The sequence below is a fragment of the Mesoplodon bidens genome, assembly GCF_964165515.1.
Source record: "Mesoplodon bidens genome assembly, chromosome: X".
Taxonomy (NCBI): domain Eukaryota; kingdom Metazoa; phylum Chordata; class Mammalia; order Artiodactyla; family Ziphiidae; genus Mesoplodon; species Mesoplodon bidens.
Window position 1 is genome coordinate 48,037,447 of NC_138163.1, and position 121,896 is coordinate 48,159,342.

Consider the following 121,896-nt stretch of genomic DNA (forward strand, 5'->3'; position numbering starts at 1 on the left):
GACAATAAGTGCTACAGGTTATGGGAGGCCTAATGTTTCTCTCTAGCTGATCTTTGATTTGGATAATTAGAAAGGCTATCAAGGAGAAAGGGAATATGGGTGACAAATATTTGAATATTATCACAAGGAGGCTCCCTAGATTTCAATTTTAAAATACTGAAAATTACAGAATGTAATCAGAAGAAGTTTATAGAGACCAGATCGTGGGAATGAGAACTCAAAGGAAAAAAAATTCTGAGGAATCTTCTGCTCATTTTCCAAAGAGCAGTGGTAGTTTATTTCAAGGGAAGAAAGAGGAGCCATCCTCTTTCAAAGGACAGACAGAACATACCTCAAGGAAATACAGTCATACCTCGTTACCTTGTTTTATTGCACTTTGCAGATGTTGCGATTTTTTTTTTCTTGCAAATTGAAGGTTTGTGGCAACCCTGTGTGGAGCAAGTCTATCAGTGTCATTTTTCCAACAGCATTTGCTCACATCATGTCTCTGTGTCACATTGTGGTAGTTCTCATGACATTTCAAACTTTTTCACTATTATTGTATTTGTTACGGTGATGCGTGATCAACAATCTTTGCTGTTCCTCACTGAAGGCTAAGATGATGGTTAGCATTTCTTATTAATAAAGTATTTTTAATTAAGTATTTTAATTAAGGTATGTACATCGTTTTGTTAGACATAATGCTATTGCACACTTATTAGACTACAGTATAGTGGAAACATAAGTTTATACGCCCTGGGAAACCAAAAAATTCCTGTGACTCTCTTTATTGAGATATTTACTTTATTGCGGTGATCTGGAATTGAACCTGAAATATCTATGAGGTATACCTGTAAGTCCCCCGCACAAGTTAGCAAATCAGTACAAGTACAGTCAACCCACCAAATCTGTGAGTTCTGCATCCACAAATTCAACCAACCATAGATTAAAAATAGATTTTTTTAAAAATCCAGAAATTTCCAACAAGCAAAACTTCAATTCGCCTCATTCAGGCAACTGTTTACATAGCATTTACATTGTATTTACAACTATTTACATAGCATTTACATTGAATTAGGTATTATAAACTGGAGATGATTTAAAGTATACGGGAGAATGTGTATAGATTTTATGCAAATTGAACACCATTTTATCTAAGGGACTTGAGCATCCTTGGATCTTGGTGTCCGATGGGGATCCTGGAACCCATCCACCACAGATACAAAGGGACAACTGTATGTACATGCTTGTTGGATGAACACATGGGCACCTACCAGAGACTTTGAGGCCCCAGGGGACAGGAAGATTTGCTTGCCCAAGTCCAGTGACTGCAAATAATCTGGGGTAACAATTTAGAGAGAGGGGCTTAATTGGCAGGCTCTCAGTTCCCAAGAGTAATCTCCAGATATAACATGTCTCAGAGTTCTGTACTATGCATTAAAACCTCTTTCTGTAGTACTGTGTTAGGAGTAAAGTACTGGGGTATGCTCAGGAAAGCTAGGGGTGAGCTCAAGCTAAGTCAAGTGTAATTTCCCCAAAAGAATAACTTGTGCTTGGTGACAAGGACATCCCTAACTCACAAACTATCTTAGGCAGAGAGGATATTCAGGAACCATACTTTCTGATTCCAAAGTCAGGGCACATGGTTGGTTAATAAACTACACAACTGGAAAGAATTGACTTAGATACTCTTGGGTATGTTAAAGCTTTAGTCATTAAGTGAAACATAAAGAGCATTCATTTTCTAATGGAAAAAAAAATCTGCAAGAGAAATGTGTTCTGTTACTTGCTTCTGTACCTAAACCCAAAGTTTTGATGTGAATCTCCAGAAATCCCCAACCCACTTTTAGATAGTAGTTCAAATGTTTGGGTGTCACATTCCATACATTAGCCCATTGAGTCCTCAGGGATAGGCAAGATGACTTTAGGCAGAGGCTCAGGAAAGTGTTCACAAAGGACTGATCTTCCAGATGGGCTATGGAAACCTGTAAGGATTGGAAAGGTGGAGGTGTGTGGGGAGGGTTTTCCAGGTGTAGGGAATAGTATAAGCAGAGTCACAAGACTGGGTGTGGGGTGAATAAGGGAACGCCCAAGAAGGTTTGAGAAATAGTGAATTATTCAATTTGGAGCAGAAGGAACAGAATGGACCAAGGGCTTGGAATGCCAGCAAGAGCGGGGGCTGCTCTAAATCTGTTTAACAATGGAGCCTTCGTAGGATATGAATTAGGAAAGTGGCTAATGAAATCTCCCGACTTGTTGAGTTTGGGAAATTAAGCCTAGTTTGCAGTTCCCCTGGACTAAGCTTTTCTCTAGCAGTGGGACGTGATGGGTTATGATTCTGTTCCACCTCAGATTTTTACAAATCTGGATGAAGGTCAAAGAGCCATCACCACCTCTTTCCTCTCCAACTTCTCAAGTCTGTTTTGCCCCTGGCTTTTGTTAATGGAATCTGATGAGTAGAAGCCTATTCAAAATCTTCAAGGTATTCATTCAGACTTTGGGGAAGAATCTTAAGAAGTTTTGTCCTGGGAAGGAATATCCCCTTGCTAATGCAGATTCTGATCTGTGGTAGAAAATATACTTTGTCTGCCTCCTTTCCCCAAAGACACACACATTTTAGTGTGACTTTGGCACGACTTTTTAGGTCACCTATGCTTAGAATACACTTAACCATTTGTTGAGGACCTACTATATGCCATGACCACACTGAGATGCAGGTATAATCCCCATTTTACAGATGAGGAAACTAAAGCGTAAAGAACTGAAGTGATTCTCCGAAGACTACACAGCTAGAGAGTGTGGCTAACGAGCCTCCAGGCTCTTTTCCCACTATACCATACTATCTTGAAAACGATCAGTCTCCTCTTCTACCTCTTGATAAGAAAATGCTACAGCCAGCCCACACTAATAGGAATTTCCAAGAAAGAAAGTTCCACAATCCCACACAATGTTTAACTGCCCTCATGATCAGGAAATCGTTCACTCTGTAACGAATATCCCTCTAAACAACGTGGAAATTCATTTCCTCTTGACTGGGTTTTTCACTCAGGGCTGTCGCTTGGCAGCTTTCCTGATATCAAAACAGCCACCGAGATCCTATTCTTACACTCCAGGAGGTCTTGGACTTGTTGGCCTCTGCCTTTGAGTGTTCTCACTGGCTCCTTTGCACCACCCCCTCCAGACAGTGCTGAGTTGGGCAAATCTCTTTGGGAGTGAGAAAGTGACACTTGAGAACATATTGGTTTATTATTACACATGGAAGGGTAAAATTAACCACACGAGGTGCCTCTGGAATTGCCAGGGGGAAGATGGCACCACCTTTCTCATCTTGTCTGCCTTTCTCTTGAGTCCTACCTCATCTCCATTCTTAAAGCTGTTGAACCATTTAGTTGAAGGGTGTGTGTGTTACTCAGAGAAGTCCCCTGGTCCCCCAAATTCCAGTGTCCGTAGTCTCTGAGTTATTGTTCTTTTTTTTTTTTTTTTAACTCATTAGACTCATCTTCTCATTCTGGCTCCTTCAAGGGCTAAACTGAGAAACTAGTGCAAATTCTGGCGTTAATGGTCAATCTGTGGCTGAATGTATGTTTCTTCCCAGAAAATATACTTGCTTTTTAATCAGGGCGTTCAGTGCCTTTAAAACCAAGGGAGCAGGGTATTCACAATGTCATCAGATATCCTTTGTGCGGCTGCTGGTCCGTCTTCTTGCATCCAGTTGGGTAATTCCAGAAACAAATTCAAGTCAAGAGCATCTTCTCTTTGTACTTTTGGTGTGACTGGCCTTTCTCCTGAGCAACGCAAACAGAACTTTGTCCAATATCACAGACTCTGAAAGTGCTATTGGAGAAAAGGGATTAACCACTGAAACGCTGGGTTGCCTGCCACGCTACTCACACTCACTTGGCATCTAGTTTCACATCCCGTTACACTCCCTAATATGTGTTTGAAAGCACGTGAGTTTTCTCAGTGTTTTCTCCACAAGGCTATGTCTGCGAAGAGAAACTTCTTCAAAGCCCTCCTGGGAAGTGACTTGTGAAGCGGTGAAAGGGTGCTGTTCTGGAGGAATGGGACTTCCAGGATGACACAGAACAGCAGCACCTGATGATTTGCCCTTGTATGGTGACTTCCTGCTTCGTCAAACCCTAAGAGACTCCTGCTTCTCTTGTGGAGAAGTGAGGCCTAGAGCAGGGAACTGTAGGCAAGTTTTAACTAGGAAACCCTGAGCTACAATTCTCAGGAAGGTGGTGGGTTGTATGAGGTGGAGGGGTAGTCAGATGACAGCTTCTGTAGTGCTGTGCCTGATAACAGCCTGTTAATATTTTATCAGTGATCACATCACAGCATGTGGGGAGCCACCACTTAGGACCAAAGAGAGAGATAACCTGCTGGACTTCCTGTTTGAGGTCTCCCCTGCTCCTTCCCGTTGAGATAACAGAACTTCTCATCAAAGCTGGGAGCCGCTCGCCCGGGCAGCGAGACCAGGCTAGGCGAAGGCCAGGCTTCAGCCAGTTGAGGAGGAGCCCATGGGCTTCCCAGCCCGGGGCCTCCATGTCCCAGAGTGGGCAGCTGCAGGCACGAAAGAATACCCCGTCCGTGAGCCTAGGGCTGAGTGGGAGAGAACAGTTGACCCTGCGAGGCCTCAGTTGGCTTCCTTTAGCCCTGGGCCCCTCCTCTCTCCTCTCTCCCTTCTCCCACGTCTGTGTTTGTCCTCTGTTCCAGAGCCAAAAGGCCTCAGGTTACCTGGATGGGTTCTGCCTCTGCTGCCCCCAGCAGTTTCCGGGAGCCCTGCCCAGGAGAAGGAGATGAGGGGGGAGGGGCTGAGCCCCAGTGTCACTCTTGCCATTAGAGCCACTTAGGGTGTCCCAGGAGCTCCTAGGTTCGCTGTGCAGTGTAGCCCTGCTTCCTCCTTAGCACTGCCCTCTCCCCTATTTCTCTATTTCCCATGGTCCTTCAGCTGGAGGAAGCAGTTTCTTTTGATCACCCTTCCCCCAGAAGCTCAAGTAGTGCCAGACCCTCATTTTCTATGGGCTGGAATTTGAGGGGATTCGCAAACCGTTTTTAACTAGCCCCTGACGCACCCCATCTTACGGCACTTTTTCCTTATATCTCACAGGACAGACCATATCGCGCCTGGTACCACAGGTAGGTGTGCATGTCTTATGTCTCCCTTAGATCAACTGCCACCTCCTACGAGGCACACATTTTACCTTGTTCACCCTTGTCACCCTCAAAGCCTTCAGCACATTGCCTGCCACCAGGTGAGAGCGCAGTTAGTGTGGGCCGGCTGGTAGCTCGCCGGCTAGAGTGCTAGCTGAATGGCTGTTTGACTGGCTGAATGCAGGTCTCTCAGAAAGCTGGAGTTTATCTTTCCACCAAGAAGCCAGTTTCGGCCTCCTCCTCCCCTATTAATGATCACATAGCAGTGGGTCACTAGGGCCCCCAGGGGGAGAAAATATGAGTCACGCCATTATCAGAGGAATGAGGGAGGGCAGAAACATCTCTCCTTGTGCAAGGGTCAGAACCATGAGGCCAGGGAATAAACACAATGGCCTTCACTATCCCCTGGATCTGTGGCTAATCTAAATTACTTTATGATGGAAGGTAATGGGGTGAGCCGAAAGCTGTTCAACTTGGACCCAGACTCTGGGAAACCATCCAGAGCAAGGCTTTTTTTGCTCAACCAGCCAAAGAGAACAGTTGATCTTATCAAGTCTGCCTTAGTTTTTCTACTTGAGGATGAACTTCTAACTCCTTCCCTAGAATCCTCCCAGATTAAAAGGAAGGAGGACCTCTCAGCCAGCCTCAACCTAAGAGGAAGGGAAGCTCTGTGCCCTATTTTCCTCAAAAGCCCCTGCACTGCAGTGACAGACGGGGGCAGGGGGGCAGCAGCAATCTGAAGGGCAAGGGGCCCTCTTACACCTTCTGAGACAAAATCCCAGACCCGTGTTGCTGTGCGAAGAGTTTCCAAGCTTATGTTCAGACTCTGACACTCTGTGGCTTCAGGGAATTTACTCACCTCTCCGGGCCTCCGTTTTGTCTCCTGTAAAAGACCTGCTTCACTGGGGGTATTTGGAGGATGCAGTGAAATCGTGGATCTGAACGCGCTTTGGCTGCCAGGTGGTGGGTCATCAGAGCCCGTATCAGACTGCTGCCCACTCAGCACAGCAGAGTCAGGAAGGCAAATCCATTTTCCAGCCTCCGCGGCCCCCAGTCAAGGACTCCGGGTTTCCTGGTACCAGAGCAGAGGCATGACCTCTTATTAAACTTCTGTCCAAAGAGCCCTTTCTCTCCACCCTCACTCCTACCTGCCACTATTCCCTCTAAATGGGCTTGGATGCTGCGGTCCTAGCGTCTGCAACAAAAAAAAGGCCCACCTCAGGAATGCAAGTGTAGTGCCTCTTATAACAGGTTCCTGTGCGTTGAGGCCCGCTAGGTCTGGGGACTGAGGAAGCTGAGACTTGTAGGGCTCCAATCTTGTCAGTGTAGCCACAGTTAACATGTTTAAGAATCAAGCTTGGTTAATTCCCAGTGAGGTTAGAACAGGGCCAAATCACTGGCCTCCCAAACTCCTACACCTCCAGAGGTAGAGGAATTGGAGCTAAGGTGTCATGTCTTATTCAAATGTAAGCCTGGCATCCCTGGGATGGGACAGCTAGCTGGGCCCAGGCTGGCCCAGTGGCCAGCACAGCAGGAGGGGCAGTTCCAAGTGGTTCACTCGGTGAATTGGGTCTGTTCTCCCAGATTCCCCTCACGGGAGACCCGGAGAGTGCATGTGTCCCCAATGTTACCTTGCTGGCCACACACGTTGTTTTCCTCAGACAGCTTGGGACCTCTGGCAGACTCTTCGTTTTGGCTGTGAATATTGTTGGATCGACAATGTCCTGTTTTGGGAGTCAGGAGACTGGGGCACTAACACCAGCAGTGTGGCCCTGGGAAAATCTCTTTACTGATGTGGGCCTTAGTTTCCCCATCCGCCAAATGGAGATTTTTCTGATCTATTTCACCTTCCTCATAATGGTGGCTCAGAGGTGAACAGAATAAACACATAGCCGTTTAACAAATAAATGAAACAACTGTTGTGAGACGGGAGGGTCCCTGGACGTTATGAAAAGGTTAATGTTTCCCTGGGGAGAGGGAGGGTGTCCTGCTTTCTTTCTTTTTATTTTTTTTAATTTTAATTTTAATTTTTTTTTATTTACTTATGTTTGGCTTCACTGGGTCTTTGTTGCTGCACGTGGGCTTTCTCTAGTTGTGGCGAGCTGGGGCTACTCTTCGTTGTGGTGCGCAGGCTTCTCATTGCGGTGGCTTCTCCTGTTGTGGAGCATGGGATCTAGGTGCGCGGGCTCAGTAATTGTGGTTCGCGGGCTCTAGAGCTCAGGCTCAGTAGTTGTGGCTCCCGGGCTTAGTCGCTCCGCAGCATGTGGGATCTTCCCGGACCAGGGATTGAACCCGTGTCCCCTGCGTTGGCAGGTGGATTCTTATCCACTGCACCACCTGGGAAGCCCCGTGTCCTGCTTTCTTAACGTCTCCAGTAAAGTCTAGAATTTTCTATCCACCCAGTGGGGAGAAAGGCCAATTTCCATTCTACCCTCCCCTTTGCCCAACTCCCTCAGTCACACCTGCCCTGTCTGAATTAATTTGTATTAAGAAAACAGTTACTCAATCAACAAGTGTTTATTGATCACCTACTGTGTACCCAGCACTCTTACAGATAGTCTGGGAAATATAGACAAGTCTAAGATATGGCCCCTACCCTCCAAGAGTTTACAATGTACTTGTGAAATCAGTTACATGCACATGGAAAGATAAGTATCCATCAAAAATTGTGAATGATAAGCATCAAAGAGTGAGTTTTACACTGAGGATTGGAGGACGGAGGGGTAGGACAGGGACGGAGTGGTCAGTGGAGGCTCAGTGAAGGAGGGGTGCCGAGCAACTTCTCCAACGTGAGGAAGACTTGGCTAGGGGGAGAGGGCCTTCCCGCTTAGGGGAGGAGCTTAAATATAGGCAAGAAGGTAGAACTGTGAAAGGCATGTCCCAGACAGTCACTGGGCCCCTCCTGCTGGCACTGAGGTTTGGGGAGGTGTACTGGAGTTTGTCAGAATCTGGTCATGGTCAAGCTTTCGGTTTGTTCGTGACTCCCACCCCGACCCGCACCCCAGGGGAAATGGGGCATTTTTAGACCTTGGAGCTGGAACTGGCTGCCTGGGAATCATTCTCGACTCTTCCATCTCAACTGAAATCCCAGGCAGCAGCTCAGCTATCACTCAGATGAGGGCCACGGCACCTTGGGCCTGATTATCCCATGCTGGAGCCCTTGGATGCCTTCTAGCAGCTCTACCATATCTGGTAAAGGATGGTGGAGAGAATATGAAGGTGGCTGACAGGGGGCCTATCTGGGGCTGTGGTCTTTCAGAGGCTCTGCAGTGCTCTGTGGGCAGACCCCGGGGGCCTGATCTCAGCCTTTGGGCTGATTCTCCGTTAGGCCTGAAGACTCTCTGGGGGCTGCCTCTCTGGCCCAATAGAAATACCCACTGAGGTTCCCACACATTTCCACCCAGCTTCTTCGATACCCAAGTTCTTATTCTCTCTTGGGCAGCATCAAAGAGTGGTGCCTTCCTGAGTCCCCAGCTGCTCCCATGCTGTCATCCCCCAGCCAAGGGCCATCTCTACAAAAACCAGTTTCTTGTTCCTAAAGAAACCATTGTGTAGGCCCTTTAACCTCGTTGTTAGCCAGGTCAAAGGGAGGCAGGGGCTTCAGTGAACGTTGGAGCTGGAGCTTCTGAGGGAGTTCCTCAGTAGAGTCAGAGTCTGCTGCCGCCTTGAGCATTCCACCACAGTTTCTTTCCTTGTGCTTTCCTCTAGCTGGGGGCTAGAGCCCTGGGCCATGATTCTGCTGGTTTTTTTTTTTTTTTTTTTTTTTTTGGTCCTCGGCTTCTTCTCTGAGGCTGCCCTCCCCCTCTCATTCTACACCCAGTTGCTACACCCTCCCCCTCTCATTCTACACCCAGTTGCTACACTTCTCCCCCTCTCATTCTACACCCAGCTGCTCTCTGTCCCCTCCATACTGTGGGATGGCTTTATTTCAGTTCATACACAAACCAGTCTAGACACTGTGGAGTCATAACAAGAGTGGGATGGACGAGGCTCCAGGGCCCATTACTGGCCAATCGGTTTCTTTGCAGGGAGGCTTGAGAAGGAGGTTAGCGCCATGCCCATGGAAGCCGCCACTTCTTCCCACCCACCCCCATCCCCCAGCAATGAGCTAAGAGCCAACCTCAGCAAGAGGTAGGGTCTTTGATCACAGAGAGGGTCAGTCAGTGGCATGTGATTAGTGGGTTTGGGGACGGATTTCCAGGTAAAGCAGAAGGTAAAGGGGAGACTCTGGGGCCTGGCCTCGGTGGGGAGGGGAGTGGAGTTGAGGGTTGGGGGCTCAGGGTGGGAGATGGGGAGCCAGGATGAAGGAAACAGAAAGTCTGGCTTGACAAGCATCTTGACAGTTCAGCCTGCACGCTGTCACACCAGCTCCCGTTCCTGCCTTTGCTCGATCCAGTGGCCAAAGTCAGTCTATCCTCAGCAGCACCTTCTGACATGATGCAGTGGCAACGCCCCTCACCTGTGGCCCTGAGGGAGGCTGTCTACTGGTTTTCACAGACCCAGCCACCCCCGAGCTCTGGCCCCTGGTCCTTCACACATACCCTGTCAGGCTGTAGGAGTTAAACTCACTCTTGCCTTTGGGTGGTTGACCAGGCCTTGGAGAGCTCCTAGTGGCCAGGGGCTGGGCCTGGTAGGCATCGTAGTAGTTGGACCGATTTCCCTGGGGCGAGCAGGAAAAGCAGAGGATGATTCCAGCTACCAGGGAGAACAGGGAGGAAATAATGCCCAAGTAAAGAGCCTCTCCGATCTCATATTTCATGCTGTCAGGCACCAGTGGGGAGTAGAAGTCCCGCAAGATCCCGTGAAGATTCCAGGCAACAGGGATGAAGCCCAGGAGGCCTCCAAGGATGAAGAAGACTCCGCCCACCACCGCCACTCTGTCTTTGGCTCGGGACTCTTGGCAGAAGACTGTGCATCTCATGCCCACCACAGAGACAATGCAGGCCAAGGAGGAGATTGCACTGGATGTCACCATCATGGCCTGGGCAGCCTGGATGTCAGCAGGCAGGCCCAGCATGGTGCTGTAGATGTCACACTGGGTGATGCCTGTGCTGTGTGTGGCACACTCCATCCAGAGGCCCTTGGAGAAGCCGACTGCGGTCACGATGCTGGCACCAACGTAAGAGCTTGTTCGCCAGCTGGGGAGTAGCATGGCAACCAGGGTGCCCAACAGCCCCAGCAGGCCCAGGATGTAGCCCACAAGTTGGAGGCCAAGAGAGGCCATGGCAGACCTCTCAGTAGATGCGTCTTCAGGGCCTGCTCCCTCGTCTTCTGGCTGTAGCTCTTCCTCCTTAGATCCCGGCCTCTAATCCCTCATTTCAGAGTGTCTGTGCCAGGCCGACTTCTCTCCTCCTTACAAGTGTCTGTGGGTGGCCACGAGCAGGCTCAAGAAGGCATCTAGAAGACCTAAAAAAATCCATAAACCAGATTAAATATTGACCAGAAGCTTATGAGAAACCAGAAAATGCTGGATGCCTTTTGACCTTTGTTATCTTTAGAAATAACACATGAGAAAGGAAAAAAAAAAAAAAAACTTTGAAAGTGGAGCCAAAATGTCATCGGCTCCTGCGTAGGTACATGCTTTAGATTGGCAGCCAGACAAAGCCAGGGGCCAGACAGGTGGCTGCTTTCCGAGAAGGTGGTGATGCCATTGTCGGTTGTGGTGACCGTGTTAACTCCAGGTCAGGCTGTAGGCTGGCTCTGTCTCCAAGGCCTGCTGTTTAACGCATTACCTGGCAACAGTGCCACAGGGCCCCTCAATTGCACACCGGTGCCAAACTCCAGGAGACTGGAATAGGAAAAACAGGCCCTAAGGTATAGCCTTGGACTCTAGGTTCTTAGAGGCCTCTTGAATCTCCAGCAGCCTAGAGAGCAATGGTCTAGCCCTGGGTCATCCTGCCCATGGTGAAAGTTGACTCCAGGGCAGGTTGAGGCAGGCAACAAAGCATCTGTCTACACTCTCAGAATTCAAGTCCTCCCAGCCCTGCCCAAATCCCCCTCCACAGGCTAGCCTGGGGCCTCCCATGTGTATAACACACCCAGACATTTCCTGTCTGCTCTCCTAATAGTTGCGCCACCATCCCTAGGCCTCTCGGGTGATGTGGGAGGATTCAGGATTCAGGCAAGGTTGTTCCAGGGCCCGGAGGGAGCCCTGACATTCCCTAGGCTATTTGTTAGGGGCACTGAGACAAAGGAAAAGGTAGCTGCTCTAGAATAAGGGGACATGGTAAGAGGCAGGCATGTGAGTCAATCCTTTAGAATGTCAGAGCTGTTCAGGATTTTGCAATGAGCACCCCCCTCTCACCGCCCCCGACTCTTATCAAGGTGCAAGACACTAAGAGTCAAGGGCACATCCTTCTCTCCATCCACTACAAGACCCTCCAACCCACTAGTTTTTCAACCCACCACAAGCTGGCTATTCCATTTTAGCCTTCTTCAAGATTTCTCTTTTTGTAATCATCTCTTAAATGTGAGTATTCCTCAGAAATCCATCCTTTGCTCAGTGTACACTCTGTCACTGAGCAAACTATCCACCCCCTTGACATAGCCTCCTACCCACCCACTGGCACTCCCAAATCTGCATAGACCTTCCTCCTGAGCTTCGAGACTTCCAGAGCAGTCACCTATTTAAAATGTCCACCTGGGGGCTTCCCTGGCGGCGCAGTGGTTGAGAATCCACCTGCCGATGCAAGAGACACGGGTTCGAACCCTGGTCCGGGAAGATCCCACATGCCGCGGAGCAACTAAGCCCGTGCACCACGACTACTGAGCCTGTGCTCTAGAGCCCGCAAGCCACAGCTACTGAGCCCGCATGCTGCAACTACTGAAGCCCACACGCCTAGAGCCCGTGATCCGCAACAAGAGAAGCCACGGCAATGAGAAGCCCGTGCACCACAACGAAGAGCAGACCCACTCGCCACAACTAGAGAAAGCCCACGCACAGCAACAAAGACCCAACACAGCCACAAATTAAATAAATAAATAAAATGCATTTAAAAAAATAACATAAAATGTGCACCTGGAAATTTCACAGACATCTCAAATTGGACATGTTCAAAAGAAGACTCATCACCTCTCCCATTGTACCCCTCCCCAAACAGTTCTTCCATGGGTTCCCTGTGGTCACTGAGTGATACCTCTATTTATCTCCTTGCACCAGACCCAAATCCTGGAAGTGATTCTTGACACCTCTCTCACACTTACCGCTCACCTTCTACTGTCACAGTCTCTCCAATTCTTGAAGATACCTCAAATCGATGGCATCCTTCTCTCCATCCCCACTGCTACTTCCACAGTCCAGGGCTTCATCATCCTCTCTCCTCTGGACTATAGCAACAGTTTCTTAACTGGTCTTATTTCCAGTCTTGCCCCCTCCAATTTGTGCTCCATGCTGTTGTTAAGGTGATCTTTCAGCACTAATCTAATCAACTCTCTGCTCTACATACAACATTCCAGTTGGCTCCCCATCGGCTAAAGGATAAAGTCCAAACGTGTCTGGACTCTATGACCTGTCAAACTTCATCTCTAGCCATTGCCCTCCGCATGTTCTATGCTCTTGCTGAACTAAGTTACTTTGAGTTCCTCAATCATGTCCTGTTGCCTTTTGCTTCCAAACCTGACCACGGGTTGCTCCTACTATGCAGAATGCCTGGCATTCTTTTCTCTCTGTTTAGCACCTTCTCGTCCTTTAGGGCTCAAATGTCTTTTACTCTAGCCTGGGTCAAGTTCCCATCCTCTGTGTTCTTATGGTATCTTGTCTTTACTTACCTCCATCACAGTAATGCTACTACTACTAATACTACTAATAGCATAGCAACACTAACATACTGTATCCTATGTGACCATTATAAGCACTTTATACATGTTAATTCAATCATCACAACAACGTCTTGTGGTAGGTAGTAATCCCTATTGTATAAATAAGGAAACTGAGATACAGATAGTACTTATTTCACTATGTTGCACTCTCCTCTTTATATCCTTATTCTTCCCCACTAGTCTGTGAGCTGCTTGAGGGCAAGGACTGTATCTTATTCACCTCTGTATCTCCAGTGCCTTGCACAGTGCATTACCCACCCATTACACACCCAAAGCCAGTGTTCAAAAATGTCCTATTAATGAGTAAATAAAAGTGATAAAGAGGTTTCAGGGACTATAAAATATAGACTTTCTGAATGAGTCAATGACACTTCAGTGTAAGGGACCAGGGCTGTGCAGTATTGGGAAAGAAGATTGAGAGAGAGGATCAGAGGAAAAGAAGGGAAATGAAGAGGGAGTGGGGAACACAGGAGAGAAAGAGAGACTGGGAAAGAGAGAGAGAGAGGGAGAGAGAGAGACAAGAGTTTCGTCATTTTATAGGTTTGTGCATATGTTGACTATCTTGTCTCTTCAACCAAATTCTAAACAATCTGAGGGAAGAAGTCATATATGAAACCTCTGTTGCGCCTCCACAGCATTAGGCACATGGTTGATAGTCAATACTACTCATCAGTGATGGATATGACAGTGCCAATGTGGATGCCAAGCGGTGCAGAGCAGGGGCAAGAAAACATTTGACGGGAGGTATGGAGGGAAATCTACTTGAATCTCATCTCTGTCACTCATCAGTGGGGACACTGCAAGTCTTTTCCAGCCATTGGTTTTCTTACTGCTAAAACGGGCACAATTCTACCTGATCATGATTGTGCATCTCTGTGGGGCCTTCAGAGCTCCTTGGAAGTCCTTCTACTTGTCCCTGGTGAGCATCTGCTGGTGACCACTTCAAATGCCTACCACTCTCTTTGAGCTTCCTACTCTACCTATGCGGCTATCACCCTCTCCTCATCATTCTCTTTGCAGCCAAGGTTCTTAAACAAGCCATTTAATACTGATGTCTCTACTTCTTCCCCCTCCCATCACTGCTCAACCCTCTGAAGGCAGGCTGCTGCCGTTAGCCCTCCACTGAAAATGTTCTCACTAAGGTTACCAACAATTTCCTTGCCCCAAATCCAGTGGTCCTATGTCTGTCATCTCACCTTGTCCCTCTCCTTCATAAAACTGTCTTCTCGTTTTCTGTAACATCCCTCCCAGTTTTCCCTGCTCCTGAAAATGATCCCTCTAGGGTCTCCTCTATAACTTCCTCCTTTTCTACCCACTCTATAAATCTGACTATTCCCCCACCCCAGGGTTTCAGCTAGAGTTCTCTTCTTATTCTTTACATCCTCCATGGGTGACCTCATCCACTCCATCTCTATGCCAATGACTCCTGAATCTATATAACTGGAACAGATCTCTCTTCTGAACTCAAGATGTGTGTATGCAACTGCCTTTGGAATGAGCCCATCTGAATGGTTTAATGGCACCTCAGACTCAACAGTTTGCAAAGTTGAAATCATATTCGCTCTTCTCTCTCCACTCCCAAACTATTTCTCACACAGTGTTCCCTATCTCAATGGGAATATCACTCATCCAGCAACCCAAGCCAGCCATCCTTGTTTCCTAACCTCTACTTGACCTATAACCAGTTAAGAAGTCCTATCAGATCTACCTTCAAAATACATCCTGAATGCATCCACTTCTTTCCATCTGCACTGCCTTAGACTTTGGTTCAAACCCTGTATTATCTCTGTCCAGTTGGAAATCTCATAGGCACCTCAAATTGGTCTCTCTAATTCTACTTCTGCCCCGCCCCTGCAATCAATTATCCATCCAGCAGACAAGGATCTTTCTAAAATGGAAATCAAATCATTAGTATCACCCCATCTCTTTGCCATGCTTAAAAAATTTCAGGACCTCTTCACTGCTTTCATGTTGAAGTTCAAACTCTCTAGCCCTGGAAACCAGGAAAGCCCTCCAATGTCTGACTCCTGCTTTTTGTTCCAGGCTCATCTCGCACCAATAACCTCCACCCTCATGTTTTATGCTCCAATGTGCATGCACGCGTGTGCGTGTGCACGCACACACACACACACACAATCTAACCATACCTGAACATGTGTCCTTATCTGAAGTTGCCATTCTCTGTGTCTCCAAACCCTTAAGCTCTTCAACCATCCAACATTTGCGTGGTTAATTGCTAGTCATCCTTCAGGACTCGTCCTCTCCTTGAAACCTTCCTTTAACCACTCTTCCCACCCAAGCTGGCTTAAATACTTTCCCTTTGTACTCCCTATCCATATCTGAGCTTTCAGTGAGGGTTGGTGAGCTGCCTTGAGGACTTGGGATGGTGACGGAAGAGCCCAGCTTAGGTTTCCCATGGGAGTCGACAGTGGCCCAAGAGGAGAGCCTCTCCCCAGAGCCAGTCCTGACACGGTAGGAGGAAGTAGGAAAGTGGTTTGGGGCAGGGGGAAGGCAGAATTTTTTAAATGCCATCACTGAGCCTTGGAATCTCTAAAGAGTCTGACGTAGCAGAGCTGAGCAGGAGGAAGAACAAGTCTTTGGAGATTATTCAACTGGGAGAAATGGCCCAATGGGGTCAGCTTTCAGCCAGGGTCAGGAAGGCAGGGGTGGACGAAATAGCTAGTGGTTGAGTGATGAGCCAGTCTAGATTCTGCTTTGATTTGTGTGATGAGCAGTAGAGGGTTTAGAGAACCAGTCCTGGCCTGAGAACCAGGACTAACTTCTCATTTCCGTTCTGCTGGGAACCTGTTGTGGAAGTCCCCTCACTTCTCCAGGCCCTAGTTTTGATGAGAAAAGTGTCTCCAAAGTTTTGAGTCTCAACTAAGGTAATGGGGACAAGAAGCCACTTTGATAAATATAGAAGACTGAACAGTTGTTATTAGAAGCAGGCAGCTTTGAAAGAAACTCCTCTCTCTGAGGGGTCCTCCTAGAAGTCAAGCCCTGGTGTCTCTGGAGGGACAGAGAACTCTAGGCCTGGCCAGCTGAACTTGTCGTCTGGGCATGAGGCCAACACACTCCATGGCCCAGGGTTTGGGCAAGAAGGCTTCATTTAGGATTCTTACTTAATCTTCCTTAGGGGAGGGATTGGAACTGCAGGAGAGGATTAGGAGGGTCAAGACTGACAGCAGCTCCTGAATTAACCCTTCCTTGCCCTGCCATTCCCCACTTCTTGCTCCAAGAGTCTTGTGCATGGTACACTTTCTTTGAGGGTACTTTTCATATGACTCTGTGGGATCAGATAAGTGGGGTTCTCAGGCGCAAGGAAGGATCTGATGTGCTGCTCTGTGGGTGACAGAGGCCTCCACAGCCCTCTTCTGTCAGCCAGTCTCATTGCTCCATCCCTTGGTCTCACAGACATCTGAGACACTTGCTTTCCTCTCCACACCTCACCCCCAGCTCCCAAGGGCTCTAGTAGGTGGCAAAGCCATTCCTTTGAAGCCCTACTTTCTGGAAAGCTTGTCCTTGGAGAAGTTCACCTCTCCTTCTGCATCAGTTGGTTGATGACAGCTCAGGGAACTACAACTGGGTTGAGAGATATTCTAATTGCTTTAAAAAGAAGTTTCTTTTTGTCCTGATCATCAAAGTAAAGCACTCTCACATTAGAATGCTGGAAAACACAGAAAGGCAGAACTTAGAAAGCAGACATCACCTACAACCTCTCCAGCTATTAGTGCTGGTAATGTTTATGGTTCCAACTCCATTTTCAAAAAGGCCACTTGAAGAGAATAATGTCTCAGTCCAAAAAAAGCAATTTCTTTTTTCTTTATTGAGATGCAATGGACATATAAAATTGTATTCATTTTAGGTGTACAACATAATGATTTGATATATGTATATACTGCAAACTGATCACCACAATAAGTTTAGTTAACATCCATCACCACACAGAGCTACAAATTTTTTTTTTTCTTTTTTCTTCTGATGAGAACTTCCATCATCTACTCTCTTAGCAACTTTCAAATATACAGTACAGCACTGTTAACTATAGTCACCATGCTGGACCCTGTATCCCCGAGATTTATTTATCTTATAACTGCAAGTTTGCACCTTTTGACCCCCTTCACCCATCTTACCCACCAATCCCCATCCCCACTTCTGATAACCATCAATCTGTTCTCTGTATATATGAGCTCATTTTTTTTTTTAGATTCCACATATAAGTGAGATCCTACAGCATTTGTCTTTCTCTGTCAAGACTTATTTCACTTAGCATAATGCCCTCAAGGTCCATCCACGTTGTCACAAATAGCAGGATTTTCTTCAAAGAAGGAATTTCTACTGACAGACTTGGAGACCAGTGGGAGAGAGTTATTTAAGGGCTTAAGGGGGAGACTTTATGACTTCACTCAGAAATCCATCTTCTGCTGATTCCCTGAGACTTCATGCCAAGGAAGGAACTGGAACTGGCTGTGAGGGAGCACCCTTCCTGTTCTCCTCAGCTCTCCCACCACCACAGTTAAGCAGAGGGGTAAACTGTAGCTCCTTTCCTCCCATCCCTTTGCCTCAGTCCTTTTGCCCTCAGGAGCTCCATCCAGAAATTATCATCTGAGTTGGAGAGTACTTTCTCTGGCCCTGCAGTTTCAAAGACTGGAAACTTCATGGTAGCCTTGAGGAAACAAATACTACCAACCCAAGTGCCTCCAGAATTTTCCCTCCAGTACCCTCCCCTCAGAAACCCAAGGTGGCCCAGCCTGGCTTCACCATGGGCCAAATCGATAACAACTAGGAAGCAAGAGCCCACCTAGGTGGATTTAAAAACAAATCAGAATTGAGACACTTACGAAGCAGTTCTTTTGTAGAGCCTTGGAGGAGATGTATGGCCCTGGAGAGGAAGGAATGAATCCTGAGGGAGGGAAGTAAGGTGCAAGGGGCCCCAGGCTGAGGTGATAAAGGATTTCTAATTGTTAGCTGCAGCTTTGCAAAATCCATGTGCAAATCTCAGCCTTGGGTCAGAGACTTATTACAGGTCAGAATTAAACCCCTGGAGGCTGTGGAAGATTGAGGTACTTTAAAAAAAAAAAAAAAAAAAAACTTTGGTGAGTTTTGTGTTTTTCCTGTCAAAAACTCCAGCTGAGCTTTTGTGAAGTGACCTCTGTGAGCTCAGGAGAGATCTTGGGGGGAGAGGGGTTTGGCCCAAGGAGGAATTCGGAACATTCCAGCTTTGGGGTGGGGAGAGGAGGGGGCTCTGTTAACCCCCATTAAGTGTTCCTGGCTAGCGGCCCTGAGGCCCAGCAGGAAGTAAGCCTCACAAACACGGCCCTGGTGAGCCAGTACCTCAGCAGCCTTGCACTGCCTACAGCCCTGCAGACTCGTCCAGCCAGCTTCTTCTCCAGCGAACCCCCAGCCCTACCCCACCCCTAAGATTGAGTCCAAGGGCAGACATGTGTACTGCAGGGTCAGACTCTGGTGGCTTCAAAGCGCAGGACCTGGTCCCTACAAGGGGGGACTGAGGCAGCCATGATAATGGTGGGCCTTCCCTTTGTACCACACACAGCAGTACCACATAGACCACAGTCTATGTCATTTGAGTCTCTCCAAAGTTCTGTGGAGTGGATTGCGGCAACTGGGTTTCCTCTCCAAATGGAAAAAAAAGAAAAAAAAAAAAAGCTTTCCTGGGTTTTTTTTTTTCTGATTAGAAACATACTAGATGCGATTGCAAAGAATTCAGAAAATTATAAAGTATAAAGAGGAAAATGGAGGTCCCCGTAATACCACAAGCAAGAAGTATAGTTTTAATCACTGTTAACATTTTGATGTACTGTAGAAGACATGAATAGAACTTTTTTTTATAAAATGGAATCACATTATTCCCTACCATTTTATAACCTTCTATCATTTCTAAATAATATAATGATAGGACATTGACAGGGTCCTGTTTTCATGTCAATAAAAAAAAACAGATCTGCATCATTCTCTTATGGATGTGCTGGATTCTATCATAGGGAAATATAATTTAACCATTAACTATTAGACATTTTTGTGATTTCCATTGTTTTCACTATTATAACCTAGCATCTTTGCACATAACACTGACAAATTCCTAGGATTAGAATTGCTACGTCAAAGATTGTGAATGCTTTAAAGGCTAATACAACATATTACAGAAGTAGGGCAGCCATTACTATTTCCAGATGAGAAAGCCTGGGCCCCCTGAGATGAAATGAATGACTCACCCAGCGTTTCAAGTTGAGCAGGAATAGTTAGACCTGGAATCTAGGCCTCTAGATGTCTGGTTCAGTAAGCTCGCCAGTGTACCACACTGACTCCCTCCCAAGAATTCCTCATTACAAATGATAAGGCCAGCGGCCACTATTCATTGAACACTTTCTAGGTGTCAGGCACTGTGCTTGAGTGTTTCATGTACATCGTGTGACTGAGCTACTGCAGAGCAGAATCAATGAAGCAAATCAGAAATCATCCTCCTTCCCAAGGTGGCCTATAACAGTCTTGCAGGTGTGAGTGGGGTACTGATCCCCGGGCAGTGCTCCTGAGCCAGGGTCTCTCCAGGGGGCTACCCCGTGGCTGGCTGGGACAAGCTAAAAGGGCAGCCGTGCCTGAGCTCGGGCCTGGGGAGTCTGTGGGCATGAAAGCAAGCAACACCGAAGGGGTGGAAAGAACAGCGGGCTAATCCTCTACCCTGCTGTGTGACCTGGGGCAAGTCTTCCTATCTTCTTTCTCCAGGCTTCACCCAGCTGACTTCCCAAGCCTGGGCTAACGTAGAGGAACATATTTTGATAAGTAGAAAATGCTGGTTGAAGCGAGATAGAATTTGTAGTGGAGGGGGCGCCTTATCAGCTCACAGTGATTCTGTGTAATTGAGGAGAGGAAAAGGCAGAATCTTAGGGGAAGGTGCCAGGGCGGATGAGGGCAGGATGTGGTTACCAGATTGGCAATCACTGAAGGACTAGGTTCTAACGCCACGTTGCCCCAGGTCAGCACTGTCCGTTCCTGGTGGAATCATGCCAAAGACTGTGACTCCTCAGCGTTAAGCCTAGGAGGCTATTTAGTAATCTGCTAGGACTCCTGCTGAGATCCAGAGAGCCTCGATAGGTGGGGGAATGGAGAAGAGTGTGAAAGAAGATAAGAAAGAAGAGAGTCTGAGAAAAGCAGTATGTGGTGAAGGAGAAGAGTCAGTGGTGAGAGAATGAAGGGAGGAAAATGAGATCTGGGAAGAGATGGCTCTGGGAAGATAGCAGAACAGGTAGGAGTGGGGTCTTCGAGGAGGAAAGTCTAAGAGAGATCTGTATAAAGCAAGGTCTTGAGGGAGAGGGAGGCGATGGTGCTATGAAAAGAGGAGTCTAGAAGGAGGAATAAGAAAGATTCTAGGGGTAAAGGGGCAGCGATGAGAGGAGTGTGGGAGGAGTCAGGGCTCAGGGCAGAGAGGATTAGACCCAGTCCAACCCCACTATTCCACCAAACCAAGAAGTTCTCATCAAGGTCACGAATGACCCTGACTCATCAGATCCAATGGCCACATCTCAGTGTTTAACTTCCTCGACTTCTATGCAGAATTCAACATCCGCAATGAATTTGCCCTTCTTGAAATGTTTTCTTATCTTGGCCTCTGTGATACAGCTCTCCCCTGATATTCCTCCTGTCTCTCTGACTACTACTTCATTGACTTCTACTCTTCTGCTAGATCTTTAAATATGAGTGTTTCTCAGGAGCCTGACCTAGGACTCCTTCCCTATGCAAGACTCACTCTGCATTTCCATTCTTGGAAGTCTCATTTATCTCTTATGGTTGCAATTACCCTCTATAGTCTGATGAGTTCCAAATCATCACTTTCAGCCAAGACTTCTCTGAAATCCAGACCCCTACAAACTGACATCTCCATTTGAATATCTCAAAAGCATCTCAAACTCAACATGTCCAAAATTGTATCCTTGATTCCCTTTGAACTGAAACCAATCCTCTAACCAACAAGGACCTACTGTATGGCACAGGGAGCTCTGCTCAATGTTATGTGGCAGCCTGGCTGGGAGGGGAGTCTGGGGCAGAATGGATACATATATATGTATGACTGAGTTGCTTTGCTGTGCACCTGAAACTATCACAACATTGTTAATCAGCTACACTCCAATATAAAATAAAAAGATTAAAAAATAAAAAAAAAGAAAACCAATCCTCCCTCCATCTTCTCCATTTGAGAAAGCCAGCTGTTTAAGCCAGAAACCCCAGAGTTAGACTTAATTTCACTCTTTTCTCTTTCTCTGACCCTCTACACCCCATCACATCTGATCTGTAAATCCTTCCAATCCTATCTCCAATGTATGGCTCTTTCATCCATCTTCTGGTTTCCCGTATAAAAATGATATGTCCATTACCATCCATTACCATCACCTCTCTCTCAAAATTTGTGGTCTCGGGACCACTTTATACTTTTAAAAACTATTTAGGAAACAACCCAATGTCCTTCAGCTACTGAATGGATAAATAAACTATGGCACATCTGTACAACGGAATACTATTCAGCAATAAAAAAGAATGTACTATTGATACAGGAAACCACATGGATGAGGCTCAAATGTATTATGCTGAGTGAAAGAAACCAGAGTCAAAAGACTTCTTACTGTGTGATTCCACTTATATGACATTCTTGAAATCACAAAGCTATAGGGATGGAGAATAGATTAGAGGTTGCCTGAGACTGGGGATGGGGGGAAGGGGTTGACTAAAATGATGTGGCATAGGGAATTATTTTGGGTGTTGGAACTGTAAACATTGTTGTATAAACTCTGCACTCATATACCCAAAAGAGTGAATTTTATGTATCTTTTCACATTTTGTCACACAGAATATAAAACGACATGTATGTCAATTTAAAAATAAAAAAAATAAAAAGTACTAGTTAAAAAATTATTAAAGACTCCAAAAAGACTCCTTTTTATGGGTTCTCTCTATCATTATTTAACATATTAGAAATTAAAATGGATAAAGTCTTTAAACTATTTTTTAATTTAAAATCACAATGATAAACCCATTGCATGTTAAAATAACATATATGGGCATCCCTGGTGGCTCAGCAGTTAAGAATTCGCCTGCCAATGCAGGGGACACGGGTTGGAGCCCTGGTCCAGGAAGATCCCACATGCCACGGAGCAACTAAGCACAACTACTGAGCCCATGTACCACAACTACTGAAGCCCACGCGCCTAGAGCCTGTGCTCTGCAACAAAAGCCACCGCAATGAGCAGGCTGCTCACTGCAATGAAGAGTAGCCCCCGCTCACCGCAACTAGAGAAAGCCTGCACGCAGCAATGAAGACCCAACACAGCCAAAAATAAATGAATATTTTTTTAAATAACATATATTTATGAAAAATTACTATTTTCCGGAACAAAAAAATTAGCAAGAAAACCGGCATTGTATTACATTTTTGCAAATCTCTTTAATATCTGGCGGAATAAAAAGCAACTGGATTCTCATACCTGCTCTTGCATTCAGTCTGCTGCAATATGTTGTTTTGGTTAAAAGCATTGATATATGAAGAAAATCTAGCTTAACAAAGATATGTAGTTAGAAAAGGGGGTTATTTAATAGCTTTTTAGGCAGAATTCTAAGGATGATCCCCCAAATGACCCTCACCTGTGTATAAATTTCCTCTCCTTTGAGAGTGGGTTGTTTACGATGTTTATCATTCCCATGATTATGTTAGTTATTTGGCAAGGGGAGATTCTCCAGGTGGGCTAATCTAATCATATGAGCCATTTCAAAGCAGATTGCTTTCTCTGGCTAGTGACAGAAAAGGAGGTCAGAGAGACTGGAAGCATGAGAAGTACTTGACATGCCATTGATGGTTTGAACATGGAAGGGACCACATGAGAAAAAAGATGGGCAGCCTCTAGGAGCAGAGACTGGCCTTTGGATGACAGCCAGCAAGGCAACAGGGACCTCAGACCTACAACCTGAAGGAACTAAATTTTTCTAACATTCTGAATGGGCTTGGAAGCAGATCATTTCCCCCCCAGGGCCTCCAGATAACAGCCCAGCCCAGCCAACAACTTGACTAAGCAGAGAACTCAGGTGAAACCCCCTGGACTGTGAAATAATAAATAGGTGTCATATTAAGTTGTTAAGTTTGTGGTAATTTGTTATGGCAGCAATAGAAAACTAATACACTGTGGATATTCTTCTTTGATACTACACCTAAACTTCACAAGTGGTAATTTCTTAATGTTTATTGGCAATGTTGAATCTCAAACCACATCAGTGAACCTTTTGTACTCGGTTACATTAAAATCCATTGGCTTAACTTGCACTTTGAATGGATCTATTATCCATGCTTTTGTAACATCATGCATTAGTCATTTGGAAAATATTGGTCCACCCAGTTATGCAGATCTTCCAATTGTTGACTCATTTCATGATTATACAATATAAAACCCACATTCATTAATATCACTACTAATCTTATCAGAAATGTCCTTAGGGTATTGAGAAATTCTCAAGCTTACAGTAATAGATACAGGTTTTCCAAAATTCTACTTCTTACTTGAAAGCTTAGAGTTTATCACTGACTACAGATACTATCAATTGTTTGCCTTGCAATGACAGGCTCACTTGATTCATTTTCAACAAAATGCTGGCCAATACCCAAGTCTGAATAACCATAGTTTTTCTGTCAGTTGTTCTTTCAAGTTAAAAAAAAAAAAAGTTCCATGAAAAACTGGCTAGTTTAGCTTGCAATTCAATCAAACAAGTGCTTTTCCTCATGCCAACATCATACTTCAGTATGCAGTAGAAGTGCTTTATATATCCTTCCTATTTGTCACACAGACCATTAAAAACAGCATGTACTCAGAGGGTTGAGATTTATTAAAAATGAATCATCTTTACTGTTCAATCAAGACATTCTGAAGTGAAACTGATATTTCTTCTACCATGAATACATCGATGATGAAGAATAACGTGAATATAGTTTGGTGCCACCACTTGATCCATGCTTAGGTGCTTTGACTCACTGTTGCTTTTGCTCCATCAGTGCAGATGTCAACACAGTGAAAACTGCAAATAATGTCTCAGTATTATGTCTCAGTATTATCAAGTAGCTTTGACTGAACACCCTGATGGAATCTGAGGGACCCCGATGGGTCTTTGGATCATACTTTTAGGGCTGCTGGTCTAGGCCAAGGCTGGAAGGAGAGGGAAAGGAGGGTGGAGATGAAACTTTAAACATGCTTAGAAACGTTCTGTCAAATAGAGCAGACAGCTGGGAATAATGAGGAGAGAATTTCTGGATTCAAGATAATTTCTAGCTTCCCCCTGTCCGAGGACCTCTGCTATGCTGCTCCTTACTAATAACCTGCCTTGCTCCTGAGCTGTCCCAGCCAAGTCAACAGTTACCCTCTAAAACTCCCCCATCCTGTGATCTTGGATACTCTGTCTTACAATACTGACAGAGAAACCCATCCTGGCCCATGCACCTGTCACGGCTATTTGTCACCCTACCCTAGAGCCCCAAGGCTCTGCTAGACTGAATCTATTAGTCTTCTCAGACCAATTATCCTGTGTCAAATGGCATTCCATTCGCATGGAATGAGTGCCTGCTGTGTACCCAGTCCTGTGCCGGGTGCTGATGGGAGGGAGGAGAGATGACAAAGCCACGGCCCCTCCCCTGATCACCTCAATAGGATGCCTTGCTTCACATCTGAGAAGGGAACTCAGATGATAAGGCCACGGAAGTAGGCAGATATTAAGATTTCTTGGAGGCTTCCTGGAGTCAGTGTGGGTTCAAGGAGGACCTGGAAGGGAGAGGTAGAATTTGAGACATGGGGGAGACAGAAGGCATTCCAGACCTAGGCAGGGGTAGAGATGATCATGTGCATGGCCAATGTAGTAACAAGCCTGCTGGAAGTGAGAGGGGAAGCTGGGTGGAGTCAGAAGTGAGGCTGAAGTTATAGGAAACACTGTGAATGCCTGGCTTATTCTGTCAGTCATGGGTTGCCAATGCAGATGTGTGAGCGGGATGGAAGCTGTGCTTTAGGAAGCTGAATCTGGCCAAGTATGCAGAAAACACCTGAAAGTGTGTGGGACAAAAAGAATTAATACCAATTTACCTACAGTATTTCATTCCATCCTCACTCAGGCCCTGTGAGATGGGTACTATTGTTTTCATCTCCAGGAAATTGAGGCTCAGAGAGGTTGGTTAACTTACCCAATGCCACCTGGATGGTAAACTATACAGGAGGGATTCCAACCCAGGCCTGCTTCCAAAGTCTATGCTCTGAATAACCACAGTGGTAGAGGGGAAAAACAGAATAATTACAATAATGATAACAGCCAACATATATTAAGTCCTAAATATGTGTCAGGCTGAACAACCTATATACTCTTTCCTTCAATCTTCACTACAGCCCTGTGAGGTAGGCGCCATTACTATCTCATTTCACAGATGGGGAAATTGAGAAATGAGAGGCTAAGTTATTTGCCCCAGGTCACACAGCTAAGTGCTAGAGCTGGAACACACTCCCAAGTCCATCTAACTCTAAAGCCCATCTTTTCCACTTTAAGGTCTACTGCAAAAATATAGACGTTAGGGCTTCCCTGGCGGCGCAGTGGTTGAGAGTCCGCCTGCCGATGCAGGGGACGCGGGTTCGTGCCCCGGTCCGGGAAGATCCCACATGCCGCGGAGCAGCTGGGCCCGTGAGCCATGGCCGCTGAGTCTGCATGTCCAGAGCCTGTGCTCCGTAACGGGAGAGGCCACAGCGGTGAGAGGCCCACGTACCACAAAAAAAAAAAAAAATATATATATATATATATAGATAGATAGATAGATAGATAGATAGATAGATGTTAGATGACAAGATGACAAGCACCTGAGCTAGAGTGGTAGCCAAACCATTCTGTAGCAATGACTAGTGCAGGCTGAGTCCAGAGCTGTTTGTCCCTATTTTGTAGTCGAGAGGTGGTGCCATGGACAGATCAGGCCCAGTCCCAGGGCACTTGTGATGGCTATGGTGGAGATGTGCTCAGCTTGTGGCACCAGTCACCCACTTTCATTGGCCCCCTCTGCCACCTGCCTAACTCTATAGGAGCACACGGGCCTTGAAGTGGGGCACCCAGGGCAATTGCTAAATGGACTACACTCTCCACACAGCTGGATTCTAAAATCTCAGAGAGCGCTGAAACAAAACAGACTTGAAGCCCAGTCTCAGATCTGTTCCTCACCAGCTATTTGGTAAGTCACTTAATCTCCCAGTGCTTCAGTTTCCTGCATGCCTTTATATGGGAGGAGTCATAGTACCTACCTCATAGGGTTTCCACAAGGAGTAAATGGAATAATAAAGCAATAAAGCGCTTAGCACAGCGCCTGGCACATCGTAAGGGCTCAATACATGTTAACTATTTTTGTTGCGGTGCTGGTTATTCTTAGTAGTTTGTCAGGATCCACCTCCCAAGAAGACATCTGGCGCTAGTTACCGGTATCTGTTGTTTATTTAGGCAGGACCTGCAGGATGCCAAGACTAAAAAGAAAAGAGAAGAGAATGCACTACTGAGAACTCAGCATCGCTGCATCTTCCCCACGCCTCAGGCCAGGCTGGGAAAGGAAGCTGGCTCAGAGAAGAGGCTGGAGAGTCTGGCCAGAGGAGCCAGGGATGGGGCTGGATGGCCCTGATGGAGGAGGGAGTGACCTTCCCAGGTGCCCTCCCTCCCTCCCACGCCTCCTGCCTCCTCAGCGCTCTGTTTTTCTAGGCCCCTGCCGTCCAAATGAGGAGCAAATGGGGAGCTGCGAGGGGCTCTGTCCAGAGAGCCCAGCACCACATGGGCCACAGCCCCGGCTCAAATGGCGGCCAAGAGGCAAAAAGCGCAGGGGGAGAGCTGACCCGGCAACAAACTGTTCTCCAGAGGGGACCCCCTGTCCCAGGCACCCAAGGGGCTGGGCCCAAGACTTGGCACATTTGGGACATTTGGACTTGAGGGCAGAAGGCCCAGGCACCATTTGCTAGTTTTGCTTTGGGGACAGGCTTTGGTAGGAAGAGAATTGTCCCCTTTCCTCCTCTCTTAGAGCAGGCCTTGCCTAGCTTCTTGTGTCCACTTGGCCCCCATTCTGGTTTCTAGGCCTCCTGCCCTTAACCCCAGGGACCCTGGCTCAAGAAGCAGATGCTGGAGAGAACGAGTAAGATCTCCTTTCCTGAGGTGAGAGCAGAACCTGTTCTGGGCCTTTCAACCTGGCATTTTAGGTCCTCCTCCGGTTTCCTGCTGGCCTAGGCTCTCTCTCTCTCCTCTGCTCGGCCCCCAGTGGCAGGGGGTACAGCTCAGTGCTTAAGAGCACAGAGACTACCCGAGTTCAAATCCCAGCTTTGTCACTTGTAGTTCTGTGACCTTGGGCAAGTACCTTAATCTCACCTATAAATGAGGCTAGAAATAGTATCTTCTTCACAGGGTTGTTTGTGAGACTTGAATGAATCCATGCAAAATGCTTAGAACAGTGCCTCGTACATAAATGTTTAACAAATGTTCTGTCCTCTTACTATCCACTCCTGTGCCAGGATTACATTTCCCCTTCTCTCTGCCCACATAAGCCCAGCCCCACTCGATCGCCCCTCTTCCATGAGTTCTCCCTGGCATCACCTGTTCTCCTGACCTCTGTTACACTCCCCAGTGAGACTAGACCCATTTTGAGAGCAAGGACTCTGACATGAGCAGCACTAGTTAAATGAGTCCCAGAATAACATGTAGTCCCTTGAGTGCAGTCAAATTTTATGACTGGGACCCACAGTAAGAAACGTATTTTACAGCGTAATCCAGGACATGCATTTGTGTACCTTTCAATCTAGATCTAGATATTTGGCTAAAGCAAAAGCTTCACAGAACAACATGTACCCTCGCCCCATGTGATTCACTCTTCTATCTGCTATTCATTCATTTTGTCAAATGCTGTCTGCAACCCACTAAATCGATTTTAAGCTCTGCCCCTGGTTGTGACCCACAGTGTGCCTCATGACAAGTCGCATACAGGGTGGGATTGAGACCTTCAGCGTCTCTAAACCGTGAAAAGATTACAGGTGCAAGGCATGGCCTGTTTATAGAGTGGAGGTCTCTAAAGGGGAGCTGCAGTGGAGGATGGGCACTGGATGTATAAGGCTGGAGAGGCAGGCTGCGCTTAGGCAGCAAAGGGCTTCGACTGCCACACAAAAGAGATTGGACATTTCCCATAGGCAATTGGGAATCACTGGAAGTGTTTGAGCCCAGGAAGAGCATACTCAGTCCTGTGTTATAGAAAGATCACTGGAGCGAGGAGGATGGATCAGAAAGGCCAAGTCAAGGATGGGGGAGCCTATCTGGAAGCTGCTTCGAGCATCCAGGTGAGAGAGGATGGATGAGGCCATAACTGAAGAAACAACCAGGAGAGTGGGGAGCACAGAGAGGACAAGCGTGAGAAATGGTGAAGACTACAACCAATGGGGCTTGGAAGCTGAGGCTTTTAGCTTGGGTGACTGGGCCAATATGATGCTGTTTATCGAGGCAGGTACAGAGGAAGTTTGTGGGAAACAAAACCAGTTGGTTTTGGAATGAGTTTGAGACACCTATCAGGAAAACTTCAGGCTGGAAATATGAGTCAATTTTTCATTTGTTGAATAAACATTAATGGGACTGACATAGAGAAACTAACACTTTTATTTTGCCAAGTAGGGACATTAAAGAAATAAATTAATATCCATCGTTGCCATCATTTCAAGAAAGAGAGAATATTTTGCCACCAAAAAATTAGGAAAGGCATAATGTCAGAATAAAGGATAATCTTTTATAATTGAATACATTGAGATTTTTGAAAAGCTCTACTTTTGATGTTTTTCCCATTTTGCTGTGACCTACTGAAAACATTACTGTGTATCAGCCTCATTTGTGGACTCTAATTGAGAACCACAGATGTGAGGACTGAGCAGAGGAAGAGAGGTCAGCAAAAGATACCCAGGGTGATGGTTCCAGAAGTAGTAGGGAAACCAGGAGAGAGTGACCAAAAGAGAAAGGAGAGCCTCAGGAATGAGGATTTGGCCAACAGGGCCTTTGGTCACCCAGAGTTCAAAGAGATCATTGAACTTGGCAATTAGGAGGTCAGTGAGGACCTTTGGTAGTGCACTTTCCCTAGGAGGATGGGGTTGAGGCCAAACTGGAGTAGGTTGAGATATAAATGGGAAGTTGGGAAAAGTATAGACTCTACTTTCAACAAATCTGAGGGTGAACGAAAGAAAAGAGAGAGGGAAGGAGGGAGGGGAAGAGAGAGAAAGAGATGGAGAGAGAGAGAGAGAGAGAGAGAGAGAGAGAGAGCAAGTTAAGGGAGCAAGAGAACACATCTAGGGAAGGAGGGACCTTGTTCTGGGGGATGACAGAGACAGGCACTTTATAATCAGGAGGGAAAGAGCTGGAATAAAGAAGCTGAAGTTTCCTGAAGAGAAGGGCCTGGAGGAAGGCCCCAGAGAAGGAGGGTGGATAAGGCCACGGCCCCGGGTGAACAGATTAGCCTTTAACGAGAGGGGCACATCGTCCCCTGAGAAGGGCGGGCTGGAGGGGAAGGAAGTTGGGGAGGCAGGCCAGGTTTGGGTGGGGGGCAGGGCATTGAGGTAATTCACGCTTGAAAGCCTCTGTTTTCTCAGGGAAGTGGGAGCAGAGGTTGTTCTGTGGGGAGAGGGTGGGGCGGGAATGTGGTAGGAGCTGAAGGAAGTTTGGAACATGGCCCAGGGAACGTGGAGACTGGAGCTGGGGAGTCGACAAGGGAACATGCTTCAGAGTGGTGGAGGGGTACCAGGCCCGGCTGAGGTTGACCAAGTCTTCCCGCATGCAGGTCTTGTCTCCCTCCCTAGGCTGTCAGAACCTTGAGGCAGTGTCTGCTCCTCTTTCTAGTCCATTCTCTTGCTTGGCAATGCCCAGCAGCATCTGGCCCAGAGGAGGTACCCAGCCCTCTCGATGCTCTGGCAAAGCCATCACCGACAAAACCCAGAGGCACTGTAGGGCTGTTAGGGGAAACAGAGGTAGGATCGTAATTGCCCTAACAGGAAGTGCTTCGTTTTGGTGGTCCCAGACCTTTCCTGCCCCCTTGCTGCCCACCTCACTCCTGTTGCGTGCTGAGGGCAATGGAGAACAGCCAGGCTCCCATTTTTGCCCAGCAACCCTTGTAGGCCTTAAATCCTTCAGGCTGGGGAGAGGCCCCCAAGAGGGGCCAGTGGTTTCACCTCCCACAAGCTAAATGAGACTGAGGTAATTCTTAGGAGGTAATTAAGACAGAGCAGCTGTGTAGGGAGAAGAAAGATCCATGAACACAGGCCTGAAGGCTACCTGGGCTCCGGGAAAGGATGTGAGAGCTGGCGTGAGGGGGGACCTCTGAGGATTGCTGCTCAGGGGAATGAAGGGGCTGGACAGCCTCGATCATGAAAGATTGTGGCTGAATAAACACAAGTTCACGGTTGGCTGGGAATGAGCCCTGAGCTCTGGAGGAATAGCTACCTCTTCTCCCATTCTCTCCCCGCTCCTGCCCGTTTTCAGAGTCCATGGCCACCTAGAGATAAAAAAGATCCCCGGGTGTGACAATAGGTCTGCATCTTTCTCCTTCACATACCATCTTCTTCCAGCCCAGTCTCTTCCACCTGGCTCCCTCTCAGGCGCTCATCTGAGCCATTGTATTGACACAATACAAGCACATTTTCATCTTCTGGAGGTAAATTTAGCAAGAACCCTCAGAGACTAACAGAAACTCGGGCTCCCCAGCAGCCCTGCTCACCATCTCCTGCCCCACCCTCTAGATTTTCCACTCCAGGATCCAGGATCCACGATCCAGCCTGCACTTACACAATTCAGGGACAGAGAGCTTAGCCCAGCCCAAGGCTCCACTCATTTCGCCACATATAATAAAGCTCTGTTTATTGAGGGCCGGTACAGTGCCAGGTCTCTGGTTTAGGTGTTGGCTGGACCGTTGCAAAGTTTTCCTTTGATTGAGCCAAAATGTGTCTCCCTGTAGCTTCTACTCATGGGCCTCAGCCCTACCTTTGAAGTCACAAAGAACAAGTGTAATCTCATTGCAGTCTAATCCTCAGATATTTGAAAATGGCTGTCATTTTCCCAGGAGTTTTCTCTCTTCTGTGGATAAGCATCTCTTTCTTTCTTTCTTTTTATTTTTATGTGTCTTTACTTTTTATTACCCAAGGAGTATCAGGGCTTGCAGAACTTTTAGAAACACTCAGAAAAGCCTAAAGAAGGAAGTAAAAATCTACCATAATCTCACTCCCCGGAATGACCACTGTAACTTTCTCCTTTCTTCTAACCAGTCTCTCTCTTTTTTTTTTTCCTGTATATGCTACACCTTTTTTTTTTTTCTTACCAAAACAGGATCATCCTCTAAGTTATATTGTACAGGTTTCTTTTTTTCACTCTTCAGTTTATTAACTTTTTCTCAATCCTCTATCAAGCCAATTTTAATATAAAATTGTATAACCATTCAATGATTTATTTAACCAGCTTTCTAAAGTGAGACATTTGGCTTGTTTCCGATTTTCCTTTGCTGCAAAGAACACAGTGGGGCTGGAATTGGAAGTGGGATGAAGGTAAGGGGTAGGTGAACAGAGAAAAGAAGAGCCCTTGAATCAAATTATTCATACTATTCTAGCATCTGATTTTTTTTTTTTTTTTTACATTCTGTGTCGATAATTATACCTCCCAGAACATGATTGTGAGTGCCTGCTTAGTACTCGGTTACAAGGACTTCCTCTAATTAACGTAACTGGTTTCCTATTATTGGACATTGAGGCGGTCTCTAATTTTTGACGATTACACACCCGGCTGTGACGAATATCCAAGAAGCTAAATAAATCTGCGCCGGTGCTTGACACTGAGGTCAGGAGGCATTATTTTCGGACCTCTAAAGCATAAGGAACCTGCCAGTAGTTGTAACTGCAAACTTTTTGGCAAAGACCCAGAAGACTGGCTGAGGCCAAGACCATGGCTCAGCAGCTGGGCTTGCCCAGGGTCAGTACCTATTTATCCAGCCCCTGTCGCAGAGTGTTCAGGCTGACGGTGCCCTTTGGGACCACTGGGCTCGCATCCTTCTCTCACACGTGAGGGAGCCAAGGCCCCGGGGCCAGGGATGGTCAGCAGCTTTGCACCCTGGCGCCCCGACTGGAAGCTGAGCTCTGAGATCCGGATTCTGATCTGGAAACCCTGGAAATGCCGCCCACGCTCCTTTCCTGGACCACTGACTGCTGAGGCTGGAGAGGGGATTCAGGCACTTTTGCAAATGAACTGACCAGTAAACGGGAGGGCGTGGAAAGAAGACTTGACATTCACCCCCCGCAGGCATCTGGACCCGTCCTACCCACAACCTCCTTTTTTTCCTTAACCCCGGTGATATGCTTAATGGCAGTCACCCCGTATCAGGTCCACCTGGCAACTCCATTTGGGGTCTGAGCTGAAATAACATGAGTCCCTCGCTCACCTTAGCCGGATCAGCTGTGCCTTCTCACTGGGAACCAGCTTTGCTAAAGGCCTGTCTACCCTGCCCTCTGCGCCTGAGAACTTTCTGTGGTTTCTAACGAGCTTTCCTCCCCGCCCCTCAGGCCTTGCTACTGCCTGGGGAATTTGCACAAACGGTGTGCGATTTGCCCCTTTTGTGTTTTCCTTTCTGACTTGGAGGTAAAGAGAACCCCTCGCCCCCCACTGACTCTCTGTTTATTCAACTGGGAGAAATTTCACACCCAGCGACACAGTTCTCCCTCCCTGAGCCCCTTTTCCTAAATCTTCATTCCCCTCCCCTCCGGTACCCGTCAGGGAGCCCATCCTTGCACGGCCCTGAATAATTTATGAGTCCAGGCAGGCCTTATAAAAGGGTCTCCCAGGAAAAGCCAAAAGAGTGCGGGAGATTCTGAGAAATAGGAGGACCCCACAGCCTGCCTGGCCGTGACACCCTAAGGATGGACCCTGCTGCTCGCGCCCCAGCCCCAGCCCTGGTCCCAGCCTCAGCTCCAGCCCCGGCCTCAGCACAAGGCCCCCTGGCGCTCCCTGGCCTGGGAAACTCATTGCCCCTTCTCTCCTCTGGACAAGTAGACAGAAGTGAACGGTAAGTGGAACTTGGCCCTTGGCAATTTGAACTCAGTCTTAGTGGGGTTCCTGGGAGAGGAAAGGAAATGAGATGTCCAGGGCACCCCTGTTCTCTGTGCCCCCTCCCCATCTCAGGTGCCAACATCTCAACTGGCTCTTCACGTCACTAATCCTTCCGGCTGGCAGGAGGGGACTTGGGGACAGTGAGCATTGCCAAAGCTGAAAGCCAAGCAGCCAGGCCCTCATGGGCCAAGTTGCCCAGTCCACCGAGGGGCAAAGGGGGAGATTGCCATGAAACGTGGGTTGAACATGACTTAGGCTGCAGAGAGGGGAAAGAGGTCCAAAGTCCCCAGAGGCCTGTGACTGAAGAACCGTCTCTTTCCTGACCACCCCATAAGATTTCCATTTGCTCTTTTCCTACCTTTGGCAGGAAAAGGTAGTGGGGAAGCAGTGGACCCAGAAGTATTTTTGGCCCCTTTCCCCAGTCCAGGAGCAGGGGCAAGATAGTTTTCACCCACCCCTCATTCGTTCCTCCAAACATTTACCGTTCACCAAACATTTACGGAAACACCTACCGTGTACCAGGCATTACGCTAGGTGTTGGGGATTCAGATATGATTGAACATAAATCTGCCCTTAAGAAGCTCTAAGGTGAGTAAACAGATAATCACTGAACAGTGTGATAACATTGTGGAAGCAGAGAGGAGGGGCATCTGTCCTGACCTGGACTCAGGGTCCTTAAGAAATGCTTCCTGAAGGAGATGGAGTCCGAGCCACGTTTCTGGCGGGCCTCCTTTATTATCTCAGGGAGCCTCGTCTCTTCTCCCTCCACCAGCTGATCTCTCCCCTTTGTCCTAGAGGAGCTTGTCTTTGGAGACCCTGGCTGTCCTCTACAAATGACCTCCAAAGGCAGGTGAGGAAACCTGTGGATTTGGTGAGTTTGAGCCCCTGTCCCACGTGTTCGCGCACACACACATGACCACGTGCAGGCACGCTGACCCGGTCCCTTCCCAGAGAGCCCCCGACCTCTGTCCAGGGCTGCAGACCCCGGAAAGCACCTTCCCAGCCTTGCCCACTTTTGATTCCCACAACAGCTCTGGGAGGAAGGCGGAGCTGAGGTTTCTGGGGTAATTTAGAAGATGAAGAGCCTGAAGTCCAGAGTGCTGGAGGGATGAAGGCAGGCTCCACAGCACGTCCGCGGTGCAGCTGACACTAGCGTCCCGGTCTCCTGGCACCCAAGCCCGGTGCTCTCGCCCACCTCCACTCTGCCCCTGTGTCTTGGCTGCTCCAGTAGAACTCTGTCCCTTGGACGGTCTCCAAACGGGTGTTAGAACAGGGGCAGGAAAGCAAACAACCCCCCGGACTCTGTCTACTTGTTCAACTAGAACCAGGACAGACCCCCTTACTGGGGGGGTGGGGACTGGACCCCAGAGATGTCTGAGGTCTCTTCTAGACCATCTTACCTACAGGTTGCTGATCCCTGATATGGAAGAGGCAGTTATCTGGCCATGCACTTTGAGCCACATGCTAGCTTTTGCTTTGGACAGGCTGCCGGTGGGGCAACAGGTGCCGAGGTCACCAAGATTGACTCTGAGTTCCATCACCCTGTCAGGTAAGCTTCTGGCACCAGGCTTGGAACTTGACATAGATCCATTCACCCTTTAAATCCTCACAACAGCCCTTTGAGGCAGGAGGAGGGAGGCACTGCTACGATCACTATTTCATAGACCAGGAAACTGAAGCCCAGAGAGGTTAAGGGACTTGGCCAAGGTTGCCTTCCCTGGGGTCATTGTCAATGACCCCTAAGCCCCTAGGGAGGGGTCAGTGAAGAAAGCCTTAGTAGGAGATGGAGGACACAGGGCTAGAGAATGCTTGGCTGGAGGCCTTCGGAGGTGGGCGGTGGGATCAGTGTCAGGACTGATACATGCCGGGGCTGGGGCTCCCCACAGCTATGAGCTATGGACCTTCCTGTCTGGAGCCATTTTGTAACAATCCAGAAGGTTCTGTTACAAAGCACCCTTTCTTCTTCTCCCTCTCATCCCATTACTGCAGGTAGAAGGGGTTTACGGGCTGGCTTCCTTCTTGGCCCTACTGACCCCTCTGCACATATGTGTCCTAAGTGGGGGCCGTGTTTCTTCTCTGTCCACAGGCTCTTCTGGCCTAAATCCCGTTCCTTTGACTACCTGTACAGTGTTGGGGAGATTTTACTGCAGAACTTCCCTGTCCAGGCAACCATCAACCTCTATGAGGACTCAGCCAGCGAGGAGGAGGAGGACAAGGAAGAGGAGGAGGAAGCAGAGGAAAAAGGGCCAGAAGGGTGTGTGAAGGCGCCAGGGCCAGTGCCGCACAGGGCCTCAGCTTCCTCTCCCTCCCTGCTCCTGACCTGTCCCATCTGAGCCAGTCAGAGTCTAATTGGGGTCCGGTATGCCTGGCAAGGCTTCAGGGCATCGATTAGCCAGGAATCTCCAGGCACAGCTCTCTGGATTGAAAGTTGGGTCCTCAAGTCACCGGCTCACCCTGGCTATACCCAACAAGCCTGCGAGCCCAGGCCTCTGGCATCTCACTGGGCTGCTGTTGTGTTGCCAGTGAGAGGGTCCTAGGAAGTCTAGGGGAAGGAAGACTTGCTTTCTGAAGCCCCCAGGGAGCAGATGAGGACCGAGCATGGCCACGCAGAGGGGAACTGTCACTCTTCAGGGCTTTTTGACTCCCTAGCCTTCTACGTGGCCACATACTCCTGTCTCCCCATGGAAAGCCTGACTTCTGGCTTCACCTCCACCGATACGATACCAACACCAGATGCAAGCACAGCTGGGGTGCCGTTCTGATGGAACTTTCAGGAAAGGAAGGGGACATCTAAAAACTCAACTTGTTTTGGGGACCTCCCTGCTTTTGGCCCTTATCTACTGGGGTCTATGTGTTGGCATGAGATGAATCAGGAGAAAAATAAACTAGATCATGTTTACCTTTTTTCCTGGAACTGGACTGATTTCTTAACTGAACTCTGCCCGCGTTGTGAACCCATGGGGAGAGGGTCAGACACCAGCTCAAGGCCACTTCATTGCTCTACCTGAGGTCAGTTGACAGATCCTTCTTCATGGGAATGTACAGCGGGAGGCCCAACATGGGGCCAGGCCCTCTTCGTCAACTTGTGCAATCAGGCTTGATTAAACCTCAAAGACAGCTTGGAAAGGGAACAAAAAGGCCCCCAGAGGGCAGCTTAAAAGTCGGAAGCAGGGCTGGGGCTGGGAGAAGAGGTGAGAGGTGCAGCCTTGGTTATGAGCCTGTGCATGTGGGGAGGGGTCTTGGGAGGCTACTAAGTCCTATCAATTTTACCTTCTCAAGTCCCTTTGTATCTGCCACAGCTCAGGACCTCAGGCCCACCCCTGCCCCAATCAGTCTTCATTTTCCCTCTGCAATTCATCCTCTACACTGGCCACCAGATCAGACCATGTTGTGCCCCCTGCTTAAAGCCCTATCATGGCTTTTCATTGCCTCACCAACAGTTGGGCTTTTTTTTTTTTAAAATCACAGGTCCTCTTGAGAATCCATAGCTTCTCTACTCAGACATTCACAAATCAAGTCCTCAACTTGATATTCTAGGCCGTTCAATTGCCTGGTTCTTGCCTATCTCTTCAGACTCGTATCTCAACACTCGAAGCTCATGCTGCCTGTCTTTGAATGTGTCATGCTTTCTAATCCCTCTGTGGCTTTAATCCTCTGTCTAGAATGCTTTTCCACTTTTGTATCTGATAAGCTCCCATGCATCCAACAGGACTAGCTCAGACACGTCTCCTGTGAGAAGCCTCCCCAGACCCCCAAGCCCAGGCTGGGTGCCCCCATCATTCAGTACCTCACCTACCATAGCATCTACCTCTCTTTCTGTGCAGTCAGATGGGGCTGTGTTTGATATCCCCACATGACTTCTTTGCACAGCACACTGCCTGGCACAAGGGAGGTGCCCAGGAAATGTTGAAGAAAAAAGATTCTCAGGTCTTCCTAAAGCAGTTCTTGGTAGAACGAGCTCTGTCCCCCCACTTGCTGAGCTACGGACAGAACAGGGTAGCATTATCTGATTCAGGAGCGAAACGCTGGCCATCTCTCTTTCTCTCCTCTCTCAGCTTAAGACAGGCTGCTTGGGTTCTGAGCCCTCACTGGGACCTCCCTGAATTGGACACAGCCTTAAACAGGCCACCAAACTCACACACTGGTGCCACCTATTGGTCAGAATTTAACCTTGTTCCTTAAGTAAGGCTGCCAGGCAGTTGACCTTTGATCACTTTAATTCCTTTAGGCCGTTCTGTTTCTGCTTGTAGGTAAAGTGGAATTTACCATGTGCTAGCTGTATGACCTTGGGCAAGTTACTTATCCACTCTGAACCTGTCTCCTCATCTGTAAAATGGGGAAAGTCATGATACTTCCTCTCAGGGTTGTTGTAAGGATTCAGTGAGATAATATATGCAAAGTAATTAGCACAACTCCTGGCACATAGTAAAAGCAAATAATAAGTGGTAGTATTCATAGTAATCATAGTTGTAGTGGTGGTTATCATTAATTTTATAACAGAAATGAATTAGTAGGCTAGAGTCAGCTAATGACTGTTTTGTTCAACTAACGACTGATTTATCGGTCATCTCCACCTGAGCTCCTTGGCACCATTTGAAGGTTTACCAGTCACAGCATCTTTGTAGTGTTTGTCCCCCATTAAACAAACAAAAAAAGAAACAGAGGCCAAATGTGGCTTCAACTTATTTTTTGTGCTTCAGCAGGAACACCCTTCTTTTGAATTGAATGCAGAAAGCCAACGTACCAACCAAATAAAGATGGAGCTGCCCTGGCCGAGCCACAGTGGGAGACACAGAATTCCTACCTTGGGTGGTGGGATGAATTGGGAGATTGGGATTGACATATATGCACTAATATGTATAAAATAGATACCTAATAAGAACCTGCTGTATAAAAAATAAATTTAAAAAATAAAACAGAATTCCTACCTTGGTGTCCTCTCTCTGTAAACGAACTCTCTCCACCCCCTTTCTGTGAGGCACCTTCAGAGATCCCTAGATTGTGAGGAAGACTATTTGGAAACCACTATCCTAAGGGTTAAACCAAGATTGATTTGAAGTCAAAGGGGGATTAGTATTTTAACGTGTCCACATGTCCAGTGTTCCATTTAAAATCCTTGTTTTGGGTCCTAAGCTCCCAGCATTTCATTTCATTTGAGCATTTCATATCTCAGAAATTGCTCGAGCCCTTGTACCATAGGTAGTAGAGGTTTAAAATCCTTGGAATCCCAATATCCTTGGTTTTAGGGTATTATATAGCATAGAATTACAAATCCCTAAATCCCCAGTGGCTTAAACACCCTAAAACCCTTGGAGCAGTAATTCTTAACTCAGAATGAGCTCCTCTGAGTTCCCCCCTCCTCCCCTGTACTGGGCATGTGCCTTTGGTCAGTGGCAGCCATTTTGTCTCACTTTCCTCCCAGTCCCCTGCCCTGAAATGGCTTCCAGTCCTCTTCCCCAGATATGGTTGCTAAGTGATTGGACTTCACCGTTCTGACTAATCAGAGCCCAGTGTGAGTTACCTTGTTATGGGTGTATCCAGTCCTTGTAGCAACTTCAGATCCAGTGCACAAACTCAGGGGGAAAAAAAACCTTTGCAAAACTGAGTCCTTCCTCTGGCTCCACCCTAGCTGGCCCATCCTAGTGCCCCATACTTCCTCATCCCAGCACTGCTGCCTCCCGTTTCCCCTACCCCATAGCAATGGAAAGAGGGCAAATCGGTTGAGTGTGAGTCTTCATTTGAGCTGGGCCTTGAAGGATGGGCCCAGGCAGAGATGGAGAGAGAAAGCTTTCCAGAAAGAGGCAGCAGTATAAATTCCTTCATTAAACAAATATTTATTGAGCACCTACTGTGTGCCAGGCATTAATATTGTAATGATTAATAGCATGGGCTTTGGAGGCAGATGTACCTGGGTTCAAATACCATATCTGCCACTGTTGGTTCTCTCCATAGGCCCACTCCCCTCAGGTGTCAAGGTCAGCTCTGTGCTCTCAACGCGCTCACCTCCATCTCTGTTGTCCCTGATTATAAAACACACACACACACACACACACATGCTACACATGCTCATTAAAAGAGTTGCCTATTTTCTCCTTTTTCTCTGGGCAAGGAAAGCCCCCTCCCCGACCCCAGTGGTTGTTACCAACCCCCTCCTCTCTCCCCTCCCCGCGGACTGTACCTGTGTGGTTATCTAGTGGGCAGTTTGTCTCCTCTCCGCCCCAGGCCCCTGCTGTAAAATGTGGTGAATCCTCCCGAACAAAGTTGTTAGGTGGCCTGAGTTCACTGATTGGACCTATCGGGGGCCTGGTGTTGGTTACTATGTTTTGGGTTTACTCCCCAGCTGACAAGTCCTGTAGCAACCTCCAGGCAAGCACACAAACCCAGGTAGAAAACCTGGCAAAGAGCGAGTCCTCAGGAAGTGGTAGCCACACCCTCCGCCAGGCACTTGCTGCTCACATTACCCCCATGATCTCCTACAGTACTATAATCGCAACAATTCTCGGAGAGCCACACCGTTATTATGCCCCTTTATGAATGAGAAAACTAAGAGTTAGGTTTTTGCCCCTGGGTTTGTGTGTTTGCGTGGAGGTTGCTAGGAGCATGGCCCCTTCTAAGTGCCAGGCACTTTACATTATTACCTCATTTAATCCTTACAACAACCCTGAGACATAAGTACTATTATTATCCCCATTTTATAGATGAGCAAACTGAGGTCCGAAGAGGTAAAAGAATCTGCTCGAGGTTGCACCATGAATCAGTGGCTGAGCCAAGATTTGAGAGATTACAGCATTTGCCCAGGTTACACCAGTGATAAGCAGCAGGACCAGTATTCAGGTCTGTCTCACTCCAGAGCCCCAGTGCTTTCAGGATTTGGAATCTACAGGGCTTGGTGAAGGATTAAATTTGTGGGAAGGCAGGAGAGAAAAGGTTTCAATTCCAGCTGGAGGGAAGTGACTCAGACATTAGGAACAATTCTGGGCCACAAAGAGCTGAGGGCCACTGAAAGGTGTCACCAAGGGAGGGATATTTGGGGGCCTCCTGCTGGGCAGTGGCAGCCTCTCACGCAGCCTGGGCTCTTTGGGGCACAGGGCTACCAGAGGCCAGGGGTGGATGAGGGACTTCTGTTCCCACCCCTCAGCGTGGTGCAGCCTCTGTGTGGACCGGGCCCTGGCTGGGTGAGCTTCCTTCTGGCTGAAGGGTCTGGGCCCAGAAGGAGAAACTACCAGCGGCCCAGCTCTCCAGAGATGCGCCAGGAACTGAGTCGGCACTGCACATGCTTTATCCCGAGCAAGGCTCATCAAATCCCAGCAGGGTGGGTGTGCTATCCTCATGCCTACAGATAGGAAATGGGGGCTCAGAGAGGTCAGGAAGTGGGGCAGCTGGGGGAGACCCGGGACTGTGTAGCTACAGGGTGCTGGCTCTTAACCACTTGGCTCCTGCTACCTTTCTACTCATCCCCCTTGAGAATCTCATAAGGGCAGGCAGCTCGCCTGGTCTCCTGTGGCCTACATGGAAGAGAAGCACATGAACTGTCATGCAAAGGCATTTCTAGCCCCATCACTGGGGACATCTGGAGCTTGGGGCCAAGTGTGAATTAAAAGGGGTTGAGGGAGAACCCATGAACAACCTGGAGTCGGGCTCTGGGTTCTTCCAGAAGACTTCCATCCCTGGGAGAGAACGGCCTGCTCACACAAGTCCCTAAGAAATTCAACCGCTGTCCATTAACAGCAGGGGAGGCAGCGCCCCCTAGTGGTTGAGCTCTAAACTGAGCCTGGACCGACGGCAAGGGATCAGGAGGCCCACGCACCTTCTATGGCTGGCAATTTAGTGCCCGGTGGTTATAGGAACAGGCTCTGGAGTCACATTACACCTGGGCTTCAAATACTGGTTCTTTGCTAGCTAAATGATGATGGCCAAAATAGCAAATTCGTCTGTAAGCCTCAGTTCCTTCATCTATAAGATAGGGATGATGATAATACTAATTTAACAGGGTAATTGTAAGGACTAAATGAGACAATACATGTAAAAGACTTAGCAGAGTACTTGGCACATTACAGATATGAGATAATACATCTGTGTGTGGTGTGTGTGTGTGTGTGTATATATATCTAATGTGTGCATATATATAATCATTTTCCTTTTTTGACACATGCTGTCATTTCAGTAATTACATCTTTGACTCCTCTTGACTTCCCTATCTAGCCCTATTAGGTCCCTGGTGCCTCCAAGCCTGCTGTCTTGCCCCGAGGGAGGCGCTGTCAACACTTACCTAAGGCTTGTGGGCAAGACATGGGCTAAGACACTTGCTTTTCTCCAGGGATACTTTCAAGTACCTTGGACTGTACATCTTTGTCCTTCACTATCCTGTGAATGTTAGTAAGCTTGTTTTACACACATGCTGGGCTCTTTCTGCACTTCAGAGCAGCTTGGCTTCCATGATCTCATTTGAGTCTCTTACTACTCCCCATGAGATATTCCCATTTTTCAACGAGGAAATTGAATATGATGGGAAGAGAAGTGATTGGCTCAGGGTTGCATGGCAAGTCAGTACAGGAGCCAAGACTGGACCCCCGAATCTTATGCTGAGTCCAGGGTTTTTCCACCAACCCTTGCAATTGTCCAGGGCCCTGAGCTCCGGCTAAACGGGACATGTCTATAAGCCAGCGTACAGCTTTATTGTTTGGTAGCCACATCACTGCACTCTGACAACAGGTTTCCTGCTTCTACTGAGGCCAGGGCTGTATCTCCAATAAACTGTCAAACTATGTTATTTTCCTAAAAGAAATGACAGCAAGTTACTAGGACTGGTGACCCAAGACAGCCGCATCTCCAACACATACCAATAATATACCAATTAAATGTCAGATGACAGGTTTGAGGAGAGATGAACATTATCTCCCCAGCCAAGCTGCGGGCACTGCTGAGAAATTAACTGCTGTCTTGTACTCACAGCCAACTTGATTTAGCCACTCATCTCATGTTGGACAGAACCATCAGGGGCTCAGAAGGGCAACTCTGCCCTGAGTCAGTACAAAGATTGGGAGGTGTTGATGTGTGTCATCAGCGTGGGTCCCGATGGCAGCACCTGTGTGCAGGCACTAAGGGAAGCAGTATGATAATAGCTCTCGGTGTCATTTGACATGACTCTGGGGGGTAGAGAATGCATGCCCGAGTGTCAGTACCAGAGGCAGGGCTCCTCTCATTCTGAGACACTGGCAGCAGCACAAGCCCTACTGGGATAACAAATCATTGAGCCCAAAGACCTTCTCCTTGGGCCCTATGTTACTTGGAAACCCTGGCAAGCTTGTTTCTGCTATGAGGGGAATCTTGTTACTTCCCCCTGGAGCATTGGATCTCTGAGTGGCACTGAATTTCTGTTTCTGCTGTCACTTGCTCCTCACTCTGTCATTACCATGGCAACCTGAGAGGGAGGCAGCATCAAAATCAACTCCTCCCCGACAGACATGTGTGGACCAGCAAGTGTACTCTCTCAGATTAGGGAAAGGGAACTTTTTTTTTTTTTTTTTTGCGGTACACGGGCCTCTCACCGTTGTGGCCTCTCCCCCATTGCGGAGCACAGGCTCCAGACGCGCAGGCTCAGCGGCCATGGCTCACGGGCCCAGCCACTCCGCGGCATGTGGGATCCTCCCGGACCGGGGCACGAACCCGTGTCCCCTGCATCGGCAGGCGGACTCTCAACCACTGCGCCACCAGGGAAGCCCAGGAAAGGGAACATTTTTAACCCTCTCTCCACACTTCAGTCTTGGTCCATGGCAGAGAGCAAAGTTTTTCACCTACAATCGCGGTGTTTGACATATCTCTTTCTTAGATCTTCCTGCATAAGAGCTGCTAATGTGATTGAGATCAATCATTAGGGTACCAGGGAGCATGGTCATCACAGTGAAAAGTGACATACATCTGTGACTATATTGTTGGGTCCACCTGCTCTGGATGATTGGCACACGCCACATTTGTTCTAAAGACCTTAGCTTCTCAGATTCAGAGAAGGAGTACCTTAAGTTGTGTTTTCCAATCCATTTGTTAAACCAGAGAAACCTACAACAGAAAGAGAGAAAGAGGGGAAGAGGGGTTACCAAGTGTATGCTGAATTCTCGAATCAAGCTTTTATTAATAAATGACACTTTGCTTGCTGTTTTAATTGTTCTGTGTGTATATAGCTTTCTCAGTGGAAAGCCTTGAAGAGAAGAAGGGTGAGTGGTGGGATTCAGCCATGAAATCTCCTTCAACCCACAACACCTAGGAAGGTTTGCCCAGGGCCAGAGTCTTGCTCCAGCCCATGTCTACGCTGGACAGAGAGGGTGTACTTGTTCCATTCCCTCACCTTCCCCTGAGGTCCTCTGAGGACCTGGGGAGCAACTTCAATTTAAATTCAAATTTCATATTGAGCTTCTAGTTGTGTGTAGTTCTTTCATGGACACCCAGGAGTGACGGGACTACTTCATGAAATTATGAGCCTGGGAGTAGGGGCTTTGCCTTGGGCTAACAGTGAGAATGTCCCCTGCTTAAACTGATCCATGGAAACCTGTTTAATTATCAAGTACTTTTGGCAAACTGATGACAATTTCCATAGGTGAGAAAAGTTTACAATAAAACTCCCTTGTTTGCAAACTTATCAGATCTTATTAATGGCTAGTAGTTTCTGAGGTAGGGGTGGTGTTATGGGAAGGAAACAGCAGCAGAATCAGGAGACTTGACTCAGGTACTTGTTCAGGTTCTGTAATATGTTGGACTATTGACTAAGTGTCCTCATCTCTAAAATGGGGACAGTCCTTAGCCTATCAACCTCTTTAGGTTTGCTGGAAATGATGTTTGAGTGAATAGTTAGATGATGAAGTCACTCTGAAAATTGTAAAATGTTATATAGAGTTGCATTTTAATAAGCACTGTGAAAGAAACTTCAGTGTAATAATCTGCCTTTCAAAATGAAGGCATAGGGGCTTACCTGGTGGTGCAGCGGTTGAGAGTCCGCCTGCCGATGCAGGGGACGCAGGTTCGTGCCCCGGTCCGGGAAGATCCCACATGTCGCGGAGCGGCTGGGCCCGTGAGCCATGGCCGCTGAGCCTGCGCGTCCGGAGCCTGTGCTCCTCAACGGGAGAGGGCACAATGGTGAGAGGCCCGCGTACCGCAAAAAAAAAAAAAAAAATGCAGGCATAAGCCCCAGACATTTCTGAGAGAAACCTTTGGAGATCTGGCATAAAAGCAGTTCAGGTAAATTACTGGAGGAACTGAAGCTCGTGGCTTCACTCCTAGAGGTAGCTGAAATATTTCCATTTTTCTGTCTGCCCAACTTTCCTGGATACTCCATTTCCTAATCAACTTGGGGAAGCTGTCCAATAGGCTCTGTGTACAAAACTGTGCATATTGGAGCAGTAACTTTGCTTGAATTTCTGGGGGTGGTGACGTTTGGTAGCTGCCATTGGCAATGGCTTACAAAATCCTCAATTCATGCTATTTCTCCAAAGCTAGGCTGCCCTCACATATGAGTATAATGAACATATTATGCCATTCCAAACGTACTCAGCATGTTAGCAAAATGAATTCTTTTTCTAGAAACTACCTTAAGGACTCACGCTATTCATAGTCCAAAAAGATACTGGAAATTTTAAAATATTCTCTAAAATAGTGGAAAAACTTACAAATAATCTATAAAAGAATTACCGCAGGCACAAGAACAACAGTAAAAATGTTGGAAGACATCCCAACTGACCAAAACATTTGCTGAATGAAACATAAAAAGTAAGATTAAAGGAGAGTAATGGGAATAAAAATAAAATTATTAAAAGTACCACAGGGAGAGTCATATACAAAGAGTGTGGACTCACGGAAGGACAGGAACTTGAGGGATCAGCTTCAAGAGTAAGTGAGGAAAACGACAGGAGCAGTGAGATGGCAGATGGCCACGTGCTCCTTGATATGGACTTTCTCTCCTATAACCTCACAAATCTTGAGGGAAAATACAAAAATCGTCATGTACTACTTATTGTATTTTGATTTCTTTTAGAAGATGGTGAGAAGGGTGGAGTTTTTGGCTAGGTTCTGATTAGAGGCACCAGAAAGCCTGTGTGCATTTAGAAGCAGAGAATGATTCAGAGAAACACAAGAAAATAGAGACAAAATCACAGAAAGAACTCTGGATTTCCTGTGATCCTGGAATGGGGGTTCAAGGCAAATATACCAAATCTTTGATGAGGTAGATATGGTAGCTTGGTATTCAACCCCATTCTACCCTCATCCTAGTGTGTCATGCAGTTGATAGAAAGTATATAAAGACACATACACTCACACACACACACTTTCCAGATTTCCTTGCAGCTGAGCTTCTGAATATGATTTAGGTGCAGCTAATCAGATGCATAGGCATGAGATTTGAAAGGTGTAACACGGCTTTTGCTTCATTTCTGCTGCCAAGCATAGCGGTTGAGATGTTTAGTTATTCTGCGGGAGGGTTAGCAGAAGTCCCAGGGTCCAGTCATTAACTACATGGGAGTCAAGAGGCAGTGCATGTGGCACCCATTTTGCTGGTGCAGGTTGTACTATATGTGGCATGTTTCTGGAGCTGGTGGCAGTAGTCATGGCTTCCAGATTGTGGCAATAGTGACATGGCTCTGGAGCCAGAAATTTCTTGACTGTGTGGGGAGATAGCAGCACTCTTTGATGGCTTGGTTTTGTGATGTGGCCTTGAGAATGATTTTTTTAATTAATTAATTTATTTATTTATTTTTGGCTGCCTTGGGTCTTTGTTGCTGCGCTCGGGCTTTCTCTAGTTGCGGCGAGCGGGGGCTACTCTTCGTTGTGGTGCACAGGCTTCTCACTGCCATGGCTTCTCTTGTTGTGGAGCACGGGCTCCAGGCGCATGGGCTTCAGTAGCTGTGGCACACAGACTCAGTAGTTCTGGCACACGGGCTCAGTAGTTGTGGTGCACGGGCCTAGTTGCTCCGCGGCATGTGGGATCTTCCCGGACCAGGGCTCGAACCCGTGTTCCCTGCATTGGCAGGCAGATTCTTAACCCCTGTGCCACCAGGGAAGTCCCAAGAATCATTCTTGGAGGCTGAACATAGCATCTGTTTCTTCAGCCCTCCTAAATATAATTCTATAGCCATTGATACCCTGTAATAAATCGCTTCCTCTTTAAACTAGCTAGAGTGGCTTCTGCTCTCTGAAACTGAACCCTGACCAATGAAGGATGTAGTACCAGGAGTGCTCAGAGACGATAGTGTTTCAAGAAAATGGGGGACTTCCCTGGTGGCGCAGTGGTTAAGAATTTGCCTGCCACTGCAGGGGACAAGGGTTCGAGCCCTGGTCCCAGAAGATCCCACATGCCACGGAGCAACTAGGCCCGTGTGCCACAACTACTGAGCCTGCGCTCTAGAGCCCACGAGCCACAACTACTGAAGCCTGCGCACCTAGAGCCCGCGCTCGGCAACAAGAGAAGCCACCGCAATGAGAAGCCCGCGCACCGTAATGAAGAGTAGCCCCCGCTCGCCGCAACTAGAGGAAGCCTGTGTGCAGAAACAAAGACCCAACACAGCCAAAAAATAAATAAAAATGTATTATAAAAAGAAGAAAAGAAAATGCAGAACTGGAATTGATTAGATAGCTTGATTGGATTTGAAAGCAGTGATAATTCTGTTAGTATTAGAAGATGAGATGCTGGTAGTTCATGACACATAATGGCAAACCAATCTAATCATCACTGGTGGGCATCTACAATGAAGTGCCTATGGAACGCAAGGCTTGATGGTCCATGTAGCTGCTACTACAGATTATTTGGGCACTAATGATGAACTCAAGAACTGTGGAGTGGGATAACTTCTAACTGTGCTGTAGAGGTTTAAGAAAAGAAAATGGCAATCTTAGGATTTAAATTCTCAGCTCAAGAACCAGAGGACAGTAAGTTTGTATTCTCTTATCTCTTGTTGACAAAAACCCCAGACCGGTTGGAACCAGAAGGTTCATGATGCCCACTCCCACTTACCTGACCACCAACTAATCAGAGGAATGTCCACGAGCTGCTCATGCCATCTTTGAACCAGTACTATAAAACTTCTCATTACCCCTCCAGGTCAGGACAGACAGTTTTGAGGGCATTAGCCCCTTGTGGCCCCCTTTGCCTGGCAAAGCAATAAAGCTATTCTTTTCTGCTTTACCCAAAACTCTGTCTCCAAGAACTAATTCAGTGTCAGGGTACAGAGGCCAGATTCGGCTTCACATAGCTGAAAATTAGAGTCTTATCCTATGGGTTTTTGAATTGCAATATACATTGAACTCACAGCCTTTCCAGGTGACACTTTTGGGAAAGTAAGGGCATTTGTTTGGCTAGATGAGACCTCCTAGAATAGAAATGAGGATGTTTGGGTGAATTCAGATGACTCTAAGTACTTCACCAATGAGCCTTCTTTGCCCTAGAAGCATCCCTAGTTTGATGAGGCTAGTCCTGCCTTGCCTGAACACCCTCAGGTTACTTGCAAGGGAATGCCAGTTTTCCTCACGTACCATGCCTACCACCTCTCATGGCTTCCATACCTATAACTAGAGTTAGAACACAGTATGCTCCAAGGATACAAATATAAGTCTGAACTGGAAGGAGGAAATTGCAAAATTTTGCTAACTTATAATGGCAGAAATTTGGAGAATATGTGTGGGAATGTATTTTAAGGATACTATACTTCGGAGGAAGGAATGTAATTTTAGATTGGGCCAAATATATCAACACCTGAGTACTTACCAGAGGTTCTGAATTCAATTACTAGCTTGCCCAATTGGCAGTGGTTCTATTTGCTTGGTTGATTGAAGACAAGGCTGAAAATTAGCCCATAGTAAATGAAGTTGATATGCCAGATATCCTTGGTATAATGTAGAGGAAGTTCTCCAAAGGCTTAAGGAAATAGAAACATTGGAATACATTTATGATATATGATCCACTCACCTACATCCTAACCATGTCCCCCAACGGGACCTAGGGGATGTTCTCTTCCCCAAGACATTGAAAAATACACTGATGAAAGGAGCCTTATCACTCTTGGAACATGCTACAGTGGTAGTCTTGAGTAGGCCAGACATAGAGATGAGAGATGCTGCCACTGAAAGTAATTTGCTAATTTCAATGAGAATAATGGGATCTTAGAATAGCAAAGAACAAGCGGCAGCACTTAATGACCAGAGACGGGGCGACCATGGTAAACATGACAGAAGCATGGTCAGAGAAGTAAGCTGAATGTTTTTGACCTGCAGAGAAATTTGGTAATGGCTAATTGTTCTTCAGATCCTTTAGATGGAAATAGATGAGCAACCTACTAATTCCTACTTGATCTGAATAGCCGAAACAGTTCTCTCTGGTGAATAAAGATCTAATCTGAGTTATTATGATGGAGATTCATGGCCTCTTGAAGCCGAATCCTGCCTCTGTACCCTGACACTGAATTAAATCTCGGACAGAGTTTGGTGAAGCAGAAAAGAATAGCTTTATTGCTTTGCCAGGCAAAGAGGGCCACAGTGGCTAATGCCCTCAAACTGTGTGTCCCCAACCGGGAGGGGGTACTGAGAAGTTTTATAGTAATGGTTCAAAGAGGGCGTGATCAGCTCGTGGACATGTTTCTGATTGGTTGGTGGTGAAGTAAGTGGTCGTCAGCATCATCAACCTTCTGGTTCCAGCTGGTCTGGGGTCTACGTGCATGTGGGCAGCATACAGTTAACTTCTCCCAGCTAGTGGCAGTTTCAGTAACTGCCAAACAGGTCAAAGATATTGTAATATATGTCCCTCAAGGGGGAACCAGGACCCTGCCCCAAGGCTGCACTATTGTTTCTCTTGACTGTTCCTTCCTTGTCTCGCATCCCCTTCCTTCCCTGATTAGCAACTGTTTGAACCTGCTCCCTGGAACCCAGGGAAGGTCATGGAGGCTGAATGAAGCCTATTTCCTGTAATCAAGAAATGGGGGACACAGGGAGGCTTTTGTGTGCCCAGGAGCTCTGCAGGGTCCTGCTCGATATGAGTCTCACCTATTTGCAGCTCTGAGTCAGTTCACACACCCAGAGGCCCTGGAAGGGAAAGCCAGGGACCCTTGAGGAAGGACTCAGCAATACCATAAGCATGTGTTGTAGATTTTCTTCCTAGCTTTCCTTTTTCTTTCTAGCCAGAGGGGCCTGTGGTCATTTACCAGGGTAGCCATGCACTGGGCAACTGGAAACACTCACTTCTCAGTCTTTTGGACACTGACTATGAGCTCACATTCATCCGGGACCAGTGTTGGGGGCAGCGGGAGAGTTTAGAACACAACGGTCATCCATTGGTCGGAGTCAGGGCTCATGGAGTTAAGAAATATAATTTTATACTAAATCCATCTACAGTGGGTCCGGTGGATCTGCAAGTACATCATATGGTTCTTAGTTTATGAATGAATATTTGAAATAGCAATACTCAGCCACTGGCAGACCTACCACTTTTGCTCCCTGACCAGTGTAATCAGGGCTATTTATGGTAGAAAGGGCCAGGTAGAATTCACTGTATCTGTCAATACTGTATCCCTGGGGAAATCACACAGATGAGTGCCCACCAAAGATCTGAAGGATGTGTGTGTGTGTATGTGAGATGGGAGGTGATTTCTAGTACATCCTCATTTAACTTACTTGTTTAGCCTGTGCAAAAGGTATGCAGGTCTTGGAGAATGATAGTTGATAATCAAAATTTAATAATTAATGGCAAACATGACTTTTTTAAAAGCTAGATAAATCATAAGAAACTGCAGGACATTAGCAACACCAAGATCTTAAAAGCAGCCATAAAGAAAAGACATTACCCTCAAAGGAAGACAAACAGAATTAGAGGCTAGGAAATCTACTGTTTGGTGCTTTCGGGATGGCGGAAAATGTATAGTTCTGATGACAGAAATGGAAGCTGCAGCATAATGTGAGATTAATGATAAAATGCCCTTCTGCTGGTGACTGAAAGCCCAGGAGTGTAGCTACCAGGATAACTTGCTTACCTGACCTCGAGTGATTCAGTGCTACAGGGCTCCTGGTGTCACCTGTATCAATCTTACTTTAGATAGCCAATGAAATAGATTCTGGCTGGCAAAAGCAGAAAAAGACTTTATTGAACTGCTGGGGCTCACAGATGCACTAAGAAGCTCCCCCCCCCTAAAAAAAGGGGGATAAAGTCTGGGCATCCACAAGCACTTTAAGTCCTACTTCAGAACCAGTGTTGATGTGGAGATGCCACCACTGCCACCAGAATGTATTCTCCACGTTCCCTCCTGCTTTGCTATAGATTGAGAAATTCAGGCAGAAGCATCTGATTAACCAGTCCTTGGTCACATGGCTACAAGGGGCAGGGATTCTGGGAAAGCAAACAGCCGGTCTTTTATATGTTGGGCAGAAAACTGATGAGTGGTTGTTAGGGGTGGGGAGAGAGTGGTGACTGTGAAGAGATGGACCATATGAGGGAGTTTTATGGGGTGAGGGAATTCTAATTGTGCTCTGTATTCTAATTGTGGTGATGGTCACAGGAATACATACCTGCCTTAAAAATTCATAGAATTGTTCACCAAAAAGTAGTTAATTTATTGTATCATTTAAATACATAAATAAACAAAACACAACTATGGTCTGATGACCAGTTGCAGAAATGAGGAATGCAGTAGCTACCCATAGTTTCTGCCTTTCTCTTTTAGGTACATAATTATATAGAGTAAGCAACTTATTTCCCTACTTCTCCTCTACTATTTTATGTACGGTGAGTTGATTATAGTCAACTTTTTCTAGTCCACATGTTACAGGATATCAAGATGGGACTGAGACTGAATTAGGAGGAGTGGACATTACCCATCGATGGATCCAAGTGACCAACAGAAACTTGGATTTTCCCTTGGAGAGAAGATTAGTGCATTTTTGTTGGTGTGAGGGAGATTTATGTTATGACAGGCAGCAGCATACCACTGATGCTATTAGCTCTTCTGTAGAAGTATGGGAAGAAGGGTGTGCTGTGTGGGAAAAGAGGTGAATAACGTAGATGCTGGTGGTGGACAAACTCTACAATGCACCCCCTGTAACCCCTGCCTCCTGATGCTCATGCCCTGTGTAATCCTCCCCCCTTGAAAGTGCACAGGACCTGTGACTTGCCTTTAACCAACAGAATATGGCAAAGGGGATATGTCACTACTGTGAGACTATATTATTATTCTTTAAACATCTTTATTGGAGTATAATTGCTTTACAATGGTGTGTTAGTTTCTGCTGTATAACAAAGTGAATCAGCTATACGTATACATATGTCCCCATATCTCTTCCCTCTTGCATCTCCCTCCCTCCCACCCTCCCTATCCCACCCCCTGTTGGTGGACACAAAGCACCGAGCTGATCTCCCTGTGCTATGCGGCTGCTTCCCACTAGCTATCTATTTTACGTTTGGTAGTGTATATGTGTCCATGCCACTCTCTCACTTCGTCCCAGCTTACCCTTCCCCCTCCCCGTGTCCTCAAGTCCATTCTCTACATCGGCGTCATTATTCCTGTCCTGCCCCTAGGTTCTTATTATATAAGACACTACCTTTCTAGCAGACTTGCTTTAGAAACTCTCCTTGCTAGACTGATGACGTAAGTGGCCATTTGAGGGAAGCCCACATAGCAAGGTTGGGCAGCCTGAAGAAGTTGAGGGCAGTTGCTGGGAGCTGAGTAAAGCCTCTAGGAGCTGAGGGTGGCCTCCAGGAGACCACCTACAAGAAGCTGGGGCCTCTAGACCTATAACCATATGGAAATGATTTCTGTCAATAGCCTGAGTGAGCCCGGAAGTGGATTCTTCCCCAGGTAAGCTTTTACATGAGAACCAGCTTGGCTGACACCTTGATTTTGCAGCCTTATGAGATCCTAAGCAGAGGACCCAGCTAAGCTGAGCCCAGAGGCCTGACGCATTGAAATGATGAGATAATGTGTGTTGTGATAATTTGTTACACAGCAAGAGAAAGCAAATATAGTGCTCAATGTCCATTCCAGCCTCTTAGTGTGCCTTCCTGTACTGCAGGGGCTAAAAAGCTAAGAGTACATTTCCCAGATTCCCTTGCAACTAAAATTCTGGAGCGATTACAGGCCAATGAGATGCACATTCGTGAGACTTAAATGGCAGAAGGAAGGTGGAGGCTAAGTTTCTGCCATTTCTGCTGGTAAACATGGTTGTTCAGATGTTTGGTTGTTCTATTGCAATTTAGCCACTAGCTTGTGGGTGCTGAGAGGCAGGATGCTTGGCATCCATTTTGCTGGTATAAATCATAGCAGGTGGAGCATGGTTCTGGAAGTAGCAGCTGTAGTGCTGGCTTTTCATCATGGAGTAGGAAGTAGCAGTTTCCTAACAGCAGAAGAATTAGCAACTCCCTTGGTGGCCTGGTTCTGTGGTATAGCTTTGGAAATTGTTCTTGAAAGCTCAATTTAGAGTCAGTCCTCTTGATAATTCTGTAAGTCACTTAATATCTGGTAATAAATCTTCTCCTGCCTAAACTAATGAGAATGAATTCTTTTCTCTGCAACTGAACCTTAACTAATATAGGAGGGAAGTCCTCAAGTGATAACTGAGTTAAGTATCCATAAAAGTACATCATAATAAATAATAGTAAGTATCCATAAAAGTACATCATAATAAATAATAAATAATAGATCTTTAAGTAAGCCATTCTTCATATTTATTTAACAGATTTATAACATGTATTTTTATAAAGACCAGTAAAGCCACCTTATAACAATTTAATGCATAAGGTATAATGCACTGGTTCAGTGTGACACAACTACATAAGATTTTAAACATTAAGAACAACCCGTTTGCTTAACAAGGTAGCAACTACAAAACTATGTGTTCAGCTTATGTCTCCTGCAGGCTCAGAAAATAAATGTTTGTCTTTTTAACTTGCATTTATAATCTTTCTGCAATTCAGAAACCTTTAGGTATTCAATTTTAATTAATCTAGGCTAAAATACAATACTAAGTAATCTTCAATATTCTGATTTAAAAATCACCAAATATTAATAACGTATGTTCTTAAGAAAGTATCTTTTTTGTAAATACAATTGACAAAATGTTCAACAAAGTATGTGCAATAGCGTCTTTGTATATAAGCATAGAGCCTTGTGTCTTTATAGAGCTATTGTAGTGTAATTTAACAATCATTGCTTAATAGCAGATGTGTGATAGTTCACATATAAACCATTAACTAAACTCTAAAATTTGGACATGTTTCAGGCAAATAATTTCTGAGAAAAGGCACAGATGTTTATTTACCAACTATCTCTTTAAGTGGTAATTTCCTTGAGAAGACAAAGTTGACAAAATAATTTTCAAGACACTACTAGTAAGTGTTTGGCCAAGCCCAATTTACAAAATTTTTAAAGGGTCAACTTGAAAATTCTTGAATATCTCTGAAAATAACATATCCTGTGGTGATGAAGCCCTCTGTGTTAGGCTTTGTTCACAGTGGATTCTTGCCAAAGGCTGACTATACCAATTCTTTTCCAGAAAGGGAGACTTCTTGGGTCACCCTAAAGGATATCTACCCTTTCATTGTTTCAACTCTGAAAAGTCAAAAGGCTTAAAACCAAAGTCTTCTGTGAAGAAAGAAGCTCCAGTGGATGACTTCTCTCCACAATTTCCTAAATCAACTGATTAATAAATTGTTCTTATCAGAAACAGCACAGAAGACTGGATAGGTGTGTTTTTTTTTCTTTAAAGTGCTAACAAAGCCCATTATCTCTAAATGAACTTTCATTGTAATGACTGAAATATAAGCAGCATAAAGTATATAGAAATTACACATCTAAATGAAATAGATTACAACTTTTTAGATAGATGCCAAAATTCTATACATTATCTTAACAATCATCACGCACAAGTACAGGCATACCTTGGATGTTGCAGGTTTGGTTCCAGATCACTGCGATGAAAGCAAATATTGCAATAAAGTGAGTCACACGAATTTTTTGTTTTCCCATGGCGTACAAAACTTACGTTTACACTATAGTGTAGTCTATTAAGTGTGCAATAGCATTATGTCTAAAATAACGATGTACATACTTTAAACATTTTATTGCTAAAAAATGCTAACCATCACCTAGGCCTTCAGTGAGTCATATTAGAAACATCAAAGATCACTGATCATTTAAGTTTTTTGTCATTTACAGACAGTAAATGGGTGCACTCTGATGCTTTTGCAAAAATGTTCCTATAAAAGGGTTTCATCTTCAAGGAATTCATGGAAAAGACTCTGACAAGTACAGGTTTCTGGTAACTGACTATACTGCTGAACTGAATAAATAAGCATTTTCAGAACTCTAATGGAAAACTGATGAATTCATAAAAGTGCTAACAAAAGATCAAGATGAAAAAAAAATTAATTACATGGGACTGAGTGAACTGATGAGGATGATAATAATTTTTGTGACTTTCTGTTTGAATAAAAAAAAATCCCACAAGGAAAAAAACAGATCACAGATCACCATGACAAACATAATAATAATGAAAAAGTTCCAAATATTGCAAGAATTACCAAAATGTGACACAGAGATGCAAAGTGAGCAAATGTTGTTGGAAAAACCGCACTGATAGACTTGCTCAACGCAGGGTTGCCACAAGCCTTCATTTTCAGTAAAACAGTAGTATCTGTGGGAATTCCCCGGCAGCCCAGTGGTTAGGACTCCGCACTTTCACTGCCGAGGGCCTGGGTTCAATCCCTGCAGGCAACTAAAATCTTGCAAGCTGCAGCAGCCAAAAAACCCAAAAACCAAAAAACAAAAAAATGTAGTATCTATGAAGCGCAGTAAAGTGAAGCACAGTAAAATGAGTTATGCCTATATACTTTATGAACTTGCCAGACTAATACAATAATTCAGTCTATCTAATGTAACTTAAAATACGACTGGTGAAAATCCAAAATCTAAAACTAGAACCAAAGCAGTCTCAAGCTACTCTGAGACAAATGCCACAAAGAGCAGTGCTTGGAATTTCAAGTAATTTCTCAGTCTAATGAGAGACCTGTACACAGTTAATTGTACTGTTTATTAACCCTTCTGAATTGGCTGGCTTTAACCACCTCAAATCCAAATCCAAAATCATTTTTCCTTGTATCAGCCCAGAGTTTTGAGTTCTTTATTTTTATCAGTAACAGAGCTACAAGTGTGTCAGCAGCTTCTGAACTGCTCAGGTAGGAAGAAGATAGAATTCATTAAAAAGTCATTTATTATTAGAAGACTGAAGGAGATTAACTTTAAAAAGTTAATATTATTTCAGTTAGATAACGTGAAAATGAGGTTCCCATATGGTAATCTTCTAGATAATTAAGGCTACAGATCTAAGAGCCTGCTTTTCTAAAGCATTCTAATAGGACTGAGGCAATTTGGAAAGTAGGATTTATCAATATGATGTGTCAGCATCAGTAACACTCAAACATAACACCACATTTTCAAAAATCATCAGTAATTCATGTGTAAATAGCAGCACAAACTAGTAATTTCCTTGCTAAAAGTGATATGGTGGTGCCCTCTGGTGGTAACATTTAGCATTTAGCATACTCCCCCTGATACTGCATACCTTGTGAAATATAAAAAGTATATTTGTATTAGAGAATATCAAAATTAGATAACACCACAAAGGAATGAATCATTGTGCTTCCAAATATCTTCTTTTTAACCTTCAAATACATTGGTAACAAGATAAATCCCTGATCCCTACCCCTAGGAATCAAGCTGACGCCTATGAGAATCTTGGTAAATGTCTATAATAAGCAATTCCTGTTAAAATATTTACTTCCTGGTTCTAGAACTTAACTGAGTGGTTTTTGCATTTTCTAGTTTGGCTTTTAGATCTATGGGTTTCTCAAAAAACTTCACCAATGCTGGTTCATTCAACAAAGAGGCGAGAATCTGTTCAAATGCAAATGACCACTGAGGTTCTTCCCTGAGAGAGGAGGGACCTTTCTCTAAGTGGCTCTCTGTTTGCCCCTCACTGGGTCCTCCAGAAGCACAGACTGCACCAGACAATCCTTTGGTTGATGACGCAGGGTTATGGAGTTTCCTTCCAACTTCTTCCATCCTGAGCAAAAGGCTGGTTACAACAGCAATGGCTTGATATAATGACTCTTCTTCAGGGTCCCCGTGAAATAAGTTATATAGTGTCTTTGAAAACTGAATAAATTGTAACTAGAAGACACAAGTTAGAAATATCACATTTGATATTAGACTTAGCAAATATCAGGAGAACTTAGAAGTGAATAGTCTTCTATTTAGAATTTGTACCATATAACCTTCACCACAAAAGTTATAAGAACTGATGATTAATCCACAAATAAATCTTGATTCTAGAAAGATGGGTATGAACCATGAAAGAAAATTCCACTTAAGTCTTCTCAACTGTTGCCTAATAACAGTAAATTATACACATATATTATATATACAATAATTCTTGGACAGTATCTGCCAGCATTCCGTCAGTGTTAGGTGGTACTTTTAATTAGGCAAAGTCACATATTTCCTTACATGTAAATCATTCATTCATTAACCAATCTTAATGAACAGATTAAGAATGAGTTCCCCTTGATCTCCCCAAAGGGCTAGAGTGGGCAGCTCAACTAGAATGACTTAAATATAAGGAAGAATGTTTTGGGACCTATCTAGTAGTACAAGGTAGCTCTAAGGAGCCCGTTTGGACATGTTTCTCTTTAAAGGCTAAGGTGGGGCCCAAGTAAAGAAATAAACTGGATTGCCTGCTAATTGCCTCTAGATAATCCATAGACATTCGTAGAAGATGTTTGTCAATTAAAAAAGAAACTATTCCAACACAAAAGTCCTATAAGTCAATCATGCTACCAGAAAAGTTTATATGTAAATAAAAAGCAAATAGATAAACTTCATAAAAATATATTGTACCATACTTTAAGTTTTATTTCTCTTTCTTAGTCTGTAATACTGTTTATTAAAAATTTAGAATAAATATATCATGATTAATTTTAAAAAGTACTTATTTAACTATCAAATTACCTAGTCCACTGAGAAAAACTACGCTATTTCATATTTCGCATTTTGGTAATGTTCTGGGAATCCTCAGTATCTATACCAAAAGATTAAAAAATTTTTTTAAATTTATTTTTTGGCCACGCCGTGTGGCATGCGGGATCTTAGTTCCCTGATCAGGGATCGAACCCGTGCCCCCTGCACTGGGAACGCAGAGTCTTAACCACTGGACTGCCAGGGAAGTCCCTATACCAACAGATTTTAATTAAAAAAATAAAAGAACATATAATGACTGAATAGTGTGTAAGAAAGAGATGGATTTAGAATTGTGTCAATAGGGCTTCCCTGGTGGCGCAGTGGTTGAGAGTCCACCTGCCGATGCAGGGGACACGGGTTCGTGCCCCGGTCCGGGAAGATCCCACATGCCGCGGAGCGGCTGGGCCCGTGAGCCATGGCCGCTGAGCCTGCGCGTCCGGAGCCTGCACTCCGCAATGGGAGAGGCCACAACAGTGAGAGGCCCGCGTACTGGAAAAAAAAAAAAAAAAAGAATTGTGTCAATAGTAGTCATTAATACTGTCTGAGCAGGTTCAAGATGATTAGGAACTAGGGTGTGAACTATTTTAATTATTATTCCCACTACCTAGCATTGGGCATGTCATCTAGTAGGCACTAAGAAATGTTTACTGAATAAGTGAACACTTCTAATAAAGTGGGAAATGAAAAACACTGAAATATATGGTACACACACATCTTTTCTATAGGTACAAAGTCACAGCAGAGGACTGTAATGAAACTCTAGATGCATTTAAATGTTTACAGTAGAAAATCATTTAAAAATTTACTCCCACTCTTCTATACTCATTTGAAACTTACAGAGATGATGCATAGATTATTTATTTTTGTAACAGCGTGTTAGCTATTTTAGATTTGGATACACCCACGTTCATTTATACAAAAACACACAAGTAAACCAGAATTTTTCTTTGAAAATACTATACCTGATTCATTCTTGGTAAATCCTTAATGTTTTCTTCTTTTTTCAAAAGTTCATCTTGCCATTGACTTAGATATGCTTGAATATCAACTTTTTCTTTTCCTCAATGAGGGGAATAAAACCATTTCATAATGAACAGCCCAATATATTTTCCCAAATCCCCAAAAGAACAATTATGATCGAAAGATATTTCATTGAGATATAAGATTCCACATTTTTTACTCCAGAAATTGATCTGACTATACTTTTTATTTCACTCACTGGCTCTCAAAATACATCCTCCACTTCCGTTAAACTAAAACTTTTACTTTGGAAAGGTTGGGGACTAGAGGAAGAAGGATGCCTTTTAGATTAAACAGTACATGATGTAAATTTCATGTAGATGTTCTCATGCATACCACTAAGTTTAAAATAGCTTCTATATGATGTTCTTAGTATGCAGTTACCATAGCATACTATGGTGACTCTTTTTCAAAAATTCAAAACCGTACTTATTCATTCATTCCTTTGAAGAGTTTAATCACAATGATATTAATGGGACTTTATTAATAATTATTTAGATCTCTTAGAAAACTAGGATATACTGAACAACCTGGCAAAGTTATCAGATTTAAGCAGATCTTCAGCAATTATTTTTTAACTAAATGTTACTCAAAAACATAAAAAGAATGATGCACCTTTGGAGAACAATTTGACAACCTCTATCAAAATATTAAATGTGCATATTTTTTGTTATCCAGCATTCTCATACCTCTATGAACTTATCCTATCCTAAAGAAATATGTGCAAAAGTATTATAAAATGTAAGTATAAAAATGTTTGTTGAAGAATAGTTTGCAATATAATTAATTGGAAACAACCTAAATGTTCATCAATATTGAGCTAGTTCTGAAATAAATGATGGTACAACCAAACAGTGGAATACTCTGCACCCATTAAAAGGAATAAGGTAGATCCAAATGTACTGACATGAAAAGATGTCCATGATATACTACAAAATCAAAAAAGCAAATTGTAGAACAATATTTATGAAATGTTTCTTTTTTAAAAGAAGAGAGATGTCTATACTTGTTTATACATCGAAACAGGTCTGGAAAGAATACAGACCAAAATGTTTTCACATTTACTTCAGGGTGGGGTTGGGAGAGGGTATGAGGATTTCTGTACCATTTAAATTCCTTTTATAAGGATTATCTATTACTTATGTAATTAAAATTAATATTTTCAAATAATAAAATTAAATAAATATGGGTCATCTACAATTGTATTTTCTATAACTTCTGAGACTTAAGTATCAAGAGAAGAAGAAGAAATTGTTAAACTAAAACAAAGGAACTGAAAAAGCTCTCAGGACAAATCAATCAATAGACTTTAAAAGGAATCCACGTTTCCCCTTTGCGTAGTTAACCCTATTTACAAAAACAATAATTAAAACTAAATGATACCCCTAGATCATATACCTTTTTCAGGGCTGTTTTTTGCTGACTCTGCTTCCTTCTCCTTTGCAGGCTTGGAAACTAGAGGAAAAGAGAACAATTGCATTTTGTAAAATATTTAACGAATACCTTTTGAAAGTAAAATAACATTTTATATAAAGACTTATAAGCACACTTTATGTTCTTCAATTCATCAAACCAATTATAGCTAACCTGACCTCCTATCATTAGACGGCAAAGTATTCAAGAACTTTAAAAAGAACACTGGGGAAAAATCCATATAAAAAATCTCAGGGCTTCCCTGGTGGCGCAGTGGTTGGGAGTCCACCTGCCGATGCAGAGGACACGGGTTCGTGCCCCGGTCCGGGAAGATCCCACATGCCGCGGAGCAGCTGGGCCCGTAAGCCATGGCCGCTGGGCCTGCGCGTCCGGGGCCTGTGCTCCGCAACAGGAGAGGCCACAACAGTGAGAGGCCCGCGTACCACAAAAAACAAACAAACAAAATATCTTAGAAGGAAATATACCAAATATTAAGTATTTATTTCTGGGTGGTATGTGGTATTTTCTTCCTTGTGATTTTCTTTGAATTAAATTGTATTACTTCTTTTATTAGGGAAAAAACACACACACACACACCGGAAGTCAAAAGACTGAGCTACTAGTCCTGATTGTGGTAAAACCTCATTGAAAACTCTTACACAAGTCACTTCTCCTTTCTGGGCCTCAGTGCCTTCTATATAATTAAGGGACTTGACTAGATGATTTGTAAGGTCACTTCAAACACTAACATACAGTAACATAAACATACATTAATAAGAACTTATCCCTCTTTAAGACATTTATATTTATGAAAAAGAAGCAAAAGACACAAAAATTAGCTCGTAACACTTCCAAATTATGTCTTGGAGACAGACTCATCCCGGTCTCCTACACCTACAGTGATTTATGATAAGCATTCACTGTTTGAATAACAGCTATGACCTTCAATCATCAAAGATTCTATTGTCTTCATCGCATTTTAACAAGGCATAAAAAATGGTCAGATACATTTTAGGAATTTCTGCTACAGAAGTAGAAACAAAATGCATTTTCTTTCTAATTCTCCAGTAAACAAGAAATTCCATAAATCAAAACCCAAAATGTAGTTTAGTTAATCAGTCAAATATTTATAGAGTACTTACCACGCATTTAGGACTGTGCTAAGTGTTATGGTAGCACAAAAGAAGTATAAGGTATAATTAACCCAAATTTTACTAGTGGTAGCTGGGTAAAGAATGTTTAAGCCAGAAAGACCTCTGAGTGACTAATCATCAAAAGATATAAATTTATTTATTTATTTAGGCTGCACCGGCTCTTAGTTGCAGCATGTGGGCTCTTAGTTGTGGCATGCAGACTTCTTAGTTGCAGCATGCGGACCTCCTAGTTGTGGCATGCAGACTCTTAGTTGCAGCATGCACGCGGGATCTAGTTCCCTGAGCAGGGATTGAACCTGGGTCCCCTGCATTGGAAGCAGGGAGTCTCACCCACTGGACCACCAGGGAAGTCCCAAAACAGATAAATTTAAAACAGATATTTACCATGGAGCTGACTGAAATAAAGTAGTTCTTCCTTGGAAAGTTCATCTCCCTTTGAAGGGTCCTTATACTTCACTTCAGTATAAGCTGAAAACAGATAACCCAAATCACATTTATAACAATGAGGGACAGAAACGAGTCCTATAATAGATCAATTAAATCTGGGGGCAGAGAATCAAACAAAGGGTCCCTGTCAAAGAAAGACATATGTGAAGAAATGTGGAAGTAGTATTACTCTACCGTATAGCAAATAACAAGAACTACTTGATCACTCTGAGTTCTATTATTTCTCCAAATTTCTTGCTTTTTAATAGTTTTCCAAGAGCCACTACAAGTTGAAATTTAAAAATATGCATTAATCGGATATACTCCAATATAAAATTAAAAGTTTTAAAAATTTTTTAAAAAATCTGGCACTTGGGAATCTCTGAAAACGTGACCTCAGTCATTTAAAAATGTCTTTAATAAGAAGGAAAACACGAAGTTGAGTGCTCTAACAGATACACAGTGTTTTTTTCTATTTTTGATCCTTCTATTGAAAGCATATTCATTCCATGGCAATATTAGACATTCTAATTTGACTTGACAATGTAAAGTCCTTCATAGTTATTATTTGGTTTGTCTTTTGTTTTAAATGCTGTGATTGTGATTTGAGTTTGTGAAGGGTTAAAGATGGCTTTTAGATTTCTGGTCTGGTAAAGAATGGTTCCCAGTTATCCCGGGAAGGCTCTAAAAGATCTTAGGTGTAGTTTTAGACAAATTATGAGGTACTTTTTGTGTATGTGTGAATCACCCTATCTAAGCTAAAAGGTACTTTTGCAATGTTCCTTTAAAGTCTAAGACTGGTTTCCCAATTATGGATCAGGCCTGGAAAAGGCTGCCTCTTAAGGTCAGAGGGAAATACTTAAGTAAAGTGGAATGATGTGGTAACATTAAGGCAGTATGGTAGAATAGAAAGAAACCTGTGCTTTGGAGTCAGACCTCAGTTTGAATCTCAGCTAACCAATTTATTAGCTATGTGATCTTCAGCAAATTTAACCTTTCCCTTAGTTTCCGTATCATCAAAATTGGAAGGATAATACCACCTTTCAAGGATATCATGAGAACTAAATAAAAGAAAGCACGTAAAGCAAACACCTCGACAGAGCAAGTGCTCAATAAATGGTAGCTTTTATTTTGCTTCCTTTTTTAAAAAAAATTATTTATTTTATTTATTTATTGTTAGCTGCATTGGGTCTTCATTGCCGTGCACGGGCTTTCTCTAGTTGTGGTGAGCAGGGGCTACTCTTCGTTGCGGTGTGTGGTCTTCTCATTGTGGTGGCTTCTCTTATTGCGGAGCACGGGCTCTAGAGCACAGGGTCAGCAGCTGTGGCACGCGGGCTCAGTAGTTGTGGCTCATGGGCTCCAGAATGCAGGCTCAGTAGTTGTGGCACATGGGCTTAGTTGCTCTGTGGCAGGCGGGATCTTCCAGGACCAGGGCTCAAACCCGTGTCCCCTGCATTGGCAGGAGGATTCTTAACCACTGTGCCACCAGGGAAGCCCTATTTTGCTTCCTTTTCCAAATGTTTAATATCCCTGTTGCCTGGTCTCATTTTTCTGAATAATTTGTAGTATTTCACAAGTTTGGCAGTTTGTCTAAAGTTAAATTCAAGTCTCTAATAACAACAACAATAAAAATTCAACATTATGACAATATTCAAATGATAGTTCCTACACACAAACTACTTATCATTAAATTGATTGAACACTAACAGGAAGGAAACTTGTGAACCCATCTGTTGCACAGAAACTCTTCCACAGATGTCAGTGTAACTATATATCAGCAAAAATATTGCTAATATGATCCATGGGCCACAATGAAGTAATGACCTTATATCATATGGAAAATTACGTTGTTAAAATGGAATGATATCTGTAATTATACTTGTTAAAATGGTGTCAACTCTTATACATTACTAACAACTGTTAAATTCTTACCTGGAGGAATATGCAGCTTAAAAAGCACCTTAAGCTTCTCAGTAAAACTTCCATTGTACATTATGTCTGTTCAATAAAATTAAATTGCAAATAATCACAGCCAAAGAACATTCAATCAATTCCAGCAACACAGATTAATTAAGACACAGATACTAGCCAGGAATTAGGATTCAGAAACCTTCTGTTACTTAAACTAACTGTTAAACAACTACCCAGTAGGCCAGATTCACTCCTTGAAGTATATAAGCAAAATACCCTTTATCAGAGGGATAAATAAAATGCTCTTCTGCTGAACTCTTTCCCCCAATCCCAATCTAAAATTTTCTTTTTCTTTTGAATGAGGCCTTATGCTTCATCTGAGGAGAGAACTCCTCTTCAAGGGGAAATCCCTGATAAGAAAGCATGCTAGGTTGTCTGGAAAAGCAAAGGAATGATATAACCAGTGGACTATCTACAGGCACAAAATATTCATTGAATATTTTTCTACCGCTTTTCTAGGCTATGTGGTTGGATTTTTACTGAGGGAGAACGTCCTCCTGAAGAATCCATGTGCCTGAAGGTGGGAAAATCAGGACATTCTCTTCCTTCATGTTAACTATTAAAACATCCACATCTAACAGCTTGCTTTTCTGAGAGGGTTGGGGCAAAATGAGATGAATATATTTAGACTTAGCAACAAACAAAGAAAATGGTCCAGTTATTGCTAAAGTTGGAGACAATGTAAATCTGATAAAAAATCTGATATCAGGCTGATAAAATCTGACTAAATTGGCAATGATAGGCAGTACTAAGTATTTCTAGGGCTACCTTTATTTTTTTTTTGCTTTAAAAAAGATTATTGGACATCATCCTACCAATTGCAGAGGAGAATTCTTTGAAGTTTATAAGGCAGTCGGAGTTTTCATCCAACAATCTGAATGTCCATAAAGCTAGTGAGTCTCTGTTTGCAGAATGAGCCCAGGGACTCAACAAGTGATACAACACTCTGAACTGCTGGCAGTCAATCTGATACTGTTCCAAATATGACAGACTGGGATCATGGTGCTTCAATACTGGAGAACTCAAACACCAATAGTAAGAAAAAAACAACTCTCTCTATTTAAGAAATGGAAAAAAAAAACAAAGTCATTATATCAGAAAAAGTAACTTTATAAGATTTTTTTCTTTTAAACATGTCTACTAAAGTAATTAAAGATAAAATAGTTGAACGGTTGTGGTAAAATTCTGCTAAGAATATTATTTTTCATTTAAAGAAGGAAAACAGTACCTTAAAGATGACATAAAGTTCATCCAATTCATGAAGGCTCAATTTCACATCTTGTGATACAACACGCAACTTTAAAAGGATTAAAAGCAATTTAGAATTTAACACTTCAGCACAGAAATTCTCTTTGAATCTATTTAGAAATCTCCCTCTGCCAGAATAAAATATATATTTTTTAACTTTATAAAGGAATAACAAAGGTAAATGTACCTATTTTGCCCTTTTAAAAAGTTGTACATAGACTATAGCTCAATTCTACTCTGATATGTAATTTGACCTTCATCTCTTCATATCCAGAGATAACTGCCAAAGGACAGCCACTGAATGTCTATAAATATAAGCAACAATATTCTATAGTTTTTTCCATATATTCCTGTCTTGCTATATAAGCAATCTGTCAAGTCACCACATGGGGTTGTCATTAAACACTTCAAAGGCACTGGGAGATGTACATTCCCTCTCTGTGCCAAAAAACATAATCTATCCCAGAGCATAGAAAAATATGATTTGTTCCAAAATCCATTCTATGACGTGAGCACAATTCTAATATGAAAACTAAAGTTAGCACATACACACTGTAAGCCAATGTCACTTTAACACAGATATAAAGAACCAAGCTAAACTATTTAAGAAAATTATCAAAGCAGAATATTAAAAGAATAATACAACATGAACAAATAGGACTCATTCATTTCAAGAATCCAAGGGAAGTCTAATATTAGGAATTCTTTAATGTACTTTACTACGTTAATAAATATAACCTCAAGATATGGAAAGGTTATTTGATCAAAGTTAACATTCAATATAGATTTTTTAAAAATGTCCCAAATCCCTTAACCTAGAAACTGAATGAAACTCCTTAATTTGCTAAAAGGCATCCTTCAAAAATCAACAGCAAGTATCATACTTAACAATAAAATACTAGAGGCACTTCTATTAAATTCCAGAATGAGACAAGGAAGGCTGCTTCCACTGCTATCATTTAACACTTCTCTGAAGGTCCTACCCACTACAGTAACACAAAAAAACTGAAAAGAGGTATATATATTAGGAAGGGTCAAAACTCTAAGACTAGAAATGATATGCTTGTCTATTCAGAAATTCAACTGAAAAAAATTAGAATTAATGAGAGTCAGTAACACAGCTACTTAAAAAAAGCAACATGTGCAAATCAATGGCTTTTACATATACTATAATAAACAAATTATAAAATGTAAAGAAAAAAGATCTCATTCATATTAGTAACAAAACCATAAAATATATAGGAGTAGACAAACCCAACAAGAAATGTGTAAGATCTATATAATGAAAACAATAAATGCTTACTAAAGGACATTTAAAAAGACATCATTAAAATGGATATTAAAAAGGAATATTAAAAGCCTTACCAGATTTCAAAATGGACTATAAAGCCACAATAATTAAAACATTGCGGGGCTTCCCTGGTGGCAGTGGTTAAGAATCCGCCTGCTAAGGCAGGGGACACAGGTTTGAGCCCTGGTCTGGGAAGATCCCACACGCCACGGAGCAACTAAGCCCGTGCACCACAACTACTGAGCCTGTGTGACACAACTACTGAAGCCCACGTGCCTAGAGCCTGTGCTCCACAACAAGAGAAGCCACCACAATGAGAAGCCCGCCCACCACAAGGAAGAGTAGCCCCCGCTCACCACAACTAGAGAAAGCCCACGTGCAACAACAAAGAGCCAATGCAGCCAAAAATAAATAAATAAATAAAAAAAGAAAAAGAAACAGTGTGGTGTTACAGAAAAAAAAAAGAAAATACAGAAATAAACCCATATTATCATATGAAAAAGGCAGAGTAGGGCTTCCCTGGTGGCGCAGTGGTTGAGAGTCTGCCTGCCGATGCAGGGGACACGGGTTCGTGCCCCAGTCCGCGAAGATCCCACATGCCGCGGAGCGGCTGGGCCCGTGAGCCATGGCCGCTGAGCCTGCGCGTCCGGAGCCTGTGCTCTGCAACGGGAGTGGCCACAACAGTGGGAGGCCCGCATACCGCAAAAAAAAAAAAAAAAAAGGCAGAGTAGAGTACAGTAACGATGGAGTATTCAATAAATGGTATTCAAATAATGGGCTATTTCAGTTGGAAAAAAAATACCATTAGAGTCCTATATCACACTATAAACAAAATATATACTTTACGTGTATTCAAGATCTAAATGTTAAAAAAAAACAGGGCTTCCCTGGTGGCACAGTGGTTAGGAATCTGCCTGCATGCGGGGGACACAGGTTCAAGCCCCGGTCTGGGAAGCTCCCACATGCCGCAGAGCAACTAAGCCCGTGCGCCACAACCACTGAGCCTGCGCCCTAAAGCCTGCAAGCCACAACTACTGAAGCCCGTGCGCCTAGAGCCAGTGCTCCACAACAAGCCACCGCAGTGAGAAGCCCACGTACTGCAATGAAGAGTAGCCCCTGCTCGAAGCAACTAGAGAAAGCCCGCACGCAGCAACAAACATCCAACACAGCCAAAAATAAGCAAATAAATTAATTTAAAAAACAAAAACAAAAACCAAAGCAATACCAGTAGTATAAGCCAATATGAGAAAGTATGTTTATAAATTATATAATTTTATATGGGGAAGGCCTTGCTAAGTTTGACATGAAACCCGCACAATATGTAAGAAAAAAAAGAGATTTGACTACATAAAATTTTGAAAGTTATATACTCTGAAATACATCATAAAAATTAAAGAAACAACAAGATTGGGGGAAATGGTAGCCACAAATATAATTGACAAAGAATTAATACCACTAATATTTTTAAAATGTGACGCTAGTGGGAGTGTGGGGAAAAAGGCATTCTTACACACTGTTGGTGGGATTATAATTTGATACAAATGTTTTAGAGGATAATTTAGCAGGACCTGTCAATTTTTAAATGGGCACACCCCTTGACCCAGTTGCCACTTCCAGGAATCCACCTTATAGAAATACTCTTACAAATGTGTAAGATTAGATGATATACAGTTGACCCTTGAACAACGCGGGGGTTAAGGGTGCTGACCTTCCACACAGTCAAAAATCTGCATATACTTTACAGTTGGCCCTTCAGATCCATGGTTCCACATCTGCAGATTCAACCAACCACGGATCTTGTAGTACTGTAGTACATGTTTATTGAAAACAATCTACATGTAGGTGAACCTGTGCAGTTCAAACCCATGTTGTTTAGATAAGGTATTATTTGTAAAAGCGAAAAAACATTAAAATGAAAGAGAGAGAGAGAGGGAGACCTACTAAATGCATATCAACAAGGAATAGTTATGTAAAGTATAGCATACCCATACTGTGGTATACTATTCAGTGCATTAAGAAAAGTGAGGTATGCAATGATATGCAATGACCATGATATAGCTCTGAGTGAAAAAAGTTGCAGAACAAAGTAACTGGTATGATCTCATTTGAAAAGCTATATTGTCCCCCTCCCCCCCACCACATACACATTTATGTCTATAGATATTTAGAAAAAAGATCTGGAAGGATACATGCCAAATCATTTTAATGTTGGTTACTCCTGGGGTAGGAAACTTCTACTTTTTTACATTTCTATAATGTTTGAATTATTCACAATGAGCACGTATTCAGAAATGTTAATTTTCCCAGATTTGTACCTCTGAGGACTTAACCTTTAAGCAAGTAGGTTTACAGAAACAATACATGCTCATGATAAAAGCTCAAACAGCACAGAAGGATTCATACAGCAAAGTAAAACACTCTCTCTTCCAACCAGAAATCTATTAATCCCACTCACCAGAAGCAACCAATATTAACAGCTTCTAATGTAGTCATCCAGATACTAAAAAGGAGTACTTAAAACACACTGTTTATTCCTTTTTCACTTTATCTTGGGTATCCAAGGATAATAATACATATTAGTAGCCTAGACTACTATGTAGGTCAGCTGTTCTTATTGATGAAGCACATCACAAATATGTTATGCTTAAATGCCTACATCATAGCATTCAATATTAAAGGTCACATAACACAAAACATGTTGGAGAAACCAATATGTTTCAACCAGAAGAAAATCACTTATTTCCTCTCAAAAATTTTACAGTAAGCTAAGCTGTGGCAAGAATCTAGCTCAAATGTATAGTTATTTTATTTTCTTCACATGAAATGATAATTTTTTAAATGAAGTTCAGGAAAAAAATGTTGCTCCAATTGGTTTTCTCCCATTGGGTGGATACTCACCACATTCTGCTTTGTTGTTTCCTCTAGGGTCTGTATCACATACAACCTATTTCGACAGCGCATGCTGTATATATCTTCATAGCGAATATTCCCATATTTCTGCAAGAAATATGATTTCAGTGGATACTCATTCATAATAAATATCCACTTCTCTTACAATTGAATTTCATCAGATTCAATTCTCAGAGGCCTTGGTTCTATTTCTAGCTATTTTCCCAACTTGTTCAGTGATTATGCAAATTTTCACCTCCCACGTTTCAGTTTTTCTGTATATTCACAGGAGAGGATTCCATCTACTATATGGGTCTAGACTAAGTACAAGAACGCTGGTAAAATTCTTAGTCTCTAAGAAGAGAATATTTTTCACCTTTTTATGCAGTGACAGATATTTAAAAGTGGTCATTATTTGTAAAACTATGTGAATAGTTTCATTTAATGAAAAGCAAACTGAAGCAGAGGAGGCTATATAACGTAGGAACAGTTCATAGAACTCATTTTTAAAGTGAAGTCAGATTTTACATTACTACATCTTTACTTGTATTATTATCTTACTCTTAATATACCACTAGAGATATAACTATAGTATCTATCATTTTAAATATGCTATGTAATTATATTTATGGTATAAGAAAAACTTACCTCATTTGACTCTCTAATCAAATCTGTAATATCCACTCTAATATGACTGCTTTTTTCATCACTTACATTTGAACCCTGCTGCACACTTGAAGGCAACGGGCTATCCTTATTAGTGACATTGTCAAAGAACCTATCCAAAAGTGACAGTAATACAAGAATCAGTAGAAGTAAAATACAGAGAAAATGACAGCTAATTTCTCCCTAGTTCGAGATTAATTTCTACCGAGAGGACAAGAGACAGTCTTATGAGGCAGTAGAATTTGAAGATGGTTGGGAATTAGGAGGACATAGGAGTAGGAAATGGGGTGGTGATGAAATGACTTCAGAGGTGGGGAGGAGAGCATGGGGAAGCAGATAGGCTCAGAGAGTTCTCAGAAAATACTACATGGCCCAGTAAGGGTGGAATATAGGGTATGTAGAGGCACGTGAGGAGAAATAATTTAAGAGAGATACATTGAGGCCTTAACATTGAGAGTTCTAAATACCAGAGTGAGATGTTTATACTTTGCTCTGTATATAAATGGGATTTGATGCACCATTATAAGTTACCCAAATAATAATATATTCATTCATTTAACATATACAGTGTACACACACACACACACACACACACACACACACACACCCCACACGTGTTTCAATACAAAATAGAATTCACAGAAAAGGCACCAGGAAAATAAAGCTCAGCTTACCTGATTGAAACCACTTGAAAACCAGAACAATTTCCCCCCACTGGACATTTAATATTATCAACCACCTTCCCACCCCTCAAATTACTCTTACACACTTTATAGTTTGAACTGGGACTATGAAAGTCCCAGCATACTGAATCAACCATATTAGATGTTAATGTAAATGTATATATAACCTAGTGGTTTACTTCAAAGTGACTGACTTACTTTTGTTATATTCTATTTAGAAACAGAGGAGTGGACTTCAGGCCTAGCGTTTTCATTCAGCCAGCTTTTGTGACTTTGGGCAAATTATTTAAAGTTTCTAGGGCTCAGTTTCCTCATCTATAAAATAAGGGGTTTGAACAACATAAGCTCTAAGGGGATCTCCAGATTTAAATGTTATGATTCTCACAGTACCTGTTTAAAGCTGTCACGGCTTCAGCATCATCTTTACATGCCAGAAGTTTGTCTAAATTATAGTCAAGTATTGCCAATCCCAGTTGCAAAATGGCCTTTATTCCATCATAGAAGAAACAGTCCACCACATTCACTGCACTTTCAATAGGTAGCACACTAATAAAAAGTGTGAGGAACCATGAGAGAGAAACTGAGGAAAAGAATGTCATATCAGTCATATGTTCAGTCAGCTGGGGAAGGTGATCTCTGATAAGTTCTTCAAAGACTGCCTGATCCACCAAGGCACCTGGAGAACATAAAAAGAAATTTTAAAATGAACACCTTTCTAAAGGAGTTGTTTCCAATACCTTCCCACTTCTATTAGTAGGCTGATATATCTCATTTCTCTTCCTTAAATTATGAACTTCTTCAGTGCCTTTTCTATATTTCACACATCTCTTTATCTGCTAGCAGTATCATGCATCAAGAAGCACTTGAGAAACTCAATTCATATTCATTTGAACAGTTATTTATGGAATCTTTATTATGTGCAGAAACCTGTAATAGGTACTATAAGAGATACACCAATTAATTAAATGGTCTCATCTTCAAAGTGTTTAATCTCTAATGGAACTTGCGATAAATAGACAAATAACTATAACACAAGACAATACAATCAACGACCTTGCCATGACACCAAAGGCTTATGAGGGTACAAAGGAGACCACCTATGGTTTTAAGGTAGGGGGTCATGGATCTACAAATATTTGATGACTGAAGAAAATATTATATAAGTAACAAACTAAGAACTTGATCCTCCTTTCAAAGCTTGCATATATCTATACAATTCATAAAAGTGTGGAGATTTTAAGCTGATTAAAATCTCTCTCTCATCAAGAGACTATTAAAATTTTTCCAGTAGCTCCAGATGCTTCAGATTACCACTGTTTCAGCAATACAGAGATAGTAAACTTAAAACTTCTATTTTATAAGGAAACAGACCAGGCACTTTATTTTTTTTTTATTTTTTTTATTTTTTGCAGTATGTGGGCCTCTCACTGTTGTGGCCTCTCCCGTTGCGGAGCACAGGCTCCGGACGCTCAGGCTCAGCGGCCGTGGCTCACGGGCCCAGCCGCTCCGCGGCACGTGGGATCCTCCCGGACCGGGGCACGAACCCGTGTCCCCTGCATCGGCAGGTGGACTCTCAACCACTGCGCCACCAGGGAAGCCCCAGGCACTTTATTTTTAAAAAGGAATGTATTAAATAATACGTTTTTCCATTCATATGTTCAGTGCAAAAAGCTCTTCTCTTGAGCATGTCAGTGAATGTGACATTTTGATATTGCTTGCATTTTGTATATTTTGCAACTTAATTGATCAGTTCTTCCATTTGATAGGTAACTGGATAGACAAGAGGCCTATAAATTGTTTAGAAAAGAAATATGTGTTTGTATATGTGTTTTGTTTTTTACCAATGATTCGACGATTAAAATAATCAGGTAACATTCGTTCACATACAGCAACCAGAAGCCAAAAAGCTTCTTCCTCTTTTGCATACAGAAGCAACACTGAAGTCAAAATGTTCATTGCCTAAAATTCATAGAAAAATAAATAAATAAATATTGTTGGGGTAATAATTACATTTCTTATTCAAACATAGTAATTTTCAGCAATAACAACAACTATGAGAGTAATCATAATGGAAACATGAGAACTCTGAGCCAGTCCAAAGCAAAACAAGGTGAAGTCAGACTAACATTTGCTAATCAGTTATTTTACATGGTATGTTCAAGGAAAATGAAGCAGTAATATCATGAACATAGCACACAATAAGTAAAACCTCTCTAAATTTAGACTAATTTCAATGAGTAAAAAATATTAATTATCACCAAGTCTTAAAAGAAACACTACATACTTTCAAGGACATACTAATATTGGAGAAACAAACTTCATCTGTATTTTCAACTACCTACAGGAGAACATCCCTTAGATGTCAATCATCCTCAATTGTGCCTAAAACTAAATCTTTCCTCTATTAAATAGGATTCTCTTCTTTGCTACCTTAATTTTGATCACGCTAGAAACCCTTTATCTGCCACATCCAATTTGTCTTCACATCCTAGAGTTTCTTCTTATAAAATGTTTTTTGTTTTTATTTTTATTTATTTATTTATTTGGCTGCACCACGCAGCATGCAGGATCTTAGTTCCCAGACCAGGGATTGAACCTGTGCCCCCTGCAGTGGGAGCGCAGAGCCCTAACCACTGGACTACCAGGGAATTCCTAAAATGTCTTTTAGATTTTCTTTATCCTCTCCGTTCCCACTACCACCCTAACTTTCTCCTTCTTCTAATCTATCTTCCATACAAATGTCAGATCACAACTTTTATATAACATTTGGCCATAGCCCTTATTATAAAGGCAATAAACCCTAAATGTATAGAATCTGGGAAGAATGGAAAGGTGTGAAGAAAATTAAATCTCCTGTATCCTACCTACCCAGAGATCACCACCATTAACAAGTTGATGTACTTTTTTGGTGTTTGTATTTCCTTTTTCCCCTTCTAAAATTTAGACCAAACTGTATATTAAAGTTTGATTTTTCACTTAACATTATATTATACATTTTCAATGCCATTAAATAAGTCTTCTAAAACAGTATTTTTAATGACCGTAAAAAATCTATTAAGTTGAATATACTACAAATTATTTAGCTATTCTATTATTATTGAACATTTAGGTTGATTTCAACTCTTCATTATTATATATAACACTGCAATGAATATCTCTGTATATAAATCTTCATCCAAGTGGTTTACTATTTTCTCAGTAAAGATACATAGAAATTAAATTATTTGGTCAATGAATATTATTATTTTTGTGGTGTGTGTGTAAGAAGTACTTAATATTCTTTATTTGATGCTATACATAAACCACACTAAAATGCCTTTCATTAAGTAAAAGGCAATATTTTAGATAGACAGAGAATTTTAATTAAATTGGCATAGTTAAGACCAAAAAGAGAAAGTGGACATTGCCAGTGTATCTTCAGCCCTTGCCTTAACAGGCGAATGAACACAACTTGAAACACAGGTGAATCTTGCTGTTCTATGAGACAGTGAAGAGATCGTCTCAATATTTAAATATATTAATATAACCAGTTAGAGAAATCTAAATATAAAACCAATCTCCTATAGGGTTTGAGAAGGCATTCACCATATGCCTGAAAAGTTTAACATTTCTTATTCAAGTTTAATCATCTCTTTAGAAGGGGAAAAGAGTGATAGTACTTGCTGAACTGGAATTACTATCAAAATTCAAAAAGCTGACCATATTCTTTTTTTTTAAAGAATCAACATGCCATTAAGGTGCATATATATATATATATATATATATATTTTTTTTTTTTTTTAAACAGCTATTTATTTTATTTTTTAAAAATTTTATTTATTTATTTATTTTTGGCTGTGTTCCGTCTTCATTGCTGTGTGCAGGCTTCCTCTGGTTGCAGCGAGTGGGGGCTACTCTTCATTATGGTGCACAGGTTTCTCACTGCAGTGGCTTCTCTTGCTGTGGAGCACAGGCTCTAGGCGCACGGGCTCAGTAGTTGTGGCTTGCGGGCTCTAGAGCGCGCAGGCTTAGTAGTTGTGGCGCATGGGCTTAGCTGCTCCGTGGCATGTGGGATCTTCCCGGATCAGGGCTCGAACCCGTGTCCCCTGTCTGGGCAGGTGGATTCTTAACCACTGTGCCTCCAGGGAAGTCCAAGCTGATCATATTCTTTTAGCCACAAGCCAATCTTATTTAAATCAGGACAGAAATATTACCTCAGCCATTCATGATCTGAATTGCAGTGTATAAGATCAATTTAAATATGGTACACAAAAAAAATCATGAGACATTTGTTTCGTAATCAATATGGCAGTGGCCAACTATTACTCATTAGTAGCTTTTCTGAGATAAGCTATCAAGTCTGCCCTTTCTCCCTTCTTCTTAAACCTAGTGAAGATCATTTTTATTCCAGGGATGTACTTCTTGGGATTCCCCAAATACTCCATCAGCATCTCCTCTCCCCAGGTGATGCCTTTGTTCTTGTTGGCATCCGTGTAAGAGAATCTGAAAGTCTGACCTGTATTTCACCCAAAGAGACCATGGAGATTTGGCCCAGTCTTGTGCTTGCCTCCCTTTTCCACAGTATGGCACTGGGCACACTTCTGAGCAAAAATCTTCTTGCCCTTCTCAACATCACCCATTTTTAAATCGTTCTTTCTCTGTGCACAACTAAAAGGTTCCCCTGAATATTATTTTTAAATGACTTGATATTACCGCCAAATTGTATTCCAGAAAGACTGTACCAATTTGTATTTCTGACCTATAGCATTTGAATTTTACTTCACTGCTCCTTTGCCAATACTAAGAATTGTAATAATTAAAATTGTCTTTGCTGATTTGATAGTGAAAATGGTATCTCATGGTTTGAATTTGAGTTTCTTTGATAATGAACTTCCTTTTCTACACTTTATTATCAATCTGTATTTTTTTCTGTGATTCATCTTTTCATGTCCATTGCTCATTTTTATAATTCAACACTTTTCTTATAGGTTTGTATATTAAGTATGTCAATCCTTTGTCAGATCTGGTACAATATTTGACTTCAAGTTCAGTTTTTACGCCATCATTTTCCTGTTCAAGAAGCCATAATGGGAGGAGCATCAGTGAAAATGGCAGAGTAAGGCTCTCTGAAAATGTTTTCCTCTATAAAAGCAACAAGAACACTAGCAAAAATCATCAAAATCAATTTTTCAGAACTCTGAAAATGCACCGAAAGCTTACAGCAATTCAGGAAGCCTTTACTTAATGAAATGGTTGAATCTCAGTCAAAACAGTGAGCTCTGTGGCATTTTAAATCGTCCAAGTCCCATTCCTCCTCAGCTTTACAGAAGCCTGAAAAACCAACACTCAGCAATCATGGTGAAAAGCAGCACCTAGCAGCCATGGGAGGGAACAGAATGGGGCTGGAGCGCCTTCAAAGTCTCATTCCCAGAGAACTGTCATTGTTTGACCCTTCTGGTCATTCCCTGGAAAACCGCACTCATAAGGCTGTCTTTATTTGACCTGACACAGAGCTCACCCAAGGTAAACAGCCTTTCCTTGAAAAAATGTTCCTTGAAAAACTCAGAAGCAGTTCTTGAACATGCAGCTGCCTGAGGCAGTGGATAACAACTGGGCCAAACAATAGGCTAATAAAGGGTTAAAATAAAAAGCTGGGGAATAGGATATCTAAAAGGAGCTTTGGAATGCTCTAACTTATTCCTCGGAATCTAGAAGGCAAAGTGCATGATATGGCTTCATGCCTGCCCAGAGCTGTATGCATGCTCATGATAGAACAGAAAAAGCCCTAAGCTCTTACCTCTGGCTAATCTTGAGGCTCTGCACAAACAGGAAGTGATAGAGAATAGAAAAAAAATAAGGAAAACTCAACAAAATCAAAAGTTGGTTCTTTGAAAAGATTAAAAAACCTGAAACACCTGTAGGTAGTCTAACCAAAAAGACAAAAAACAGAAAGATACAGAGAGACAGAGAGAGAGAGAAAGAGAGAGAGACTCAAATTAAAATCAGGAAATAGAGAACATTACTACCAACCTTAACAAAAATAAAAAGGATTATAAGGGAATACAATGAACAACTGTATGCTAACAAATTAGACAACCTAGATAAAATGGACAATTTCCTAGAAAAACCACCAAGACCAACTCAAGAAGAAACAGAAAAATCTGAACATACTTATTATAAGTAAAGAGACTGAATTAATAATGAAAAAACTTTCTTCAAAGAAAACTCTAGAAACAGATGGCTTCACTGGCCAATTCTACCACAATTAAAAGAAGAATTAACACCAATCCTTCATTAACTCTTCAAAAAATAGGTGTGGAAGAAATACTACCTAGCTCATTCTTTGACACCCTGACACTAAAACCAGACAAAGGCATCAAAAGAAAACTATTATCAATACATTTTATGAATATAAATGCAAAAATCCCGAACAAAGTACTAGAAAACTGAACCCAATAACATACAAAAAGGATTACACATCATGACCCTGTAAGATTTATCCCAGGGATACAAGAGTGGTAAAACATGAAAGTCAACAAGGAGAGGACCTTCAAGATGGTGGAGGAGTAAGACGTGGAGATCACCTTCCTCCCTACAAATACATCAAAAATACATCTACATGTGGAACAACTCCTACAGAACATCTACTGAACGCTGGCAGAAGACCTCAGACCTCCCAAAAGGCAAGAAACTCCCCACGAACCTGGGTAGGGCAAAAGAAAAAACAGAGACAAAAGAATAGGGATGGGGCTTCCCTGGTGGTGCAGTGGTTGAGAGTCCACCTGCCGATGCAGGGGACACGGGTTCGTGCCCCAGTCCGGGAAGATCCCACATGCCGTGAAGCAGATAGGCCCGTGAGCCATGGCCGCTAGGCCTGCGGGTCCGGAGCCTGTGCTCCGCAACGGGAGAGGCCACATCAGTGAGAGGCCCACGTACCGCAAAAAAAAAAAAAAAAAAAAAGAATAGGGATGGAACCTGCACCTCTGGGAGGGAGCTGTGAAGGAGGAAAAGTTCCACACACTAGGAGGCCCCTTCACTGGTGGAAACGGGGTTGGGGTGGGGGAAGCTTCAGAGCCACAGAGGAGAGTGCAGCAACAGGGGAGCAGAGGGCAAAGTGGAGAGATTCCTGCACAGAGGACCAGTGCCGACCAGCACTCACCAGTCTGAGAGGCTTGTCTGCTCACCCGCTGCGGCAGGTGGGGGTTGGGAGCTGAGGCTCGGGGGCTTCGGAGGTCAGATCCCAGGGAGAGGACTGGCGTTGGCTGCATGAACACAGCCTGAAGGGAGCTAGTGCACCACGGCTAGCCGGGAGGGAGTCCGGGAAAAAGTCCGGAGCTGCCGAACAGGCAAGAGACCATTGTTTCAGGGTGCACAAGGAGAGGAGATTCAGAGCACCACCTAAATGAGCTTCAGAGATGGGCACGAGCCACAGCTATCAGCGCAGACACCAGAGACGGGCATGAAATGCTAAGGCTGCTGCTGCAGCCACCAAAAATCCTGTGTGCAAGCACAGGCCACTCTCCACACCTGCCCTCCCGAGAACCTGTGCAGCCCGCCACTGCCAGGGTCCCGTGATCCAGGGACAACTTCCCCGGGAGAATACACACTGGCCCCTGCCACCGCAGGCTCGCCCCGCATTCCGTACCCCTCCCTCCCTCCCCCTGGCCTGTGTGAGCCAGAGCCCCTGCATCAGCTGCTCCTTTAACCCCGTCCTGCCTGGGCGAAGAACAGATGCCCTCAGGTGACCTACATGCAGAGGCGGGGCCAAATCCAAAGCTGAACCCCAGGAGCTGTGCGAACAAAGAAGAGAAAGGGAAATCTCTCCCAGCAGCCTCAGGAGCAGCAGATTAAATCTCCACAATCAACTAGATGTACCCTGCATCTGTGGAATACCTAAATAGACAAGGAATCATCACAAAATTGAGGCAGTGGACTTTGGGAGCAACTGTAGACTTGAGGTTTGCTGTATGTGACTGACTAGTTTGATTTTTATGTTTATCTTAGTATAGATTTTAGTGCTTGTTATCATTGATGGATTTGTTTATTGGTTTGGTTGCTCTCTTCTCTTTTTTTATTACTTTAAAATTTTTTAATTTTAATAATATTTTTAAAGATTTTTTATTTTAATAACTTTATTTTATTTTATTCCTCTTTCTTTTTTTCCTCCCTTCTCTTCAGAGCCATGTGGCTGACAGGGTCTTGGTGCTCTGGCCGGCTGACAGGCCTGAGCCCCTGAGGTGGGAGAGCCGAGTTCAGGACATCAGACTACCAGAGACCTCCTGGACACACCTAACATCAATTGGCAAGAGCTCTCCCAGAGATCGCTGTCTCAGTGCTTAGACCCAGCTCCACCCAACGGGCAGCAACCTCTAGTGCTGGACGCCCCATGCCAAACAACCAGCAAGACAGGAACACAACCCCACCCATTAGGAGGGAGGCTCCCTAAATCATACTAAGTGCACAGACAAGCAAAAGCTAAGAGAATTCAGCACCACCAAACCAGCTTTACAACAAATGCAAAAGGAACTTCTCTAGGCAGGAAACACAAGAGAAGGAAAAGACCTACAATAACAAACCCAAAACAATTAAGAAAATGGTAACAAGAACATACATATCGATAATTACCTTAAATGTAAATGGATTAAATGCTCCAACCAAAAAACATAGACTGGCTGAATGGATACAAAAACAAGACCCGTACATATGCTGTCTACAAGAGACCCACTTCAGACCTAGGGACACATACAGACTGAAAGTGAGGGGATGGAAAAAGATATTCCATGCAAATAGAAATCAAAAGAAAGCTGGAGTAGCAATTCTCATATCTGACAAAATAGACTTTAAAATAAAGACTATTATAAGAGACAAAGAAGGACACTACATAATGATCAAGGGATCAATCCAAGAAGATAGAACAATTGTAAATATTTATGCACCCAACATAGGAGCACCTCAATACATAAGGCAAATGCTAACACCCATAAAAGGGGAAATTGACAGTAACACAGTAATAGCAGGGGACAACAACGCCCCACTTTCACCAATAGACAGATCATCCAAAATGAAAATAAATAAACACAAGCTTTAAATGATATATTAAAGAACATGGACTTAATTGATATTTATAGGACATTCCATCCAAAAACAACAGAATACACTTTCTTCTCAAGTGCTCATGGAACATTCTCCAAGATAGGTCATATCTTGGGTCACAAATCAAGCCTTGGTAAATTTAAGAAAATTGAAATCGTATCAAGTATATTTTCTGACCACAACGCTATGAGACTAGATAGCAATTACATGGAAAAAACTTTAAAAAATACAAACACATGGAAGCTAAACAATACACTACTAAATAACCAAGAGATCACTGAAAAACTCAAAGAGGAAATCAAAAAATACCTAAAAACAAATGACGATGAAAACACGATGACTGAAAACCTATGGGATGCAACAAAAGCAGTTGTAACACGGAAGTTTATAGCAATACAGACCTACCTCAAGAAACAAGAAAAATCTCAATTAGAGTAAGAAGAACAAAAAAACCCCAAAGTTAGCAGAAGGAAAGAAATAATCAAAATCAGATCAGAAATAAATGAAAAAGAAATGAAGGACACAATAGCAAAGATCAATAAAACTTAAAGCTGGTTCTTTGAGAAGATAAACAAAATTGATAAACCATTAGCCAGACTCATCAAGAAAAAAGGGAAAACACTCAAATCAACAGAAATAGAAATGAAAAAGGAGAAGTAACAACTGACCCTGCAGAAATACAAAGGATCATGAGAGATTACTACAAGCAACTCTATGCCAATAAAATGGACAACCTGGAAGAAATGGACAAATTCTTAGAAAAGCACAACCTTCCGAGACTGAACCAGGAAGAAGTAGAAAATATAAACAGACCAATCACAAGCACTGGAATTGAAACTGTGATTAAAAATCTTCCAACAAACAAAAGCCCAGGACAAGATGGCTTCACAGGCGAATTCTATCAAACATTTAGAGAAGAGCTAACACCTATCCTTCTCAAACTCTTCCAAAATATAGCAGAGGGAGGAACACTCCCAAACTCATTCTATGAGGCCACCATCACCCTGATACCAAAACCAGACAAAGATGTCACAAAAAAGGAAAACTACAGGCCAATATCACTGATGAATATAGATGCAAAAATCCTCAACAAAATACTAGTAAACAGAATCCAACAGAACATTAAAAGGATCATACACCATGATCAAGTGGGGTTTATCCCAGGAACACAAGGATTCTTCAATATATGCAAACCAATCACTGTGATACATCATATTAACAAATTGAAGGACAAAAACCATATGATCATCTCAATAGATGCAGAAAAAGCTTTTGACAAAATTCAACACCGATTTATGATAAAAACCCTCCAGAAAGTAGGCATAGAGGGAACTTACCTCAACATAATAAAGGCCATATATGACAAACCCACAGCCAACATCATGCTCAATGGTGAAAAAGTGAAACCATTTCCACTAAGATCAGGAAAAAGACAAGGCTGCCCACTCTCACCACTATTATTCAACATAGTTTTGGAAGTTTTAGCCACGGCAATCAGAGAAGAAAAATAAATAAAAGGAATCCAAATTGGAAAAGAAGTAAAACTGTCACTGTTTGCAGATGACGTGATACTATACATAGAGAATCCTAAAGATGCCACCAGAAAACTACTAGAGCTAATCAATGAATTTGATAAAGTTGCGGGACACAAAATTAATGCACAGAAATCTCTTGCATTCCTATATACTAACAATGAAAGGCCAGAAAGAGAAATTAAGGAAACACTCCCATTCACCATTGCAACAAAAAGAATAAAATACCTAGGAATAAACCTACCTAAGGAGACAGAATTCCTATATGCAGAAAACTATAAGACACTGATGAAAGAAATTAAAGATGACACAAACAGATGGAGAGATATACCATGTTCTTGGATAGGAATAATCAATATGGTGAAAATGACTATACCACCCAAAGCAATCTACAGATTCAATGCAATCTCTATCCACCCACCAATGGCACTTTTCACAGAAGTAGAAAAACCATTTCATAATTTGTATGGAAACACAAAGACCCCAAATAGCCAAAGCAATCTTGAGAACGAAAAACGGAGCTGGAGGAATCGGGCTTCTTGACTTCAGACTATACTACAGAGCTACAGTAATCAAGAAAGTACGGTACTGGCACAAAAACAGAAATATATATCAATGGAACAGGATAGAAAGCGCAGAGATAAACCCCCACACATATGGTCACCTTATCTTTGATAAAGGAGACAAGAATGTACAATGGAGGAAATACAGTCTCTTCAATAAGTGGTGCTGGGAAAACTGGACAGCTACATGTAAAAGAATGAAATTAGAACACTCCCTAACACCATACACACACAAAAAAATAAACTCAAAATAGATTAAAGACCTAAATGTAAGGCCAGACACTATAAAACTTAGAGGAAAACATAGGCAGAACATTCTATGACATAAATCACAGCAAGATCTTTTTTGACGCACCACCTAGAGAAATAAAAAAAAAAAATGGGACCTAATGAAACTTTTCACCTAAATGGTATTGCTTATAGTGTTACCTAACTCTGAATAACTTTCCTCTGGCCCTCTATGTTTCTAATTTTGCTTTCATTTTTTAGAAGTCAAAAATCAAGTATTGCCTACTTTGAAGCTGCCTTTAAACTACCACATATAGATAACATTACAGGCTGAGTGTAAGCTCTTTGAGAAAAGAAGCATTATGCTTCTTTATTACCTTTCAGAGATCCTAAAACATGCTAAATACTTGTCATTCAGATGACCCACTCACTTAAATTGCTTTTCAAAAATACCTCTCTATTGATGTTTCAATGGATAGGTAGGACTGATATGTAATCATTATGGGTACTGAACCCCATCATAAATGAATGTGTGGCTGAGAGTGCTAGCTATCCACCATAACCTAATTTCCCCTTCTTCCATAGTATCTGGATGTACATGTGCTCAACCACGCTACATTTTGCAGACTTCTTTATGAATAGGTGTGGCCATGAGACCAAGATCCTCCAATAAAATGTGGGTGAGGTGATGTATGCAACTTCCAGGCCTGGCCAATAAAATTTCCCATAATTGTTTCTCCATGCTCTCTCCCCTCTTCCTGTGAGTAGTAATGGCAATGAAAGAGCACCTTGGAAGCCATGTTTTGAAGATGACAGAGCCTGTTGTCAGCCTAAATCCCTGAATAATCACATGGAGGAGAGCTACCTACTGACTTGAATATTTGCTCTCCTCTGTTTATTCCTTTAAGTAAACTTCTATTGTTTGAGATTACTTGTGTTAGCAGTCTGGCATACCCTTTAGTGTCCTCCTAAAGGATTTTTTTCAGTGATTCCCCCACTGCCTACAAAGTAACATTCAAACTCCTGACCTATCCCAATCTACCTTATTGATTTTTTTCCTCAATTACTTAACTTCATTCACTCTACAATTCTACTAAACAGAACATGGTCCTACATATATTCCACATTTACCTCTGTGTTTGGTTACACTGATCCCTTCACCTACAATGGTATTTCATTCCATCTCCATACATCTAAAATTCACCAATTTCAAGACCTAAAAATGCCACTTTTTCCATGCAGCCTTCTCTGTTCCTCCAACTTATCCCTACTGTAAATCCTGGTGAGACTTAATATTTCTCTAATAAATTGTCTCATTTGTTTTTCTTTTGCCAATGAATATGCTTTTTTGTTTGTTTGTTTTTGTTTTTATTTTTTTATTTATTTTTGGCTGCGTTGGGTCTTTGTTGCTGCACACAGGCTTTCTCTAGTTGCAGCAAGCAGGGGCTACTCTTCGTTGAGGTGCGTGGGCTTCTCATTGCAGTGGCTTTTCTTGTTGTGGAGTACAGGCTCTAGGTGCATGGGCTTCAGTAGTTGTGGTGTGTGGGCTCAGCAGTTGTGGCGTGTGGGCTCTAGGGTGCACAGGCTCCAGTAGTTGTGGCTCGCAGCCTCAGTAGTTGTGGCTTGTGCGCTCTAGAGTGCAGGCTCAGTAGTTGTGGCACACAGGCTTAGTTGCTCCATGGCATGTGGGATCTTCCCAGACCAGGGATTGAACCAGTGTCCCCTGCACTAGCAGGTGGATTCCCAACTACTGCACCACCAGGGAAGTCCTTGAATATGTTTTAATACCTACCAGTCCATATACTTTTAAGGGCAGGATTCTTATCTGATTCAGCTTTATATAGTCTTGAGCACCTAGCACAGTATCTTTTACAGAGCAGGAATTCAGTAAATATTTGTTAAATATAAAAGAAAAATGAATTAATGGAATATCAATTCTAAGTATTCCCACTATCATTCTTACATTAATAATATCCACTATCAATCTCAGCCCAATCTCTGTCCTTATAAGTAGAGTTGGATTTGATGTGATTTTATCATTTGGAACACGATAACAGTTGAGCTCATAATGAAATCATACCTGGCAGTATCCAATTTTGGGATTCCTGAATGCATAAGCAGTGAGTACCCGCCTCAGAGCAGATATGCCAGTGTCACTCTGAAAGGCTGGATGCTCAGGCAGGGAGCGACGTAAATCACGTTCAATTTCTTCAGTAGCCAAGTTGCAGGTCCCTAAAGACTGCTCAACCACTTCAGCATAATAGCCAGGATTAGCAGCCATGTCATTAACAGCACCTGTACAGATGATCACATTAACATACAAAAGAAGAGGAACATAACAAAGCTACTACTTGCCTATATACATGAAGAACTGGATTACTTTTAAATTAATCTTTATGCTCAAGTGTTATCTGAGTACAAACAAATAAAAGGAAAAGCTTCACACTAGAATCTATAACATCAGGACAGGAATCTTATCCAAAAGAATAACATTTTCATGAACTGTCTTTTCCCCTTAACTTCCTTCTGACACTAGAGATTCCCACCCCGTCTCCTGCAGTTAGCTATTGCCTAATAAACTAATCTGCTCAGACAATGGATGTATGGATATATAGGTAAGTACACATAACTACCGTACTCTCTGTGACTAGTCTGAACTCATGATAAGACTTAGTCCTAGCCACCTTTGTAATTATTTTTATTTAGCTTAGTACATAACTCCTAGAAGGGGCATAGTTAATGTCCGTTAAATGAATAAAGTGAATAAATATAATACCTGAAAAAAGCATCCAGAGCTCTCCTCTTAAGGTCTCTGGAATCCCTCTTACAACCAGATCTTGAGTCTTTTTGGTCCGAAACATGCTAACACCACGCCCACATTCTGTAAACAGGATGTTCCAGGACTGTTCCTTCATCTTTTCTTTCAACTATAACAAAAAAATCAAAGCAACTAAACACGGTGAGAAATTAACTTAATTTGAAATTGTTTCAAATAAGTTGATAACTCTCTTCACCATGAAACAACAGCTATGGAAAACAAGAACATAGAAAGTCAAAATCAGTATTCACAGATGGGCTAAACACTGGACCACTGTCATCACAAAAATCTTTAAAATCCATGTGAGCGTAACAGGTTTAATTTACTATTTTAGTTCTTCTCATATTAAAATGGGAAAACCATGACACCTAGGAGGTAAAGCTTTGAACCATCATTCTCATCAATCACCCCAATTAGGATTGACTGTTAGAAATCTATGCAAATAAAGCCCAAGGTTCAACTTTCACCTTAATTCTTGATAACAGTCCTATTTTGTAATGGAATCAAACATGTCACACAGTAGTACCTGCTAGAAAACCTTTTCAAGCCCCAAAAGAAGAGTTTTCAGTCTGATCTAAGATTTTTATTTTTGATCAACTGTTTCAATCTATAGATTTAAATATTTTGTTTTCCTACCGTTTTGGAATTAAGAGTCTCCAAATTCTGAGGGTGAAATACTGTCATTAAGGCTTCAGTGTTCACAGTTTTGCTGCATTCTCTCTGACATATCAAAGATTGTACCTCAATATCATCAGATGGGTCTACAGACTCAGAACTAATAGGAACCTGAAAAAGAAAGAATATAATTGTCCCAAATGTGTGCCTAAAAGTTTCTGCAAAAAGAAAAAGTGCTAATGTTTTATCTGTCATTTACAAACCACAATTTATATACATAATAAATATTAAAGCAATGTCTTAGAAGAACATTGTTTTTCCACCAAAATTAGAGATGTCAACAAACTAATGTCCAGAACATCAAGCTCAGGACCTTAGTGAATGAATTCCCCTACTTGGGCAATAAAATACAGGCAAAGCATTAAAAAAACAAACAAACAAAAAAAAAAGGTCAGAACATTGGAAATTAACCAAAGGCACAGAACGAACTGAAAAGTATCGATTCAAAAATAACTAATGAACCTCAGTAAGAACACCAGTCTGTGAAGTTTTAACTTGAGGTTATTCCCATCCTCCCTCCCTTCCAAGCTCAGAGGTATGGTAGCCATGAAAGCCATCATTATCACACCAGTGGATCTTTTGGAACTTCATTAAAAGCCCCATCCCCAGAACACAGTCAATATTTTCACCAAACTAGCAGCTACCTGGAAAATCTCCATTCCTAGGGTGTTGTTATCATTTGATTTGACTCAGAGCCCAGCTCTATGTAAAAAGTCCTTTCCCCCGGGCATTCCAAGAAAACCATAGCAATCTTCTGATAATATCACAGCTGCCTAAGGCTCTGATTTCAATTAGGGGCAAACAAGAGCCTGGGTAAAAATTTAAAAGGAAGGCTTCCCTGTGGCCTGGTGGCACAGTGGTTGAGAGTCTGCCTGCCGATGCAGGGGACACGGGTTCGTGCCCCGGTCCGGGAAGATCCCACATGCCGTGGAGCAGCTGGGCCCGTGAGCCATGGCCACTGAGCCTGCACGTCCGGAGCCTGTGCTCTGCAACAGGAGAGGCCACAGCGGTGAGAGGCCCGCATACCACACACACACAAAAAAAAATTAAAAGGAAGACCTTGAAAATCAGATGGCCATAGGGGAACTTTGAAAGGTTCCAACATATTCTTGGGGATCTGAAAGTATGTATAAGTATACAAGACTGTGAACCAACCCAGGAAAGAAACGGGACAGGAGAAGGCCCCAGTCATTCAACTCTGGAAATAAGAAATGAAAACTAAGGCTGATTTATAAACTTCCTAAAGTATGAAGTATACCTTCACACAAAGATCCTCTTGGCAAAAGGTGGAGAACTTACTGGTTCAAGGCATTTAAGGAAATCTTCTGGCCCATCATTGGCTGACCACTGATTTAAACTGACTCAGGGGGTGATTTGAGGAAGCCATGCTTAAAAATGCAAACAAGAACTAAAAAAAAAAAAAAAAGGCAACCAACAACAAAAAAAATGTCCCAGAAGGGGCTTACTTCTTAGATTTTTTTAAACTAGGAATGGAAAGCAGCTATTATATATATATTCAAAGAACTAAAGGAAACTGTTTAAAAAAATAAAGGACCAAGTTTAAAAGTGGGCAAAATACCTAAGCAGTGACCTCACCAAAGAAGATATAAAGATGACAATCATATGAAAAGATGCTCAACATCATATGTCATTAGGTAATTGTAAATTTAAACAATGAGATACCATTTCACATCTATTAAAATGGCTAAAATCCAGAACACTGATAACACCAAGTGCTACTGGGGATGTGGAATAAGAAGAACTCTTATTCATTGCTGGCAGGAATACAAAGCAATACAGTACTTTAAGAGATGGTATGACAGTTTCTTATAAAGCTAAACATAGTCTTACCATATGATTCAGCAATTGTGCTCCTAGGTATGTACCATAATGAGTTGAAAACTTATGTCCACACAAAAACCTGCACATGAATGTTTATAGCAGCTTTATTCATAATTACCAAAAACTGGAAGCAACTAAGGCGTCCTTCAATAGGTGAATGGATAAACACTGGTATATCCAGAGAATGGAATATTTTTCAGCAATAAAAAGAAATAAACTATCAACAAAACTAAGAGCTGTTTTTTTAAAAAAGATAAACAAAATTGACAAACCTTTAGCTAGATTTACCATGAAAAAAGAGAGGATTCAAACATAAAATTAGAAATGAAAGAGACTTTATGCCTGATGACACAGAAATTAAAAGGATCATAAGACATTACTTTGACCAATTATATGCCAACAAATGGGATGACACAGAAGAAATGGACAAATTCCTAGAGATATACAATCTACCAAGACTTAATAATAAAAAATAGAAAATCTGAACATAACCAGTAATATGTAAGGAAACTGAATCTAATACAAAACCTCTCAATAACAACAACAAAAAGCCCTGGACCAGATGTCATCATGGGTAAAATCTACCAAACATGTAAAGAAGAATTAACGTTAATCCTCAAACTCTTGCAAAAAATTAAATAGGAGGGAACACACCCAAACTCATTTTACAAGGCCAGCAGTCCCCTGAAACCAAATCCAGATGGGAACACTACAAGAAAAGAAAACTAGAGGCCAAAATCCCTGATTCATACAGATGCAAATATTCTCAACAAAACACTAGCAAACTGGATTCAACAGCACATTAAAAGGATCATACACCATGATCAACTGGGATTTATCCCTGGGAGGAAAGGATGGTTCAAAACACACAAATCAACAAAATGTGATACACCACATTAATAGAATGAAAGGTAAAAATCATATGATCATCTCAATAGATGCAGAAAAATTATTTGACAAATATTCAACATCCTTTCATAATAAAAACTCTCAATAAAGTGGGTATAGAAGAAACATACCTCAATATAATAAAGGCCATATATGACGAGCCCAAAGCTAACATCATACTCCATGGTGAAAAGTTGAAAGCTTTCTCTCTAAGATCAGAAACAAGATAAGGGTGCCCACTCTCACCACTCCTTTTCAACAAAGTACCATAAGTCCTAGCCAGAGAAACTAAACAAGAAAACAAATAAAAGTCATCTAAATCAGAGATAAAGTAAAACTGTTTGCTGATGACATGATCTTGTATAGAGAAAATCCTTAAGACTCTACCAAAAAACTATTAGAACTAATCAACAAACTCAGTAAACTTTCAGGATACAAAATCAGTTGTGTTTCTATACACTAACAATGAACTATCTGAAAAAAAAAAGAAAACAATCTCATTTACATTAACATCAAAAACAATAAAATACCTAGGAATAAATTAACCAAGAAAGTGAAAATCTATACACCAAAACTGATAAAACACTGATGAAAGAAACTGATGAAGACACAAATAAATGGACAGACAACTTGTGTTCATGGATCAAAAGAATTAATATTGTGGGACTTCCCTGGTGGTGCAGTGGTTAAGAATATGCCTGTCAATGCAGGGGACACAAGTTCGAGCCCTGGTCCAGGAAGATCCCACTGCCACGGAGCAACTAAGCCCGTGTGCCACAACTACTGAGCCTGCACTCTAGTGCCCGTGAGCCACAACTACTGAAGCCCGCCTGCCTAGAGCCTGTGCTCTGAAACAAGAGAGGCCACCACAATGAGAAGCCCATGCACCACAATGAAGAGTAGCCTCTGCTCGCTGCAACTGGAGAAAGCCCACGTGCAGCAATTAAGACCCAACACAGTCAAAACATAGGTAAATAAATAAATATATTTTTAAAAAAAATTAATATTGTTAAAATGTCCATGCTGAAGGGTGGAGTCAAGATGGCATACTAGGAGTACGTGGAATTTGCGGCTCCTCACAACTAGGGCACCTACCAGGCACTGGTGAGGGACTACAGACACCTAAGGGGACAGGAGGAGCCCCCAGTGACCAGGCTGTGGGATCTTGGTTCCCAGTCCAGAGGTCAGGTCCGAGTTCCTGTGGTGGGAGCTCTGAGTCCAAACCGCTGGACTAACAGAGAATCTCACACCCCAGGGAATATCAATCGGAGTGAGGCCTCCTGGAGGGCCTCATCTCAGCACCAAGACCCAGCTCCATCTAACTGCCTGAAAACTCCAGTGCTGGATGTGTCAGGCCAAACAACCAGTAAGACAGGAATAGAACATCACCCATCAAAAAAAAAAAAAAAGAAAAAAGAAATGACAAAAAAATTTGTTACAGATGAAGGAGCAAGGTAAAAACCTATAAGACCAAATAAATGAACATGAAATAGGCAACCTACCTGAAAAAGAATTCACAGTAATGACAGTGGAGATGACCCAAAATCTCAGAAACAATGGAGAAAATACAAGAAACATTTAACAAGGATCTAGAAGAAATAAAGAGCAGACAAACAGTGATAAACAATACAATTACTGAAACTGAAAATATTCTACAAGGGACAAATAACAGAATAACTGAGGCAGAAGAACAGATAAGTAAGCTGGAAGATAAAATGGTGGAAATAACTGCCAGGAAGCAGAAAAAAGAAAAAAGAATGAAAAGAATTGAGGACAGTCTCAGAGACCTCTGGGACAACATTAAACGCACCAATATTCGAATTATAGGGGTCCCAGAAGAAGAGAAAAAGAAAGGGTCTGAGAGAATATTTGAAGAGATTATAGTTGAAAACTTCCCTAACATGGGAAAGTAAATAGTTAATCAAGTCCAGGAAGCACAGAGAGTACCATACAGGATAAACCCAAAGAGAAACATGCCAAAACACATATTAATCAAACTATCAAAAATTAAATACAAACAAAAATATTGAAAACAGCAAGGGAAAAGCAACAAATAACATACAAGGGAATCCCCATAAGGTTAAGAGCTCATTTTTCAGCAGAAACTCTGCAAGCCAGAAAAGAGTGGCAGGACATATTTAAAGTGATGAAAGGGACAGGAACCAAGATGGCAGAGTAGAAGGACGTGCTCTCACTCCCTCTTGTGAGAACACCAGAATCACAACTAGCTGCTGGACAATCACTGACAGGAAGACACTGGAACACACCAAAAAAGATACCCCACATCCAAAGACAAAGGAGAAGCCAAAGTGAGATGGTAGGAGGGGCGCAATCTCAGTAAAATCAAATCCCATAATTGCTGGGTGGGTGACTCACACACCGGAGAACACTTATACCACAGAAGTCCACCCACTGGAGTGAAGGTCCTGAGCCCTACGTCAGGTTCCCAACCTGGGGGTCCGGCAAAGGGAGGAGGAATTCCTAGAGAATCAGACTTTGAAGGCTAGTGGGATTTGACTGAAGGACTTCGACAGGACTGGGGGAAACAGATACTCCACTCTTCCTGGGCACACACAAAGTAGTGTGGGCATCAGGACCCAGGGGAAGGAGCAGTAATCCCAGGGGAGACTGAACCAGACCTACCTGCTAGTTTTGGAGGGTCTGCTGCAGAGGCAGGCGGTGGCTGTGGCTCACGGTGGGGACAAGGACACTGGAGGCAGAAGTTCTGTGAAGTACTCCTTGGTGTGAGCCCTCCCAGAGTCCACCACTAGCCCCACCAAACAGCCCAGGTAGGCTCCAGTGTTGGGTTGCATTAGGTCAAAGAACCAACAGGGAGGGAACCCAGCCCCACCCATCAGCAGACAAGAGGATTAAAGTTTTGCTGAGCTCTGCCCACCAGAGTAACACTCAGCTCTACCCACTACCGGTCCCTCCTATCAGGAAACTTGCACAAGCCTCTTAGATAGCCTCATCCACCAGAGGGCAGACAGCAGAAGCAAGAAGAACTACAATCCTGCAGCCTGTGGAACAAAACCACATTCACAGAAAGATAGACAAGATGAAAATGCAGAGGGCTATGTACCAGATGAAGGAACATGATAAAACCCCAGAAAAACAAGTACATGAAGTGGAGATAGGCAACCTTCCAGAAAAAGAATTCAGAATAATGATAGTGAAGATGATCCAGGACCTCAGAAAAATAATGGAGGCAAGATCAAGAAGATGCAAGAAATGTTTAACAAAGACCTAGAAGAATTAAAGAACAAACAGAGACGAACAATAAAATAACTGAAATGAAAACTACACTAGAAAGGGGCTTCCCTGGTGGTGCAGTGGTTGAGAATCTGCCTGCCAGTGCAGCGGACACAGGTTCCAGCCCTGGTCTGGGAAGATCCCACATGCCGCGGAGCAACTAGGCCCGTGAGCCACAACTACTGAGCCTGTGCGTCTGGAGCTTGTGCTCCGCAACAAGAGAGGCCGCGACAGTGAGAGGCCCGTGCACCACAATGAAGAGTGGCCCCCGCTCGCTGCAACTGGAGAAAGCCCATACACAGAAATGAAGACCCAACACAGCCAAAAATAAATAAATAAATAAATAAATAAATAAAATTAAAAAAAAAAAACTACACTAGAAGGAATCAATAGCAGAATAACTGAGGCAGAAAAACGGATAAGTGACCTGGAAGACAAAATGGTGGAATTTACTGCTGCGGAACAGAATAAAGAAAAAAGACTGAAAAGAAATGAAGACAGCCTAAGAGACCTCTGGGACAACATTAAACACAAAAACATTTGCATTATAGGGGTTGCAGAAGTAGAAGAGAGAGAGAAAGGACCAGAGAAAATATTTGAAGAGGTTATAGACAAAAACTTCCCTAACATGGGAAAGGAAATAGCCACCCAAGTCCAGGAAGTGCAGAGAGTCCCAGGCAGGATAAACCCAAGGAGAAACATGCTGAGACACACAGTAATCAAATTGACAAAAATAAAACACAAAGAAAAGTTACTGAATGCAACAAGGGAAAAACGACAAATAACATACAGGAGAACTCCCATAAGGTTAACAGCTGATTTCTCAGCAGAAACTCTACAAGCCAGAAGGGATTGGCATGATATACTTAAAGTGATGAAAGGGAAGAACCTACAATGAAGATTACTCTCCCCGGCAAGGATCTCATTCAGATTTGACGGAGAAATCCAAAGGTTTACGAACAAGCAAAAGCTAAGAGAATTCAGCACCACCAAGCAAGCTCTACAACAAATGCTAAAGGAACTTCTCTAAGTGGGAAACACAAGAGAAGAAAATGACCTACAAAAACAAACACAAAACAATTAAGAAAATGGTCAGAGGAACATACATATAGATAATTACCTTAAACGTGAATGGATTAAATGCTCCAACCAAAAGACACAGGCTTGCTGAATGGATACAAAAACAAGACCCATATATATGCTGTCTATAAGAGACCCACTTCAGACCTAGGGACACATACAGACTGAAAGTGAGAGGATGGAAAAAGATATTCCATGCAAATGGAAATCAGAAGAAAGCTGGAATAGCAATACTCATATCAGATAAAATAGACTTTAAAATAAAGAATGTTACAAGAGACAAGGAAGGACACTACATAATGATCAACGGATCAATCCAAGAAGAAGATATAACAATTATAAATATATATGCACCCAACATAGGAGCACCTCAATACATAAGGCACCTGCTAACAGCTATAAAAGAGGAAATCGACAGTAACAGAATAATAGTGGGGGACTTTAACACCTCACTTACACCAATGGACAGATCATCCAAAATGAAAATAAATAAGGAAACAGAAGCTTTAAATGACACAATAGACCAGATAGATTTAATTGATATTTATAGGACATTTCACCCAGAAACAGCAGATTACACTTTCTTCTCAAGTGCGCATGGAACATTCTCCAGGATAGATCACATCTTGGGTCAAACATCAAGCCACAGTAAATTTAAGAAAACTGAAATCATATCAAGCATCTTTTCTGACCATAACACTATGAGATTAGAAATGAATTACAGGGAAAAAAACGTAAAAAACACAAACACATGGAGGCTAAACAATACGTTACTAAATAACCAAGAGATCACTGAAGAAATCAAAGAGGAAATGAAAAAACACCTAGAGACAAATGACAGAGAAAAAATGATGATCCAAATCCTATGGGATGCAGCAAAAGCAGTTCTAAGAGGGAAGTGTATAGCTATACAAGCCTACCTCAAGAAACAAGAAAAAACTCAAATAAACAATCTAACCTTACACCTAAAGGAACTAGAGAAAGAAGAACAAACAAAACCCAAAGTATATGTATGTGGAAATCCATTGTGCCCACACCATTTGTTGAATAGACTATATTTCCCTCTTTGCATTTATTTGGCACTCTGTTGAAAAATCAATTGACCAGGGACTTCCCCGGTGGCACAGTGGTTAAGAATCTGCCTGCCAATGCAGGGGACACAGGTTCAATCCCTAGTCTCGGAAGATCCCACATGCCGCAGAGCAACTAAGCCTATGTGCCACAACTACTGAGCCTGTGCTCTGGAGCCTGCGAGCCACAACTACTGAGCCCATGTGCCACAACTACTGAAGCCCACGCATCTAGAGCCCATGCTCGGCAACAAGAGAAGCCACTGCAATGAGAAGCCCACACACCACAACGAAGAGTAGCCCCCACTCACCACCACTAGAGAAAGCCCGCACGCAACAACGAAAACCCAACGCAGCCAAAAATAAAATTAATTTTAAAAAATCAATTGACCATAAATGTAAGATTTTATTTCAAGACCCTCAATTCTACTACACTGATCTATATGTCTAACCTTACACCAGGATCATGCTGTCTTGTTTACTACAGCTGTGTAGTAAGTTTTGAAATTGAGAATTGTGAGTCCTCCAACTTTGTTCTTCCTCTTGAATACTGTGTTAGCTATTCTGGGTCCCTTGCATTTCCACATTAATTTTATGATCTCCAAAGCTTTACTCTGAATACATATCAGTTACCCAGCTTCTGTGGATTGTAACTATACCAGAAGTCTGAAGTTACCACTAGAGGTACTAAAAAAAGGCTCACTTAACATCATCCCTTTAACTTTAGTAGCTTAAGAAAGATGAAAAGAATGTTCATGACTAAGGTGGAGGAAAAGTAGAAGTTTAGGGTAAAGCAGTCCAGTAGTATTTCACCTTGAAACCCATGAAGCCAACAAGACCTAGAGGGTTGGAAGTTAAGAGGATTCAGGGAAAGTTTAAAAGGAGTATTCAAATCAATGTCTGAACATAAGGGTAGGACAGAAGAATCTTACAAAGGAAAAAACTACTAGTGAGTATACGTCCAATATTACAACACTTTTCTTTTTTAAAAAGCTTGTTTTGACAAGTCTACTTTACTATTAATGTTACATTTTGCTGTTCTAATGAGGGATTATGTTTTTGCAAAACCGATTTAAAATTCATGTTTGGAGTCTGGGTCTCAAGCAAAGTACATTCCCTTAATTTAGGCCATATGACTGAGGAACCAGTTTATCTATTAGTAGTATATCTAAACTACAGGAAAAGTAGCCAAGAAGGAAAAGAAAAATTAACCCTTATGTTATGAAACCCCAAACATCAATATATAAAAGGGATGACAAGTGTGCTGCTTCTATCCATGATTACCTTTTAAGTATTCACAAAAATCACATTAACATATTCACCTTCAAAGATGCTGGTTTAAATCAATTTAATATTTGAATTGTTTGAAGAGCATAATAAAGTATTCAGGAAACTAAGCTTAAATTACTTAACTTTTTTTTTTGGCTCTGGCTCTTTTGAATGGGAGGATGTTACCCCATGGCCATACCAATTTTATATATCCATTTATTTGGGTGCTCACACTTGTGACAGTTATAAATTTGGCACTCATCAGACATTTAGTGTCTGAGCAAAATCCAATCACATGAGGAAGCAACACAGGTTGTTGACTTTATAACAGGTATTCTTAGACTTGGTTTGCTTTTTGGTATCTGCTATTGACTTTAGAAATAGCAAATGGCTTCTAAAGGTGAAGAAAAGGCAGGTTAAAGATTAATATTTCTTTATGTGTAACTTTTCTACAAACTATTAGATTTAAATTAGAATATCTCACAAACTCAGCATAATAATGATGGTTGGGGGCCAGAGTTGACCTGTAAGATAAAAAATGACAGCAAAAATACAAGGAAATACTTCTCTTAGATATCAGAAGCTTATCTTAAAATAGGCTCCTGTTCATAGCATGTAATTTTAAATTAGCGCTAATTTTATTTTTAATAAAACTTCTGATTTCCTAACGTTGAAATAAATCTACTCCACACAGCCTAATTTATATTATAGTTACAGAAAACATATTACTTTATTCTTATTAAGGCAAACAAACACCAGTTGTGTGGGTTAAACTATTATTCTTATCTGCATTACTGTGTAGGATAAGGAAGCCATTACTTCTAATTTAAAAAACTTAGAAAGATAGGGCTGGTTATGAGAACTAATGAAACAAGTATGTTTATATATGCTTTGATAATCTGTAGAAGATATTTGCCCTTCTAAACACTTCAATGCATACATAGCTCAATTTCTACCTCTTCTTGACATTCTATAGTTCCCATGATCCACTTATAATGTAGTCTCAAAGCATCAAGTAAAGGAACTTTAGCAGTATTTTCCCTCTTAGGCCACTTTGCTTAAAATTAAGCTAAAAGGGCCCACTTTTCTTTCATTTAGTATAGTTTTGAAAAATTACCATATCTGGTAATATTTCTTGAGTATATGTGTTAATAAAAAATAAAAAAATTAATGTGTTTTCTAAGCATTTGATTAGAATTTTTCAAAACCTGTGTATGCACCCAGATTTTAATATAACTTAACAAAATGTGGAGAATTTTAATTGACATATTTAAAAATTTAGACAGAACTGGTACGTACGTACAATCCCAATTGTTTCTGGGAGCATTTGTTCTTTTTTTTTTTTTTTTTTTTTTTGCGGTACGCGGGCCTCTCACTGCTGTGGCCTCTCCCGTTGCGGAGCACAGGCTCCGGACGCGCAGGCTCAGCGGCCATGGCTCACGGGCCCAGCCGCTCCGCGGCATGTGGGATCTTCCCGGACCAGGGCACGAACCCGTGTCCCCCGCATCGGCAGGCGGACTCTCAACCACTGCGCCACCAGGGAAGCCCCAGGGAGCATTTGTTCTTTGTATCACATTTTGATGTACTCACAGGAAAAATTTCCTAGTCCTTCTTGTATTCATATTTAGATTTGTTGATTTAAATTTCTTTGAGATTTAGAATAAAAAGTCTTGTTGTTTGTGTAAATTTTACCAGATTTGGTAAAATTACAGAATATAATTTTTTCTTTTTGTTTTAGTATGCTAGGTATAGCTATAAAATAGTGTAACGACAGGGCTTCCCTGGTGGCGCAATGGTTGAGAGTCCGCCTGTCAATGCAGGGGACACGGGCTCATTTAGAAATCAAATGGAACCAGCTCCTATTTAACAAGCTCTCTCTTTACTCTTTTAAAAAATGTACTATAAATAAAGCTAGACATATACAGATAACACTAAAACAAGTTAATATTCTTCCTCATTGCTAAGATAAAAATCTTCAGGGAAAATAGAATGTTATGACAATTTTTTAAAAATACATTTCCAAGCACCCAGTATACCAACTGGTATTTTGTACATATCTTTATTAAAACCTTTAAAAATGGGTAAGAGAAACTAGAAAGCTTAGAACTTTGACATACATCTGAAAAGATGGTAAACATTTTGAAACAAAATCCTTTCTTAACTGCTGAGTATATCCAACTATTAGAGGGGCCTGAGAGTTTTCAGGGGAAAAATTCCAGTTATTCAGGTTTAAGAGACACAGATAAATTAAAGAAGGAAAGATAAGCAGAGCATTACATCCAACATACAGACTGAAATGGACTAGGACAGAAAAACAAAAGTGAGATAAGCAAGAATATGGCAGCAAGACTGATCAGATTTTACTTATGTCCTCACATCAAACTATGGTATATCCTGGGTATATATTTGAAGAGAATGAAAGATTAGTAAATTGGGGCAAGAAAACTCTTAATGGCCAACATGAAAGTTCTGTGTCTGTAACTGAGATACACATATTTTTTAAATTATGTTTTCATTGTGCTTTTCTATTATCAAAGGAAGAGTTAGTCTTGTCAATCCTGCATTCTAATTGACTTAGCATAATATTTTCAGTCTCCGCTCTGGAGAAAGAAATAAAAGCCTCTATATTCCAATCCAAGTAAAATAATATAGCCAGTAAAGCCAATGTTGATTTTTTCTTTGAATTTTTAATTAAAATATAAGTAGTTATAATGTGATGTTTTATCAATCTATTAAAACATGAGATTCCTTGGCATTGAAAAAGAAAATTAATTTGAACTGAAACTATCTATATTTCCATAAAAGACAAACATCAAAATCAGGCTTTTAATCACCCTCTGCCAAGAATATATGCCTTCTCTAGTATTTTACTAGTAAATAGATATGTCACTATTTTGCTTTGGCCTAGATTATGCAAATAAGGCTGACCTACTTGATGTTAAATAAAAAGATAGATTGTCTCTCTACAGCAATAAGAGGAAAGTCCTTTTTCAATGCATTATTGAATTCTCAAATATAGTTTGAGTTGTTAAAAGCCATGTTATGTGAAAGTACAAGGAGTGTATATATGATAAGTCACAAATATAGTCAAGAAAGATCAAATGATAATAATTTTTTTTAAAGTCTGAGTTCCTAAAAAAAGATAAAGTCCTTAATTCTCACTTCTGCTTTATGATGTGCCTTAGAGAATATAATTTCTTTGGTATTCATCTTTTAAAAAAACTCAACCTAAGTATAAATAGGAAAGGTACTATGAGTTCCTTCTGAAAGTATGGACCACACAAAACACAAACCTTTTTATCAAAATGACTTGATTGCTAGATACTTACCTCTGTGCTAATATCGTGATACTGAGTTGAAGCTGCCCCGCACTTGAGCCTGAGTTTTGCCACCAGTTGCTCAAATTCTTTAACTTCACTGAAGCGAAAAGCTGTTTTTCCTTTGACGCTAATGATGACAGATTTGCTGGAATCATTTGTCTTATCTATAGCTAAGACCTGGGGGATGAAAACATAAATGAATCACATTTTCCCTTGTTACTGACAAGGTCAGGCAAAATGTGTTTAGCTTATTTTTTTGTGGCTACAAGTTTTGGTCTGTGGTAGGACTTAGTAAGAAACAGACTTTGGGTACTAGTTGTACCACTAATACAAGCAACCTTGGTGCAAGATATTTCACTTCTAAAGGAAAAGGTTTGACTAACACGTAACCTTTAAAAATGACAAAACAAATGTAAAAATTCAGTGCCACAATACGGGCAATTGATTTCTGAATTACACAAAAGCTATCAATTCTATTCTTTCTGACCATGTGTATCAAATATGGTAGTATAAATTTTGGTATCCATGTCATAAACATCTGAGTGATCATGCTCCATGTTGAGTCATCCCAAACCCTTATCTTGTTTATTAATTTTTATTTTTTTTCTTTTTTCATTTTCAATAAGAGCTATAAGGCTCTTATCCTAGTACTCTTATCCTCAAGAATGGTATCTTATCCTGAGGAATATAACTGCACTTAAAAATGATTATTTAAAATTACTAAAAGGATGTTGCATATTGAGTTTTTAATAATTTACAGAATTAAAGGATATTTTACTCTGTGAATGGTAACATTTTTGAACTAAAAACTGATATGTAACTAAATTTATTTTACCTCTCGTAATGGAATGATTACACTACATATATTGCCATCCTGGCTAGCAAAGCAGATATAGTTTTCTGAGATGCACATTTTTCCATGAGTGTTGAAGTGGCTGAATGGTACCCATAAGAAACATTCATGTACTTCTTTCAAAGTCTCTTCTTTGGGCAGCCTAAAAAAAGCATTAAACTGCTCACTGTGGGCTCGATTTTCCAGACCTCTATAGGAAAGAAAAAAAGGGGGGGCTCAAATGATGACTTCTAAAGTATACACATGTCCATATTGATTAATCTAAATGCACTGTAAAGCAGAATGATTAAGCACTACATGCTATGTTCTTCAACAAATTATGAAATGGAAGAAACACTGATTCCTAACCAATTTATTTTGTTTGTTCTCTTTTCCAATTTTGTATTATTATTAGTAGATTACAATGCACAACAGTTAGAGGTGATGTAGGTCTTCAAACCATCTATTAAAGGGTGATTTTCTGGAAGATTACTATATTATTATATATTCACAACATGTGAGTATGGCTAAAATCAATCTTGGCAGACAATAATTTTTACATCTGGTTATCAGAAAATCAAAAGAGTTACCCAGTTCAAACAAAATAAAATAATGAAAATTTATGGCATCAAAATTTAGATGGGAAGACTAGTCCATAAAAATAATATTAAAATTAAGTGAAGCAAAAATGTAAATGAATGTTTAAAAAATTCAAAAGTAGAGGCAAGATAAAACAACACTGCTTGCACAGTACTGGGCACAGAATGGGTGTCAATAAATACAGATGACTTGTTAACTGATACATAAGTATATAAATAAAAAACAATTGCTTAAAATAGCACAATTTTTCTAGAGGCACTAAACACTTGTGCTAAGCAGCAATGCCATCTGGGGTAGTGAGTAAATTATGCAAGTTCGAACTCAAAGCCAACAAAGTTAAAACTAAATTTATCCTTCCAGCATATACTATTTGAATATGTGGCAGTTCACCATGTCTTTCAAAAATAATTCTGATAAATATGAACAGAGAACCACATTAATTTTTACCTCACTTAAATTGTAATTTGGTGGGCTATTTCACTATTATTTAAAAGGATAAGGACTTTTTACATGAATGAAAAGATGTCCATGATACATTATTTTAAGGGGGAGAAAAAGCAGATTGTAGAATAATATGTGATGTTTAGGTCCCCTCCATGCTTTTGGCAAAAAGTTTTAATTCATGCATTAAAAGGCCTGGAAGGATATACACTGAATTTAGCTATTGTAATACATATTAGTAAAAACAATAAGCCAAATCAATAAAGATACTCCAGTTTATAAAAAAGTCATTTGGAGACTAAGTCTAAATAAGCTATTGTTCTTTTTAACTTACTAGAAAAAAGGATTTAGATATATACAATTTTCAATAGGCTCTTTTAAAACTGCACATAGACAAAAATGAATTTCCTACACCTCATTTAAATACAGACCTGGTAATGAATGACTCATTGATAGATGGCCTTTTAGAATATTTTAAGGGAAATAAAATGGCTAAAAATGTTTGTTTATGGTGGCCAATCAAAAACAACCTACAAAAACAAATGCCTCACTATAACATAACATAAACTGTATTTGTTTGTTTGTTTGTTTGTTTGCGGTACACGGGCCTCTCACTGCTGTGGCCTCTCCCGTTGTGGAGCACAGGCTCCGGACGCGCAGGCTCAGCGGCCATGGCTCACGGGCCCAGCCGCCCCACGGCATGTGGGATCCTCCCAGACCGGGGCACGAACCCGTTTCCCCTGCATCGGCAGGCGGACTCTCAGCCACTGCGCCACCAGGGAAGCCCCACAAACTGTATTTTTAATCCTTATAGAGTTCTATTTATAAATCATGCACACTGGGACCTAATTTTGGTAATAAGGTGTAAAAAAATTCACCTCGCTGATCTATTTCCAGAAAAGCAGGAAGGCTCACAAAGGAACCCTTATGTATATAGCTTTTAGGAATGGTTTAAGAATAGGCAAGAGGAACAACTGTACCCAAGTTAGGGCTATGTAGCCATCACACAACCATCCAGGTCACTTGTTCTGGTCTATCCATAGGACTGCAGCTTAGGTTTGCCTCATTTACACTTTCCCATACAGTCTATACCCTCATCCTTCTCGCCAGAAGTGGTTCTCACTAGCTATTTCTGGATCCTCTCCGCCCTCCCTCCCCTTTGGCATGCTCAGCTCACTTCAGTCAACTGTTCTGAGTGTTGAGCAGGATGAAATGGCTCTGGTCAGTTTCAGCAAACCAAATACAGTGGCAAACAGCTACCAGACAGATACTTCTGATGCAGGCATTAATAATGATTAACATTTATCTAGTGCTTTATATTTTACAAAGTGCTTTCAAACGTTATAGTGCTCATTCCTCACAAGTGCTCTCTGAGGTACAAATGACTGCTGAGAAAACTGAGGTCCTGAGAGATTATGACTTGTCCCAGGGTTGCTCTACTCTCATTCTGAAGTGCATGTTCCATTGACTCTACTAACTTACCCTTTTAATAAAAAGTGAAACTGTTGGCGGTGGGGGGGATGGTGGGAGAGGGAAATATTGGCAGTTTGGGATTAGCAGATGCAAACTATTATATATAGGATGGATAAACAACAAGGTCCTACTGTATAGCACAGGGAACTATATTCAATATCCTGTGATAAACCATAATGGAATGGAGAGGATAGTATTTGTGAAATGCACATGAATAAACTAAAAAAACCCACACATCTATGATTACTCCAAAGAAAAACTATCATATAACATAGAACAATTAATTTTTTTTTAAGAACAGTTAACTTTTAATGCTATTCAATGCTACCATTCTTTGGTCAAACAATACTTAAAAAGTAAATATTAATTAAGCTTTGAATACCTTTTAGTAATTTGTAGAGGATCGTCAAGGATTGGGTCATTATCAAATGTTTCCTTATCAAAAATTCTTTTTATAGCATAGTTTGCCAGCTGTTCCATAAGAAGGTATGTTTTGTTAATATGCAAAAACATTGAAAAGTAGTGATTCTCTCCTTGGGAACACACATGAATACTCTCTGTCAGTATGACATTTGAAGTCTTTTCAAGTTTTGAGACCGCATCCCAGGAGATAATGAGTTTTACTGCAAATAAGAATTATAAGCAGATATGATTAAATTTCTCAATGTTGATTCATATTTATCAATCAGGTCTTTCCAAACAATAGTTAACCACTTGAAAAATGCTATGAACAACTAAAATATTTTAGAGTTCAAGATATTAGTTAAAATTTTGAAGCATAACAATGAACATACAATAATTGGTGATCCTAGGAACAGATATAATTTTAGATAATTTTTATTTTTTTCTGATTTGATATTTAAACCTGATATTAAATTTGATATTTCAATTTACACAATTATATAACCATTGGTGTCAAAGCTATACATGTGCTATGAACAGTACTGTTTGATTCTTCTTTGTAACTGTGAGCCATTAGGTACTATGACTACTATATGTATATTGTATGTTTAAAACAAGTATTAAAACATAGATTAAAGAAAGTAGGTAGTTTAGAACAAGTGAAAGAAAGGAGTCACATGCTAGATCACCATCATCATTTAATATTCATTTGTCTCCCACAATATGCAAGGCATTCTATACACAATTCTAATGGTTCTTATGTTAAACAACCAGTCTTAAAAGTATTCTTTCCCTAGATGAAGTGAACTTTTTAATATACAGTATAATTACCCTTAATATCTATCCTATTCCTTTATATGCAACCTAACACCACCACAGAGTTGATAGGTCAGTCTGCAAGTTCAAAGTCATAGTAAGCAACAGAAACCACTTACTTTCTGATCCCAACAAAAAAGAATAGAAGCTCAGAAAGTTGGTGCTAAGATACAGCCAACCCTGACAAGGAACCCGTCCTTTCCAATAACTGCACGAGTAATAGGTCACTAACTTTTCCTGCTCTGGTAAACCAAAACATTTTTCAAATTTCAAAAGGGCTTCTCGAAATTTCTCAGGGTCATCTTCTTTTGCAAAAGAATGTTTTCCCTCTTCAGCAATTAATCCCTAAAGGAGACAAAATATTTTCTGAAAGTTAGTAATTACCTACCAACAAAAATATCTCTCACATATTTAAACAATTCATTGAATAAAACTGTGTACACACACACACACACACACACACGCATGTGCACACATATCTCTTAGGACAGAGGTGAGCAGATTTTGTTTAATTTTGTAATTAGGCTTTTTCTAATACCTCACAAGGAGCTACCACAAATAGAGATGCTAAATATTATTTTGATTGAGTGAAGGGTTCATTCAAACTGCAAACTCAAAAGAGATTCTGAAATGAAAATATCCCTAATAGCACTCACAAGGGCACCAAAGACTAACCGCTAACTTTAACAATGTCTTTAGTTCTGATTCTGATATTCATGTATGTGCTTCTGCCAATCCTGAAAGGTGGCAGTAAAACAATGACCTGCCATGCAGCTTCGATCCTCAAATAAGAGGGTCAAAGACTTTAGTATTCCATCTACAAAATATATCCATGCCACTTACTCTTATCTTTCCTTGTACAAAATTAGTAATATCTTCATTAGAATCAAACACAGACAAGGTCTTCATGATATTTTGTTCTAACCATTCCCAATGTTTGGTTATTTCTTCTCTGTTGGCTCCTGATTCATAATAAAAGAGAATGAAAGACTCAAAGAAAACTCCACACACAAAAAACTGCTCTTGATATTTATAAGCTCAGTTTTAAAAGAAATAAAATTATATTTGCTCATTTTCAAAAATGATCATCATAAAAGAATAGGGGTACTACATTTATTCTCTATTTCATCACTATATGTGGGTAGGAACACTATAAGTAGAAAGGATAAAATATTTAAGGAAAGTGGAGAAAAGTAAATACAACTCATGAGAAAAGATATAAAATTCTGAAAACAAGGTGCCAGTAACTGGTGCCTACGGTAACCAGTTCTTTTAAGAGAATATATAGAGTACCAGAATATAAACATACACAATTTAATCTTTGGCCTTCAAATAATACAGTCAGTACTGTGCCTATCTGTGTGACTGAAAACAGCATGCACATGACAATCCTATGCACACTGTGTAAATGTGGATTTCAACTGTGGCAACTCTATCTCAGAAAGTATGAAGCCTTTGCTCAGAGTCAACTCCTTCATTAAAACGTCTGGTCAACTTAAAGAAATTTTATGAAAGAGGTTAGAAATCCTGTAACAAGGTTAAATCCTTGTGACCTCCTGCATCAGTGTTAGGTGGTTTATTGAGGGTCAGACTAAATACTACACTTAGCTCTGGGTTGCTTTGGCTTGAAGAACATTTCAATATCTATCAACTTCCCCCTATAATCCATATACCTTTAAGATCTCTCTAGCACTGCAGATTATACAAATCTCATTCAAAAGAAATATCCTGACTTCTAAGTATGTTTTATGATATATGGAAGTGATACATTAAAAAAATTATTGACACTGCAAAATCGCCTATTTCCTACAGTTCAGTTAGAATTGTATCCATGTTTCTCAAGTCATCATACCATGTGTAATATCTTTCTTTAATGAACAACAAATAAAAGCCATGGGGAAATTTTAAGGCCTTTATTTTGGTCCTTTAGGTATAAAGAAGCTTCATTAGTAGGTAACTACTGTATTTCTGTATGAGGTTAATTTGGGGGAATAAGTTGTATTATCATCCATTTTCTTAAGTAAAAAGAATATTTTTTTCTAAATAATTTCTACCAACCAGATTTAGAGTTGAGGTTATAGACATCTCATGATGTCAGCAGGTGTAATATCTTCTGCATTTAGTTTAAACAGCATTCAATTTAAAAGAGCCAGGAGAAAACACTCACCAGAAACACTAAAGGAAGTTTAGAGGGAGATGCACAAAACAAGCCACACATTTAAAAAAATTAATTGTATGCTGTATGTTCACACATATGAACTGTCCAGAAATTGACAGGCTTTTATTTTTTTAAAAAAGTATGTATACTTAAAAGAAATGGGGGGAGAAGGGAGAAAGAATGAGAAAAAGGCAGCCTTTCAACATTAAAAAAACCACAAATCTCAGATTCTAATTTAGACCAACATTGTAGTGGCATCATAAAAGAAGTAAACTGTCACTGTATATTTTTTTTTAATTTTGAGTTTCTTTGTTAGGAAGAACCATCCTAATTCCTTTTCTACCACAAAAGATATATGTGGAAGCATCTGAACCACCCCAACATAGATGAATATGTAGCATTATGTGTAAGATATCCCTTCATATTTCAAGGATATGGTGCCTTTTGCGAGAAAGTCGGTGTGTAACTAAAAAAGGTTCAGATTTTTAGGCTTAAATTTTCTTAGGGATCAACCTTTAAGTTTGGAACTTGATTCTCCTCATCTGAGTTATTAGAGATGAAACAAAGTACTTCATGGGGGAGGTTCTCATCTTCCTAGCAGTTGGGTTAAGCAGGAGAGGTATTGGGTTGGCCCAAACGTTCGTTTGGGTTTTTCCATAAGATGGTATGGAAAACCCAAACGAACGTTTAGGCCAACACAATAAGTTGAAGAAAGGAGTCATACAGCAGTAACACTAAGCAAAATTTACTCTGAATCAGCACTGCTGGAACACATGCTTTAGGTCCCTCACATTAATGGACTTTTAAAAAATAATTTATAATCCTTCTTAAATAAATAGATATCTTTCTAGTCTCTCAAATAGAGCTGCACATTTAACTCGTTTCTAAATCAAAACAACTGGGGAGATTCTATTCCCATATAAGTCATTACAGAGTATTGAGTAGAGTTCGCTGTGCTGTACAGCAGGTTCTTATTAGTTATCTATTTTATATATAGTAGTGTATATATGTCAATCCCAATCTCCCAATTTATCCCTCACCCCACCCCGTTTCCCCCTTCGTAAGCATACATTTGTTTTCTACATCTGTGACTCTGTTTGTAAATCAACTATACTCCAATAAAAATCAATTAAAAAAAACTGGGAAGTATAAGTAAATTTAAATATTCAATTTCTTAAGATCCTTATTTGTTTGAATTCCATGTTTTAAAAATCATACTCACCACAAGCAATTGACAGGTAAACTTGAGAATCTGGTGTCTGGTGTAGGATGCGAAATGGAGCTACTTTAGCAGTGGAGTCTAAGACTGAATCAAGAGTCCCAACCAGAAGCCCTATTGTAATAAAGAGACTGGTGAAACAAGGATTTTACAAGAGATAAAAACAATATCGCTTCATATGACTAACAACCAATGTTTTTTTTAAATTTCTAGCCCAAAGCTGCCTTATAGAGATTTTTCTTAAAGAAAAAATATACTCAGGATGAAGAGATTACGCTGCTCCAATGTCAGTAGTTCCTGAAAATATTATCTTTCAATAAAAGAATAAGTCAGGTTCAGTTGTCTAAACCTCGTGATATATTTGCAGCACTTATTTACCTCCTTTACAAGGTTGTGTATAGAGCAGGTAAGAATGTAGATTCTGGTACCAGAGATTACCTAGGTTTGAATCCTGGCTCTGGTACTTACTTGTGTCAACTTGAGCCAGTTGTAATTACATTTTCTTCATCCTCATTTGTAAAATAAGGGGGTAAAAATGGAGCCCACCACAAAAGGTTGTTGTAAAGATGAAATGAGTTATTATTACACATAAAACACTTAGCACAATGCTTAGCACATAGCAAAAGACTCAGTATTAGCTAATACTATTATAAGAAAACAATGGATATTTAAACAAGATTTAAAAAAACCTTGATTAATTAAAATGCTTAGGTAAGGGGAATTTCTTTTTAACATTTAATTTCTCAATTTGGAATTCAAGGCTTTGATCATTTAGCTTCTTCAATTTAATTATCTGATATTTCCCACTCCTCCCTAGAATAAAGTTTGCTGTTTTCTTAAACAACTAATTTCTCCCTTAAAGTCTTTGCTAAGCAAGTCTCTTTTTACCTAGAAATGCTAACGCAAGTCTTGTAGCCCAGTCTGGCTAATCCAAATTCTACATTTTCTTCAAGACCCAATTCCCCTATGAAATCCTCACTGGCAACCCCAAGCAATTATGCCTTCCCTTTTGTCTGATTACTTATGGTACTTAAAGTCTATATGACACCACCTAGAATTCTGATTATTAGGCTAGTTATTACAACTACTTTCTAAGTGCTTCATGTGTATTTATCTTACCTCCTTATCTAGATTATTAGTTCTCTGGAGACAATAGCCATGTCTTCTACCTCTGGGTTTGTATCCCTAACTTTCAACATATTGCTGGACACAACAGAAGCAAAATTTGTTGACTTAACTGTATCAGTGAGATGGCTGAAATACATAAATCTACCTTCCTTTTCTGGAAGCTTTGATTGGTTGAGTGTTTGTTTTACTTTATGAGGCATTCCTCTTTTATGTAGCATACAGACTTAGAAAAACTAAATCAATTATAAAACAGGCCTTTGGCTATTTTCCTACCTTTACACACTTAAAAGGAGTTAAGATTTCAAGCAAGCTTTGAATAAGAAGATAGGTAGGCTGGCAGATGTGAGGTAGGAAGTTATTATAAGCATAGAAGGAGGTAAATTAGAAGAGTAGGAGATAGAACAAAGAAATAAAGAGAAATTTGGCTCAGCTGAAAGAAAAGGGTGGGAAAGTAGATGTAGGAATTGGTAAAAAGTAAAAATAGGGGTCACAAATGCGGCATAACATCAATTGGCAATCTTACAGAGGGTTTTGATAGTGGGGGCCAAGTATCAAGAAAGATTCTGGCAATCACAACACGTGCAGCTTATAGAAAGAAGAAATTATCTGGACTTCCCTGGTGGTCCAGTGGTTAAGAATCCGTCTTGCAATTCAGAGGACGCCGGTTCGATCCCTGGTCGGGGAACTAAGCTCCAACATACCGTGGAGCAACTAAGCCCGCGTGCCACAACTACTGAGAGCCCGCCTGCTGCAAACTAGAGCCCATGCGCTCTGGAGCCTGCACACTACAACTAGAGAGACGCCCGCACACCGCAAGGAAGAGCCCGCATGCCGCAACTAAGACGATGCAGCCAAACATAATAAATAAGTAAAGTTTGCATAAAAAAAGAAATTATCTGATATGAAAAAGCCATAATATAAATTGAAGACTAAGAAAAAGAAATATGAACATCCAAAAAAATATTATGAAAGAAACAGTACCGGGGAAGAGAGAATGGGAATGAAGAGGAGAGACAGAGGAAGTGATTATATATCAACTAATAAAGAGGGAATTACTGAAGGGCTTGGAGATAAAAGGCAAAATCTATCACTTTCAGAGTGAAAAAGTGTAAGAAATTGGAGATCTGGCTAAGAGATCAAGGATAAGGTAAGAAAAGTGGAAGTTGATGAAAGATAAAGAAATAAACACGGGGGCTTCCCTTCCCTGATGGCGCAGTGGTTGAGAATCTGCCTGCCAATGCAGGGGACACGGGTTTGAGCCCTGGTCTGGGAAGATCCCACATGCCGCGGAGCAACTAGGCCCGTGAGCCACAACTACTGAGCCTGCGCGTCAGGAGCCTGTGCTCCGCAACAAGAGCGGCCGCGACAGTGAGAGGCCCGCGCACCGCGATGAAGAGTGGCCCCTGCTCGCCGCAACTAGAGAAAGCCCTCACACAGAAACGAGGACCCAACACAGCCAAAAATAAATAAATAAATAAATTTTTTAAACTCCTTAAAAAAAAAGAAATAAACGTGGGAGCTAAACATATGCAGATAGCTTCTTCAGAGCAATGTAATTGAAATTATTCGGGAAATGGAAAAAAGGAGGATGTTCTCAGTTTGAAGATGGGAAAGTGAAAATACTAAAATAGTTAAAAGAGTAGTAGTAAAAAACAACCAAAAGAGGTAACTATCTTCAGGTTGAAAAATTGGAATCAAGTGTATGAATGTTTGTTTATATAAATAAACATGCAATAACTTGACAAAACTGTCAAAATAAAGGAGTTCAAATAAAAGCATTCATTAAACACAGCACTGTTAAAGCTGCTGGATTTGGCTTCCAAGAATTTAAGTTCTAAAAAAGCTTTCAAAAATGTTTTTTCAAATTTGCGAGGAAAATCATTTATTTCATGTTTACCACATTTTAAATAAAAGTAGCTCAAATTCTGTTTCCTTCTTTATATACCCTAGAAAAAGCAGTATTAGAAGAATGGGAAAAAGAACAAAGAGGTAAAGAAAAGTTTGGCTCAGCTGAAAGTTAACAGTGGGAGTGTGGATGTGTGAGGAGGCAGAAAGGAAAGGAGAGGCCACAGATAATCATTCCTAAGTAACAATAACAATTAGCTCTTTGATAGAAAGTTTGAGACTGGGGACAAAGTGGTCAAAACCACTGGCAGGAAAGGTCATTTTTTTTGCAACAGAAATGTTTGCAAGGTTATAAGTGCTTTATACTACATAGAAAGGAAATTGTTCGGGTTTTGTAAGTGCTTTAAATCAGGCAGTTAGTGTAAAACCATGCAACAAATAATTTGGAAGCTAGTGCTAGAATACATTTCTAGTTACTTGGGGAAGTCTTCCAGCACATTAAGCTATAATCATCATCAAGCCCCTGCAAGTCATTTAGGAATTAATATGTGCCAGTGTCTGGGTTCTAAAAGTACAAGAAAACAAGCAGACAACTTTGGGTTGCTTTTCCATACACACAGAGGTTTATCATCTGACAGCCTGAATATTCAAGGTCATGAATCAGCCTACATATGGGAAGTTCTATAGCAATATTAAATTGGGAACAGAATAGATATGGTCTCTCAGCTGCATGACAGAACAAGAGATTTAAAAATATCAAGAAATTCAAATCATTCTTTGAATGTCTAAAACTGAGTAAGGTATCAATATTCTAGACCCTATTCAAGGTCTATGTGGTTTTGGTAGCATCCTGACATATACATAGCAACAAACTTCTTAAGGAAACTCATCACCATAAGTGATGTGAAATGCTTTATTAAATGACACAGCAAGATAACAAAAAAAGCAAGGTTCTGTGATTTTAAAAAATAGGCAATTTACAGGTAATGATTATTGTTCATGAACCAGTTATTTGGATGGATAGAGATAGAGCATCACTGATGTCAGAGATGAAAAACACCCTAGCATGTCATGTAGTCCAACCACCCATACATTCGTCTGTTCTATGGTATCCCTGATAGAAAGCCTGGCTTTTTCCTGTAAACTCCAGAGTTCTCCCAAGGCAGCCTATTGCATTGGTGGGAATTTCTACTAATTAGAAAGTTATTTCTAAAATATTTTATGGTTGACCCTTGAACAACACAGGGGTTAGGGGAGGTAACCGCCACACAGTCAAAAATCTGCATATAACTTCATAGTCGGCCCTCCTTATCTGCGGTTCTACATCCTTGGGTTCAACCAACCACAGATCATGTAGTACCGTTGTATTTATTGGAAAAAAAACCCCACATATAAGTGGACCTGCACAGTTCAAACCCCATGTTGCTCAAGGGTGAACTGTATATATCCAGATGTTATAATCAGGTCTGGCTTTATGAGCTTGTGGCCTGTCCATTAAGGCCTCATGCTCAGAAGGGCCCTGTGCTTGCTTTAATACGCTACTATCACCCATCTTAAATTCTAAATTTTTGAACAAAGAGCCCTGCATTTTCATTTTGCACTGGGCCACACACATTAGGTAGCCAATCCTGGTTACAGTGGTTATCTCCGGGCAGCAGGATGATGGGTGATCATTATTTTCTTTTTTACACCTACACATATTTTCTGAAATTTTTACAATGAACATTTTTTAACCCTTAAGATAGAAAAATGAAGGTATTTCTTATACACTTAAAAAAAAGAAAAAGGAAGGTCTTTCTTAGGATAAATAAAATGCTATTCAATACTTCCTTGCAACTTTGGGGCAATACAAAACATATGCTCTATTCAATATGATGGGTCTTCAAGTATTATTATTATAGTGACCTTGTCTCCCATTGCTTATTCTTCTCCTCGCCTACCTTAAAATATACCTAGTTCTTTCACCAGTTTGTTGCATGAGATTGTCTGGGGCTCTTATTATTTCTTCTATCATTCTCTTAACATACCTATTTGTCAAAGTCTCTTATGAAATGTGTCACTCAAACCTGAATACCAGGTAATATCTGAACAAATGCAGGCTTCTTATACTGTGGGCTACATGGTTCTATTAATGCAGTCAAAGATCATACCAGCTTTTTCAGTCCCTATGTCATATTATTATCATACTAAGCTTGTGATCAACTAATCCACTGTGATCTTCTTCACAAACGTAAGCACCAACCTAGGAATTCTCTGTCCTGTACAGCTGATTTTTTTAAAAAACCTAAATGCAGTTTACATTTACCCAAATTTTAGCTCACTGATTTTAACTGAGCATTCTAACTTGTCCAGTTCTATCTGAATCTTGATTTTTTCTTCTATGATAGTGATTCTCAACCCTAACTGCAAATTTGAATCATTTGGAGGACTTTTAAAAACTCCTCAAGCTCGACTTTTAAAACTACTGAAGCCTGGAGATTCTAATTTAATTCATCTGGGTCAGGGTCCAGGTATTCTGTTTTTTCCTTAATTTTGTATTATAAAAATTTTCAAAAATAGAATAATAAACTAAAACTTCTATGTGCCCATCACATAACTTCAATAATTATCAACATTTTGCCAATCTTCTATCATTAATCCCTCCTAGAGAATTTTAAAGTAAATCCCAGATATCACATCATTTTACCCATAAATACTCCAGTGTCATTTAGTTTGTTTTAAAAGGTTCTCAGTTGAATCTAACATCCGGTCAATGTTGAGAAAACTGATCTATGGTATTAACTGTCCCTTTCCATTTTCAGACACCTGCAAATTTGATAAACATTTCTTTTTTATATTAGGTTAATGATAACGATGAACAAGTAGGACCAAGAGCTGAGTGTTGGAGGAAGGGCCACTATAAAAGAGCCAAAGCTTGAAGATGGTACTCATTATCAATGTGCTAGTTTAGTACACTTTCATTTGACAAGTGGCTCTTTCTGCTTGTAAAGTAGATTGAGGACACTGTGTAAGGCAACACTGCTCTAGCTACAGAAGTCATTAAGATGAACTTCCTAATACAAACAAGATTTAATTTCCATTCTAAGTAAAATGTTAGATTACAACTTGGGGCCATAGAAATGATTACTGGAACTTTATAGTGGACTCTGTATCTTGCCTTAAGTTGCCGTATTTACAAAGTCAAACAAGTACTCCTTTACTGAATTTTTTATAATCTCAAGTTCATTAAAAGTTGATGAACAAACTAATTAGTAAAATGACAACACACTTAGTAGGAAATACATTCAAATAGGAGAAAGTACTGTTCTCAGTAGAGGCTGTAGGTTTTCCTGTTTCTACTGCTTTTGCTGCCAGTTCTAAGTCCTTAAAACAAGACTGTGAATGCTTATTTTACAACTATCCAATAGCCACAGCTGACATTTTGAAAGCTGCCAACTTTACACTAAGAGCTTTGGAAAACTGTTAATAAAAATAACTCTTTTGTCCTGTTTTCCCTCTCCCTTCATTTTTTAAGGACATTTACTTGAAAGCTGGATATACATAAGCTCTCCTTTCCTTCCCTAACTGAAATTTTTGTTTCATTAAAGGATTTAGAATTTTTTAAAGGTAAGTAACTGATGACATAAATGGCAGATTACAGTGTCATGGGGGTAAAAAAGCATACATGAATTATTAATCAAATCCAGCTATACTTCTAAAGATTAAAACACAGAGAAATATGAGAATTGTTACCATCTTTATTTACAGCACCTTAATACACTTCAAGACTTATGCATCACTGTACAAAATGAGTAGCCCTCAGAAAATTTTAAAAAATACAACATCTGAATCCCCAGGTGCAAAGCAAAAAGCAAGTGTGGCAGCAAATGAAACCTCATACACAGTACAGTGCTTTAAAATCATTATTTAGAAGAACTAAAGCTGGCCATGATTTTGGTTAGTTTAAAACAAGAGGAGAACTAATGATTAAAACTTCAGTTTTTTATACTGGAGTGAGAGAGAAAAAAACAAGACCATCTAGGCGGGAATTGAAATGGCAGTGGAGACAAAAAACAACAAAGGTTTAATTCTCAGGTCCCTTTGATATTCTATCTCCGGTTTTCCAGGTTTTCCTCTTCTATAGAAGAGGACATTGCTCTTCAACAACGTTTCTGGTTGCTAAGGGCACTATATCTTGAGTCTCATATTTTCAACCACAAATAAATGAATCTGGAGTACTTGCTGTGTCCCCAGCAACTGCCATCTTTTGCTTTTTCACTACCATATTATTCCTCCCACTTAGAATGTCCTCCCCAGTTCTCTCTACCAAACCACAGCCCAGATATTGTTGGTGCTGAGAGATGGCTGATTTAATTTTTAAAAACAATCCAAACGGGCTTTTGGCATGTTGCTCCACAGATGTCACACTGGGATTCTGCCACCAGAATACCACCTATTGTTATTAATCACTGTTTTTAGGAACTCTTTGTATCATTTAACAAGACATTAGATAAGCATACTTTACACCAGATCTGGTCCTGGAAAATTGCTTTGGGAGTTTCAAATACTCCTCATACATGACTATTTATAAGCCACTCAAACCAGGCTGATATTATTACTGACTACCCCAATAATTACATATTTTGCTTGCTTACTTGTTTATTATCTGTCTGTCCCACCAGATTATAAAGTCTGTGGGGGTAGAAACTATTTCTATTTTAATCACCACTGTATACCCAACACCCAGGACAGTAGCCAGCTTCTACCCATTTCTCTGCTTCCCTTCACAGTGAAATTCCCAGACAGAATTATGTATATTCACTCTGCTCGCCAAAACCTGCTTGGCTCATATACTCTAGTCCCTCTGGTCTCTGTGCATAGGTTACCTTAAAGAAGTGTTCCTACACCAAATTTATCTAAAATACCAATCCCCTCCCCTCTCTGTTACTATACCTTACTTTATTTTTCTTCATATCGTTTACTGCCACCAGCCATATATTATTTGTTTATTTGCCTCCCTCAACTAAAATGTTAGCCCCATGAGAATGGGGATTTTGCTCTGCTCACTGCTGTTATCTCTAGCACCTAAAACAGTGCTTAATTTTTAGAAGACACTAGGTAAATTATCTGTTGAATGAATGTATCTTGTAACATCACATTTAGGATTTACTCTTACCTGTTGTGCTCATATAGCAGCAGCAAAAGGTGAAAAACTGGGCAGATTTTCTAACATCAAGGTAATATAAAATCCATGTCATAGCTGTACAGCAACATGGTAAACATTATAGTGCCCTTTATTTTATTAATTTTTAGCTTACTTTACATCTATACTCCTTCCACAACTGTCCACCAGAAACACGGGCTTTCACCAGCTGAATCATTATTTCTTCTTCAAGTATTATGTTTTGAAAACTGTAACTAAGATAACTAAAGTTATACATACTCTTCAATACCACTAAGACAAGTGATGCTTATACTTATATCTATAGAAGCACTGTTTGAGAACTTCTGGGTTTTGGGAAATTGTAGATCAAAAAGAAATTCTGTCCTGCTATTTTATTCTAATTGCTGTTTATTATTTTGATTAAAAAACATAGATGCAGGAATTCCCTAGTGGTCCAGTGGTTATTACTCTGCGCTCTCACTGCCGAGGGCCCGGGTTCAACCCCTGGTTGGGGAACTAAGATCCCAGAAGCCATGCGGCCAAAAAACAACCAAAAAAACCACAGATGCATAGCCATTATCATACCAAAATTCTTGAGTGATTAACTATCAGTGTTTTGATTTTACAGTGATATCACTGCATATTGTATACACTCAATGTTACTACTCCAAATCAATTTCTATATACAACATGGGAAAAGTAATTACTAGGGAAAATGGTACAAATATAGATCCTCATTTGGTCTTCGGATAAAGAAAATGGCACTTAACATCTCGTACCTTCATTAATAGATAAATGAACATCAAATGTTTATATACTTGCTCACAGGTTTCAAAACTCATTTGACTCACATAACAATGCCATGAGATAGGGAAGATAAGTTTTGTTCCCATTTTACAAATGACAAAACAAAGCCTTTATCAAACAATTACAACTGAATAGACACATAAAAATATTGAAGAAACAGAGAAGATAAAGGAAGCAGGGTGAATGGGGTAAGTGGAATCACTGGACTAGGTGGTGTATTCAAGCATTTGTGGATTTTAGCTTGTAGTTGACTTATTAAAGAAAAATCTCATAGGGTAACCCCTGGGGAGGGCAAATCACACTGTGCTCAGTTCCCTCCCTGGGACATTTTGATACAGGTGAAATCAAGTAAGAAATTACCTTTAAAGATCTCTTTGAATGATATAATAAAGAACAACTCTGTAGGTTTTGAAAAATGAAGGATGGTCAATATCATCACTTTTAAGTCTTGATTTTCTTTTCATTAGAACGACATCCACTTGACAGCAAATATTAATTTCCTACTTACATTATAAATCTCCAATATCTTAACCAAAAAAAAATAAAAGAAAGAAAAGAAACCAACCTAATTGCATACAATCTACATCATTATTACTTTAACGTAACTCTTGAGGATTGAGGATTCAGGACCCTAAGGTAAACTGGAGTGGTGGTTTCCAGCCTATGCTTAAGGGAGGAAAGACTCCAGCAGCAAGCAGGGGAAGGGAAAGGGAGAGAGAGCAGTGTATTACCAAGGTATCTGAATTAAGGCCCAAAGCTCATAGGTATGCAGTCAACAATCCTTCCAATGGAACAGGATAGAAAGCCCAGAGATAAACCCACACACATACGGTCACCTTACCTTTGATAAAGGAGGCAAAAATATAGAATGGAGAAAAGACAGCCTTTTCAATAAGTGGTGCTGGGAAAACTGGACAGCTACATGTAAAAGAATGAAATTAGAACACTCCCTAACACCATACACAAAAATAAACTCAAAATGGATTAAAGACCTAAATGTAAGGCCAGACACTATAAAACTCTTAGAGGAAAACATAGGCAGAACACTCTATGACATAAATCACAGCAAGATCCTTTTTGACCCACCTCCTAGAGAAATGGAAATAAAAACAAAAATAAACAAATGGGACCTAATGAAACTTAAAAGCTTTTGCACAGCAAAGGAAGCCATAAACAAGAGGCAAAGACAACCCTCAGAATGGGAGAAAATATTTGCAAAGGAAGAAACTGACAAGAATTAATCTCCATAATATACAAGCAGCTCATGTAGGTCAATATCAAAAAAACAAACAACTCAATCCAAAAATGGGCAGAAGATCTAAACAGACATTTCTCCGAAGAAGATATACAGATTGCCAACAAACACATGAAAGGATGCTCAACATTACTAATCATTAGAGAAATGCAAATCAAAACTACAATGAGATATCATCTCACACCAGTCAGAATGGCCATCATAAAAAATCTACAAACAATAAATGCTGGAGAGGGTGTGGAGAAAAGGGAACCCTCTTACACTGTTCGTGGGAATGTAAATTGGTACAGCCACTATGGAGAACAGTATGGAGGTTCCTTAAAAGACTAAAACAGAACTACCATATGACCCAGCAATCCCACTACTGGGCATATACCCTGAGAAAACCATAATTCAAAAAGAGTCACGTACCACACTGTTCACTGCAGCTCTATTTACAATAGCCAGGACATGGAAGCAACCTAAGTGTCCATGGACAGATGAATAGATAAAGATGTGGCCCATATACACAATGGAATATTACTCAGCCATAAAAATAAACGAAATTGAGTTGTTTGTAGTGAGGTGGATGGACCTAGAGTCTGTCGTACAGAGTGAAGTAAGTCAGAAAGAGAAAAACAAATACCATATGCTAACACATATATATGGAATCTAAAAAAAAATGGTCATGAAGAACCTAGGGGCAGGACAGGAATAAAGACGCAGACGTACTAGAGAATGGACTTGAGGACACGGGAAGGGTAAGGGTAAGCTGGGACGAAGTGAGAGAGTGGCATGGACATATATACACTACCAAGTGTAAAATAGATAGCTAGTGGGAAGCAGCCACATAGCACAGGGAGATCAGCTCCATGCTTTGTGACCACCTAGAGGGGTGGGATAGGGAGGGTGGGAGGGAGACGTAAGAGGGAGGGGATATGGGGATATATGTATACGTATAACTGATTCACTTTGTTATACAGCAGAAACTAATACAACATTGTAAAGCAATTATACTCCAATAAAGGTGTTAAAAAATTCAGTTGTAAGCATAATTAATGTTTTAGACAGATAATAATATAGATGTATCCCTACCAAAAAAAATAATAATCCTTCCCTTACTACCTAGAGCAATTGGTGACGCTGACCATCCTTCATATCTCAAAACCTCCTACAAAGCTGTCCTTTATCATTCTAGCAGATCTTTAAAGGCAATTGTTTGCTTGATTTCATAGGGATCCAGGTTCCAGGGAGGGAAGAAAGGAGCGGAGCACACAGTGTGATTTGCCTCCCTAGGGGTTGCCCTATGGGATTTTCTCTTTAATAAGCCAAAATGATATTTATTAATTTACAGTGTATGTGTGGGGGGGAGGGTTGATCTTTCCTTATGTAAAATGAAATGTTAAGGCCACCATTTGTGTACCCTGGTCCCAGTAATGAGGTACCTGGGAGGCCAAAATTTTACCAGATGGTTCCTTTGTGAGCATGGAATGCAGGGATATTTTGCCAAGGAAAACTGAGAACATTTTCAGGGTTTGGTCCTTGAGCTTGGGGTAGAGAAAAAGAAGAGAAAAGCGTTGTGTTTTTGATGGATGGTCATTAAGAACTTTTTAAAAAGGCTACCTTATTGTTTTTTATGTATGTGTTTAAATATGATAACTCACATAGTGATTTATTATGTTTATATAAATATCATAAAACATTTTGAAATGGAAAGTTCATTTCAAACATTACCATGTTCTAGTTTTTACAGATGGTTTAATTTCAAAGTAATGATGCTAAGATGAAAGAAGAGATAAGGAAACATACTCCATTTTCATGTTTTATTTCTTAGTCTTGTTCTACATCACAAAAAAAGGAGGTCTACTGAGGGAGGCTGTCAATCCAACACACAAGAACCTGCTTCCACTGTTCAGATATGGAAGATTCAAGAGCAAAATACTCTCAACAAACTATCAAAATTAAAGCTTCCTAATTGGCAGAACTTCCTAAGTCCCATACACTAGAATACTTAATAGAATGTAGCCCCATAATTTCACTCATGTAGTAGCTCCCCTCTGCCAAGCAGAGCAAATTGTTGATTTGTGCTTAATAAGCCAAATATGCATAAATTATTTTTAATTACATAAAGCCAGGTGCTAAATTTAGGTGCCAGAGAAAAGTCATCACCCTTATCAGAGAGGAGGAACAAGGAATAATGCAAGGTAACTGCAAAAACCCAGAAGGGTGAATTACTTCTCTAAATGAGAAGTAATAAAGTACAGATCACTTTATCTGAAAAATAATCTTATGCATAACAAAAATTTTCACAAGATATTCCACCCTGCTGTGAACCAGGACAATTAAGTAAGATACAGTTAGGCAAATAGTAAGTAATCTACCAGATATCCACTAGAAGTGTTTCAGAAATTTAGAAAAGGATTTAAGAACTCTAACTTCCAAATTAGTCTCTTGCTAAAACCATCCTAGGGTTCTCTGTTGCTCCAATTCCATTATTAGAATTAAAGAAAAAAAAAAAAAGAGTCAACTAACTTCACCAAATCCACAGCTAAAGTCATTACATTGCTGGTGCTTATTGCCAATTTTCACATGGCCAAGAAATGAAATCTTAAAGAAAGTACAACTATTAACATTTCTAGATGGACATTATCTTTTCTTCATTAAAAAATATATAAACGAATATCTTAAAGGGGGAGCACGTAACATTGGATTTTAGCAAACAAAATGGACAAAGGCAAGCTTATGCTGGCACACAGTCAAACTCCTGTGAGAGCTAATCCAAATGTAGATTTGTGGTAAAGCACATCAAAGCTTTTGGCTTCATGATTTTAAGTAAGAATACAGTAATTGAGCAGCCATGAAAATCAGCATACTCTTGCTCTGGACCAAAAAGAACCAAATGAACCTTAAAAACACCTCTTTGCTCCATTCTGATCCATTTTGTTTAATTTACATGAAATATAGTGGTAGCTCTCATGTGGTAATTTCAAGCATCTTGACAATACAACAGGTAAAGCAAACATGCAGAGATACGAACTGACTACAAAAATGGGGCTGTGGCTGTTCTCAACATACATGTGTGGCAGAAATCTTGGTTTAGGGCTTCCCTGGTGGCACAGTGGTTAAGAGTCCGCCTGCCAATGCGGGGGACACGGTTTCGAGCCCTGGTCCGGGAAGATCCCACATGCCGCGGAGCAAAAAAGCCCGTGCGCCACAACTACTGAGCCTACGCTCTGAAACCTGCGAGCGACGACTACTGAGCCCACGTGCTACAACTACCGAAGCCCGCGCGCCTAGAGCCGGTGCTCTGCAACAAGAGAAGCCACTACAATGAGAAGTCCACGCACCACAAGGAAGAGTAGCCCCCGCTCGCCACAACTAGAGAAAGCCCACGCGCAGCAATGAAGACCCAACGCAGCCAAAAGTAAATAAATAAATTTATTTAAAAAAAAAAGAAATCTTGGTTTATTTCTTCAGATAAACACTCTCTTATTCTAAAGAGGTGGGGCTAGAGTAAATGGGAGTGGGTAGGATAGAGATAAGAAACTGGTGCAACTGATCCATGCTCTAAGAAAGCATGTCAAGGGAATTCCCTGAAGGTCCATTGGTTACAACTCCCGAGCTCTCACTGCCGAGGGCCCAGGTTCAATCCCTGGTCGGGGAAATAAGATCCCACAAGCCGCATGGCAAAAAAAAAAAAAAAAACTACATCAAATGAAAAACCAAACACAGAAAACAAGGAGTGATTATATAAAGAAAATTTGCAACAAGTAAAAAAAAATTACTACTACATAACAGTGGTTTGATTCTCAAAAAGCTGATTTACTTATTAATTTTCAGGAACACAGTAGTTGTAACAAAGTGAAATACACTTCTTTGGTAGATGAGGCCAGGAGTACCAGAAAAATTCTGATAAAGTAAGATTATGGGGAACCAAAATATTGTGCTGTAACACTGGGCTGGAAAATCTATTTTAAATATATTCCAATCTGTTCTCAACGGACTCAAGTGGGTGAATTGTCACTGGGTAATTATGACCATTGATTCTCAAGTTTTAATCTGGTAAACATATACATCTAACAAATGGAAAGACTCCTCTGCAAAATAACACTGGTAATTTTTGAGAATGAGAAAACGACAAAATGTGAAGTTTAATCAGGCAATTTTTGTTGCCATATTTTCAAGAGAGCCTTTTCAGACGCTGGATAGGATGAATAGGTCATGCAAGATTTTTTTTAAATGTCCCATAGAACCTCAAAATTCTCTCCACACTGCTGGGGTCTTGGGGGAAAAAAGGAAAAAACATCACATGTTCATCACCATCTTAACAAAACACATTGATTTGGCTCCTGTTATCTTTCATTTTATCCTCTCAGCTCTGAGGTAGACACCATTTACCAGAAGAGAAAAAGCAATGTCACCTCCTCCATGAATCTTTACCCAACCCTTCAGTTATTTGGTTCTAATTACAATTTGCCTGGTTTAGTAGTTAACGGGTTATAATTATAATTTGCCTGGTTTGCTGGTTACTTCCCCCAAACCCGACCCTCTGCCAGATTAAGAGCACTTCGAAGGCAGGGAACTGAATGTTAATTATCTTTGTACCCTAGCATTCCATGTGGCACATAGTAGGCTCTTCGGGTTGAATAAATGAAAGAATTTGTCGAATATAATTCAACAGGAGATTAGGATGGGACTAACATGCAGGTTTTGGGACTCTTCCCTCTTCCCGTTCCATCTCGCTGCTGAATTAAGCCTGGTTCATCACTTCAAGGCCACAATACCAAACTAGAAGTTGTCATGATAAAGAGCTCTGGCCTCCCAATGACCAAAAGTTTGCATGCCCCTGCCCAAGACGACAGGTCTCAGACCAAAACTCCTTGGAGGCTTTAAACACTAGACCCAGAGTTCTTGATTTGTAAATCAAAGAAGTGAAGGCAGGATAGATTAGGCGGGAAGAGAAACTTCCGTTTGTTTAACTGGTTTGCTTACAACCTTGGTTTTGAAAGAAAGGGCATTTCTCTCTTTTCTCGAGAGAGAAATGAATTACGAAGGTTACTTTGAGAGGGGATCCCAAAGATTGAAAACTTGGAGACAAAGTGAAAGATGATAAATCGGGAGGGTTCAGCAATTCTGAGACCTACCCCTCACCCTCCCCCGCACTCGGACCCTCCCCGACTCCCTAACCTCTCGTTTGATGCCGATTCCTCGAGACAGGATTGGAGCTCCTCCTTTTTTCCTCATCATCCCTCCTCCCACACAATTACACCTCCCACCCCCAGGGTGGCGGTTACCGATGGGGGGCAGGGGAGGGACTGGGAGGCTTGTGGGAAAAAGTTAAGTGCACAACTGCGAACTGGCCCGGGTCACCAGCCTAAATGCGACCTGCCCACGTCTAACCCTCGTCACCAGCCCCCTCCCCCATGGAAAGCGACAGGGCAGGTACTCTGCCTCAGAAAGAACACTTCCTTTACCTCAGATTCTTCCTTGGCTTCAGAAGGAACCCCTCCTCCCTTTCCCCGTCCCACCCAAAGACCGACTGCTGGTCCAGGGAGGCGTTCTCAGGACTCAGTGAGGGCGAAGGAAAGGTGGTGGCGGGAGAACCCCAGTCCCCCCCGCCCAGGGTTTAGGATCGGGCGGCGGGCGGCGACGACTGTGTCCCTCACCACCTTTTAAGTACCAGCGAACACGGCCCAGAGGCGAGGGGGTGAGGGGGATGGCCAAAGCTTACCTGTGAGCCCCCCGCCGCCTTCCTCCCGGTAGCCCCGACGCCGCTGCAGCACGAAGTAGTCGTTGGACCTTTCCATCAGCCACAGCTTCAGCGCATTTTTCAGGAGCACTTCCTCGGGCTTCAGCCACATCGTGAAGAACTTTGTGCCGCCCGGGAGCAGCGACCCAGATGCCCTCCTCACCTCACCCCTCCACCCGTTTCCTCCCGTCTACTTCTCCCACCAAATCTGCCTCAGGCGGCAGCCGCTCAGGTTCTGCTTTTCCACACTTCCCCCAACCCTCCCTTCTCTCCCACGTAGGCAGCGAGATTGCCAATTCCCTCCCACAGCGCTACCGCCCGACTGGGAAATAGTCCGGTTCCTTTCCCTTCTGGGAGTTGTAGTTTACTCCCCGCTTTTCTGTACTCAAGCACCTGGAGCGCGGGACTACACTTCCCACAATCCACTGGGGAGAGAACTGGGTGGGGGTGCTTTCAAAGCGGGTCCCGCCACCAGTTAAGTGGATTTTGCCTATCGAAAGTTTAAAGCGTTTTCTGGCAAATAAGTGAGTCCGGGTATAGAAGTG

At 41.5% G+C, this 121,896-nt stretch overlaps 3 protein-coding genes and 1 pseudogene across 8 annotated transcripts; 1 reads left to right on the forward strand and 3 right to left on the reverse strand.

Annotated features, from left to right (window-relative positions):
- Positions 1-9,292: 9,292 nt before the first annotated feature.
- On the reverse strand, positions 9,293-12,503 carry CLDN2 (claudin 2). 2 transcript variants are annotated; one of them, XM_081223149.1, is made up of 2 exons: positions 12,344-12,503; positions 9,293-10,539 (listed from the first exon to the last, which is right to left on the reverse strand). In XM_081223149.1, exon 2 carries the CDS (start codon positions 10,355-10,357, stop codon positions 9,665-9,667), a length of 693 nt encoding a protein of 230 aa, XP_081079275.1. In that variant the 5' UTR covers positions 10,358-10,539; positions 12,344-12,503; the 3' UTR covers positions 9,293-9,664. The 2 variants fall into 2 exon arrangements, with proteins under 2 accessions (XP_081079275.1, XP_081079274.1); XM_081223148.1 differs by having other exon boundaries at positions 12,337-12,503.
- Positions 12,504-32,912: 20,409 nt separating this feature from the next.
- Positions 32,913-35,553, forward strand: RIPPLY1 (ripply transcriptional repressor 1; the record flags this gene model as incomplete). 2 transcript variants are annotated; one of them, XM_081221440.1, is made up of 4 exons in its annotated part: positions 32,913-33,058; positions 33,898-33,973; positions 34,587-34,651; positions 35,189-35,553. In XM_081221440.1, 4 exons carry the CDS (start codon positions 32,913-32,915, stop codon positions 35,433-35,435), a joined length of 534 nt encoding a protein of 177 aa, XP_081077566.1. In that variant the 3' UTR covers positions 35,436-35,553. The 2 variants fall into 2 exon arrangements, with proteins under 2 accessions (XP_081077566.1, XP_081077567.1); XM_081221441.1 differs by lacking the exons at positions 33,898-33,973; positions 34,587-34,651.
- Positions 35,554-52,763: 17,210 nt separating this feature from the next.
- On the reverse strand, positions 52,764-121,619 carry TBC1D8B (TBC1 domain family member 8B). 3 transcript variants are annotated; one of them, XM_081223282.1, is made up of 21 exons: positions 121,334-121,619; positions 105,449-105,559; positions 102,912-103,030; positions 102,188-102,413; positions 101,233-101,473; positions 98,340-98,547; positions 97,514-97,681; positions 84,745-84,894; positions 84,067-84,217; positions 83,371-83,585; positions 71,737-71,854; positions 70,286-70,571; positions 69,195-69,324; positions 68,556-68,654; positions 64,347-64,415; positions 63,934-64,174; positions 63,080-63,145; positions 61,106-61,189; positions 59,553-59,609; positions 58,097-58,188; positions 52,764-56,288 (listed from the first exon to the last, which is right to left on the reverse strand). In XM_081223282.1, the coding sequence occupies exons 1-21, from the start codon at positions 121,461-121,463 to the stop codon at positions 55,893-55,895; spliced, it is 3,357 nt and encodes a 1,118-aa protein (XP_081079408.1). In that variant the 5' UTR covers positions 121,464-121,619; the 3' UTR covers positions 52,764-55,892. The 3 variants fall into 3 exon arrangements, with proteins under 3 accessions (XP_081079408.1, XP_081079407.1, XP_081079409.1); XM_081223281.1 differs by having other exon boundaries at positions 58,097-58,194; XM_081223283.1 differs by lacking the exons at positions 52,764-56,288; positions 58,097-58,188; positions 59,553-59,609; positions 61,106-61,189 and adding an exon at positions 61,513-62,757.
- LOC308609586 (cytochrome c-like) lies at positions 74,197-74,670 on the reverse strand (annotated as a pseudogene). The gene has a single exon. The product of its transcript is annotated as a cytochrome c-like (transcript).
- Positions 121,620-121,896: the final 277 nt, after the last annotated feature.

Excerpts from the sequence above, each read along its gene's own strand:
- CLDN2 (XM_081223149.1), bottom strand. The coding sequence starts at position 10,357 with ATGGCCTCTCTTGGCCTCCAACTTGTGGGCTACATCCTGGGCCTGCTG.
- TBC1D8B (XM_081223281.1), bottom strand. The coding sequence starts at position 121,463 with ATGTGGCTGAAGCCCGAGGAAGTGCTCCTGAAAAATGCGCTGAAGCTG. Across the intron at positions 64,416-68,555 it reads AAACAACAAAGCAGAATGTG|TTGCGTGTTGTATCACAAGA; the intron begins GTGAGTATCCAC and ends ATCCTTTTAAAG. Across the intron at positions 59,610-61,105 it reads TTATTTCAGTCAGCTCCATG|TTTCCAAGCCTGCAAAGGAG; the intron begins GTAAATATCTGT and ends CTTTTCCTCTAG.